Source organism: Emydura macquarii, unplaced genomic scaffold (assembly GCF_026122565.2).
Source record: "Emydura macquarii macquarii isolate MOO-44397 ecotype Brisbane River unplaced genomic scaffold, CSIRO-AGI_Emac_v2 contig_1253, whole genome shotgun sequence".
Taxonomy (NCBI): Eukaryota; Metazoa; Chordata; order Testudines; family Chelidae; genus Emydura; species Emydura macquarii.
In genome coordinates, this window is record NW_027131390.1 from 17,099,092 (window position 1) to 17,243,270 (window position 144,179).

General features: G+C 41.7%; 1 protein-coding gene across 1 annotated transcript; it reads right to left on the reverse strand.

The window, feature by feature from the left end:
* Nucleotides 1-13,860: 13,860 nt before the first annotated feature.
* TRPC5 (transient receptor potential cation channel subfamily C member 5) lies at nt 13,861-88,497 on the reverse strand. Its single transcript, XM_067549715.1, has 10 exons — nt 88,120-88,497; nt 75,197-75,718; nt 49,944-50,280; nt 46,754-46,893; nt 41,341-41,663; nt 35,111-35,306; nt 18,111-18,317; nt 17,881-17,922; nt 15,811-15,900; nt 13,861-14,933 (listed from the first exon to the last, which is right to left on the reverse strand). The coding sequence occupies exons 1-10, from the start codon at nt 88,495-88,497 to the stop codon at nt 14,199-14,201; spliced, it is 2,970 nt and encodes a 989-aa protein (XP_067405816.1). The 3' UTR covers nt 13,861-14,198.
* Between the last annotated feature and the right edge of the window lie 55,682 nt (nt 88,498-144,179).

Genomic DNA, 144,179 nt, shown 5'->3' on the forward strand with positions numbered 1-144,179 from the left:
CGACTCAGAGCTATTCAGTTCTTCCTCTTAATGGCCATAGTTGAGCAGAATATGGAACTCCTTAACTTTTTTCTTGTATCGTGATGTCCTCCATCACCTTGCACTGTCAGTGAGGACTGAACCTGATTCAGCACCAAAAGCACAAGCCTTTTTCACTTTAGCTGAAGGAGTAACTGTTACCTGATTGCTGTAGTAAGCTCTTACACTCTCTGTAGAGCAGTGACTAGAAGGGAACATGAAACACCCACCCAGCAAGTTATACTAAGTATGTACAACCTGCTACCTATGTAATTTTATCTGGCTTATGTAGTTATTGAGGGTTTCCTTGAACACATAGTCCAAGCTGTTCATGAGTATGACTTGGCTTGTAACTCTTCTGTAGAGTTATACAGCACCTTCACATTTTTCTGTTAATAGAATCCAAAAGATGACAAAATTGGTAGAGCTCCTGGGATTATTTTTCCTTTTAATGGAAACATAATCCCTGTGCAAGTTAGTATGCTTATTGATAGGACATATACTTTGAGCTCGAAACAAAACACATATTGCAAGGTATCCACAGCTTGGGAAATGGTCATTTGGATCAGTGTGTGAAATTTAAAGGGACTAACAATGAAATGCCACAAGTACTGGAACCTTTATTTTTACTTCTGTTTGCTATAGCTGTCTTATGTATTTCAGAGGTCCCATCTCTTTTGTTTAAATTGCAGATTTAGAAAATACAGCTCATTTTAGAGGGCATCTTAATGTACATTAGTACAGCCAGAAACCTGCCTTACAGCTGTGCCTGATCTCTAATATTCTTGTCCTAATCGTACTCAGTCTATGGTAACTGTGTTCTATTGGCCATCTCTTCCAAACCTCTTGCTACTTCAGAAGCCAAGAGGTCATTCTCAAGAAAAAAACATTTGCAAGACTTTTATTTCCTCCCTTTCAGTGTTGTTTAATACTGGGCTCTGTCAGGAAGTGTTTAGGATTGTTTTGTTTTCTTGAAGCCTGATGGCAGCCAAGTAACTGATAGAGCTCTATCTACCTTGTTTTGTTTATCACCTCTTTTGCAACGTCAGCACAACTCTTTGCTGGGGAACATAAAGTGCTGCATAACTCTGGCCAGAATGCTTTGGGTATGTGTTTGCAGACCTAACTATACCTTTGTTAGGAATGAGTGCAGAATAATTTAATAGTATTGATTTTTCAGCATGGGCAATTATTTTATTTCAGATTGGCGCTCTTACCTTTGTGCTTTCTGAAGTACACAACGTTGTATTTTAAAAATAATTACTCTTGAGCCTGGTAATAGTGTTTGGCGTTTTTATTCTTGCAGCATGTTTTGGCAGAGACTAGGACCAGAGGCCTTCAAATCTGTACCAGTTTATGCTTGCCTGGTAGTTTCACACTTTTATATTTAAGGCAGAGGGCCTACTGTAAATAAACTCAGCCACTTGACAAAAACTGTGTGTGAACAATCCTGAACTTAAAGAAAATTCAAATGCAGACGTGGATTTGGAGTGAGCAGGCTACAATTTTTCAGTTTACAATTAAGCTAAAAATACACGTAAAATAATTTCATTTGTTATGTACATCATTTCTCTTCATTTTTACATGTGTTTGGGAATGATACAGAGTTTGCTCTGTTATCTACACCTGGTCACCAGACACTAGAATGGATTTAATCAATTAGTAGGCTCTGTGAACCAGATTCTCATTTTAGTTGCTCTGCGTTTACACCAATGTACCTTGCCCCGTGTTTGTACCCTGTCCCGGTGAGACTTTTACCTGGGACCTTACTGGTGCTTAGGCGACACCTTTTAACAGATATTCTCCAATTACTGCTAATAGCTTAAGTCCTGTTTCAATCTTTACACATTAACATCCATAACATTCCAGTCAGCTAGAGGCACAAATCTTTTCAGAAGTCTTTCAATTTTAAAATCCATCCATTATTAATGATAATTATCATAAATAGCGCAGGAAGAAATCTGCTGTGTAATTGTGTGCCTGTGACATTATACTTCACTGTTACTAAAGATCAGGCTGCAGCACTTTTCCCCCTCACTGCACGGGAGCACTAACCAAAAATCCCACACGAAGCAGCATTTCCAGATCTGTTATCTGTTTTGCTCAGTGCCAAGCCTTCATTTTAATTTTTCTGTCCTCATCAGTATCTCCCTGAACTTGTTGCAGTCCTTTCTCATTTTATATTATAAAAATGTGCTCTAACCAAAACCTTTGATACAAACATTGAAGGGTGTTCAACACAGAAATCTAGATCTATATTTTCTAAGTGACTCCTTCCTTCATAATGGAAGGAGATGATAACCTTGGATCCAGATTTCAGGTGGTTTGACATTGGGAACTGGGTTTGGTGTGTTTTTGTTTTGTTTTGCAACTTGGGTTCCTGGGTAACTGTTGGTATCTCTTTGAGCCTGGCCATTGATGTGTTTAGATTCCAGGGGTGAAATCCTGGCCGTATTAAGTCAATGGGAGTTTTGTCACTGATTTTGTTGGTGCCAGGATTTCACCCCAACATACAAATATTTCCATCTCATTGCATGTGGTGTTACAAAATAGCTGTCATAGCTACCAGATGCTCATTGGGCTAGGTGCTCAGTTCATAAAGCTAAGCACATGCGCAAGTCTCCACAGTATCACAACCCTTGAGTTCTTCCAACAGCAATACACCAGAATTGTGTGTGTGTGTGTGTGTGTGTGTGTGTGTGTGTGTGTGGAGAGCCTGCTGAAAATTGGTAAAGATATACAGATCCATTGCTGTTCATAAATGTTTATTATCAATAGGCAGCTGGAAATGTTACATCTGAAAAGGTAGAAACACCTTGAATTTCAGTAGACATACATTTTTGGAAAAAAAAGTAAATGCTTTTTATTTTTTTTTTCAGTTTACAATTAAGCTAAAAATACACGTAAAATAATTTCATTTGTTATGTACATCATTTCTCTTCATTTTTACATGTTTGGGAATGATACAGAGTTTGCACTGTTGACAGAAAATAGGTAAGTAGATAAAATTAACAGTTTTTTTCCCCCAAGGAGGCCAAATCCTGAGCCTTCACTTGGTTTTTACGCAGGCAAAATTCCCACTTAAAGGTAACAAGATTTTGACCAAAAGTTTAAAAAAAAAAAAAAAAAAAAAAATTTCCCCCCACCTATTGTTCTTAATCCTGTAGAGTAAAATGCCATTAAAATAAATAGGTTCAAATTCCAAACTGTTTCTATGATTTAAACTCTCAGAAGATGCAATTGAACGATAGTCACTGCAAAAAGAAGTTATTTGGCAAAATAAGCCCATTCCCCTTGGGCCTGCCATGTAGGAAAATAAAATACTTTAAACTTCATTTACCATCCTTTCCCCTTCAACAGATCAGCAGTCTATAGTTCCCAGGCTGTATTATATAACCACATACAGTAGCTTTTAAATGAAATTGCACAATACCCCAAAATAGCTACGCTGAAAACTCCAAACCTCAAAAACAAAGACTTTTACTCTTAATAATCAAAAAGGCATCTCCTCTGAATTTTGTTGGCTAAAGATATCACAGTGTTTTGTTAGCTAATTGTGCTAGGAAGGAGGGTTCTCTGATCATGTGTGTGAGAGAGAGAGCACATCTTGTCACTCAGTTCATGCAACCAGTGTGAAAGTAAAAAAACAAACAGTGATGGAGGAAGAAATATTAGAAGTGGTCTCTGAAGACTGTTGGAGGTGCTGTTTTTCATACTGCTGAGCTGCTTGCTATATATTGATCTCTTGGAGTTTTTCTGGAGATCGCTTTCCAAATCTTTAAAAATCAAAGGAAGTTTGATAGCTTTTCTGGAGAATAAAAGGACTAAGGTTCTGAAAATAGGGATCAAGCACTTCCACAACATTTCAAACCTCTCTTTAGATAAAAGGTATTCTCTTTAAAAGCAATCTTTCTGCATCATGATTTGATTTAGAACATTAATCACTCCTATGGAAAAATGCATTATGAATAAAAAGACAAACTGATTTTAACCTTGTATGAATCTTGTTGTCTAAAACTGCGAAAAGTCTTAAGCTAATTTGTACAGGAAAAGGGATAATATAGCTAAACGATATAATATAAAAAAGGAATAAAATGATTTGGTTAGCACAGGCAAAAAAAAGAAGCTTTTAATTCTGGGAAACAATTTATAGTAATTGGGTTTCATTTAACATATTTAATAAGCTTACAGACTACTTTGATAACACTTTATTTTGGAAGATCCATCATTGAGTGAGTTTGTTATTCACTGTAGAGTCACTGACTCTAATTAATTACTCCACTATGCCTTAGAGAGTCACAGGTGCTTCCCAACGGGTGACTCTGCTTCAACATGCCAGCTACACTTGTGCTACCTACCTCTGTGACATGAGGCTGCAATATATTGGTGAGATTTAATGTCCATTGAAAGCCACTTGTGAGGGGGGAAGGAATAAAATATACCTTGTCTATTTCAAAATGAGCAGAATGCATTTTTTGTTGAACAATTGCTTTTATTAATCCCAGGGTTTTAAAAATGGTTCAGACTTATTTCGCCATGTGCCTAGCCAAACCTATCTAACTAGTTTTTAAATGTAATATACCAGTGGACTGATGGAAATTCTAATGTATATTGGGAAACGGCTAATGTATTTCTGTGGTAATTAACCATGGAGACTGCACAATGCCGTCTCAAAATTTACATTTGTGGCAATGCTAACATACTAGGGATTAGCCACCATTTTGTCACTGAACCAAATTCACCAACGTTCAGTCTTTTCAAGCTAATGATAAACTTATATATTTCATTTTTTTTCTTCTGCACTCGGGCGTTGGACCAGAAAAGTGGAAATGTTGAAAAAGCATGAAAAGCAATTCTCAAAGCATTACAATCCCATCCCAAAGTCGGAAGTACTAATAAGCTCGTGAAAATAGCTGGTTCTTGCACAATTTTCCAGATCAGTATGAAGACCCAGGAAGAATTCAGATGCTTATCCAAACTAAACCCAAACTCTAAATCTTTTGCCATTTGCCTATCAGTATAACACACTGTTCACTTCCCCATAAGAATTCTCAGCACAATCCCAGTGCAAAATGGTGTGAAGGACCAAATCTTACAGCGCCTCTGTTCATTTTGTGTCATGGAATGCTAAATTGTATTATGCTGTTCAGCCACTAGTTAGCACTGTGTGTAAATATCTTATTTAAAGCCAACCTTAGCCATACCTGGCAGAGCATTAAAGGATCTTATGATGAATACAATTAGTATATATAACCAAGCTCAGTAGCCAGTCCATATATGGTACAGGAACATGGCATGGTGGCTGAAGTAAACTAAGAATAGAATGAGAAGGAACAAAGTAACAAAGGTTGCAGGATCGCCTTAGCATTCCACTTTTCAATACCACCGAGAACTTCAGCTTTAACAAACCTTCACAATGGACAAACTGGAAACAATATTTTTGCAAGCGTTTGCATTGCTACCAAGCTCCACAAAGAAACTGAAGATGTACAGGTATCTTGTTTAATTTATGCTGTAGGAAAGCAGGCAGAGAATATTTTTAAATCCTTTGACTCTACTGAAGACAGTCGCGAAGACTATGAAAGGGTTCTGGCTATGTTTGCTGTGTACTTTATACCCCCAGAGAAATGTGGTTTATGAAAGAGTGTTTTTTTCACCAGAGAATTCAAGAACCAAGGGAAAACATTGAATGTTTCATACAAGCACTGCATACGTTGTCTGAAAACTCTGATTCTGGGAATGCAAAATTATGAAACTATCAGAGACAAGCTGGTTATTGGGTAAACAGATGATAAACCTGTCACAGCAGATACAAGAGAAGATAGATCGAACCCTCGTCAAGCTATGCAGATGGCAAAGTAGTCAGAATTAGTCAGACAATGGAACAAAAGGCAGGAGCAACTTGGAAAACCTGAAACAAACTTAGGGCTTGTTTACCCGTGAAACGCTCTATGCCGATGGGAGAGCGCTCTCCCGTCGGCATAATAAAACCACCTCTGCGAGAGGCAATAACTATGTCAGTAGGAGAAGCTCTCTCACCGACACAGTGCTGTGCACACAAGGGCTTATGTAGGTTTATTCACACCCCCGAGTGACCTAAATTATGCTGACATAAACTGTAGTGAGACCTAGCCTTAAAAACTGTAAACAGACACTGGAGTGTTTAAAAGTCATCATCATCAAAGCCCCTGAAGCAAGGAGAGAGAACACTCAAGCTGAGGGATAAAATCCAGCCTGCATGCACAAGATGTGGAACAAGTCATGGCTCAGGATATAATGCATGTCCAGCCAGAGGCACATGGTGTAATGAATGCATGAAATATGGACATTTTGCAGCTGTTTGCCTCACCAGAGCAGCCAGGGAGTTGACTCATATTACAGACAATCAAGACCCTTTGTTTCTGGGATCTATTATGTGTGATGATGTAAAGCCTGCCTGAAGAATGAAACTGAATATTCATGGCAAGACTATTGATTTTAAAATTGCCTCAGGAGCTGATGTCACACTCCTCTCAGAAAGCACTTACAATCACCTTCAACCCTTCCCAGAGTTGAAGACACCTGATGCAGCTCTGATGAGCCCTAGCGATATTCTGAACTGTATGAGTCAGTTCATCACAGAAATAGTTTACAAAGACAAAAACCTTGCATTCAAAGTGCATGTGCTCAAAGGATCTCAGACCAACAAGCTTTTCAGCCCCTTCTGGCTGCCACACTGCAGCGAAGTGAGAAAGGTGGAAGAATTTGATGGAGGATTTGACGATGATGAACTTTTTGAAAGGAGATCCAGTACAAATCAACTCAAGAGATAATGCTGAACCATACAGTATAGAAACATATCTACTAAAGAGACTTTGGAAGAGATTAGCTGCAGATTTATTTGAATTCAGAGGACATCATTACCTGGTTGTCGTTGACTATTTTTCCAGGTATTTAGAAATAATGTACTTGAAAGATATGTGACAGTGTTATCGAGAAATTGAAGTGCACTTTTGTTCACTTCAGTATTCCAGAACAACTAGTGACAGACAACAGATCACAATTAACTACAGCAGAATTTGTCATTCCAAATGAAATATGATTTTGATCATATTAATAGCAGCCCACATTACCCACAAATGAATGGAGGGGCTGAGAGAGCTGAACAGCCAGCCAAGAAAAGTTACAGATCAATACCAATAGCAGCTACTGGATGTAGTCCAACACAATTCCTGATGGGAAGACAACTCCGACTTTGGAGAAGAATCAGTCTCCAAAGTGGCCAGATATGAATAAAGTAGTCAAATCAGATAAAAAAGAGCTTCTGAACATTTTAAAAACAGATGTCTTTTGGTTAGAGAACTGCCAGATCTAGAACCTGGCGATTGTGTTCGTGTCAAATTATATGGAGAAAAGGGATGGACAGTTCCACCTGTCGTAAACAAAAAGAATTCAGCGCTCAGATCATACGTGACCAAAACCAACAGTGAAGAGTTCAACAGAAACCGTCAACGTCATAATTTGTTGCTCAGAGAAAACAATCAACAGAATAAACTGTACAGGTGGCAGGTGCAAAACATGAACATGATGACTCAAGAATTCTGGACTGCCCGCAGCCAGTTGTTGCCGCTAATGGACAGCCAGATGACCAAATTGTTTCATGTTGAGGTCATGTAATTAGAAAACCAGTACACTTTAGAGACACTTAACAGATTGATATACTGAACTTCAAAGATAGCATGATATTGTAAATGGTAGGAATGTAGAACTTAAAGGGCGGGAGGTAATGGAGTGCTAAACTGTATTATATTGTTTAGCTACTAGGTGGTACTGTGTGTAAACACCTAGTTTAGCTTTAAAAATAGCCATACCTGGCAGAGCATTAAAGAATCTTATGATGAGCATCTCTGGTGCTTATAACCAAGCTCTTTAGTTAGTCCATATCTGGTACAGGAACATGACAGTCTGCACTCAAATTAAAATCCTACTGAAGCAGATAGATTTTTTCCCTGAGTAAGGACTGCAGAATTTGGAACTAAGATGGAAGCAAATAAAAATACTCATTTCAGCTATGCCCATTCAAATCTATGGCCACATTTGGGAGTGGTGAAGGAAGAAAAAAGATGAGTTTAGTGTAATGTATGCTGAATGGCCGCAATAGGAAACATTTCTGGGAGTGTGGGACCTGATTCTCTTCCTATTGCAATAAATCAGTTTGCCATTGACTTCAAAAGGATCGGAATGAGGCTTCACTCACATACCTTCTTTGGAAGTTACATGCCTTTTTTTTTCTTGCACACTGTGGTATGTTATATCTCATAATACAATGTATTGTAGAGAGGCTACACAATTCCCATGCTACATGAGCATTCCCTTTTTCTGTGCTGCCCTCCGTCTCCCTGTTGGTTATGTTAATTCCATGTCAACTGCAGTGATTTTCAGACATCATTCCCATTGCCAGCAATGGGTGCTGCACTAAGACTACTAACACTATAGGCTTAATTATGAATGGTAAAAATTATCCTATTCCTACTTAAATTGCTTGCTATGTGTACATGCAGTAATGCTAGGCTGTACATAGAGCCCTCCTGACTTCTATGTGTCTGGTGCATTAACCAATTTTAATCTCTTTAAAATGTAAGGTCTTCTGTTTAAACACTAATTATATATCATTTATTTAAATATTACGACTCTTAATATTTACATTTCTTTCTATTTCTGCTAAAAATATATTACATATCATACCGTTAGAAAAAGGTGGAACACAAAAAAGTATAATAAAGTAACATTAAGGGTAAGACATAATTCCATGAAAACAAGGATGTTCAGAGTTTTGGCTGTGAGATCACCCTACTCTAGGTACCTGTCAACTGCAAAAATTCCCCTGAATCCTCCTGTCTGACAAGCACGCTATTTTCTGTTTGTGGAAAAGTGTCACAAGTGACATAGATAAACCCTTACCTGAATTAGTTGTAAGAAAATAAATGAAAATATTTTACTAATATTGTCCACCTATTATATATATATATAGCGCCTTTAATCTGAGGATCTCAAAGTGCTTACAAACATTACATAATTAACTAAGACTCTCAGCCCCTCTCCCTTGCGAGGTAGGTAAGTATATTATTATCCCTATTTTACAGATGGGGAAACTGAGGCATAAAGAGGCTAAGTGACTTGCCCAAGGTCACCTAGTGAATCAGTAGCAGAGCTGGGAATAGACCCCTGAATTCCTGGTCCTGTGCTCTAACCAGTACATATGCTTCCTCTGTAGCGATCACGTCTACAAATACTTGAAAATTTACATATCTACTCGTGTTGAATTAGCTTACAAATAGAACTATTTAAACAAGAGTCTGCAAATATGTGTCTTTACTTAATTTCCTGTTTCTGTAATGGGTTCTTTAATCTCTGACCTGAATATAAATACCTCAGTTTTACTTAGACTGTATCTTAAATGTAATTGTGTGGTGATCACTGGTTCTCTTTTGAGCATGTCACTTTGAAGAGATAGATGAAGATAATGGCACATCTTGGGAGATGTGTAACTAAGGAGCAATCACATGAAAAGAAATCTAAAGATCTGCAAAAGAAAGGGGCAAATAATCAAGAAACTAAACATTCTTAGCTCTGAGTTTCTTTGCACATGGCAAGGGTTACTGTTGAAAAACAAAGAAGAAAGGTCAACCGGAGTTGTGAGTGTGGAACCTAAGCTTGCAAAAAACCCTACCCTATACTATAGCTTTCCAAGGAAATTCTCAACATCCCATTAAAAATTTTGCCCTCAGTCACATACAGGTGCAATCCAGAGAGAGTAGAATATTTCAACTACAAAATGTCTTTTCACCTAAAACAAAAAAAATTAATGGAAATATCTGCATTTTGGTAAAAGTTTTTGGATTCTTTGACTGAAAAAAATTTACCAAAAATCTTTTTAATAAGAAAATAAACATTTTTTCCAGTTTCCACTTTTGCTTTTTAATTAAGAAAATAATTTCCTGAAACATCCTGTAAAAATAATTGGTATTTTTCAACTGACTCTAATAAAACTCTAACTTCAGAGGGGTCCTACTGCTATCAATGAACCGAAGTTGGCTCTTTTGCTTCGGCTGGCAGGTAGGAGCAGTGTGAAAGTTTTATAAATGCCCGGTAGGGTGCTTTACTCTTTTATCTAGAGTTCTTCTTTGTAAGGAAATAGTTGTGTTAAATTGAAAGGCTCGATGTAATTAGCTCTTATTTAAGGAGGTGAAAAATTTATGAGCCACAAAACAAATCCCCAAAAGAGTCAGCCAGGGGGCCATGGTCGCATGATGTACCTCTCACCCTCAGCGAAACTTTACTATAGATCTTTGTGCACAGCACTCTCTTGTTATGTTAAAATGTGTCCGTGCCTGTCTGTGCCCTTTGTGGGCGCAGCAAAGCGAAACGTCTAAAGCACGGATGGGGGGTGCAAATTGCCAGAAGTCACCGTTGCATTCTGTTGATGCGCTGCTACGAAGTGGCAACTGCTTTGCAGTGTTTGATGTTTGAAGTGACTGATACACGAATGCTGCAGGTGGACGACATGCTGTAATCATGGCCAATAACAGTGGGGTCAGTGTCCTGAGGGAAGTACAATCCCTTCCACGCTCAGAACCATGAACCTGATTGTAGCTCCATCTCTTTGAGCTCAACTGATAGAATCTGACTTTTAGTCTTACTTGCTAGCCAGGAAACAGCATTACGGCTGGCCAGCCCCATTCAGCGTGCAATTCATTAACTACAAAATGGCTAGGAGAAGCACAACGTGATTTTAGACGCTCTCCCTCTAGCTAACTGCTTTTTCGAACGCTCACGTTCCTAGACAAATGCTTAGTCAGGCTGGTCTATAAGTCTTGAGAAGGTGCTTGCGCTGGGGGTGGGGATGCTCTTTTCATTATTCCCTTCAGTCTGTTCTGAATCCCATCCTGGGGCATAGCTGGATTGGGGTATGAGCATGAAGGGAGGCTGGATTTGTTTATGAATGAGCAGCAACCTCCTTCCCACCCTGGGAATTTGCACATTTTTGGTGTGCAGTACCATGTCAGTGCGTTCATTCCTCCTCCTAAGGGGAGAAAATGTAGCATCAAAGACCATTCAACCACCTTGTAAGCATGAGAGCCGGAAAGCTGTTGAGAGGATGGAGAAAAGTGCTTCTCACCATGTGGGATGCAAGCTTAAATATTTAGGGCTCTATATTGCCCTCAAGTAGCGTTTGCAATCAAGGGCTTGATGCCAGTGGCTCATCTTGCTGAAAACCAGAGCTGGCTTAGAGCCACAAAGTCTAGACTGAGATCTGCATTGAAATTTTCCAGAAGGCTGGAGTGCTGAGATCCAAGGTTTTCTTTTGCCCCATTATAGTGATAGAGGCTAGCTGCGAATTTCAGATCTACATCTGGAACTTCCTGAAAGCTCTTGGGTCTAGCATCCAGGATTTTGGTTTGGGCTCATTCGTACTGAGAAGTAACCTCATTTATAACATGTGGGCGTCCAAAGGAAACGTCTGCCAAAACAACTTTCCTGCTAGCTTAACCGCAGAAGAGAAACGGGTATTTAATAGTCAGGCAAAATGTATTGTGCTTGGACAGTGGAGCACCTCTTCCAGTGCTAAAACAGGAAAGGAGCTACTGTAACTGGGAGTCGCTTACTCTGAATCTCAGTGCGATCAACAGAGGAGCTCCAGCTGCTTTTCAGAAAAACGGCTGGCCCCAAGAGTAGGCCCAGCTGTTCCAAATGTTGTTACAGTAAATCCTTTTCCAATCACAGGCATGTTTCTGGTTCTGGAAGACGCTGAGCAGTCTCCATTCCATTCCCTTCAGCAGGAACTGAGTTCACTTAACACCTCACAGGGTCTGCACCTTAATGATCTCTGCCCTGAGCTAACTAGTGTAGCTTTCTTTTAAGGGAGCCTATGTATCAAATCATGGGTGTCACATCTGTCTGTAATTCTCTAGGGCTGAGCCCATGCTGCCCCATGTCTACTGAGCACCCTTCCTGAGCTGGTCTACAAGGCCGCTACCCTCTGCATATTCAGGCCCTGATTAAGCAAGTCACTTAGTACCCTCCTGAAGGTCTACTTCCACCATGAGTCCTATAAGAAAGCAACTGACTAATAATGGCAAGGAAGAGGGGTGATTGGTGCTAATCTACACATCTCAGCAGCAACAATCAAGAAAGTTCCGTTAGCAAGCACTGCGTTATCAAAACCACCACTTTCACCAATTGTATGTTGTAGTACCATCCCTTCCTCTTCGTCTATGTGTCTCCTTAAGACTGTGAAGTTCTTTGGGCTGGGGACAATATCATCCTTTATGCTTACACAGTACCTAGCAAACTGTAGCACTACCGGAAACAAATAATTAATATTTAGTACCACCTTCCATTTTGCTGCAGCTAGAAAAGAAACTGCCTGGGAGTGCCCAAGCTGTCAAATAAAGTTCAAGCTGGTAGTGCTTAGGCTGGTTTTAAGGACGGGCATTAATGAAACCAAGGAAGATGTTCTTTCTTAGCTCTTGGTAGCACAGCAGGAGATCAGTTCTCTGCCTAAAACATTATACCATCCAGGATTGAAAAATCTGTAGACAACAAAAAGTTAAGGCAGCACTAGAGATGGACTTAAGCCCACAAAATTCAGATCTGAATTTCAAACACCAAGAGATTCAGGGAGACGCAGATGCGGGGTTTTGGGGCAACCTATTATATAGATATAGGAACCATTTGTATTTCAAGTGCAGGCGGGGCTGTTTGGATCCTGGATTGTCATTCAGTCCCATCTCTATGCAGAACCCTATACATATGCCAGTACCGCAATTTCTCTTTCAGTGTAAAACTAGTACGTAGCTCTACTTCTACTGAGGGGGCCAGTGGATTACTAAATATTTCTGATCAATAAAAAAAGCAGGAGATAAATATAAGCAAAGCGTATAACTTAACAGGTGACGGTAACGGGCTAATAAACTTATTTCAGTAATAGTTTACACTGAGACTAGAATGCACAACCTTAAAAACACACACAAGTGAAATAATCAGAGGCTGCATTGCTTAAAAAAAGAAAAAGGCCAGTTATAACTGGAAACCCCTTCTGACAATTCTTCCAGTTTGACTCAGCCCCCAGTTAAACTAGTTTTCATTAGCTGCTACTGTGGACCAGTGAAATGAGGAGAACATGCAGAGGTGGCTTCAGCCATGGGTTCAACTGTACCCACAGAAATCAGGCCCAGATTAACTGGTGTGCCCGGAGTGTGCTTTCTCAGGGCCTTCGTCTCAGGTTTGGCCCGCCCACCTCTCCATAATGAGGGGTGGCCAGGACAAATTTGAGTGGGGGTGGTGTGACCCGGCACCCAGGTTCACAGAACCCTCACATTTTGTGCCTGCCATTGGTAGTGCAGGGAGTGACTCACCCACCCTGGCCAGGCTCACCTCTCGCTTTGGCAACCTCTGGCAAGAGCCCAGAGGCAGAATGGGGGGGTCAGGGATACTGCACTCACCAGCAGCCCCTCCAGGGCTGGAGCACAGGGAGAGGGTGGACCAGCCCCCAGGCCACACACACGGCAGAGGTCACCCATCCCCATGGAGAGGCCAGCAGCCCTTCCAGGTCTGGGCCCTCTTTGATCCCCCATCTCCTCTCTACCTACCATCCCTGTAGAGCAAGCGGTGACCCCCAAAGGCCTGGGCCCACTTTGACTCCTCCATCCCCACCCTGGCCCCCACATCCCTGCACCCATTGAATCAGAAGGCAACATCTGACCCTGCCATCCAGTGAACAACCAGATTGCTTGGATTAGGAGAGCAACTGTCCAGGTCCTTTACTCTGCCACCAAAATGTCTGAGGTTTATGGGATTTGAAGACTCAATCTGCATCAATAAAGAACCTTGGGGTTCACAGTAAGCACAGACAGGCTATGCATAGCAGCTGGTAGGGAACATTTCTTAGCTCTTGCTCTGCTGCTTACTATTGAAGATCCTTAAAATAATTGGCCCATACTGGGGAATAGTTCAGCATCAGTGAGTGTAAAAAGGCAAATAAAAAATGTGGTAACGGTGGCTATAAAATAGGCTAAAATAACTGGAGTTCTACACTCGGTGCTAAGGACTGAATGGGAATCCTAACTCTGAATCATCGGTGATAGCAAACAGTTACAAATATTGAGCTATGTTCTATAGCAGGTGTTTAATAGCTTGACTTATAGCCGAGTGGTAACGTGATCTTCCTGCCCATCTTTCCACTGGTTTATAAGCAAGTCACAGGTCTCTCCCCAGGAGTCAAACACATCCTCTGTGGAGTCTATTAGTTTGGAATTAGAGGAGCAAATATTGGAAGCACAGTGAAGGGAGCTGGTACAAACCATAGGGCATTCCTTGCTCTGTCCCGTAAGTCTCATGTTCCCACTGTAGGCCACCTCATTGAGGTTAATTTCACTTTTGGAACAGTTCTCTTCGCTCTCTTTATCAATCTGAGAATATTTAATGTCTTGCCACATGTAATGTGGCTGAATAACTCCGTCCGAAATAGTGTACATAGGTTCTGAATTTGGCTCAGGCAGATGTCCATTCATCTTGGAGAACAGGAGACCTAGTCTCTTGAAAGACTCTTTCTTGGAGTTTGAAAGTCTCTGAACCCTATTCCCATTTCGGACGAAGGAGCGCTTATTTATTCCATTGCTTTTGGGTTTCTCTTCCACAAGTTCGATCCCAGACATAGTTTTAATCAGAGCTGACACATTGAAATCTTTTTTCTTGTTGGCTATATTGAAAGAAACACTCTTGGCTTTGGCTTTTTCTCCAGCACCATCCTCAGTGGTTTCATCCTTTTGGGAGACCTCTGTGCTGCTAGTTGAGTAACTTCTCCTCTGGGGTTTCCTGTTTCCCAAGAGGTCAAGAACTTCATAGCGAAAGCTAGATATGTCCTGCTTTAATTCCTAAGGCAAGAGGGAAAATGAGTTACACTCAGAAGCTTCTCTGTGACATGAAAGAATTATTGTATTCCCCTGACAGGAGTGTTCAAAGTTATGCAAATGTCTGACACCAAATCACTATGTATAAGAATACCAAATAAATCTTTCATTATTCAGTGGCTGAAGGAATGTTTTAATAATTTTGAGATTAGAGAGTGAGCCTCTCTAGATCTCTATGTCTCTAATGGCCATTAAGCCAGCCCTCTCGACACCAAGAAAGAAAAGGAATTGTTTTTTAAAAATCTAATGAGGATGCTCATACAAAGAGTGAGTGGGGGAGGCTCTGCTGAAATTTACAAGTATTGTCTTGGTTGATGGGCCCCACATTTAAGTTAGGTGACAGATGTTTCCCTCTTTGGAGCTGAGTCCCCTAGAAACTCAGGCTTACTAAGGAAATGACATAGCCCATCTGTCACACACACAGTGTGATGTTTAATCTGTTGATTGCCATCAGTCTGTCTCTTCGTGGCAGCCTTTGCCTGGTCTGCTACCTTGCATCATCATATTCCTTGCCCCTAGTGTTATTATTCGTGCACTCAGTCTTCAGTCATACCAGACTTGCATTTAAAGATGTGATGTTAAATCAGTTTAACACAATCTGATTAACAGCTTCTAAAATCCTAGTCAAGACAAAGCAGCCGCACTTTAGAACACGCTAAACTGCTAAAGCCTGGGGAGTAGGGGGTGCCCCTGCCTGCTCACACCAATGCACATACACATACATGTCACAGGTGTGCTTAGCACTGAGTAATACTTTCATCAGTAGAGCTCAAAGTGTTTGACAAAGAAGGTAACGTCACTGAGTGGAACAAAAGGAAATGGTATCAGAATAATGGATTACCTTAAAATTTTCTTCAGTTAATCCCTCGTTGGTTTTGGAATTTCGTATCATTGCTGCAACGTATCTTTTCACGAGATTTCTGATCACTTCCTGAACCAGAAAATAACATGAATGATTCAGCTATCTGCTTAATGAAGCCAAGCTATGCAGTCTCATTGTACTTTCACTGCCTGTGATCTCTCTGTCCGACTCTTTGCGGAGTCACAGGCCCGCCCTTGGTGTTGAAAAATTGGGCATGTTCTTTCTAACACAATGACGCATTATAAAGCGTTATAGACCTTGCGTCTTGAAAGCTCAGCAGTTAAGCATAATAAGTCAAAGCCCTGTACTAGCGTTGTCTCTGTGTAACAATGCTTGTGTGAGAAGAGATTTCATGTCTCAGACTTCTTAATTCTATACATGACTTCAAGCCACTTAACTTCTCTGCCTTGTTTTCCCCATTTGTAATATGAGGATAATTACCCCCCTTGCAGGGACAATATGAGTCTTAATTGGTTAAAGAATGTCAAGTGCTTTTAAAATTACAAGTCTCATATATCTGCCAGGTATTATGGAACTGTTAAATATGTCATTTGGAGATTTGTTTTTCACACACTCATGAGTCATGGACAGCTCCATAGCAAAATAAATACATATGCTGAAGAACAGCCAAAACTCCTTGGATTCATTTAGCGCCACATTAGTCCTCATAGATATAAAGTCGTCCCATGGAAGGAAATGGGAACCATTGGCATTTATCCAAGGGCACAGTCTATCCTGAGGGTGGTCATTCTAACATACTTTGCCCCAGGTCTCTGACTCTTTTTGTGGTCCTGGACTATTCAATTCAGTTCTGTATTTTTGGTGGGAAGAGATCAGTTTATGCAAGGAAAAGTATGTGCCCATTTGCATCTGACTTTGTGCATGTAATTGCTGTAATTACATAAGCAAATTGGTATTTAGCCTAATAGATGTGTTCGCAAATCTAGGTAGTACAATTGCACACACATTTTTCAGCATGTCAGTCGGTCTCTGCCCAGTACAAATGTTACCCTCAACCTCTCTGTGTCTGTTTTCCCATCGGTAAGTGGGGAGAGCAAATCTACAATGCATGTCCCTCAGACACATTGTCAAGGTTAATTATTTAGGGCAGGATGTTCAAAGGAAGCTTTAACTCCAGGACCATCTTTGAAAATCCTATTTGTCAACAATGTTGTGAAGTCAAAAAGCACCATTTTCAATAATGACTGTGGGTGCCTGGACTTTGTGGTGCCCAGCTTAAGACATATAAGACAGGCCCAAGTTTCAGAAAGTGCCAAGCACCTGTCCTCTGAAAATTAAGCCCATTGAATGTGTCTCAATTTTAGGCACCTAAAAATTGAAGCACCCAAAATCATAAGTCACTTGTGAAAATGTAAGCCTGACACATTATCTAACAACATTTGGGGGAGGTTTTATTATTTTTCCTCCCAAATTACCGGTATAATGCATTACATTGGGTTCAAGTTGTTGATATTGTAAAAGCAGATTCATCCTGTTAGAGGTTGAATCTGATGAATTCTTGAAGCGGGGCAGGCAAAGAACAAATAGAAGCTACATTTAAGATTCATTGCAGCAGGAGAAAATGTTCCTCTCATCTGAGCCTTCCTCAGTGGAAAAAAGACTCCCATTGCTCCTTATTTGTTATGGGTCCCAGGATTCCACCACAAAAATAACGCTACATTTTTTGACTTTTTAAAGGTGTCTCAGCAGCAATTGGGATGAGGATTTTGCTTCACTGCGTGACTAGACGTGAAATCCTGGCCCCACTGAAGTCAATGGGAATTTTGCCATAGACTTCAGTGGGGCCAGGATTTCACCCCAGTAGCTTTTGCACTATATTTGAAGAGGCGAAAAGCCATGAGTGAGTCGCTGAACTACACAGACTGTTTGGAAGAAGCCATGCATATTTTATTCCTCAATGAGCAGAAATCTCTTTGAGCTTGTATACTTGTCAAAATATATTACAGCACTTTGCAGCCAGCAAGGTGTCACGAATCAAGCACGAGCAAGAAACAGGCAATAAATGACTTAATGTACTGGAGGCTTTACCTGGTAATGTTGATTCTGAATCAGGTTGTCAGCATGCCGTTCCTGAAATTAAATAGGTACATCTATATTACATGGGCATCGGTCACGTCTCCATATCTCCCACTAGCTCTTTGGTGGCTCTGGCACAGCAGTAGCCCATCACTAAAAGCCAACGGATGCTGAAACTTGGGAGACTGAATAAATAAACAGTACTCTAGGCAAATACAATACTAAAATGTAAGGTTCCTTACTGTGAATGTTTTTAGGTTTTCGTGCCTCTTCTGTTCATCCTCAGAGTCCTTGTCTGGGCACAGTTGTTTGTGGATCCACTTGCAAAGGTACCAGACTGACTTGGGACTTGGGATAATATTAAAAGGAGGGGGCAGAGTGCCACCTTCATCAAAGTAACTCATCCACAGCTTTGTCCGTGCAAACTTCCACTCAATATCCGCATGGTCCTGGGAAAGACGAAAACAAAATGTTACTTTGCTTCAGGCAAGCTGCATTGGAAGGCACACTGACAACCACCGGATACATCTCAGCTTGGAGGTTGAGTCCTGTGAGAAGATAGCTGTATTAATTCACTTGTGCTGAAGGGGAAGCTTACATGATGAATGACAGACAAATTCAGTTCCTCTATAGCCCTTGTAAGTACAAAATTAGTTTGAAATGTAGCACAGTGTGAAAATATTGACCTCTGAGAAATGCAACAAAACTAACACTCAGGGAAAAGTGCCTCACAGGCCAAACCGTGGGTTCACCATTTAAGATTCCTGCCGCTATTGATGGTTTCATTGGCACCTAAATATGAGCAAGAAAAGCCATTCCTTATGCTGAGTTAGCACCCCTGACGTCATCAACTAACAGAGAAGAAAAAAGAAATTTTCAACTCTTATTTTCAAATATCATTGTTTTTCTTTTCCTAGTCTGCGCGTATATTCAGATACTTCTCCAAGAAGGGATCGTAAGCAGCTGTTGTTGTGTTTTGTTTTTAAAGCTACTCTTATTTCAGCTCTTATAAATTTAAGATAAAATAAAATGAATACATCTTATTGTGCACTAGAATTTACATCTGGAGTCTGCATCATACTTACGCATGGCTAAAAACACAATTATGTGCATTTTGCCTGTTTTTCCATTCTCATCATCATTCACCTTTATTATTCCCATTATGTGAAATAATTCATATTTATCTAGTGCATTCCATCCAAAGACCCATAGCCCCATTTCCCCGCTGTACAGAGAGGTGAAATGACTGGCCCTAGGTCACAATCAAGACTCAGGGCCCCACTGTGTTGGGTACTGTACAGACACAGAAAGATGATTCCTGGGCCAAAGAGCTTAAAATCTAAGTCCTTGAAATATCTATTCATAAAAAGTTTGGAAGCATTGTTTCCTATGCATGATAACAAATAGCACATTCCCATCATTATTTGCAGAGAGACACATCTGACTTGAGCCAGGATTTATTGACATCCTCCAGCTTTTCAAACTGGATCATGTGCTATATCTTTCTCTTTTTTTTAATTAAAAAAGTGTCAGTGTTTCACACACTATGTAGAAATCGTATTATTGGACATGAAAGGAAGAAGATTGCTTGAGTCCTTCCATCAGAACAGTGCTCAGCACAGCTTACGGCATTACTCTGAACTGCAATGGTGAGGCTGTATGTTGTGTATTGTTATCCACACAGGGTACAGCACTGGGCTGAGAGCTATGACATTTAAGCTGTTTGACTGGTTTAGCATTTATGTTAACACTACCTGACATCAGGTTAATCCAATAATGTGACGATACGCCCTGAGTAACACTATGCTGGAAGGGGCAGCCATGGACTTTCCTGCTTGTGCAGCCGTTTCCTTTAAGGCTGGAATCTGCAAATCCATCAGACGGGGATGCTGGGCCACAGAGCTGAACACTGGAGGAAAGGTTTGGGGTGAGCCATAGTGTTTGGTTGCATGTGGGTGTCTTTGTAATAAGAGTTAACTAGCTACGACACGGCACTGATGCTGGCTAAGGTCCCACCTACACTATGAAAACTGGCACGTGGAGTTCTTGGCTATGTGGCATTGCCCTGACCTGGTTAAAACACAGCCAGATCTTGCCAGCTGAGATGGAACTGAACCGTGTTTTGATCATGTATCCACGTTATGCTACAGCTCTGGATTTTAATAGGGCTATAGCATAAATCAGGAACATGTTCAGTTCAGCCCACAAATGGTGTTTGAAGCGTGTCAGGGCAGCACCGTGCTGTAGCCAGGTTTTCCACAGTGGTAGCTTTCTAAACATACATGAGATCCTAGAGGCAGTTTGCGTTGCCCTTTGGCCTATGTTACACTTTGGCCAGATCCTCGGGACAGGAGGTAAAAGTAAGTAGCACCGAAAGGCATTAAAAAAACCAGCATCTGAACTTAATGGAGAAGCATGGAGCTGAGATATATGCAGCCTCATGAAACCTTTGCAGGCAGCCCTCTCAGAGAATCTACTGGAGCTGTGCAGGAGGATTGCCAGAAGGCAACCAGAGCCACATAAACCTGGCTACTACAAAGGAGATTCCTCTTCCTCCCTCTCCAAGAGAAATGTACTATCTGGAGTACAAAGACGCTAAGAACAGCAGGCTGAGCAATGCTAATACTTTTAAATGGCAGCAGTTTACCGCGAAAATAAACTTTGCACTGTATGATGATGAATTTTAAATGCAAGACAAACTCTTTAAAAGGACAGGCAGGAGAGAATCCTTTGCCCGGCACGTGTGCATGCAGGCACGTGCACACACGGAGAGAGCATGGGTTGACATTCAGAATATTAGATACACTTCACCTGCAATGTTTGCAAAACTTTCGTGGTGATGCATAATCCCTGCTGCAAAACTCAGCCAAAGGCTGAATTACTAAACACTTATATTTCTAAAATAATCCAAGTGGTATTTTATCAGCCTTTTTATCCATGTCGCTGATCCCAGGTAATTTGGTAAATATAGCAATGTAGCAATGATCTAGAAAGATCTTTATTTATTCTTAGACAACTGCTTCGCATAGTGTTATATTTTAGACCAGGCACTGAAGTGTTAGTAATTTCAGAGCAGGCACATGGACTGAGTTGAAGTCCATGAAAGTTGCTGTTTTCCTCTTGAATAGAAAAGACCAAATTTGATATGTTTTTGCAACTACTATTCTAATCTGCCTCTATGTTTTTCTAGCTCAGAGACAGGAATGGGAAAAGAGAATAGCTTCAGAGATACTAAAGAGAAGGCTGTCAGGAAACTGCTGATCAGCTTGTGCTCTCTAACAGATTTCATAGCCCTTGTATATGTTGTCATTGCGATTTCTATTCTTATTCATGTGTTTAATTTTCTTTAATCTCACTAAGTTATTGTTTCAATAAAGTTCTGCAGTTGCAGGTTGCACAGGTTAGTCACATCTTGTATAGAGACGTATTTCCTGATCCACAAACCCAAGTCTCTTTTGCTACAGCTTCTGGCTCTTCCCCTGGGCTATTTTCTTGCTCTTAGTGGGTCACTAGTTCATCAGCATTCAAAATAAACACAAGAATGGCTAGAAGCTGGGATCATTCTGCACTTTTCTTGTCCATTTTTAATTGTCTTCTATACATTTTGAGTATGACCTTTGAATCTTTATGTAACTTAGTGTTTAAATCTCATCTAGGGATTGGCTCTCTCTCTCTCTCTCTCTCTCTCTCTCAGACATACACACACACACACACACAGAGGAAAGATCACAATTGCCTGCCGTGGGTTGCAAGGTCTGATTGATAGGGTAGCAGGGCTTGGCAGCTGTGGTGAATTGGTGGTACGTAATTTCCTCCAGCATGTTATAAAAGGGCTGTATACCGGCTGGAGTGGCTAGTTGGTAATAGGAGCTAGGTGATCTCTGTAGGTAGGAATTATTAGGAAGGAGGCAAACAGCTAGGTTTTTTGTTGCTATTTTATTGGGGGTGGAGATGTTTAACCAAACTGAAATTTTGTCTGAATTAAGTCAAAGTTAAAACCAGTTAAGTTAAAACTAGACTAGCGCCAGGTGCATGTGTGTTTGAATAGGCTCTGAGCCCAGGCTGCATGGGAAAATTTGAATTTAAATCTCTAGCTGTATGAAGTTTTGGGGTAATTTTCTCTGGCCCCTGTAAAGTTAAATGTACCCATTTCTTGGGCTGGCAGACTCCTGGTCTCAAATCCATGAGAGCTTCACCTGATTTGTCATACACATGCAACTGTAGTATGATTTCTTTAAAAGACAAACAGCTTGCTAGAATCTGCTCCCGTTTACCTAATCTGCTCCTCATTTGCTGTTGTGGAATTCTCCAGAGAGAACAAATCAAGCTTGTTTCAGTTATTTGAACAGATGTTTTGAGAACCTGAGTGATAAGGGCAAACATATTTTGGTGTAGTTTTATGTTGGAAATGTGCAATGGAAAGGTTTTACTGGGAACACTCATGTGTGCCAGGCAACTACTCTTCCCTCATTCAAATCCCTCCTTAGAACACACTTCAGAGACAAAGTCTTTCAATGATAACCCACCACAAAGCAAAGTACTTTAAAAAATGTGTCCTGCTTTGAGTTTTGTGCTTCACTGATTACTCAGTGCATTATAGTACAAACTCCTTCCTGCAGCTCCCTGGAATTAGTGCAGCTACCCCAGGGATGAATGTGATCCTATGTCTTTGTTCTAGGTCACTGACGTTTTGGTCAGTTCAGCTTTGAGTGTAAATTCCTCAGGGAAGGGACCATAGCTTTCTTTGTGTTTCACAGGGCTCAGACCACAATTGGCATTTAATAAATGATAAAAAAAAAAAAAACCCTCTAATGAGGCAAGTTGATAGGATTTCTTTGAGACTTGTGTTTAGGTGAGGGAGAAGAGCACAGCCATTTCACAGAGGAATACTGAAAAAGAGAGTACATTGAATAAAATGTCCCTCTGTAGCATCAGTCGTAGTCCAGGTCCCCCAACACGTCTTCCACAGCAATACACTGAATGCAATCTGTAGTGACAGTAGGCAACAGGAGTAGCCATTCTGTACTCAGTGATAAGAGCTCAGTCGTTGGCATTTTAACCACGTCTACTGAGGGAGGGGATGTTGACCGGCATATAAAGGTTATCCCCTCATCTTTCACCACAGCCGGGCGGAGTAGAGAACTGACCATCTTGGGCCATGTTCAGCAGGCACAACTCCATTGGAAAAAGGCAGCTCAGCAGTGCTGCACCTCCCCCAGTGCAATCGTTGCATTGTCGGCGTGGGCTCCGAGTTCAGGTCTTGCTGGAACCCAGGGCATTCTCACCCCCTTCCCCCCCCCGTGGACACCCGACTAACTGAGCTGTGCTGACTCTGATTCCCAGCTCCTTCATCATTTTCCAACGATTGCTTTTTCAATAGCACTGATCGGTTTTCCTATGAAAATCCATCCAACTAGTTCCACGTGCTCTGCGACATGCCCCTGTTGCCATAGCAATTCTGTATTCGTATCAAGATTTTATTTCACTGCCCTTTTCTGTATATTCCTGCAGGCCACATCTGTGCCACTTACCCGCATTCTCCCTCCAAATCATCACTTGCTGTTGTAGCCTTAACATATTTTAGCTCTTCTGGCCAAGTCAAACCCACCTAACTCAGTCAGTCCCAAAAAACTCAAGACACAGCACACAGGGTTTTTTTTTCTTCAAAAGAAATTGTATCTGTCTCCATTACAAATGAGACGACACAGTAGTGTCTGCACAATCCTTTGGCAAATCCCTGCCATTTAAAGGGATAATTAATCTTGCCTAGAGATCTCCATGTGGAATTGCTGCAGCCATCTTATTTTAGTGGCCAGGAGGATTTTCTAATTCAATAGGAGTGCTGCATTCACAGATGTGCCAGGTCTGAAATAATTACCTACGACACTAATTATCTAACATAATTCAAGCGCTAATCTCAAGCTTTATTGCTGGGTAGAAAACCTGTTGTTTAAATGTTTTTAAATGTTTTATAAAGATTCCCATTACCGTCGCCTCCCCTGGCCACATGGTTTGAATCATGCTTTGCCAAAAAAAGGACCTGCTGTATATTCGGCATAGATCCATCAATGGAAGTCTATCTTATCTAGCTATCTTAACTCACCTCCGTTAACATACTATCTGAGCACAATCTTTAAGGTATTTATCATCGTAGCTCTTCTGGCAGCTTTTATTTCTATTTTACAGACGAGGCCCAGATCCACACAGGTACCTAAACCCCAGACTTAGTTGCTGAAGTCCGAGGTTTGCTCTACTGCAATCCATAAAACTCCCACTAAACCCTATAGGCTCTTACTCACTTGGTGCCTCTGTTTTCAAGGTAGAAATTCCCTAGGTGCCTATGTTTCTGCCTCTGGGCATGCAGACTGTTGCCTCACTCTAGGCATCCGGACACCTATTTCTCACGTAAGCCCCAGGCAGTGGGTTCCCATTTGTGGATTAATAAGCAGAGAGAGGCACCTAAGTCTGAGCCATAAGGAGGCACCTTTCTCTGACAGAGAGGCGGGACTGAGCACACACCCTCTGTCATGGGCATCTCCCGTCCACTAGTTTAGGCATCTCCCCTCCTAGCATGCTGGCTTTTGTGGATCACATTCTAACACACCCATCATCCCCCTTCATTGTATAAGGAATCGAGGCGTGTAACTTGGCTTTGTCGATCTCAGGTGTTCCTGAAATTTCCTAGGTGCTGCAACGCTCAGCATTGCAACACCTAGGCTCCTTTGTGGATCCGAGAAACTAAATGACTTTTTGTGCAGGCTTGCACAAGAAGTCAGTGACAGGGCAGGGAACTGAAGGCCAGTTCCCCTGAATCACAAGCTAGTGGCGTACTCACTGCACCACCGTCCCTCTCAAGTCAATGGAGCAATTCCAAATGTGCACCCGCTTGTATCTGCTTGGAGGGCTAGGTGAAATCAGGCTATGTCAGCACATTGTGTCATTCCATTGGGCAAGATGAAACAAATTAGCCTGCTGCAGCGTGTCAATACAGCCCATCAGCTAACCTATTACTATGCAAAGATAATACTTGAACACTCAGTACACCGGCCATCAAGCACTTTGACACCTTCAAACGTTATTTTACAATAATGAATCAACCGATAACTTTATCCTCTCAGTGCTAGGCTCTGTGTCATTGCTCCCATTTTTCTGACAAGGAAATTGACAAGGGGAAGAAAATGTGTTCCAGGAATATTCACCTTTCTGCAGAAAACGAGAGCGAGATCATTATCAAACTAGCCTCTTCCGTGTCGGCACAAAATGTGCTGCTCCCATACGTTGTTACATAGCAGCTAGTGGGCTAAGTTGGAAACCAGGCTGCTGCCTGTCATGGATAGTTTTCCGCCTGTGACAATGCCCTTTGCTTGAGTGTGTCACAGGGAGGGTGCAAAGAGGCTTCCCCTTCCCACGGGGGCCATTAGCAATTACAATGCTTGCACCAAGAGCATAGGGACTGCTCTCTGGTAGTGCCCCAGGAAGCACCAGCCTCCCCACCAGGTCACTGAGATGCTGTGGCATCACACAACCTCCAACACAGGCCTGACTCTACTAGACCCAATCCAGCCCTCAGTTTGGGGGACAGAAATAGCACTCCTAGTGCATTAAACTGCCTGGGCATAAAATAAAATGAAAGCCATCTTCAGTATAATTCCTACATTAGAAGGTACCTAAAACTCTGCCAAGGCTTTAGCATGAGTCTAATTACAGCTTATTATTAACTACATGTCTTCCTCATTCAGACATCACTCCCTAGGAAGGCAATTGTTACTATGAACATTTTCATGTTCATCAATTCTAAATATTTATTGCAAGTTCCTTTGGGGATTAAAGTGCCAGGCACATACTCAGTGCCCAGTAAATAATAAGGAAAACTAATAATCTTTTTGTTTCATTGACCAATATTTCATAGAAATGGATTTGTCCATTTTGCAAGTCACTTGATTTTGCCAACTTAAGGGAAGCATTTGATGTACGCTTGGCAAATGCACACTGCAGCATCTCTGCTATTTATATCTTCCATTTATAGGATATATTTGGTGATTAAAATCTTTATCGTAGCTTACACTGCAGTACATTCTACAAAGTATTTGGGTTATACACACTAATTACCTTTCATCTCCCAATAGCATACCCAATGGAAACAATGATGGCTAATGAGGAGACCTGCGACTATAATGTTTGGGGAGAATATAGAACTGCATTTCGTGCTGTACTTTATGCAATTAGATTATTTTGGGCTGACAAGCGAGCTGCATGTGGCACAGTTCTTTTCTTTTCCTCACTAATGTTCCAACAGTTTCAGATTTGATTTGAATGCCCAAATAAATCAGAGCAGTATGAAGGTGATCAAGCCAAATATCACTCTGAAAAACACCAGCAGGAAGAAATGATGGGAAAGATATCAACAAAGGCTTTGTTAATCCTGCTGCCCATTGTTTCTCCTATAGCGCAGCTGAAAAGAGCCTTTTCTTCATACTGGATAGACTGATAGCACTACCAACACAAATACATGTTACTTCACTACTTGCTGCTATGTCAGATTGAGTCATTCACACCAATCAGCAGCAAACAACTGAAGAGCTGTGGAGATGTATCGAAACTACACTAGCGCTGCTGACTGTATTAGGTGCATGGTAAAAATGAATCTGCGACACTTCAGATCTTCACTCCCACCCTACATAAAACTTTCTCTTGGCTTTCTGTACATAGTATGTTGGATCTGGATCTTGGTGATCCAGTGGAGAAGAAAGCTGATGCATTTTCCTACTGAACAGGTGGGACACACAAGTGAGGAGAAGACAGAAGCCGCTTTTTTTTTTTTTTTTCCTCCATATGAAAATGAGCTCAATCTGCAAAATTCCACTCTGGATCCTAATATGGATTTCAAACACACCAAAATATGTGGTGTTTGCACCCTAGGATCCAATTATAACCTATTATTAAGGCAGAAGACATTTTCAAAATTGGGATCCTGGTTTCCAACACTCCCAAGATTGGAAGGGTATTTTGGGTCTCAGGCTTTCGTTTAACTTGTTATGAAGATAGTAGCTGTTTGTAATGTTTTGATCTGGATACTGATTATGAAGAACCCCAAAGTACAGTTGATGTTCTTTGCCTTTGGCTTCTGCAGTTGGTAAATGTTTACTAACAGATCTTACACTTAATTGACCAGAAAGGTAATGATAAAGTAATCTCATTGTAAACCTAATGCAGGAGCTGTTTTTCGAGTTACTGGGATTTTTTTGAATCAAAGCAGAGAGAGTCAGTATGAGGCACTTAGATTTTTCTCATCCATATATCTCTTCCCACTCCTCTCCCAATCATCCATTACACTCCATATTCCCTTTTCTTTCTCTTTTTTATGACTTCATCCCCTCTCATCATCTCACCCCTCCCATATATTCCTTCTCCATCCTGGCATTCCCATCCCAGATAATAAATAAACAAACAAAATACGTAATCATCAAGAAGCCTGGGTCATTAACCAAAATAAACACATAATCTTATTGCCCATGTGCTACGATTCCCCACCCCTCCCACTGTCTGTGTTCACTTGCTATAATTTGCCTATATTTAGCTGGTAAAGTCACTGGGGCAGGACTATATCTCTGGTGTGTTCTGAAAAGTGCCTGCAACCAATGGGAGCTAAGTGCCTGCTTAGCGAGATGCTTCAGTATAGATTTAGGTGCCTAACTGTAAACACCCACGGTTGAAAAATGTTCACCTAAACACCAGCATCATTTAAAAATAGTTCCTTAAGGCAAAGGAAAGGAGACTGTTATAAATTAATAACTGAGCAAATATGTTCTTTTTCTGACCTTTGAGCTGTGGATGTGACATCAAGCAGTCGGAATGGGAAAGCTTTGATTTTTCTACCAACTCTGATAATAAGGGGCTGACATGCCCTTAACTGTAGTGTAGCAACAACATCATGCTGTAATCACATTAATCCAGCCTGATATTTACACCCCAGAATTCTGATTCCTTAGACATTCATCAGTTTGTTTTATTTGGAGGGAGCTGTCCTGTCTTACCTTATCAACAGTGATTTATTTGGTAGACTGCAGCATGTTGAAAAATGAGTCCATAAAGATTCGGAACCCTTTAAAAAAGCCATGTTTCAGAGGTCTCTTAATGCATCCGTTCATATTGTGTCCTCTTCAGCTGGGAATTTCCCCCTCAATAAATCTCATTTATTATTTGATTTCTTTTCCCCAGATAAAGCTCTTTAAATACACATTTTAGGATTATGTTGGAAGGAAAAGAAAGAAAAAAGTAAGAGAGGGAGGAGAATATTTTTCCTCTACCTTTTAATTTTGTTGTTACTCTTTTAACTAAAGGCTCTTTAACGCAGCAGCCTGAGATAATGTTAATTCAGCTTGTCAGGTCTAATAAAGGATAGGAGACTGAGGCAGGTTGCAGCCTCTGTGGTTCCATCTGGATATTTTGACTTCCAACACGTAGCTAAAGGAAACCTTGCTGTGAGCTGCTTTGCCTGTAGTGGGAACAGAGCCACAGACTTGTCATCTGGGGCTCTGGCTGGCTAAACGTAACGGGGAAAAGAGAACCCATCAATATTATGCTAGTGAATTTCTCTTTATCCACAAACCAAACCGGGAGTCATCAGTGGATTTCAAGCTCATCCTGATCTTTAACTTGACATTTAACGCTTTCATGCCTCTCCACAAGATGTGAGGTGGGTGGCTGGAATGCTAAGAGGGGTTTGGCTTTTAGATAAAAAGCAACTGAAAGTATTTCATGGCCTGCTGCTGCTGGGCTCTCTCAAGGGTATAAGGGTTTACGCGATTGGGCCATCGGATGGAAGTGTTCTATTTGCTTATTCTTGCAACAAAAGAAGAATGCAGCATTTGAAGTCAGAGCACACACACTAGAACTAGATCCATCTGGAGGCCCTGCAACAGCAGATGAATATTAACAGAGTGATTCAAGTCCACAGGTGATATGTAATTAGGCCAAAGCCAGAAAACACAAACAGGGTCTACATCTTCAAATGAATATTTTAGCTTGCAGAACAACTAAACTCCCCCCCTCTGCACAGATAGGCTTAGAGTCTGATCTTACACACATCCCCCTGTCACTACATCATGGAAGCATCACACACTATTGTTGCCCATAACTCCCTTCAGTTCCACATGAAGGCCCACAATGTGTCCCCCACCAAGTCTCAGATATTAATACAGATATAGTATTGGGCCCTGTGAATCATGCAGCTTCTCACAAGATGGGTAATGATTACTGCTAAGGAAAACAGAGTTTCATTTCCCAACTTTACTACATCTCTTGAACAGGGATGGGGATACAATACAAACTTGATTATCCCAATATCAGAGGAGACGTTTAATACCTTTGGATAACTGAGGGAATTTTCAGTGTAGTTAACAGGCAACAGAGGAGGTGACCCACTTTTGGATAACAGAGTAGCAGCTAACTGAGGTTTGGATTATTCCAATTATGTTGTAGCTAAAAAGATTTCTGGGCTACATTTTACAAAAATGCACTTGTGCACAGAACACAGCAAGTTTGCTTGCTAATTGGAATTGCATGTACAATGGTATGTGCATGCACAGATCCCCAGGATGGATGTGCATACTGGATGTTTTGGGTGCCCAGCTTGTGTGTGCACTTTAAACAGATAGGCCTCAGTATCTATAGGGTCTTACCGTCATATTCATCTTATTTGAACCAACACAGTGCAGGACTGCAGGACTGAGGCCTAAGTCCACAAACTGTGTCAATTTCACTTGCTACATTATTGTGCATTATTATTAGCAGAGCATCATAAAGAAGTACACACTCAGTAAGGACAAAGTCACAAGGTTATTGCCCAGGGGATCTTACAATCTAAGTTAGATTAATACAAAATAAAATTGGGGGACATATAATGATAAAAAAAGGGACTGACAATTCATTTGCAGAGGTAAGCAAGAAGAGGGGCATATACGCCCCCCTTTAAAACTCAGTTGTTTTGCTATTAGGTACATATGCAGCTTCAAGAAATACCTGGCCAAATCAGCACGTACAATAAGAGCATAACTTCATTTCCTTCTCTATTTCAAGGTGCATAAACAAATACAAGCCTCGATTTGTCCTAGATAACAAAGAATAAATGGACCTGACCTGAAACAAAACCCCATATCCACACACTTCCCCACTCTTTGGGGAAGCTTGGATACTGCTCCACACTTTGCAACTGATCTTACTTCATTACTGGACCGATTCACAATCCCTAAATACATCCAAGTTGGGGGGCAGTTCGGATCCAGATCTAGATCCAAGTTTTGTGGCTTGGACCAGCTCTTGACAAACCCATAAGAAGAATCAACAAAATTGACAAGTTTCTGGTCCCCTGGAATGCCAGAAAGGATATGTTGTCTTGAAGTAAAAACTGGAAAGTTCTTGTTACCTATTGAATGGTGACGAATACTAGTATTCAGTTATGGAAACTAGGGCACGGAGAATGAAATCTCATGTTTGATGCTATTAACCAAATATTTCCAGGTCAGAAAGGAATCCTTTCCTCCTCCCCAAATACAGTGCTTCACAATTCACTAGGTGCATTATGGAGGTTTTACACCTTCCTTAGAAGCATCAAGTATTTGTCACTATTGGACTTGCTGCATGGATGGTCTAATCCTTTGGTTCTCTGATATATAATGCATGTTGCATAAATGACAATCAGGGACTGGGAGGCTGGTTTTATTTTTGAACTTCTGTATGCATGTTATTGACAGACTCAGACATTGAGAAGCGTGTACCTGTCTAGGATGGAGAAGATGGAAATTGTGGCACCTTGAGAAGTACCTCATAAAACTTGTTCCCGTACATACACCTGCATTTTCAGAACCTATTACCCCCCCAATCTCTTGGCATTACTCATGCAAAGCATCACTGTGGCATCACTAGGCCTTCTTGGGAGAAGCTGCAGTAGGAGGCAGGCACACACAGAGAACCAATTTTGAACTAACTTTAATACTAACAAACAGGAAGATCAACATGCAAGAAAAATCTCTAACTTCATCCATCATTCCAACACATTAAGAAAATGTAAATGGACTCAATGCACTAATATCCACAATGCCTCAGTCAGAAGAATGATGCAACTAAGCAATAATTGTGCAGCTGATGTGAGCAGAGAAAGTCGAAGTTTTCGTCAAGCTTGCAGATAGCAAACCTTTGTGACAAGGGCGGAAGTGAAATTCTGCTTCTGACATATATTACAGTAGGCAGCAATTACAATTGTGGCACTGAAGGAAACCAAAGGAACAGAAAGCCAGAGAGGTCAGAGGCAGCAGAACTTCCTGTGGGAAGTCCACTGCTGTTCTGTAAGCAACGCAATAGATAGCTGAAAAATCTCTTACATTTATCCATCTCTTAATTATTCTGCAAGAAAATTTCATCTAAAATGTTCCTAGATTTGCAATCAGAATTTCCTGGTAGTGGTAATTTATTTTTAACCACACATACCAGCTGTCCTTGTTTACTATACACAGTCTCTATATTTTTAAGAAGAATATTTATAATTTTTTTTACCCTGTCTCTCCAATAACAATGTCCTCATCCAATGTATTCCAATCCAGAGTTAAAATGTATGTTCCTATTTTTCTGTCCAATGTCTTTATTTGCATTGCTCAAGCATTGGTAGGTATGTTATTACTAGGTCAACCAATCTGCTGTCAGTGATACACGTGCATTTTGCTGCGATTTTCTGTAACAAACACTTGGGATGAGAGGGCCAGTCATTGAAATACTCATTTTTGTGCATGATAATTGTGAGAAATGTTTCTCAAATCTTCTATGGCCTGGTTATCTCTATGAGGGAATAATCATCTTCCATTTTAGCCTGGGAGATTCCAGAACACTTGTCCCAAATGTATACTGTGTATAGATATTGGCCAGCTATCAAAAGAGTGGAACACGACAGCTGCCTCGCAGAGCACAGCAGCGCTACACAAAAGTAGGTGAGGGAAAATATCACATCCAGCAAACAGCGGTAGGAGTAATTCACATAGACTGGATGCAACAGGCCAGTTGAATTTGGCCTGGGTGCTGGAAAGAGCACTCCAATTCTTGCTAAAATTGCAATGGTTTACTAAATTACTATAAGTGCTCAATACCCTATCTTATAAATCAGGCAGCAAAACCATGCTGGAGCATTGGCTCAGTGCCGCTTTCTGAATCAACAAAAGTATTTCTTGGAGGCTTCCCATGCAAGTACTAACCAGCCCAGAACCAGCTTAGTTTACCAGATCACAGACCCAGGATTTTCTGAGTGCAGACAAGGGATGGCTTCAGCTGTTAAATTTATCTTTGGCTCACGTTGCTTTTGCTGTCTGCGCAAGTTTAAGATAACTATTGATATAGGTCTTGTGACAAACTCCACAGGGTATCACAAAATACCCTAGAATCTGGGTCCATCTGGACCATGATTTCACAAAGCATGCTGAATGTTTACCCTTGAAAAATGCATGTGCATCCTTTGCCCCATAAAACCTGCATTCCTGTGTATAAATTGGGCCTAGCATTTATATTACACCTTTCACAACGATCCAGGTGCTTTGCAGAATTAAGATCTATACCCGCAGAAGAATTCCTTCACTTCAGATGCAAATAAGCAGTGACAATATGAGAAATAACTTATCACATAAACTGACCTCATTACCCACCCTGTTATTTTATGCCATTAATGAATGATGGAGCTAACTGGCCACTCTGTCTCATGAAGATAAATTTCAATGTCCCACTTGTCATCATGACATACTCTGTCTGTATTCATAACTTGATGCTATTTCTGTCACATCTGGAAAGGAATTTAGATGAGGGAACCAACAGTGCATGACTTACAGCAGTGTTCTGTGCCGCTATAGAGAACATTCTGATCTTCAGAAGTTGATGAGGCCCAGAAATATATTGAAATTTAATGATGTGTTTGGATTTTGTCTGCCCTTTTTGTGTGTGAAATGTAGTGACTCCCATGATCAGATATTGACAACGGTTTGGCAAAATGGAAAAGCACACAGGCTGTGCAGTGAAAAATCAATATCTAAATAGCCTCAGGGTGCCCCTAAGGGAACAGACAGTTATTGAAGTCTGAAATAGCTTGGTCCAAAAATCACAGAACTCTTGCAGCTCAGTAGATTGTGAGTCTCCTTAAGCTGGGCAGAGGTTATGCCATTTGCTTGCCTTACTGTCTCTTCTGCAGTTATTCTATGGTTTCGTGCTGTGCTTTGTCCAACAACCAAGAACTAAACCCTGTATTTGGGAGAAATGACTGAAAGCAAGGGAGACCTACTTTAGATTCTCCCTTCCCCAACCGCACAGCAAAGGCAGATGCAGATGTGAAACAGGCAGGGAAAGATTTATCACAGTGATATTGTTTGGTCTTTTGCTCCTCAGGCTGTGACACTCACACGTGGGAGTGGCGTGGGGGGAGGGAGGGGAAGAGCTGACTGCATTGCTGATTGGCTCATAACAAGTGGTGTTGATGAGATCTGAATGGAAAACTGCCCACTCCATCTGAGGGAGACTGACGTGCTAAGACTTACTCCCTCACCTGATCGCTTTGCCGGTTTTCACTCGTCTGTGGGGACTGGAAAGCCGTAGACGGCTTTTCACAGGCGTATGCATAGGATGGATACCACCACTCTCCGGGTTTCCTGATCGTCTTGCAGTGGGGTGCTGTTGTCTAATACGCTTTATATCCCCAACAAAGATAGCAGTAAGATAAGAAAGGCCGCCCTATCCAGCAACCAGCCCAAAAAAGGGCAGCTTTGTTTACTTGTGGTGATGGTGAGTTAAGAAAATGAGCCATGATCATAAAACTCAACAAATGGTAATTAATAGCAGCTAGGGAACATATCTCTGAATACATAACCCTTACAAGAAGCAGGGGGAAATTTTCTAGCCATGAGGAATACTGAAAGCCACAAATGCAGACATGTCAGCTTTAAAAACCAAGCTCTTTGCAAGTTCAGTTGTGCTGTATCAGGGCAGCCAGTAGCTAATTATCTCTTGCCTTCCTGGCAAATGTCACTGCACTGTGTGGGAATGTCTATATTACATATTAGATGACAAGGAAATAATCTGTGGCATTCCCACTATCCCCATCCGGTCACGGTCACAAGCTATGGTGGGAAGTGACCATTTGTTCACTACAGCTTAACAAATTCTTCAGTGCGAATAGCTGATCTGACCACTTTAGCCCTCTGTCTGCTGATCCTTCACAAACACACATAGGTTTTGATTAAAGTATTCGCTGTTTGTGTTTGTGCCAAAAACCGTTTATACCAACAATGTAAACACTGGGTACACACGGTTTAGGCTCCCTTCAGGTTTATTTATTTAAGGGCCTTCATACAATATAGAGTGATGCCTTCCCAGGATCACAGACAGAGGGGTTCTTTCTCCTTTCAACTTGCAGTTCCTAACTCCTGCTCAAGTTCCCAGTGTCATTCAGAGTCCAGTTTTCACAACAGTGACAATTCTGCCTTTGGGTATTTGGCCCTTAGGTGCTTAAAATGCGGGTCTGCTTTTAAAGACTAATTTGAACACTCAGATACTGAGTTGGTCAAGTTTGAAACTGGACCCACAGTGCCAGACATAACTGAGCTCAGATCCTGCCTTCTGCACATGAGCTGCCCTAGACCCAATGACTTCAGGGTTGCAGTATCCGGCAGTTACAAGATTGCTGTTCACTTCAGTTGGGAATTAACTGATTTCAGCTGGACCATTATGGAATCAAAAGTTGCCGGGGTGGCTCATTGCACATATGAGGAAAGAGCCTTTCAATAATCACTGATAGGATTGAGGAGAAAAGACACCAGAAACGCTTTAAAAATCAAACAACAACTGGAAAAAAAACCCCGCTTTCAAATAAAACCACCCAGCTGCATTGGGTTTCCTGTGTGCTATAAGGTAAGTAAGAGAGCTGTTAATGACAAGGTGATTAATACCATTGAGGGCAGAGTTTAAGAAAAGACAAGACAGTTAACAGGTGATAACCCTCTGCAGTCAAGACACATTAGAGTCTAGCACAACATAATCCATGAGCACAGAAACAAAACTGTTTCGGTCTAGAGAAGGGCAATGCCAACACACCAGCTGCCAAGGCAGTGGAGGCAATTGCCCCAAGCATCCTGGAAGAAACCCGGAGACACACATGCTGCGTGTAAAGCAGACACCGCTTGCAGAGAAAATCAGAACGTGAGAGGGCGGGACAACTTACAGCGATGAGCTGGTAGGAGTTGTTCATCATGGCTATGAGCATGTTCAGCAGCACGACCAAGGAGATGACATTGTACGTTCCAAACATGGTGGCCCCAACAAACTCTGTGAACTCATGCCTGGCCTTCACGTTGGTGACGTAGAGATTCAACAGACCAAACACGGACCAGAAGAGCGACTGGAGGGTCTCAAAAAGTCTGCAAAAGACAAACTGCACTTCACTATCTGGGCTGGGGGAGTCGGGGGACATGAGAAAAATAGTTAGGTCTCCCTGAGCCGTGGCTGTGATGAGGGCAGGTATGGTGATCTGCTGCAGCATAGGGCTTTATGCACCATAGCTGTGGTGAGGGGGGTTATTGTGATGCATTGTACTATAGGGCTGTGTGCATCATGGCCATGGGGAGGATGTCAAGGTGCACAGCACCACTGGAGCAGTTCGCCCTGCAGTGCTCACGGACAGGCTGCATCCCTGCATTCTCAGTGAGATGAGTGTGCTGAAGATCAGAGCCTATGCCTTCCTTTCTGGAGGGTCAGTAAGTACTTCCCCCTTATAGGCTATAGTCTGTCAGCCAGCGCAGGAGGGAGCTGCACCCTGGCCAGAGTTAGCTGCCCTTTTTGGAGTTTCAGAGGCACTGTGACACCCCTACCCTTGTGTTCAGGGGGTGCAATGACTAAGGTCATAACTGCTGCTGACAGGTGCACAAGGAGATTCCCCTGCACACACACACAGGGACAGATGTGACCTGGCTCTTTTTGTTAAAAATGTGCATGCCACAATATAAATAATCTCCCCCATTTCCACAGTGCCTTCATCATGAAGAGCTCTGCAAATTACATGCACAGGCAACACTACAGTCACCCTGAAGTGCAGCATGGAAACGTTTTAAGAGCACACACAGCAACACTGCATCACAGCAGAGCAGGTGAAGAATATCGTATTCAGTTGAATCTCCAGGGTTGATATTGGCAGAGATCATGAAATGATCTCAATTGGAATTTAACCAGGACAATGGGGCTAAGACCTCTATGTATCCTAGCATCACATGTGGTCAGGGACTTGTATTATGTCCCATCTGAATGGGAGACCCTACCACAGTACAGTGCTCTCAGTATTATGCAGGATCAATTGATCAGTACTGACTCAGAAGAAAGAGTGTCACCTAATTAATGCAGCGTGATAGGGTTCTCCTTTGAAGTCTCCTGACCCCACTTAACTTTAAAGCTGTTGAGATCATCCTGCGTTGCTATGGCTTCAGCCATAGACAAGTGACCGTTTGCTGTCATGCCAAATACATTAGTAGTATTCTGAATAATCACTCCTGTGGGTATTATTGTTTCAAGTTTTTGGGAGCTGACGTTTCTATCTACATCTAAGATTTTTCGGTTTTGGTCTAGGGTCGGTAGATGGTTTTTAAAAAGAATCTTACTGTAAAAACCAATAAAATATTACTTAAAAGAGTCTGATCTATTTTGGATGTGTTTGAAATATTAGGAATCTGTTATGTTGGTTGTTCATGCACCTGTTAATTTCTTTAGCATTCACACCACTGTTATCTACAGAAGAGCTAATGTTCTTTACGATTTTAACTCTTGTTTTATAATCTGAGTTCCACATATCTTGGGCCAAAATATGACGTTCTTATTAAAACAAATGTCCCCTTGATTTAAACAACCTGACTTCTATGAGCGACTTATTAATTGAATTAGGACTGGGTAAAAATTGAATAAGGACCTAGGGATTTGGCCTCATTACTTAAATCATGAAACGGTACATGAATGATGTAAAGAAAAAAGCACATATGGCATCCTAAGTCACATGACCCAATCAGTACACTCACTTTTAAAGGGACCACCCCTCTCTCCCAGCTAACCAGCTGCACTCATTTGATTATTATTAACAATAATAATAATAATTAATTAATAATATAATACCTAGCCCTTCTGTATTGCTTTTCATCAGCATTTCTCAAAGAACTTTACAAAGTAGGTCAGTATCATTATTCCCATTTTACAGATGAGGAAACTAAACTGATTAGTGACTATCTCCACTGAAATTTTAGCAAATAGTTTGTAAAAAAATAGAAACATATTTATTATTTATTTTAGACCTAAAAAAGCGAATGAGGTATCTAAGCGTCATAATGAACTAGAATACAAAATGAATGAAAAGCCAAACAGCCTAGCTGCTCAGACCAAGTAACATTAAACAGAGATAGCCAAAGGAAAAACACAATAGCAATCAGGCAAACCACCACCAGCAAAGAGGACTAACTCTTTAGCTGCATACAGAATGGGAAAAGGGGACAAGCAGAAGGAAAACGTAAGAGAGGGGAGGAAGGCAGCAGTCAAGAATGAGCTATCCAAAATAAAGATGTTTCTAAAGGGATTAACCAAGGCCTCTGGGAAACATTGTGGCAGGGAGGATTTCCATCATTGAGGGAAGAAAAGTTCCTTGGCTTGCTGCTTGACTATACCTTGCAGAATTACATCCTCCCCATGCAGCCATAAATCTCAGGGAGGAACATAAGATGAAAGATGATTGATCAAGGATTTAGGACTGGGGGTGTGTGTGTGTGAAATTCTGTCCTCAGCCACACTAATATGAACTACTAATATTAATCTGGAATTACTCCTCTTGTGTGAAGAGCATGTTACTTTGGACTTACACCTTTGTAACTAAGAGCAGAATTTGACCCTAAGTTAAGAAGGAACGTTTTATTTACACTCACACTTGACCCTGAATAGTATCCTTAAGGCATTAGCAGTCAGTGCAACTTACCAGGAGCAGATGTAACCCACACTTTTTTCTTTTCTGAGGGTCAAATTGTGTGACCTTTACACTCATAGAATAGCATCTTACTCCATAAAGAGTGCCATTGATTTCAATGGGTTTCCTAGTAGATTAAGAAACTATTCTGTATGAGCAAGGGGTTCATACTGTAACCCTGAAGCAGCAAGACACATGTTGGGTTGTGCAATTTTGTATACAAATAATATTTTCTTATTCTTTCCTCTGTCTTTATGTAATACAACCACATATTGCCCACCATGTCTAACAGTAGGTGGACCAGAACCAAAAATCCATGGCCATTGTTAGGCATTTTTGATGAGGTTCACAATAATTTAGAGAAGTATTCTTTTAAAAAAGAAATCATTTCTGAAATTTGAACTCAGAGCATCTAACAGAAGAAACGGCAAACCTCAACTGCCTTATAAAAGCATCTGAGGCCAAGAGAGTGCCTGTTTCACCCTCCAGAGTACTGTTAACCTGCAGCAACGCTGCTGTTTCTAGTGTGTCTCGGTGAAAATGGTAACCCACTTATCAGCATTCCTCTCAAAACAAATGACACTGTAGAAAACATGGAGCCGCTGACGTCCCCTCTCTCTCTTTCTTGGTTGACTGACCTCAGTAATAAATTATATATTTCAGACTGCCTGTCTAAGCAATAGACACACTCCACTTTCTCAAGCACAGTGAGGCCAAAGGATAAAAATGTGAATTATTAATGCCTTCACCTCATCACTGTCACAAAGGAATATTACTTTCCCTTGAGCTGTGTTTGTAGGGCAGAAAATTTCTTCACAAGACTTATTAGACCCATCCTTGGGGAGTAATAAGAAATAATATGACGGTAAATAGGTGTCATATTTTAAACAAGTTGTACAAACAAGAAGAGTGCTCCTGTTTCTCCTTCTCTTAGATTATAAAATTAGGTCTTATTATGTGACTGCCTCGTACCACTTTTAGAAATTGAGGGGACTCATTGGAAGCATTTGTATTAGTCCTACCAGTAGGGATGAATTAATTAAAGCCAACTTGAGGTCACATTAGGCTTGATTTGAATTCACGTCAATGCTGCTCATTCTAAGAGGCCCAGAGATATAATTTCCTCTTTTGCAGGTTGCCCATTCTTAGCAAGTCGCACATGCTGTGTGTCTGTTTGAGGAGTGAAATGTCAGCTTGCCCCGGGGGTGTTAATAATGACTATTTAAACTTTTAAGAACACGGTGAATAAACTTCTTAAGAGAGGCTCAAACAAAAAGGTAATGGCAATGTATTCTGCTCCCTGCCAAGGGAGCTGGGTCCTAATGGTTCCCACCCACTGCTACTTTGTTTTAAACAAACCTCTGTCCCCAGATGCCGAGCCCCCTCAAATTTCTCTTTGCGATGCAGTCTCATTGGCATGAGTTTTAAATGCACAGCAGTATGGGAGACTGAGTGGTCTGCATTTAAAGGATGCTGTCAAGTTGATTTGTGCACTTTCTGTCAAGTGGTTGTATATCATTTTTTAATTCCCCATTGTGCATTATACCCTCTTAGAAACTTGAAAATCACTTTTTTTCCCTGTGACCAAATGTTCTTTTTCTTTATTCATACATCTGTTATTTCCTTCATTGATCGGATGGCACTGAACTCAGCAAAGTAACTAGCTTGCAATAAAGATGGGCCCAAACAAAAATCCCAGATTGAAATATCCCCACATACCCTTCAACTCCAGGGTTGTGTGGATCAGTTCTGTACTCAGTGCTTCAGGCCTTTCACTCGTTAGAAACTTCAATATATAGAGCACCATGTCCTGCCAAAACAATTCTCTCTGTGGATCAGCTTTAGCTCAGCTCCAGGGATAATATTTGTTAGTTAATTTGCGCTGCAAGGGGAGCACAAAACATTTTTGTAGGGACATTAAAAATATTTACCATAGGATTAAATTAAGGGCCTGAATTCTTTTTTCACTAACACCATGTGACTCTATTCACTTCAGAGGTGTTACTCCAGATTTATGTTGGTCTAAATGAGTTAACCTCCATCTTCCTGATTTGCAATGGTTGAAGAGCTCTTCTAAGTAAAGAAGAATGACAATAAGTCTGGGCTTCTTTTAGATCTGCCACCTTTGGTACCTTTGACTGCAAGGAGTTGTTGACATGGCTGTAGCCTCTGGCAGGAGTGGATGTAATTTCACATAAGTGGTTCTGCTCTTTTTAAGAGGAAAGTATTAGCAGGATAGTCTAAGCAGTTGCTCTTTTGCCCCAGGCCTTGCAGATCTGGGGTCTGTCAGAGCCTGGATTTGATAACCTTGAGGACATGTTGCAAAGACCATTTTTTAATCCTAAGCATTTGGGCAAAAGATGAATGGAGACTTTGGGAGCGTAATTGAGAGTTTTATTTGAATCAGTATCAAGTGGTGAATAAATAATCTCTTCTGCTTGTTTGTGTTTTATTTGTTTATTTTCCATTGTATGTTTCAAGCACTGTAAAAGCACCAAGAGCAAATGGATTTGTGCTGATCAATATCAATATTATGACTATTATTCTTTAAAATAAATGCACAAGAAAGACAATTCAAGTTATTCTTCAGTTTGCACTTATTTTTTCAGCTCTGATCTGTGCCAGCTACCATCACAGCAATTTATATAGCAGTTCCTCAATAAAGAGCCAGCATTTCCTCCATGATTTCTCAATCATTCTGACCTCACCTATACCAGTGTAAATAAAATCACTGATGTCAATAGCGTTGCACTGGTGTACAACCAGCACAGATGAGATGAGAATTTTGCCCTACCTATATCACAAGTTCTATAACCTACCACAGCTACGTTCCCAGGCTTCAAGGCAATTTCATTCTTTGGACTGGACTGCCTAGAACACTTATTATGGACATAATGTATGTTATTTTATATTGCTATTATTTATCATCATTTTATTTTACTTTATGCATAGGTTTGTTCCTTCACTTTTATTTTATATATTCTTTATTTTTTCTCAGAATCATAAACAAACTATTCCTGCTGCAGAGCACCCATGATTTTCTAAAGGATATTGAAATTATACACGGGGCATTATGTGTATTTATATGTATCCTGCCCTGAATGGGAGATGGACTAGAGGATCTGGTGGAAGTAGCTCTTTTCAATTTTTAATTTCTATGATACTTATCACCACCTCCCGTGGGTCACAAACATCCCATCATCTGGAGAGACCTTGTGGTCTGGAACTAGGACCTTGGTCTCCCGTTTTCAGACTGAGTATAGTCCATGACAGCGAAAAGGCTTGAGTTTACTAGCAGACTTCAACAGAGTGTCTGCCCAAGTTAACTCAAACTTTCCTGACTTAACCAACCAAATGGCCTGACATTTGCATATGAACAAATAAAGGCAGTGGCCGCACAGAGACTGTTAAGGTAGGAAGCAACAAAAGTCAGCATTAAAAACAGAAAGGGGATGGAGTCTTACGTGGAGAAGGCATTGTTCTGTTTCTCACATCGGATCCCCTTGCAGTTGTTGGGTTCCTCCGAGGCACTGGTCTCATAATAAAAATAAAGCTGGTTCAGTCCATTGGCAAAAGCCAGAAGCACCAGACAGTAGATAAAAAGGAATTTGAGGATGTCTAGCAGCATGCGTCCCAGAGAGATCTGCAAGGGGCCCAGGTGGGAGTTTGCTGTAAACAGGGATATGAGACGCAAGGAACTTAAAATGTTGGATATTGCAAAGAGAGCTTCTGCAATGAGTGTCGGGTGCCACATTTCCCATTCCTCCCTTGGACGAGAACCATTGTACTGAAAGAAATAACAAGGGTACAAAAATTAATGGTGCAGTAAACACGTCAATATAGACCGAAAGCCACAATCGCTAACAACACTTCATTAAACAGTGCACTAACCAGCCTTTGAACAGATGGTGTTCAAGTCTGGATCTTAGTTAGGGTTAGCCTAATGCTCAGGATTCAGGTCTGAAGCTGAATTAGTGAAGGCTCAGGTTTGAATTCAATGGAGTCAACATTTCATAAGTTGCTTCTGTGCGATTTTGTCCTCAGAGGTGACAGTTTTGTGAGATCAGCTCTTCACTAAAGATTACTGGCATACTGGCTGCATCAAAGCTGGATTAAAAAATTAAGCCCCTTGGTTTTTGAATGAAAATGTTATGGACAGGTTCAGGTCCATGGACTCAAACAGAGCCTCCATCATGCCTAACATTCAAAGAAGTTCAAATTCCTCATGATCAGATTCAAGATTCTGATTTTGGCCCATTACCAATTATTTCATTGATTTTTTTTTCACTTCCTGATTGTTAATACACATTTGAAATGGTTGCTTGATACTATGTGATGGGCACAATGGAAACGAAAGAAAGAAAACATGGATGAACAATGGAATTTGATAACTGTATGCCTTCTTCCTTCTATTTATTTCAAATAGCCTCCCAGAACTGAAATGCTTTCTTCATGTTCATTTTCTTATGAGTTAATTTGTCATGGTAATTTTAGGAGAATCATTAAAACAGTGGTCATAATTACAGCTGGAGCACTGGATACACCTGAATGTATCAATTATAAAATTAACTGGGTTTATAGCGCAATTATAAAAGCATTTGAAGTCTTTGGACCAAGTGTAGCCATGGCGTAAATGAGTGCAACCATATCAACATCAAAAGAAACAAGGATGCTGATTACATCAGTGTAATTCCATTGGGCTGATCTACAATGACCAGAGATCGGAGTCAGACTTTTTAACACCAGGGCTGAATTTGGCCTCTTAGTTCTGTTTTGTTCATTTACCATGTACCATATTGAAAGGCAAAAAATGTTCCTAGAATGGCAAATACAGTAACAAGTGTTTTATAGCAACGAATAGATTTTGTAACCTTTAAAATAAAGTAGCATTAACACCACGCTTTACTCTGATGGAGGTGTCTTTGTAAGGCCCTTCAGTTTAAACCTTAAGGTCCAATGCATAAAGAATCACAACTTTTCAAGGAGATAAGTAGAAGCAACCATGGGCTTCACAAGGGAAGACTTGGGCATTGCAATATTAAACATTACATTGCCTAACTTTTCGGCATCCTGCTTCCTTGTGTAATTTGCAACCCCAAGTTAGGCACCCATGGTCCCTATGCAGTGTGTAGGAACAGTTAGGATGGGGGATTCACAGAAGCCAGCCTGCTGAGTGGGGAGCTAGCCTGTTGGAAATGCTGAGGAGTGGGATGGGACCTAAGCCCTGCCTCTGAAAGAGAATCAGGCACCTATATCTGGACCAGAGAGAGGAGCCTATCTCTGTTCAGGATTCATAGCCACGAACCTTCTCCTGGAGTTAGGCACCAAAGCCTGTTCAAGAATAAAGGGAGACAAAAGGGAGAGGGTGTTCAAGACAAAAGGGAGAGGGTGGTTCCCCTCGTCACCCCTGCAGCCCAGTGGCTAGCATGTTCCCCCACAATGTGGGAGACTGGATTCAAATCCCCACTTGGTTGGATTCAGAGCAGGGAGTTGAACACAGGTCTCCTGTGGGTGTCCTAGCCTCAGGGGTTTAGAGCCATTCTCTTGCTAGCTGATGGCCTAATGAATGTTTAAGTATTTCCTACACAGTGGGAGAGATTGAGAGAGAGCCTCCTCCCATAGCCCAGTGCTCAGGGCAATCACCTGGGAGACCTGGGTTCCTGTCCCTGCTCTGAATCAGGCAGAGTGAGGATTTGAACCCAGGTCTCCCATGTCTGGGTAAGTGCTTTACCATTGAACTAATGAAGATAAAGGGGGAGGCACCCCCTCTTCTTGGCTGATCAGCGCCCACAGGCCGGGTAGGCAGGGAAATGCCTCATTTGTGAATCCTGCCGAGGCCTAGGCATGAGTTAACTTGGTGATGTCAGGACTTCGGAAGCTTTGCACGTGCCCACAGGCAGCAATTTAGGCACAGAGAGAACTTTTAGATTCCTACAGGGTTAGGACGGACAGCTGAGCAATGGTTTTGTCGATGCCAGTGACAGGTAGGTGCCTAAGTCCTGCTGGAGACTCTACCTGAGATCCTGTACAACTGCATTTCTGTATGACATCTTGATTGTGTCTGACATTCCCAAACTGCTCTTTACTTCAGTGACCGTCAGGGGCTCACTGGGTTAGCTGGATTTGAAGCTGGCCCTTAAATGTTCACAAACAGTGCCGATGTTTTCATTTCTTTGCTAGTACCTCAGCCGCATATATATATACACTTTAGAGAGAATCAATTTACTTGGGAAGCAGATTCACATGGAAGGTTAAAAATTCTGCTTTGCATGCTGGCTAGAAACTTCCCAACAGCATATGGCTCTCTGCCACGTTTTAGAGTCAGCTGTTACTAAAAGAATGTGACAAGGCCTTTTTCATCTCACAGATCTTTAATTTAAAAATGGCAGCTTTTCAGGGCCGTATGGTAATGGCGCTATATAAATCAATGGAACACCCTCACTTCGAATTCTGTGTTTAGTTCTGGTCAGCCCAGCCCATCAAAGTGTACAGCAGAAATAGAAGGGGTTCGGAGAGGTACAATGTAAACGATTAGATGCACGAAAAGACTGAAATGACTAGGGCTGTTTAGCTTAGACACCAGGTGACTAAAAATCATTTTGAGAAAGGTAGACTGGGCTCTCCTATTTTACCCTTTCTCATAATACAAGAACAAGGGGACATCAATATGACATTGAAAGGCAGTAAATTTAAAACTGATAAAAGGAATGACTTTTTACCCTACACTTCATTAAGCTGTGGAGCTCATTGGCATTAGATAACATTGGGGCCAGAGTTTAGCAGAATTCAAAACAAATTAGGCATTAGTATAAGTACTTGGAACATTTATAGTCACACTACAATGGATTTTTAAAACATTAGAAGGGCTATAAAACCTTATGTTTTAAGGCAGTGCCTCTCAACTTTCCAGACTACTGTACCCCTTTCAGGAGTCTGATTTGTCTTGAGTACCCCAAGTTTCACCTCACTGAAAAACGACTTGCTTACAAAATCAGACATAAAAATACAAAAGTGTCACAGCACACTATTAGTGAAAAATTGCTTACTTTCTCATTTTTACCATGTAATTATAAAATAAAACATTTGGAATATGAATAGTGCACTTGCATTTCAGTGTATAGTATATAAAGCAGTATAAGCAAATCATTGTATGAAATTTTAGTTTGTACTCACTTCACTAGTGCTTTTTATGTAGCCTGTTGTAAAACTAGGCAAATATCTAGATGAGTTGTTGTACCCCCTGGAAGACCTGTGCGTAACCCCAGGAGTATGCATACCCCTGGTTGAGAACAAGTGCTTTAAGATATAAGCCAACTTCTGTGTGACGAAGAGGCAACCTTTGGGCAGGTTATTCCATAACTGACCAATCCAAAGTTTCTTGCACCTTTCTCTGAGATGTCTGATAATGGACACTGATTATTTATTCACCACTGTGTGTCTGAGAGAAAGAGAGAATGGCCATGTTGCTGATTTGTTCATGTGACCTACGATTTCCAGCAATTTTATTTTTATTGCTCACAGTTCAAAGACCAAACATTCACGTGTTTAATTTTCTCTCCTGCTGTAAATGTCTGGAGAAAAAAATGTAATCTGTCATTGCTTTGATACTGCTGTAGAACAGCCTGTTCAGGGAGTAGCAGCTATCTTGGCATTCTCTTTGAAAAGTGCTAATTTGGCCTTCTGCACGTTAAAATGGCTGCTCTGTTTATCTGAAGAGCAGATACTACAGCCTTCCTGTTTCACCTAGCTTGTGAAATATTTAGTTTCCTCATCTCTCTCCCATCTTCTTACATTATGAGTAGCTACAAATGAACAGAGAACCTTGGAACAGTGAACTTCCGCATCAAGAATCTGAGTTCAAGCTGCTGTGCTAAAAGAGAGTAAAACCTTTCCTTTATGTACATGGAGCAGCAAAAATGGAAAGCCCTAATTGCTGTGGGACCAGGCACATCCAACAATACAGGGGAGGAGTTGAGGTTATGGAGAACCCTCCCCTGCGCCAGGGAACATTGCATCCCTTGTGCATCCCTTGTGTACTCTGTGGAGATTTTCTTCTAAACCTAGAGGGTGGGGGGAGATCTGAGAAGGGGAATAGAGAGTGTGCAACCATGTAGATCTACTGCCTAAACCCCCTGCTTAAAGAAATGTCACTAAGATTCAGATCAGACCCATCTCTAAAGCAGCAGGAAGCTAGGACTGGGATTGTAATTTCAGATGTGTATGTCCTTCAGAAGCAGGAACCTGGGGAGTTGATGGAGGGGGACTCTCCCAATCTGAGTACAGGGTTACTTTGATTTATACCACTGTAACACCACTGACTTCAGTGGAGTTATTCCTGAATCATACCAACGTGAGAGGGGAATCAGTTCCCACAGACTCTGTGGTCAACAAAGAGAGTAGAGAAAACTCTGAGAGCCGGACTCTGCAAGCACACAACTCCCAATAAAGTCAATGGGAGTCACCATGTTGCAGCGTAGTTGAAAACGGTATTTTATCGTTTTCTCCATTTCCAATATAAAACTCTGTTTTCTGATCTTCCTATTCTGGATTCGTTGTTACATTTTGAGTGGATTTAGCACTGCTGAAAGGTACCCAGTGACAATCCAGAAACTGAGGTTCACTCTTTACCCACAGTTACAAGGTGGGCAGTGCCAACACCCAGCCAGTGCGCCTCACCCTTAGTCAGGCAGGACAACCTGTAGGGGTGAGAAGCATGCTCATTCTCCAAGTCAATTCAGTCACTGGCTTTTCTTACAAGGATGCCAACTAGTACCACTTGTGATGTGGGCACCAATTCTCTTTGCACTGGAATTTTAGTGCCGACAGATAATTCCCTGTGCATTATAGTTTTCACACACACGTTCCAACTTACCGTACCTTGACATAAGCAACAATTTTCAGGGAGATAGTTGCAAGGTAGAGTGAGTTCATTGCAAAGTCCATCAGATTCCACCAGTCATGTACGTACTCATTGAATCCACCATCCCACATTTCCTTGATTTCTCCCCAAATAAAACCTGTGAAAAGAAAGCGAGTTTAGCTGCATGAGAGAACATTACCAGCCATTAAAGCAGAGCCAATCCAATGTAATAAAAGGCAATTATAAACTAACTGCTTGGAAAAAATGCCTCACCTTTTTCCTTTCCTACAAAATGTAATAAAGCTGCTTACAGAGCATTTTACTGCAGAATGGGAAATGCAATCAGAAAAGAAATGGTGCAGGCATAAGCTGTCCTGTCCAGTGCTTCAGATGCAAAGCACAAGGAGATGCTGCATGAGACACACATTAATTGTAATTATTTTAGGCCAAAGTTCCCCTTTTGAAAGGGTGGATGACCTGGCCCCGAGGAAATGTCCATTGATTTAAATAAATAAATGATTTGAGTGAATTTATTTGTCTTAGTTATTAATAGAGCACCCATTGCTGTAGTATCTAAGGGTAATTCAGTATTCATTAGTGATGCCAGTTTGACAGCCCTGAAGGCTGATTTCCCTACCCTTATCTGTAATACAGGTGATAATAATACAAGCTTCCCTCCATCAATATGCCTTTGCCCTGAGATGGAAATAGCACATCCCTTCTCCAGGCACATTCAATAAATACCACTTTATTTCATGAATAGCGTCATTGGCTTCCATAGTACCACTTATGAAGCAAGCTACTACTCAGCATGAGTAAGGGTATTAGAATCTGGCCCTCAGATTACAGCCTCTTTGCTGAGGCTGTCAACCAATTTAGCGTCACTTGTGTTGGGGATGGTTTCTGTGGCGTGGACGTTTGGCTCACTAGGAACTGGACTGAGACCATCAACTCCTTTTACAAATGTTAGCACACAGCCGTCAGCTAGTGATTAGTCTGACTCGTGGCTAAATTTGCCTACATTAGTGACGAAAGGCTCTGTATCCCATCACCACTCCCCTAAACTAGGAAGAATGATGTTTTCGAAAGAGCCTACGTTATTTAGGAGCCTCGGACCCATTTTCAAATGCCACATAGGTGTTTAGGTGTCTAATAGTATGTCAACACTGCAGCTGAGTGGTATGATTGTGGCATAGGTAGTCACACCCGATCCAGCTTTAATCTACCTAGCTCGGGTAACAATAGTAGTGAAGTTGCAGCAGAACAGGTTTCAGCGCAGACTTTACAAGCCTGTCCTGGACCCCTGCTAGACACGTGCGTAGCTAGCCTGCATTGAAGGCCATGCTGCTGCAGCTCCATTGCTCCTGATACTCATGCTTGCTAGATTAAAGCTAGCTTGGGTGCGCTTGCAGAGTGCTGCAATCACACACGCCGACTGCAGTGTTTCAGACCCTAAATCCCATTGAATGTCAATGAGACTTAGGCTCCCAAGTGGCTACGTGACTTTTGAAAACGGGACGTCTGCTCCTATGTCTCGTAAGCACTTTTGAAAATTTGACCCCATCCCAATATATTTTGTATTGTTGAGTTTACCACACTGGACGTGATTGAAGAACCAAGACTTAAGTCAGAAAAGAAAAAAATGCATCAAGAGACAGTGGCTAACAAACATCTGACAAGAGAATTGTGATGTGATCCTTCAAATTGGGATATCAGTTGACTCTGTTTTCTAGGGCATTAAAGGTTCAATATGAAGAACAGAGAACACGGAAATTAACAGACATAAAGATATCAATCACATTTCCTCAGCTGATGCCTGATAGGTCACTGGTCAAGTCATCACCATGTTACGACCAACAAGCTAATTTTATTACAGCTGCCTCAAAATCTTTGCCTGCACAAAGTAAAATAAAATAAAATAAAAAATCAATGGAGTAGCTTCTGTGGAAGAACAACTATGTTGTATTTATTGTGAGTAATCATAGTTAGCGTTGTTACTATAGTTATGGTAATGCTGTCTGCACTGTATGTGCCTGTTCTCTCTCTCTCTCTTTCTCAGGCTCTCCATTTTACAGCGGGAGATATTTCATAAATAAAAAGGGACACCAAAGTAGTCAATTCTTCCCTACAGACAAATCAGCATCTTATTTGAAGCTCTGTTATTCTACATAGAATTTCATGTAATTTAAATGTGAAGTTGGGGGTGGGGGAAGTGGTAGGGAAAAGGGGTGGATTAGCTTCTTTATGCCAAGGTTTGTGCTTACACATACATCTCAATTGCACAAATCCACTTGCTAATTCCTATTGTTTGTAGACTACAGAGAATCAGGCTTGATCTGAGGTTCAGAAGCCATGTGAGAGTTGTGGGGATAGCCTCTATGAAGTAGAACAGGTTCTCCTGTGTTACTGATAGAGTTGGTCACAATGGGAAAAAAAGTTTGTGAACATTTTTGCAGCCCAGTCCTTTACCCATCCTTTCACCCACAGTTTAATTTGGTAAAAATTGTACTAATTTGCAGTAAGCCTGGTAAAACATAGAAACAACATTTTTGGTTTTATTTGGGGAAAAAATGTGGCAATATTTTTGTCCACATTTAAAAATGTTTGGAATTATCCAGCCAATTCTAGTCTTAGAACAAAATATCTGTTTGAGAGTGTAAAACTAAAGATGGTCTTTTGAAGAGATACTTGTTATTAATTTGTTACTCACGCTCCCCTTCCAGTGCTGCAACCTGGCTAGGTCATTTTTCTGGCCAGCTGCAGATTTAGGGATTTGGGAGGATTTCTTGCTCAAGACTGGATGGTGCAGAGGGATATTTTTATATATTATGTTCATCCCTCCAAAGAAGGATGGCACTGTAAACACTGTGTTCAGCACAGAACATGAGATGGGGCGAGATCACCTTAATTCACCTCTTGGCCCCAGTTCATCCAGGAACATTCTCCAGGGATTCCCACTGTGCCTGGGTTGGTGCAGTTTACTCACGGTTATGCCAAAAGACATGGTAAGTGGCAATAAAACCAAAAAAACAGCCCTAGTCAGGTAGTTCCAGAAGAAGGGCAGCTGTTCATGACATTTCCAAATTTGAATGCCAAACCTATTTCCATGCAGATAACACCGAGATTAGCAATTAATCCACATGCACTTGTTGTGAGCATAAATCTACCAATTGAGGCCCAAGCATATTTGTGTTTCCTCTGATTTACCTAGAACCCAAGGTAGGATCATCCATTCAACGACGGTGGGAGGTGGTCCCTGCACATGGAGATCTGTCCTGACAATGTGCTGCGATGCCAGAAGTAGCATGAAGAGGAAGGTTAGGTACGAACCAGTGTGGCAGATAAACTTTATAAATGGCTTTTTAATGAACAGTCCCAGACTGCTCTTAGGTGCAATTAAATATGCCACAGAAAGCACAGGAAATAGCAGTCCAATCGTAATGCAGGTCAAGAGTTTTACTGCCCAATGTTTCCGCCTCCATCCTGGAAAGCCGTCATACCAAAGTGTAGCTAACAGCTGCTGGCAGTTTGGCTGAGCAACAAACTGGAGAGGGAAAAAAAAAGGAAAAGGTTAGAAGGACAAAGATCCAAAGACTTCTCCTGAACAGTGACCATCATGCATTTGGGATACTCTCCTTCTTTGGCAGCTGCTGGTCATTCAAGTGTGCTGCAACTGCATGGCCGATATGCCAACACCTTTTCCATGGGACTCCTGATGAGCGAGCTGCAACACATCTTGGCAATCTAGTGAAAAGCTTTTTACTGAGGACGGACCCGTTTTGGTTTTGGTTTTTTTACTCAAGATGAAAACCTGTTGGGAAAGAATAAGAACCACTGGGCACCTTTACCCAAAACACCAACCCAGGCCTGTAGCAGAGCCAGGGATGGCAACCCCTTGGTAAAACAGCCACTGGTCACACGAGAGCCCTACTGTTAGCATTACACAATTAAGAGTTACTCCAAGCAACTTCTATTCCCAAGCTGTTGTTTCTCCAAATGCTTTTTTCAGCTCTTGGCAGACACAAAAGAGCAACTGACAGCGTTTAAAAAAAAATGACTTGGAGACCAGGCAGGCAGGAAGACACAGAAGCGGAGTAAAACTCTGTGTGTGTGTGTGAGCATGCAAGAGTGTGTGTGTGTGCTTGCATGTGTGTGTCTGAAAGTGAACATATGCATTTGTACAAGCAGGCAGGCGCATGCAAGAGTGCGTGTGTGGGAAGGGCTGGGCATGTGAATACATGTGGCTGTGTGAAGTTCCAGCAGGGAAGAACTGTTGGGAAGCTGGCGGGCGCTTCTGTCGGTGTGATTCGTTACCACGGAAAGGTGGGCAGGTGTAAAATATCTGACACTTTTGATCCCAGAACAAAAATGACACTTTAAAGTTCAGTTCTATTCTGAAGCTGACTTTGAAGAACTGGACCATGGAATTCTCCAGTTATGGTGTCTGAGTGACTCCACTGCAAAAGTGCTTCATTTACAAGTAAAAAGATGGGTTTTTTCCTAACCACCAGTCCTACAAACAGCTTTGGGATTTGACACTCAAGCCAAGCTCTTTCTGGCTCGAGCCTCAGTATCAATAAATAAGCATTCTGCAGCCAAATGCTGCCCTCAATTACATCTGGGCAACTCTGTTGCTTTCAGAATATTTCTATTCAGAAACTTTGCAGAACAGAATGTATATTAAGGGCCCTTCCCCCAAACCCAGCCAGAGCTCATTGCAGGATCGAGGCATAAGTGCGTGCTTTTTGCCTTGTAATTATTTTTTATCCACCTTAATGAAGTTATCCTTAAATTCATAGTTGATAAAATATTCCTGTGGGACTTTTCACTCACACTCTACCAGTTCTACATTCAAGAGAGCACGGAAAACCTTTGACCTTAGTCATTCTACTAAGGCCTTGTCTACACCAGGAGGGTTTTATTGTTATAGTTATACTGGTATTGTGAAAACAGCAAAACCCTCCTTGTGTCAACACAGTCTGATCAGTATAAAAGTGCTATACCATTATTACTGCATCTATCCTAGGACTTTTACTGGCACAGCTTTGTTGGTTAAAAATCGCACTGTTACACCAACACAACTATAGCCTGTAAAACATTTAAGTGTAGGCCAGGCCTATGAGACTTATTAGAAAGCAGACTCATTGTGGTGAGTAATCTGAAGATGATAGTATTATTTATTATGCTTAGAGTCTCTCTTGAGAAGTGAGATTTGATGTTTTATAGTGATATTAATCCTCGCATTCCAGGTACATTTATGACACAGTTATGTGCTCTTTTAGGCATTTCCAAAAAAATGTATTTTATACCCAGAACTTTTCATGGGTCCTACTGTTGCCCATCAGATGAGTTCAGATTTGACATGGCAAAGCCACTTTCATAATAAAGGTTATATAGCACAGACCCTAATCTTTTAAATATCCATTCACCATTAAAACTGCATAATAATACTTAGCACTTACAGTGTGCTTTTCATCCATGGATCTCAAAGCAATTTCTAAAGGTCAAAGATTATCATTCCCATTTTAGAGAGGAATAAATTGAGACCAGGAAAAAAGAAAAATGACTTGCCCAACACCACACACACCAAATCAGTGGCGGAGTCAGCACTAAAACTTAGGTTCCCCGTCCACAAAGAGTTTGCAAAAAGTTTATGTTCTCTCCTGACTATTTGAACTATAACCCTGAAGGATTGCTGGCATCCAAAAGCCAATATTCTAATTAGTGCATTGGTGAAGGGGGCTGGGAAGAGTAAAATGATCTGGGAAGAGTAAAATGGTGATTTACAGTTCAAAGGAAAAAATCATATAAGAAATAGACCAATTTATAAATGCAAGATAATCTCTTCTTCTTCTATAGCTTTTTAACTGTAGTTCATGTTGAAAACCCACATTAAGGAAAGTAATCAGCCAATGATTAATTACAAAAGGCAAACTAACAGGTGACAAAAAGCAGACAGAATTCTTTAGGAGGGATTTAATGCCATTATTTTTTGTACATATTTATTTGGATTTTGTTCATTTATCTTGGGCTCTGTAACAGATTCCCCATATGAGAGATGGCTAATTTGCAGGACCGGGTAGTTCAAACGGAGGGATTGACCTGCCTGAGTGCTAAGAATAAAAGCCCCAGAAGGAGCAGCAGGTGTCTGTGACGTGGGACATTTATTTGAGAGAGACAGGTTGACACAGGAGGATACCGGAAAAGAAAACCGGAGGGAGCATGTTTGCTTTAATTTGACTTCTAACACACACCCCAGTCACTGGACAACAGTTGGTATGATGATGATCTAAGGAAAACTGCAGGGTGCTGTTTCCCAGAACCACTAGAAAATGTTATTGTAAAATACCAGCTTTGAGATTATAGAGAAGAAAAGAAAAATTCTACAGAAAAACAACAGAAATCATGAATTTCCTTTTTCTTTTTTAATCTCTGATTTCAGAGTCTAAATTACAGTAGTGCTTAAAAGCGTATGGAGCAAAAGAAATGGAAGGTTACCTTGTCCTGGGTTTTTTGTTTTTTTGTTTTTACTTTTAAGGGCTTAGACAAGAGGTTTGGCCGGATGTTTTCTATAGTAACTTCCATAGTAATGAGTAGTATGTTTCCCAGAAGATATCAGCAGTGACTTTTTTTGTGTGTGGGAGAAGTATTCTATAAAAAAAATTCTTCTCTTTATTCCATGTAGTAAAAAGCAGAAAGGGGAGAATGAGTTTGTCCCTTCACCCCTCGCCCCAATTCAAACCCAGAGCCACTAGAGAAATCAAAAGATTTGGTGTTTCTTTTGTTGCTTGTGCAAATTCCAGGCATCTTAAATGCTTCCAACCGTCCCTTGTCTTAAAGGCTGATTTTTCAAAATCTGCTCTGCTTTCCTTGTATCTGATGTCAGTACTTCAAAGAGAAGAGAATTCATGTATGATGCAAGGGAGCCTTTCAAGATCAGTTTAACGAAAAGGAGGGGCAACAAAACTACCATTACATCTTCCAATCAAGCCCACCCCTGCCTTACTAAAAATGCTCGAAAGGAAATTTAACAGGCACAAAAATGTCTCCAAAATGGCAGAAATAATTGAAAACAGATTCCCACACCAGGGCTGAACACCTGTTGAGTTAGCTTTTAACTGGCCCCAAATTCAAAAATATAATGCAATATTTATCGCTAATTTAAAAATATTTTATTTCTATGGCTTTACATCTCAGGCAAGGTAAGGACCACAGGGGAAGAGGCAGAAGCTTCAGCAGATCAGTAGTTGGGGGAACAACAGAGACTGAACCTATGATGGAATAAAATTGTGGTTTAGCTGAATGTCCATTGTTATCAGGGTTGGCTGGGGACATCATAGGCCATTCATTCCTGTAAATATTATTATGGTGCCAGACACTAAAATAAATAATAAATAATAAAAAGCACAGCTTTAGTGTTTTTATATAAAGAATAGTCCAAAGTTGGATACTTAGCACTCACAGAGTTCATTTCATCCATAGATCTCAAATAACTTTATAGAGACAGGGAAATTTTATCATTTCCATTTTACAAATGGACAAAACTGATAAACAGAGAGATAAGGTGACTTGTCCAAAATCACATATACTAAGCCAGTGTCAGAACCAGACACTGAAACCTAGCTTCCCTGAGTCTAACTTCATTTCTGCATCCACTGTATACAAAATATATGACTTCCCTATCACCATCTTGCTTTCAGATAAAGCTAAGTACCAGTGCTTTCTGGCAATCTTTCTTCAGTTCCCTTAAATCCTCAGTCACAAACACGACTTTCATTCTACTCTATAATCCTTCTTCATTTGCCATAGATAGAACTAGTGCATGTGACTATCACAGTTATTATTTCTCATGAACATACCAGATGCGATAGCTTTTGTTATCAACTAAAGCTTTTGCACTGTGAAAAATCAGAGATCTGGAGTATAAAAAAATTGTGTATGCTCCCAGTTTTATAATATTGTTTCTGACACAATAACTTCCAGAATCAATGGCTGGTTTATTATTCCAGGCACTTTTTTAAAAAATGATGAGAATATGATGCACAAACAATATATCTTTCCAATCAATAACAGTCAGGATATCTAGTATTTTTGTCTAGAGATACAGTGCTCAAGGAGTCTCCAATCTCCTCTTCATTTTCTGGGAGAATTGTCAAGACAAGACAGCTCTGTTACCACCCGAAAGACATGACGGATAATCCTGTGACAGTTGCGTCAATGAAAAGGAATATTCTTCAAAGGCACTTTTAAGAGTGTACTCTGCTGATGCATGAATCTAAGCATACAGTGGTATTGAGTAGAGCTGGCTGAAACTCAGGATTTCTGGTTCATGGGAAATTTCAGTATTTTGACATATAGTTTCGTTCCAAGCTCTTAGAGCTATCCACTTGGGAGCTGGGCAGCATGGGGACCCAGCTGTCCTAGAAGTCTGGAAGCCCTGCTTCCACCCTAAGTGGAAGTGGTCCTGGCTTGGGGCAGTCCATCTACAGGGGTGTCCCAGGGACACAAACCCTGGGAGTCTGGGGTCCCCAGCAGCCCCCCGGAAACAAGGGCAGGCTTCCGTCAGAGCTCTGCCTGGGATTCAACAAAAGTGCATCAAACCGGAGCTGTTCCTGCAAAACAGTTGGAGTGTGACAAATTGGCATTTCTTGAATTCTGTTTCATCGGAAAATTCCCACCCAGCTCTGCTATTGAGGTTGTGCTAGTTGTTGGCTTGAATTGTCCCCTCTGTAGCACAGTCAGTGGATCTGGAGTCAGAGGGCTCATGTTCCCTGGAGGAGCTATTGTTGTGGAGATACCCAAAAAACAGGGAATGCGGGAGCCGGACTGGAAGCAACTCAGCCACGTGAACAGAACAGTGCACAGGGTTTAATAAAGTTCCACTTGTTCAACTCTGCCGCGCTCAGCTTCACTCGTTGATAACGAAACACGGAGCTGTGAGTTCTCTGAAGTGCAGCAGCTGGCAGCATGAGCCGCAGCACTCTGCCTGACGCCCCCCCCTCGGAGCCCCGGATTGCAGACACCAAACCTAGCCAAGAGTGGACCCGGGAGAAGGAGAAGGTCAAGGTGTATCCAGACCTGGCCACACAGCAGGACGACAACAGCAGGAAACTCAAACCATTAGTTTACCCTAATGGGGAGCCAGGCAGAGAGGTCAGCACCGCTCTGTAGCTCACCACTGCCTCAAGCCTCCCAGCAGTCCTAGTCCTATCTCTGAGGCTGGAGCAGGCTCATCAATCTCCGGCTGGCCTAGCCACCACTAGAGCAGGACAGAGTGCTGCACCAACCAGGCCTGGCTTACAAGAGCATAATGCAGGCCATGGCAAAACGAGAACTGAGAGCAAGCAACCCAAAAAACCCAGATATACCAACGGAAGTTTGTGATGGTGGATGCCAAGCCCCACAGACCCCTCTTGGGGAATACAGCCATACAAGCTAGGGGTCTGAGCGGAGTGCAGCATCAGATGTTTATGGCTGCAGTACAAGACACAAAAGGGGCATTCCATGGACAAAGGAGATCATTTTAAAAGCATGGGGGGGGATGTTTCAAAGTTGACAGGTGCCTTGAAGAAAAGCTGCGACTGGAAGCAAACCCCCCAGTGGAACCTGTGTGCTTATCACAAAGGAAAATTCCAGTGACAATATCTAATTCAGTACGCAAAGAGCTTGAAAGTCTGCAGATTATAGGGGTATCGTAGCACCTGCAGAGGCCAGTACAGCCTCGGCAGGCAGCATGGTGTAGTCAAGAAGCCACCTGGAAAATTACGCAGCTGCACAGACCCAAAGTCACTGAAAAGATGCCACTGTCCACAATGCATAACTGATGCCATCTTGTCAGAACGCTCCAGAGCCAGAATCCTTATGGGCTGTGATATGAGGAACTGGTTTTGGCACATAAACCAGAATAAAGAGCCCAGCATGCTTAATAATCTTTGCAACCCTATTTGGTATCTACAGATGGCAGTGCATGCTGATAGGCATAAGCCCAGCACCAGAGGGGTTCCAGCAAAGACTCACCCAATTACTGAAAGGACTGACTGGTATGAAAATAATGACAGATGATCTCTTCACTGTGGGTGAAAAAAGTAATGATACCGAAGCCAAAGGATACCATGACAGAAAACTATAAGCTTTTCTTCAGCAATGCAGCGGCAAGAACATAAAACTCAAACCAGAAAAAAATGTGACTCATTGTGAGGTGACATATATTGGACATCTGCTCACAACAGAGGGACTGAAAGCAGATTCCAAGAAGATCAAGGCAGTCAGAGACATGCCAGCTCCAATAGATGAGAAAGTGGTACAGTGCTTCATAGAAGTGATACATTTTCGGTCCAAATTCTGACCACACCTGGCTGCAGCAGCAGAACCCATACATCAGCTCACAAAGCAGGATGTTGAGTGGGACTGGGAAGGTCCATAACAGTAAGCATTTGACATGCTGATACGAATGATAACAGATGCCCCTGTGCCGTAATACTATCAGCCAGGAGAGCCATTCACACTCCAGTGTGATGCATCAGAGAAAGATTGGGTGTAGCTCTTCTGCATGAACAGCCGATTGCTTATTCCAGCAGATTTCTATCAGAGACTGAACAGGGGTATGACCAAATAGAAAAATAACTTCTGGCTGTGGTATACGGAGTGGAGCAATTCCATTAGTACACCTATGGCCACCCAGTAATAACACAATCAAACCACAAACCTCTACAGACAATCATGGCAAAGCCCCTTCTCAGTGTTCCAAAGAGATTGCAGCATATGTTGATGTATCTCCAGCACTACCAGATCAGATATTCTCCAGGACAACTACTGGTGTTAGCTGACATCCTGAGCAGGGTGACCAGAAGACAAAAGCCAAGTGCCAGTAGGAGCAGAACCTTATTTTCAAATTAAAGGCGAGCTGAGTCTGCAGGATGGAATCATATTTCAAGGACAGAGAGTTGTTGTCGCTGCCTCATTATGTGGGGATGTCATGCAAAAAATACCTGCCAAACATCTGGGACTTTACAACTGGCTTAGATGGGCTCAAAAGTGTGTTTACTGGCTGGCAATGAATACACAACTCTGCTCCTTGACAGAGGGGTGTGACACCTGTCGGTCATGTGATAACCACCAGCAGAAAGAGACTGTTACCACATGAGCTGCCCACCTGACCAGGGGAAAAGATGCGAATGGACTTCTTTACCTTCAAGGAGAAGTGCGCTAGATTCCAGTGGCCTATTATTCAAATTTTTGGGAGCTCAATGCAAGACAAGAAGCAAGTCAGTGACTGGCAAACTGAAGGCCCGCTTTGCAAGATATGGCATTCCAGACACTGTCTCCACTAACAATAGACTCCAGTTTGCCACAGAAGAATCCAAGGAATGTGCATGCAAATGGGAGTTTGACCACCACACCTCCTCCCCAGCATACCCCCAGAGTAATGGTGAGATGGAATCAGCTGTGAAAGTAGCTAACAGGCTGTTACACAAGGTTGTTTCTTCTGGTTAGACCCTTTGTTAGAATTTTGGCAGCCAGCAATACCCCATCACTGGGGTGCCAAACAGTCCAGCACAGACACTGATTGAATAAAAGACTAAAACCCTGCTACCAGTGAGGAGAGACCTGTTGCAGTCAGGAGGATGGAGACACCATTGAGATGAGATGGCTAATAATCAGAAAAAGCAGGCACTAGAGTATGACAGGTCAGCCAAGGATTGCCAGCCCTGGAGACACGCACTCCTGTAAGGATACAGCCATTACAGAGGCATAGTGTGGACTAAAGGAGTGGTGAGGGATGCAGTGGCACCCAGGTCACATGAGGTGACTATACGAGAGAGACGAGTGATCTGAAGGAACAGGAGACATGAGCCAGCAGACACAAACCCAGAGAGAGCCTACGGAGTCACAGAGAACATCCCAGAATGGAGAGACAGAACCATTCAGAGTCCAACCCCACAAATAGGGAGGGCTCCAGAGAGAGAGAGTTGACTAAACTCAGCGACAGAGAGCGTTTCCCCAACAGGCAACCACAATGGGAGTGACCTATCTCAAGCCAGTTTAACCAGCTGAGTCTGTGTTAAAGACAAGACTCCAACTTGGCTGTGGTACCAGCAACCTCCGGCCAAAGTGACGTGGGTTGGGGATCTGGGCCTCAATTATTTGTTTTTAATGCTTATAGTGAAATGTTTGTAAAATTGGGAAAATGTATCATGATCAGTGGAAATGGAGTCAAAGGGCCAATGTTCCCTGGAGGGACTTCTACTGAGGACACCAGCAAAACAGAACATGGGGAGTTAGGATGGAGGCTGTTCGATGACACGGACAGAGCAGGGCACAGGGTTCAATGAAGTTCCACTTGCTCCACTTAGTCTGCATTCAGCTTCACTCTCTGCTCATTAAACACCCTCCTGTGGAAAATCCTGTGGGAGGGGATTCTGGGTAAGAAAATCTCAACCAGGAGATCCTCCCCATCATTCCATTAGACAGAATCTGTCCTCTTCTGCTACAGAAGAAGATGGAGCTCAATTGGTGGTAGCAGTGGTGAGAAATTTCCTAGTGTAGACAAAACCAGTGTGTAACTGCACCTCTCTGGGCCTCAGTTTTCCCACCTGTAAAAGAGAGATGAAAATATTCATCTACTCCATGGGAGGGGTTGAAGGTTTAGATTAATATCTGGAAACCATTTTGATGGTAGAAGCTACAAAAGTGCAAAATATTTTGGTTTGTTTCTTCTTGCTCTGACTCCTGCTAGGCTCCTTTTTATACCATTTGTCTCACAGCTGCAGGAAGCTATTACAGAATTTCATTTTCTGTATTAATAAGATTTATTGTCACCTGTTCCTCTACTATTTTCTATGCCTAATCTTTACATTTGAGGTCATCAATACCGTGCTCAAATATTTGCATTATTCTGTGTCACTAATATAGACATCAGATACACAAATTCTATTCCTTTCGCCCCATATTCAGGAGGGTAATCCCTTATCTCTCACAATCACATGTAATTTAGGAAATGACCACCGATGGGTTAAAGCACCTAAAGGAACAACTGAAATAGCTCTGAAGACTTCATTGTGTCTGAGCATGATACTGGTCGGAGTTTTTTTAGATTACCATCATGGCTGCAAACAGTCTGTTCCGTTTTAAGTTTATAAGAGGTACTTTCTTGTTCTTGCTGTGTATGTAGATACTGAATGCTCTTCATAGATGAATACACAAGAATCTATAATAGCCAAGTTCAATATTAATAAACAGGCCCAAGCTTTGTTGTCAGTTATACTAGAGTTGCACCCGTAGAACTGAGAACAAAATTTGACATAGAGTTCAGAAAATTAACCTCTGTTCCTTGTCTGCCACTCCTAATTTTGTTAGATTAGCCCTTATTTACAGTCTTGTATGCTACAGTAATAGTCCAAAACATCACAGCATTGATATGGCAGTGTTTCAGGCCACTTCTCTAAAATACAATGCAATACTATAACCTTTATATGAAGTTACTCTTGCTTTTTAAAGATTGATTCTGATAAATACAATGGGCCAAATTTTGCCAAATTTTACCATCAGTTATGCTCATGCAAATTCATTGTCTTCAACGTAGTTGCAGAAATGTCAGTTTAATTCAGTGCTTGCTAGGCTGAAATTTCCCAGGAAATTCTAGCCCATGAAACTCAAGTCTAGCCTACCAGTAACTGTAGACAAATGCAACAGCCGTTGTGCTCTCAGCAGGAGTTCACATGGTGTTTAGCGTGTATTTCACACGTATGGACGGGTCATTGTTTGCCCAGTGCAGCCACACAGAGGCGCTCCCTTGCTTCCCTACACCGTCTACACACCCCATAGGTCACAGCACTGGGGAGAGAAATCTCTTCAAGGCCATTTCTCCCCTTTCCTGTGCAGAGTGTGGGCAGGCAAAGGTGAGAACGGGCAGAGACTTGGATCCCCTCCCCCATCTCCCAATTGCTAGCAGCAAGAATGAGTCTGTGCAGGCAGAGAAGTACATCTCCTGTTACTGTCAATGGCAATTCTGTGGGTGGAACGAAGGGAAAACGTGGCCCTTAGTCTTTAAAACCTCACAGATAGAATAGGTTTACTTTATATATAAAAGTCCTGTGTTATGATATCAAATACCAATCCTGTTGCAGGCCTGAGGCTGCCAGTTGGTCCAAACCCTAAAACTAGTTCAAGTCCACCAAATGGCAGCAACTTTAAACCAAGCCCAGGGCCACATATCAACCCCAACCATAACTCTGGCTCGGATCCACCAACTGGCCACAACACTATCCCTAGCCCAGTGCTGCCTATTAGCCCCAAACCCAATCCTAGTTAGGGAAAACTACACAGCCCAACTCTAACCCTACTGGCTCTAACCTCAACCCTACTTCAGGTCCATCCTGAAGTAGCCCCAATCCTGTGCCTATCCTGAGGCCACCCAGTAACCCCAACCCTAATGCTAGCTCAGGTTCACTTACCAGCTCTAACATTAACCCTATCCTGAGGCCACATAATAACCCCAACCCTAATGTTAGCCCCACTCCTAGCCCTCCTCTGGGGCAACTGATCAACCACAACTGTAATCCTATCCCAGATCAACCAACTGGCACCAACCCTAAGCATTTGTATCATTTTCCATAGTAACTAAAATTGTTTCAGTGGAGACTTGGTATCTTCTTAACAATAAAGTGTTCGTTTTTCATCTTTTAGCAAATAATCATTCATTAACTCTAGTGGTACAGGTGTAAGGTGAGTTTGTGGTTCTAGTTCTAGTCTTCAGAGGTAGGATTGTGTGGAAGAAACTACTACACACAAGACCGAGCTGGGATCTATGGAAGTGGTGCAGAGACATCCAATAGCAGCATTTGGCACAGATTGCACCATCAGTTAGCACAAGCAACTTTTGGGTGAGAAGATCACAGGGCTCCCACAGTGACACGCATCCATTTTTCAGTTGGGTCTTAACCTTCTAATGAGGAATTCAGTGAAATGAAAGGTAAATAAATGATTCTTTTAGTGGTCCCATTCTGCCCTCTAAGATTCTCCTAACGAGCCTGATCTGCTCAAAGCAAGGCAAAACACATTTAGGCCAATAGACAAAGCACTCTTATCCCAACAATTATTTTGAAATTGAAGGGAAGGATTTTTCAAGAAGAAAGGAAATTTTACTGGTGCAGTAAAACCAGGATAAAGGAGATGGATTATAATGAAGAGATAGAGAGGAAGAGGATAGAGAATACTGAATTCCATCAGGCTTGTAAGGGATGCAGTCCTAACGCAGAGTGGCTTAATGTGTATAAACTTTAATTTGCTTGATCTGAAATCAGGTTTAGGTTAACAAGACCTTAAAAACACCTCTATCCTTAGGCAACCTTTAAGTCACTGTCAGTCCCTACTTTTTTGCTGTGATCCAGAGGCCATAAGATTGTATTAAGAAGCTCTGAGAGAGTGAGATGCATGTGCGGGCTACAAACAATGAGAGTTTTCCCTAATCAATAAATCACATACATGGACACAGTGAGGTCTTAATGGATTAGGAGACAGATGCATCCCTTAGTCGTTAATGTAGAGGAGAAGGTTGAAGCAGCTTCCGTGAAGTCACCACATGTTGATCCCATGCTCTTATATTTTTGAAAATAAAGCACATGCTTGTGGTTTAGAATGGATGTTATCAAAGATCTACCACTTGGAGGGGAGCTTCCAGAAGGGACCAAAGTTTAAGCTTGACTATACACAGTCAGGTTCGGAACATGCTTTTGGGGCATGAGAGCTGTGATTCCCCAAATTGCTCAGAAAATCACTGGTGCTATGAGGCGTAACAAGCTCAAATCACAATTTTAAAGCTCAAGGTAAAAGTGGAAGAGGTGCTCCTCTCAGGTCACCACAATGGCTGATACCGCTACTTCCCCTGGGCTAGTCCTAAAGAAAGAGGACACCCAGACTTCCACGGACCACCCAAGCCCGCTGCCCAGAGGAAACCCACTGGCCAACATATGGTATTAACCACAGCCAACACCACCTGCACTGTAGTCCCTGATTTAGAACCTGTAAAGACCAAGCAAGCCAAAGAGCAGAACCTTTTTCTTTGATAAGTAATGTTATTCCTTTTTGTTCCTTATTTTAACACAGTCACAAGGATGCCTGCAGTTAATTTACTCTCTTCTGCATTAGGTAGGCACAGTATCTCCCACTGGAACTAAACGCAAACCTAGTCTGAACAGCAGCAACAATAAAAAAGCCACTAATGATGCAATATTGGCAAAAGGCAAGACTCTGAAATAATAGCTAAGGACTCGATCCAGTTCCCATTAAAGTCAATGGCTTTCCCTGGTTTAAATGGGAGTTGGATTGGCTCCTAAATTTCCAAATAAGAGAAGTGTTTGATATACTGCATATTTCAAAACAAAGCTAGAAGCTTGCAGATTCTCTGCATGTAGACAGGAAGAAAGAAAATAGGCCTTAATTTAACAAAGCAGTTAATCAGGTGCTTAAATATATCCTTATTCAGCAAAGTACTTAGGAATGTGCTTAATTTTAAGCATATGGTTAAGTCCTATTGATGCCAGTGGGTTTTAAACATATGCTTAAGTGGTTTGCAAAATAGGGATAGACTGATGAACTGGCATCACAGAGACTAACCTCTATTAGCAAATAACCCACAGGATCTTGATTTTTCTGGGTCAAAGTCTGTGCAAGAGCTCAGAATCAGGTGATGGAGAGACACAGTCTTGTCAAACACTGGTTTTCAGCATTTGTTTTAATAGACATTAGAATACAGTAGATAAATAGTTATTCTGGGAAAGATATCAGCAAACATTCAGGAGCATCAATCCATTTCAGAAGTTAAGAAAGCCTAACATGTTGAGATTAATGCTCACAATTTGCAAATGCAGCTCGCTGCAATCCGAACAGGCCCTGAACATGACACACATAGCTAAGAGAGAGGGTCAATTAATTCATATCAAACTGAGTGATCTCCAAAAACCGAGAGAGACATCAGGTGCATTTTACTGATGCATCAGAGATACTTAAATCACATGAAGTCAAATCTTAAAGTCTTTTCTCAGTCTGTATGCCAGCAGAGCTTCCATTGTTACAGGTCTCAGAAATAGGTGTTGGGAATTTTCTCAGAACTTAGTTGAGGAGGTGGACATATTGATTTTTACATGAAGATCTTTACTCCCAGGAATATTTCCGACATTTAAATTAAAATGTATTAACAAAACCCCAGTGTTTTAAAGGTAACTATCAAAGATTTCATTATAGATTAGGCCCATGTCCTTGTTTGCTTTTTCGTTACTAATAAAAAAGCTGAAAATGTTTTTCTTCTGCTGCTTTGTTTGTTTGTTTGTCTGTCTGTTTTTTGGGTTCTTTTTTAAACCTTGGAAATATCAAATCTGGTTGTCCTTGGATTTGCTGGAGAACTTGTGGGAGGTCCCAAGGATGTCTATTGTGAGCTCCAATACCTTAACAGAATGGGTGAAGATGTTGAATCTTTGAAAAAGAGTATCTTGGAATTAATTTATTGGAATTAAATAGGTGTTAAAAAAAACCCAGCAAAACCCAAAGAGTTTTAAGCAGTTTGTATAGAAAATCCATTCCCTTCTCACTTGTTCAACTTTTATTCTTTTGGCTTTTTTGATGTCATCATTTCATTTGTTCTCCGATCAGTATGGTCTTCCAGCCTATACAAGATCTGCATTTCAAAACGAAAAAAGGAGCAGAAAAAAAAAACCCTTAAAAAAACCCTACCAATTGCAGAGTAAATCACTGTTATACAATGAGAGACACACATGCTCTGCAGAAGGAGGTTTGCTAACCATCAGGGTTGGTGGCAAAACAATGAGAACACAGCAACTGTAGTTACATTATAAATGCCATTCTGAACAAGATCCCAAATTGGGAGGATTATAATGATTCAGTTTATCCATCACACTCACTCTCGCTTTTCCCAGAATGAAGAACCATGATATTATCATGTTTTCAATCATGACATATAAAAAATGGCCCATTTTGATTATGCATCTATTGCAGACATAATAGACATTGGGAGTGAAATCTTCAGTCTGTTGTCTGTGGGCTTCACAAAACATTCCACTGATGAGCTCAAAAAAAGTCTAAACCTACCCAGATCGGATCACTAATAGCACCATTTCCACCACCAAGAGGGAGCTCTGCATAAAGACTTTTTCCATGGATATCAACATCTCACAAACTGGAGTATGAATCAGTATGATATACTCTTCAATGCCAACATCAGGGTAACTGGAAAGACTGTTTGTGAATGGATGGTGTATCTTCAAACAAGATAAGACTGATAGATTTGGTTTTAAGATACACAATGTATCACTTCTTTTCCCCATTCCATAATTCTCTGTTGTCTTTGGAAAGCAAAATCAGTCATGTCCAGTTCCATAGCTTGTGCTGTCCAAGTCCCTTCTATCATCAGCTGAAAGACTGATGCAATCTATGGTGATAAGGGAAATGGCGTTGTCTCTTCATCATTCAAGTATGCTTTTGAGTTGGAGACAATTTCTTTTTACTTTCAACATTCCTTTCCTTCTCTCAGTCCAAGATATCATTCAGACCAGGGGCAAGAAAATATTCATTTAAAAATTATTCTTACTTTTGTTGCCTGATATGTTACCACTAGTCAAAAAGAAGCCTAACAATGTTATTCATCCATTAGTAGATGGTAGAATTACCAAAATTATGCAGAAAAGACAGAAATGTTCAATACATATTTCTGTTCAGGTTTTGGGGAAAAATAGACCATGCATTCATATCATATCAGGATGATGAATGCTTTCACTCCAACACTAACTATGGATGATGATCCTCGGAGCCAGCCAGTCCCTTGAAAAGCCAGTTTTAAATGTTTTACCTTTAAAAAGCACAATAGAAATAGTCAGCCTTGTATTATTATACCTCTAGGCAATGTTGCATTAAAATAAACAAAACCAGTGGAAAATAACTTTGCACCTGGTATTAGCAAAAAAATGTCCTTGACTCTTCATCAAGAAAACTGAATGGGTTTAGAAATAGATATAAACAGTGGACAAATAGATTGGATTTTATTTTCACATACGCCACACCCCATCCTTCATGAGCCTGTGATATTTTTATAAGTAAACTGAAGTGCCCTTACAAATTCTTCAGGTTTACTCATAATCTCTTGGGGATGCTGAACGTCTAACTTGACAGACTCAAGATACAGCAGAGCGATACGCAGCATGGTTGGAATGATTGTCCATACACTCAAGTCATATATCTCTAAATGTTCTTGTCTCTAAAAATATTTTGGGGAAACAATAACCAAACTCCTTATCTTAGGAAACAACTTTTGAGGCTATGTCTTAAAGTGAAAGTGGTAAAAATAAAATAAAAATCCTGAACAAAATCCATCTGATTCCTTCAGATCTCCTGTCAATGACTTAAAGAGTAAAGTGAGTAAGAGAGATTGAGGTTAAGCCTGCCAGGAGGGAATTCCATACAGTCCTTTGATCTCTCTCAGTGAAAGCGTTATGCCATCCAACCATAGATAAAATGCCATTTTCTCTGAGTACAATAAAAATGATTTGTGGGGTGTTTAAATGGGCCTGATTCTCCCCAGCTTTGCATCTTGTGGAATCATTTACATGCACATGAAGTGGGCTTGTTTCTTTTCTGTCTTGTCCTCGCATAGCCAACTTCACTTGTCAGTACAAAATGGACACAAAGCGCTATCAGGTCAGAATGCTGATGTTTTAACCACATTGATTTTGAGCAGGCACAAATGATTCCACTGGGTGGAAGGCAATTCATAATCAGGCAAAATGGCACATAACGGCACCATTCTGACTTAGCAGCATTTTATGCTCATCTTGCATAGGTGTAAATGACTCCTCAAGGTGTAAGGCAGTGGAGAATCTAATTCTTGTGGCCTGATTCCCAGCTATACTAAGGGCACTTTACACTACTCTGTCAGTGTAAAGAAGCCTTAAAGTGGGCATAAATTATATTCACAATCTACCTAAGGTCTCTTTTCACTGCTAGAGTAGTGGGAATTAGACCATTTGTCTATATTTGATTGTGTTTTTAAGTAACTGTCAAGGAATCCTTTCCCAGACTTGACAAAGAGCTTTGTATAAGTTCAAAAACTTTCAAGTTGTCCAATACAAGTTATACCTGACCCAACTTGTCTCTGTAAGGAAGCCTACAGTTTAAGAGAAGACATTTTCACCCCTTCTATTCTTAGTGTAAATTCCATTGATTTTCTAGAGCTTAATTTTTTTAAATGGATCTGAGGAACATTGATGTAAAAACGCCAGATCTAATCAACACATTTCATACTGTGCCAATGCTGCCTTAATTTTTCTGTACACCATGCCTGAATGTATCACAACAATTATATCCCTTCTGTCTTCTAAATAATGATCAGGTTCCCTTGGTATTTTGAAACTCATAGTATGCCACGGTTCTGCACATAAGACTGTTTCCATTGCCAGGGTGATTGAGAGCAATACTGCGTTACATAGTGGATTTGAGCATTTATATACAAGAAATATGCTACAAAAACCACCTTAGGGCACATTTTAATATCTCTTGTATAATTGATTCTTCTCCTTCTATGGGAAAAATGAATTACCTTCCAGGATGCATGAAAGCTTATAAAAATAAACATAAACAACTATACATTTTCTTTTTCCCATTCTTTGCCCCCAAAAGGAAAGTGTTCTTACTCAGAAGCTACATATTTGTTCATTAGTTTATAAAATATTTGCAAATGTAACTTTTTGGCCAAATCAAAATGTAGGGCTTTATGTGCTGTAGGACTAAAATGGCCTGTTTTTCTGCCATTGGGAAGATAAAACAAATATCTGTGTTAGAGACAAAACAGAGTAATAAGGAACAAGAATGCTAGCAGATAGCAATGTTTCTAGTTCCCTTCTTGGCTGCAGTGATTTCATGTTATATACAAACTCCAGCCACAGCATGGGGGACTCAGATAGAGACATAGGGATGCAATTTTCAGGTAGAAGGACTGGTGACAAGGCTAATGAGAGGCATATTAGGGTATCTCCCACATAAGAATGCACTGCACTGGTTCAGCTAGGTGCTAGCTACACCATTGGGAAGTTTTTCTCCAGCTCACTAGGTACAGTTGCAACCCATGGTGCATTGCAAGGCTCTCGAGTCAAGTCTTGAAGTAGGTGGTGTGATTATCACGTGCCCTTTGAGTTCAGCCCAAAGGTGGGGGGGGGGGGTCTTTGTTAATTTTTTGCTAGAACTTGACACAGATAGTCAGGGTTTCAAATGTATTTAAGTGCCTTAACATGCAGATAGGTACCTTAGTGCGATTTTCAAAAGCAACTAAGCAATTAAGGGCCTCCCTCCCATTGATTTCAATGGGATATTGGCAACTAGGCCCAGAATTATAAAGAATTTAGACATGGCTGTGCTCAACATTGCAATACTTAACTGATTTAGGTGCTTGAATCTCATTTTCATAAGTGATGTAGGCACATGGGAGTCTATTGACCATCAATGGGATTTAGGCTCCCAAGTGCTTACATCCCTTTTGAAAATGAGATTTAGGCACCTAAATTGGTTCAGTGTTGCAGTGCTTGCCACAGCATCACTTAAATACTTTTTAAAATGTGGGTCCTAAGATGATTAGGCACTTTTGAAAATTTCTCTAGGCATCTAGCTGCATCTTTAAGTGCCATAATACCTTTGAAAATCTCACTGACTGGCTCAGCTTAGAAATGGTCGAGACTTCAGGAAGCAAGAACTGCCTGTGGTAGTGGCCAGCTTTCTCATAATGATTTTTTTAACTGCACATTTGGAATTATGGATCCATTAAACTGTACTGAGAGCTTAAACTTCTGTTCCTTTCACACAGTCAGAATAAAAGCAGCACACCAGGAGCAAATCTTCAGTTCCAGCACAGGGGAGTGATGAAGGAAAAATAAAGTCAGTCTGGGGAAGTCTGCAGTGCTAGGTAGAGATTAATGCATTGAATAATATATCTGGTGAATAACTGGCCTGATTCTGATCTCACACCAGTATAAATCACAGTAACTCAAAGATCAATCCTCCACTTAAAAATATGATGGGTATAGGCAACCCCAGCACCTTGTCTGAAGAGAAAGACTCCTCTACAGACTCATTTAGAGATTGAATTTAGAGATTGAATTTATCTACATAATTAAGATGGACTCAAACCACATTTTTTGGAAACCTTTCATAATCATCACACTCAATTAAAAAAAAAAGCTGTGTGACATTTTCAGTAGTAATTAATCTAAAATTGACTTGGGGTTATTTACTGCTGAAGATGGAGACAAATGCTATTGATCAAGGTAACAACTCAGGCCCAGATCCTCAAAGGTATTCAGGCACCTAACTCAGTGGGATATGGGGAATTGCTGGTTCCCAAGTTTGGGAGGAAGGAGATATAAAGTTTATTCCTGGGTCTACCACAGAGTACCTGTGATCTTGGACAAGTCAGTTAAACTGTAATATTAGGGAAAATAATACTTTCCCTATCTTATCAGGATGTTGTGAGGCTTATTCATTATTGTTTGCAAATTGCATGGGGATCCTTAACATGACTTTCAGCTCTTTTGGAAAGGACTGTCATTATCCAGCACCTAGCACAAGGGGCCCTGACCTTGTTGGTCTCTAGACACTGTTGCAATATAAACATTACATGATAATGAAGGTGCTAGAGGAATGCAATGTATTAGTATAGTAGTTATCTCTGATTGCACATTTAGACATTCAAAACTTTGTAGCACTATTAAAGGAGGCCACTGAAAATCTGGCAAGTAAAGGGCCTGATCACAATTATGAACTCCACTGACCAGGGGTCACAGAGATCAGACGCCACCCCCACCTTTAAAACCCCTGTGTATTTTTTAAATGCCTTTTCCTGATATCCAACTTGGTGAGCAAGCTTAGAATCACGGTTGGTGTATGTTTGGCAGAAATGGACTGAAGAGGACATGAACATTTTCTACCATTCTAATTTTAAAGTTCTGTTTCCTTAATATATTTTATAAGTTTGCATTGTGTTCGTTTGGAATTGCACATTAATGGTTTGCACTGTTTTTGGTCTTCAGTAAATTTTTATTTTTTGGAAATAAATTCATTTTCATTACTTCATAATATATACTGCAGAATGCCTAGCACCATTCAAACTACATGTTATTTGTAATAGAACAGGGCCGCAGAACTCATAGGTTCAGTGAAAACCACAATGTGATAATGATAAATGTACAGCAAGCACCACATAATTCATAGGTACATTGAAAGACAGTATGATATTCAGAAATGTACACCAACAGCTTCTAAGAACCCCCAAAACTTCAGGGGCAGGTAAAGCACAGTCCACCACACCGCATCACTGGGGCATACTGCCAAAGTGCTCTTTCAAGGTCTCCCTAAGCCATATAGCTCTGCATTGAGCTCTTCTAATGGCCTTTGTGTCTGGCTGTTTAAAGTCAGCAGACAGCCACTCCACCTCCACCCTCGCAGCAACTTTCCCCTTTGCCTTACAGATATTATGAAGGACAGACACATCAGGAAGCTATAACCAATGAGTTATTGTTCTCACTAAAATCTAATCTAGTGAGTATGCATGGACAGCATCCCTTCAGTCTCCCGAAAGCTCACTCAACTATCGGTCTCCTGAAAGCTCACTCAACTATCATTCTGCACCTGCTGAGCCAGCAGTTGAATCTTTCCTTGGTGCTGTCAAGTGGCCAGCATATGGCTTCATGAGCCAGGGGAGAAAAACGGTAGGCTGGGTCCCCCAAAATCACTGTTGGCCGGCTGATGGGGGGCAATTGCCCAAGCACCTGGCGATTTTAAAAGGGATCTGAGCCAGGGGCAGTGGGGTGAAAGCTTGCCCTGAAGGAGGCTAGCTCCCCATCCCTCCTCTTCTGCCCAGGTCCCGCCCCACTCGCCGCTGCATCCCTCCCACCAGCCCACCTCCCCACTTGGCACCCCTCTTCTCTTCCACACCCCTCTTTCCCAGCTTGGCCTCCCTGCAGCCATGTCTCCCTTCCCCACTCCCCCCCCCCCCCCCCGCTGTCACTCACCACATGCATCCCTCCCCTGCTGACCCCCCTGCTGCTGCTCGCCACGTCCCTCCTCCCCCCCTTCCCTTCTCAGCCCCTCCAGCCGTCGCTCGCCGCCTGGGGGAAGAGGGAGTGTGGAAGAGAGGAGGGGGACTGAGCAATGGGGGGAGGTACACAGCAGCAAGTGGACCAAGCAAGGGAGGGGGTGGGGTCTTGAGTGGGGCAGGGGCGAGAACTGAGACGGACTGTGCATGGGGCTGCAGCAGAAGGGGTGGGGCGGGGCGGGACTGTTCTGCCCTGGGGCCTGGAATTCCTGTCAGCAGGCCTGAGTCGGGTTCCTGGGTAAGGCTCAGAATGGAAGCATTCTCATCCGCAATGAACCTTCACTAGGGCTTTGCTATCAATCGTGAATAATTAAACAGATGACCTGCTCCTGGTTCTAGGGCCTGCCCTGTTTTTGCTGGTCCAGGCAATGAGAGATTGAGAGCGATTTAAACATAGAAGCCAGTTATGGACAGGGGCCATGCTTGCATACCAGACATTGCTGACGTTAGCAAGGTGGCTCCATTTTACAATGCCGGTGCTCCTTCTCAGTAGGAAAAGCCTCCTTCTAAAAACAAACGTGCTCTCATTTTTTCCTCTCTGTCCCTCTGGAAAGCGCTTTTAGTCCGATATTTTTCAATCAAGATAAAAGGCGTTTCTCCATGTCTGTCACCAAATGTCCCTATTTACAGTTTTTACATGCTTGCAAGGATGTTTATATCTTGCTGGATGACTTGTTTTATTGTAATTATTATGCTAAGAAAATTGCTGCAACAATTAGAAACATGCTGTGGGTGGGCTGTTTGTATTCATCCCTTATTTGCAAACAGCAGGGAGATGTGGGGGTAGTGCAGGGTTGTTGTTTTCTCCCTTCGGAGGCCCGTTCATTCTGGCCCTATCCAGCCAGACATTCCAAACGGAAACCGCATTGATTTAAAATGACAATTCAGCGCTCGTGTCCATTTGGCATCATTTACACCCTGGAACTGACATACACACGCCCGTGAAACATACGGAGTTACACAGCCAGTCAAACCCGACTAAAAAAAGAGACAGAAAATGTCAAAAAACGATTAAACAAATTACAACTTTAGAAAGTGTCAAGAGAGCGCAGCACCCCCTTGCAAATAATGGATTGTATTTAATCCAGATCCGTGCGGTTTCGCTACTAACAAAGCACAAGGATATTACAGTCCCTTTGCACTTTAGGAGTCACTTTACAGACTCCTGCTTGCGTTCTTCTGAAGAGCAGCAGCCGGATAAATGCATGTTCTGAGACACCTGGAATCTGTAGTGATCTAAGGTATAGTTCATAGCTCAGAAAAGTGTGTGTGTGTGTGTGTGTGTGTGTGCGCACCTATGGGTGTGGGTGTGCGCTACCAAGCACCATTCCAGTTAAAATACTATACAAGCCCAAAACTATACGGTGCCAGGCAACCTACACTCCCATTGAAATCCATTGGAGGAAGTGGGAAGTGGAGGGTGCACCATGCTTTGAAAGTTCACTCCCCAAAATCCTGGTGGGAATGCTGAAAATAAGGAACAACTGGCATGGTCTAGTCAGGTGTTTATTTATACTCTATTTACATAAAAACCTCCCATTGACCCCCTATACCATTTATGATCCCCACTGTAATTAACTTTAAGTGTGCCACCAGCTGGCGTTTTTGAGGAACTGCCCTAATTTTCACAAGGCCGTCAGAATTTCGCCACTGTTCCACTCACAAAAATGAGAAAATAAATTCAAAGCAAAATAAATTTTTCTCCTCCCAGCTCCAGTCACAGCTTCCAACAGAAAAGCTATTCCAGATGAAGTATCTAAGTGGAGCTGGGCAGGAGTGGCCAGCTGCTTCAGCATCTCTGAATGTATCTGTGCAAATGTCAGTAGGGGACTCCAAAGCAGCAGCAGCAGCTGGAATTCATTTAACAGTTTGGTATCTACAACCTATGATAAGTGCCCTTCATAACTAACACCTAAATGTAACACAAGTCACTCCTAAAAGTTGCCACGGTGCATCTGGAATGCTAGACTTCAAAGCTTCTCAATAACCAGCAGTAATATGATGATGCTGATGTCTGTGATGTAGTGGTGACACCTGGTGATGAAATGATGCCACATTAAATGTTAATGACAACCCATCGCCATATAGCATCACACTGAAAAGCATCACGATGTGACCTGACCTAATGTCCCTAGTGGGACAAACTTTTAAGGATTGTCACCTTATTTAACTTCCTTGGTGAAAGCCTGGCCCAACTGAAGTTACAGGAAATTTTGCCACTGACTTGAACGTAGCTAGGATTTCATCCATTGTGTCTCCCAGGTGCTCTTAAATGACTCCCAAACTCCATCAGCGAGAGCAAAATCACAAATTCATATGAAGAATAACAAGCATGGCACTATTTCACTCTTAGTCCAACCCTATGGTAATATAGCAAGGTGTATCACGCACTAGATATGGCCAGGTTTGAGGCTCTAGCTTAGCTCTTTACTTCTGGGGCTATGCGCTCTGCAGATATAGCAGGCCATGGGTGGGGAAGGGAAAGATGCGTCTTCCACCACTCTGCAGTTTTTTCTCTGGTAATGTGGAGCAGCCGTCATGGGCCATGGAATGTGACATGTCAAGCTCTCCTCATTCAGGACAAATGTGTAATGCAGGGCCTTGAGTGTAGGGAGGACAGTAAAAAAACCAGGGTGACCTGATAGGCTTTGAAGCTTCAAAGAGGCTTTAGAAAACCCTCCACCCTTCCTCCGCACCCTCCCAAGCAGAAAACAAATGTGATGGACAACTAAAATAAATTAAACTCCTCAACAAGGCTAACCAGATCTTTCCCTTTGAAACCCAGAGATGTCAAAGACAAATGGCAATTGATATATAATCTACTGAGTTGTCCTTGATTTGGAAACAGAAAGAAAATCTAGAGCCAATTAATGAAACCATATGTTAGCATTTTACTAAAGTTAGATTCATGGCCCTTGTCTATTGAATGAACCAGAGAGTCTCTGGATTTGCAGGGCTTTTGGATGGCTCTCTCTCATCTTTTAGCAGAAGCATTTCTTCCTTTTTCTGGTGCTAAAGGCAGGTATTTACATTTCTGGGAAAATTTTCTGAGTCCCTAGAGCCTGGATGAAGCAGAGACAAAGAATCAAACTGGGTTTTTTCAGGTGTGAAGCAGTATTTGCATGATTCTGTAGATAAAGATTCCATATCCAAATGTGAGAAATATGTGTTTAAACTAGTATTTGTTTAGCAGCAATTGTGATAATTAAGATTGCAAATTGTCTGCTATTACCCTCGTTTACAACATGCTCATAACTTTAATTGTGCAGTCGCATGTGTTTATGCATTTGTTATGTATGTAACTGGAATTTTGATATTATAAACCACTCTTGAATTGATGGAGTGGTAGGGGACAATAATATGCCTTTAAAAAAAAATTTATGCTTCAAGGGCTTTTTCCATCCATTTCCAGATTTTTCCCTTTCTTCCTACCAGCAGTAGTGAAATGAGGAAGCCCACCTATAGCTCCCAACTTTGAACACTGTTTGCAAATGCATTCTTAACAAGAGTGTCCACCAAGGGCACAGAGTCACAGTTTGTGCTTCACTTGAATGCATTCAAAATACAGCTGCAAACAAAACAGGGTGAGCATTAGGGATCTGAAATACACCAGACTCATAGTCGATAAGGCTCCTTCTTTGTGACGCCTACTCAAGGCTTATTAAAATCCTCTCTGATTTTCTTCACATTTCATCACTGCAGAACTACTTATGGATATTGAGCCTATTGCAGTCACAGCCTCTCAAATTCAAATCCAAGGGCCTCTGAGAAGTGGTGGGATGATAAGAGCTGTTGAAACGAGCAGGAGTTCCTTTGGACAGACATTACTGCCACTGGAAAGGCCCGGGGCTTGGAATTTAGTGATAATATGAAGATTACTGAGGGTGCCTGGAACGGGATTTGGTGCTAGCACCTTTAGAAAGCATTGCAAGTTATTAAATAGCTATGGGCACAGTTTTAATTGAAGTCTGATTCTAATCTGTCCTAGACAGAAAATGCGGCATTCAGTCAATGCTAAAGCAGGACAGCAAGTGCCGAATTTTGATCTTCTGAGGCGCTGCACACCTCCTGGGGCATGGTGAGTGCCCTGAGCGCTCATTGACTTCAGTTGTCATTGAGGGTGGGTGGGTGTAGACCCAGGTCTTGTAGCCCTACTTGCACATGGTCTTCCTTTCAATCCAAACACATTACTGAAGGGTCTCAGCTAGGTCACAGCCCTGGTGTTCTCTCAATGAACACAAGGTAGGCCAGGAAATAAGTCATTTTACCCAACACATGTGGCTTTGGCAAACCCCCACATTAAGATGATTCTTACCTCTTTCTGATGATACTTTATTGCTACCTTTAGCTTTGCCAAATCGTGACATTTTTGGGGATCCAGCTCCTCGCTCTGATCATCCCTGTGGTTGAGAATGATCTCCAGTTCCCTGGAGCTCCGTGCCTGGTCCAAAAGGTCCTTAGCAAAGCGTTTGCACTGCTGGGAAAGCTCTTCATATTCAGCCTTGAACTCATTCTCCACTTTGCTGAGCTCCTTCAGCTCCCAGCCCAGGCGGAAGGCTGTCAGAATGGGGTCCTCACTCGATAAGGCAATCAACGAAGGACTGGCTAAGGCTTTGTAGATGTTCAGCCTCGACCTGGAATGCCTCAGGCTGTCCACCTCAGAACTGGAGACACATTCTACACAGTTGCATCTGATCTGGTGTGGGCGCGGTATTGTTACCCGTCTTTGGACTAGCAGTTTGATGATTTCGTAGTTGTTGGTGTGGGCCGCCAACATTATTGGGGTGATATCAGGGGTGAATTCTGAAAACTGGGTGTCCATCATCAAGGTAGGGACCTACACATAACAAATAAATAAATAATAATAATCTCTTTCATGGGAGTAGGAAAAAAATATTCATCGTTTATACAGTTATACTAAAGATGGTGCACGCTAACTAAGCAGGGTCATTCAGAATGTTCCACATTCAGGAAACCTTATTTACTCCCTATTCAGGGAAAACTGTCTTCTCCAAAAAGTGCCCAGTGGCCCTCACAGTTGCAGTCTGTGGCCCTTTAGCTCACATTCTGGTGTAAAGGTTGTTCAGTAGGCCATGTTCATTTGTATAAAGGAAGTTGATGGAAAGTAGATCCTAGTTCATAAATTGCTTCTGAAAGGACAGCTGGGTTTGTGAGAGAAAGGACAGGGGAGGGTAAAGGTCCAAGGAGAAGGAGAGACTCCACACTAAACAATCAACATATTACAAATATTATTATTATTGTTTATAATATAGTCATGCCTAGGACCAGGCCCCCATTATGCTAGGTGCTGTACAAACACAGAATAAAATGACGGCCCCTAGTTGAGCAAAGGGGTTGCTAACTTTTCCCCTACTTTTTTAGTAGGAACAACTCTCCAAAGGAGGATACGTTACATAAATGCCCTCAAAATAGATTTTTTTTAAAGGTTTGAAAAATACGAAATGTAAAATGAATGAGCCACAATCTACTACCAATCAGCCACTACGGGGTGTACATTGTTCAGCTACTGGTGCAATTTTCAAGTAGTTCAAGGCCCAGAGCTGAAGCTGAGGTTAATGCCCACTCTGTTGTGGCTCATTACTATATTCAGAGTGCAGAAGTATGCTGAACTGCTCACACACAGCAGCCCCTCAGTGTGCTTCCATTTGTAGCATAGGTAGCTCTTTTGTTGTGTGTTAATAATCACTCAAGTGTACTGTACTTCATGTACCCTTCGCACTCACTCCCCTGGCTGGCATTCTGCTGCTGAAAGTGTGATTGCAGGTTATGGAGAATAGCAGGCACATTTTCCCCTTGTGATTGTCAACGGCATTTCACAGAAGGATTTTAATGACAAGAAACATTACTCAGTCCATTTAAAAAAACCCACCCCACTGTAGCTAGTTAATAATCCTTCTATCTGACACCTGGAACATGATGTAATGGTGCTGTGAACAGCAGGGATTGAATGTGGGCATCTAAAACTATGAGGCTCTAAGCTCAATGGCTGTAATAGACTCATAAACCTCTCTGCAGGTCAGCCACTAAAGCAGGACAGAAAGCCAGAGAGGTAAACTTGGGTTACCATCTCTCATAATTTCCTAAAAATATGCAAAAGGCAAGGTGTGTCTAGGGTGTTGGTGGTGAGAAAGACGAAGCCCATGACTGAGCTGGCTGGAGGTGTCTGTGCTTCTAAATGTAACAAGGTCTTTGCCTGGATATAGCAAAATAGGAGTTAATTCTCCAGCAGGCCACACACACACAGGTGGAAAGAGTTGTGTTAACAAGGCAGAGCTCCTGACTGACAGCAATCAGGAGCTAAGGGCTTACCAGGAAGTTCTATAAAAATGGCTCACTGGGTGCTCAGCTGGCTGAATGGGGGGGGGGGGAGGAGATGGTTAACGTGGCTGGCTAGGGAGTGGGGCTCTTTGTTATTTTAGGAGGCTATTTCTGTTCTCTTCTTGTTTAAACAAGGAGATTATTTTCTTTTAAGAAGCCCATTAAACTCTTGGCAATAAACAGCATGGAGGAAAGCTCTGTTTGCAAGGCTTTTGCTGTTTGTTCATTCTGCCAGTTTAGTTATCTTTCTAAATGGCAAATGAAAAGTACAGCGTTCAGTTGGTCACATTTACCATAAATTCAATCCTAAAATGAAATGCACATTTAAGTGCATAATGAGGTAGCTATTTTTCTCTCTTGGATAGTCAGTAGTGATTGGCTATTATAGTGCATTAGAAAAGAAACCATGTTCCCCTCTGTAAACTCCATTACGGTCAGGTGACAGGTTTAATTTTTGTTCTTTCCTGATTGAATGTACTGTACCTGGAATTGTAAAGGGAAAATATCTAGCCTTCCATGAATGATTGATTCATGTTTCTTTGAATATAAGACATTTGTGGACAAATAGTGACTGTAAATTACATTACAAGGGCTGAACCAAGGTACCCTGTAACTTTGCAGGCTTTCAAAATCTGAACCTGGATCCAGATCTGAATTTTCTGAGTGGCCATTATCTTGATCTGGTGACATCCTAGCCCTGATCCTTTATTATTATTATCTGTATGACAAAAGAGCCTAAACATCCAAATGCAGGTTGGAACTCTGTTGTGCTAGACATAATACAAACACATAGTGAGACACAATCCCTGACCTGAAGAGTTTACAATCTAAATAGATAGAGTGGGAAGGGAAACATGCACAGTCAGCTGATGGGTATTGCCCAACTTCACACAGCAGTTCAGTGTCTATGTAAGGAATAGAACCCAGGTTTCCTGATTTCCTCTGTAGCACTTACAACTTGGGTCCATTTCTAATTACAGCTGTATTAAAACCAAATCAGCAATAAAGAGACACCTGGAGAAAATGAGGGCTGCAATGATCTTTTTTTCATTCCCCATTGAGCTTCGTTAAAGGCAGCACACTGTTGAGTTAATCAGATGAAATCCATTTCTGAGGCAGCTTTCACTGTCCAAGGCTTGTTGCTATCTATAGCTGTGAATTCTTACTACAGCAATAAACACAATGAAAAGTTGGGATGCTGGCAGAGCTACTAGGTATTCTTTCTCATGGTGTTTTCAAATATTCCCTATGGCAAACTTTCTTCTAATACCACAGTTCCAGCTGAGCCTTCTCTGGGATAACTTTGACTCTCAACCCTTCCAACCATTGTTAAATCTTTCCTGTTCCACTGAAACGCTTGTCTCAGATGATCTGATACAGAGATGAAGGCCACGGCAGTTCCTAGATGTGTAGATACATTTAGACTTTGGGCTCCCTTCGCCTGTGATTGCTTTCTTATGTCCTGCACTTCACATACTTGTCTCTGGCAGGCTGGCTAAGGTATCTTCTCAGAGATGTCCTAGAACTAACATTGAAGTTGTGCTTCTACCATAATCACTATGTGAATCAGTATGTGCACCACACATCCATTTGCCTTGCCTCTCCTTGAGCACCATTCCCACGTCCATTTCTTTCTTGGTTTATAGTCTCAGAGTTACAGCTATGGAGTTTGGTCCCAGTGAGCTGCACAGTATACAGACCCCTGCTTTTCTTTAATACTTTAGTAAGGTCAGAGGTGATGGATGTTCTTTTTTCTACAGGAAAGAAAGATAAGAGATGATCTGTTTTATGGCTACTGAAAAGAGTGGGCGCTTCAGACCTTCAATCCTCTCACTGTATAGAGGTTCTACCTAATCCCATTGGTTTCCAAGATTTTTCATTCTTTCTTTCTTATCTAGTTTTTATACCATGGTCATCTCTGTGTATCTGAGCTGTTTCCTGTATTTTCATAAGCATTAGTTAGTTACTCTGTTACTCAGCTATGTTTAAATCAAGGCATGTGAAAAGGTTAGAGAAATCCTTCTCTTGACTTTTTTAGTAGAGAAGAAGATCCCTACGTGATTATGACTACTCAACTGAAAACACCTTGAATCAGAGAAGTAACCTGGCTTTGTTAAGAATGAAAAGGTTTAATGTAGCATATCATTTATGGTTCATGAAAGATTGTCTTGGGGCCACAGATCTGTGGTATTTACTCTCACAGAGATTAAGACAGACTTCTACTCATCAACTCATTTGAAACAGGATTTTTGAGGTCAAGATTAAGTTAGCAAATGTTATCAAGTTTAATAGACTTCCTCTAGCAGGTGCCTGAGGATTATCAACACAGATCCTAAATCTTGCCCTTTTTTCCCTACAGTGTTTTCTGCAAAAAACAGTTTTCCCCTGGGCTTATTTCTATAGTATTTTTTCTTTGGAAGACATGGGAATTGGTGTCTGTTGAGATCTCATTGACTTCTGAGGACTTTTGAGCTGTGAAACAAATTCAGTCATAATTATAAATACTGAAAACACTTTTTTGTGTAATTTTTTTATCAAGACATTGCATTTCCAGTGCCATCTATGAACCAGATGAATTTGGAGTCAGCTGCCTTGGGCAAAAGACTAATTATGGCAGATACAAGAGGGATGTTAATATCATCTTTCTGTAAACATTTGATGTCAGCCCTCATTGACATGAGCAAAACAGCTACCCGGGAAAGTGTTCATGATTAGACTGTGGACAAAAGTTATTCCAGATAATTGATAGAAGTTCATTTCTTAAAGGACAGAAATAGGGTTCAGAATTCAGCATAGACTGTACATTTTATGTTAGAAATGAACATATTACGATGAGTTACAATTTATGTCAGACACGTGCCAATGGAGTGTATTAGCGCTAAAGTTATACAAAGCTCTCAGCAAATCACCTGCATTGTTCTATAAAAATCATATAGGATCCCATTTTAAAAATCCAAAATCCATTAAAGTCAATGGAAAGACTCCTCTTGTCTTCAATAGGTTTCACTGAAAGATCAGGCCCCCAGTGAAGGAGTTCTCGGAAATACTATTGCTTCTAAAAATAAGATTAAGATTATTATGGAGAAAACTTTATAAGCATAATGTAAATTATCAAAGTTGTGGCTTTTCTTTTGTAGGTGCAATTAATATCCACATAGGGTGCACCTAGGGGCTTGTCTACATGGAGTCATGCAGGAAAATTAATCTGAATTAACTAAAGGTGTGAATTTGAAGTGACTTCATTAAACTGCATTAAATCTCCCACGTGGACACTGTCATTCAGAATTAAAGTGGCTTGAATTCATTTTATCTTAATTCCCTTTGGAAATGGATTAAGCTAAATTGAATTAAGGACACTTTCATTCTGGATAACAGTGTCCACATAGGGTTTTAACGCAGTTTAATGAATCCACTTCTAATTCATATCTTTAGTTAATTCAGATTTATTTTCCTGGATGTTCCTGTGTAAGCAAACTACATTTTTGCTCTCACTATTCAACTGCTTGCACAATTCTGTGTAGCTGCACCTCTAATCACCTGCTCTGTACCGGCATTTAGATGGATGTCTGCTATTTGTGTTTCAGGTGGAAAACTTCATACACAAATTTAGTGGGCAAAATTGAAGTGAGGTCTCAGCCTGGCTGAAAATATACTCTGTATTTCCAAAGAAATTAGCTGCTAATGGAGAGATGTTCATAGCACAAGAGCCATCATACTTGGCCTTTTTGGTACCACTTTCAGCAGAAAGGCCAAAGATTTAATAGACATGGAGCCATGAGGTTGATGAGTGTAAATCAGAGCAGCATCTGGCCCATAGACTATGCCTATTCTCTTAGTTCAAATGGTAATGCTGAATATGGACCTAATCCAAAATTCACAGAAATTAATGGAAAGAATTCCATTGATTTAAATAGCCCATAGGATCACATCCTATATATGTAGCTGAGGTGCACTGGTAAAGTGACATGATGAAGCTTTCACTGCCACTGCTAGTGCTGTACTTGTTCTCTAGATAAATAAAGAACTTCGTTTTCCAGTGTTCTTAATCCAAAAGCTTTCACCAGCGCTAATGCCATTTAAAATAAGATTGACATCCCATTTTAATGGACAATCCACAAAGCAGCTCTCTCTTCTCCTTCCCCCTTTCCACGGCATGGGACATTATCACAAATCCAGCATGGGGCAAGAACACTTCTCTGAACTTATTGAAGGGTGTTTAGGGCCAGATGTTCAGCTGATGTAAATCAGGATGACCCCGTTGAAGTTAATGGTGCTACCCCAATTTTCACCATTATTATTATCATTGCTGTAGCACCTAGGAGCAATAGTCATGGATCAGGAGCACATTATGCTAGGTGCTGTACAAACACAAAACAAAAAGCGGCTAACCTCCTGACCTTCCTTGAAAACCACAGAGACTGGTAAATATTTTTGCAAATAAGCACAGTGAGTTTGGTTTCTTGTGCATATTATTTGTTGTTTGCAAATATTTGGATGGCCACTGGATATTGAAGAATATGTTAATGACTCTTGAAGGTTTCATGAATTTTAGCCTGAGTGTTTGTTATTTATCTCTTATTATTCATTATTCTCCCATTTTAAAAGTTTCAGTCATCCAATCAGGGAGCATACATGATACCATGTGACTTAAGTGACCAATCATAAATCACGACTCCCAAGTGGCAAGAAGTCAAAGCAAAAAATAGGTAAAGAACTCATAGGCTGAAATTTGTTTGAATAAGCTATTTGGTGAACATTTGGGAATATCAAATGCATTTGTAGAAATCAAGATCCATTCGCACAAGTAAAAAAGTATTTGTAACAAACATCCTGTGCAATGAACAATTCACACAGGTTTATTCCTCTGCCAAACCAACACTTCATCTCCTAGCTGCTGTGCCAGGATCCAATCCACCTCCTGAAGAAGTCAACAGAAGTCTTACCAGTGACCTCAATGAGAACTGGATCAGGCCCCTTGTGAGCATGGATGTTATCCTCTGCTCGGAATGAAACATATCAACTTCTCCCAACAGACTCCAGTGATCAAAAGAAAGGTCAGAGTCCCATGACACGGCATCTCCAACCCAAAATCTCCAAAAGGGGTCATTATGAGCCACACCTGCTGTGACGTTAAATTAGCAATGGAATTATTCTGTGTGTAACTGGTGTGGTCTCATTAATGGTTTCATCTAGAGACCTGTAGCACAGTGCACAGAAAACTGCGGCTGTACATTGAAATGATCAGACAGAACAGACTTTGTGAGAAATGCCAAGTTGCCATGGAGGTGAACCTAAAAGGAAATAGATCCACTTTAACACATCGTTGTTCCTAACGCCCATTTATAATAGGCTACGCAGGTTCCCTCAAAGAGGCTTTTGCTTGCTCCTGTCTCTCTCAAACTTCAGATGTAAACAAAATCTCATTTCTTTCTCTCCAGACACATCTGATACAAGCCAAGCTGCAGCACTGGAGAAGTGTGTTGTTATAGTAACTGGCATACGACAGATCACTGCAATTGTCATAGCACTTTCAGAAAACAGCAGTTTAACATCAAAACTGCAGTTTAACGAAGGCTTGAGGAGTACAGGTTGCCTGGTGGGTTTCGTAATGGCATATAAAGTCCTTTGCTGCCGCGTCAGCTCACCAATTTGAATCAGGCTCTGAGAGGCTGGGATGGGACCCTGGCACTCTCACAGGAGAAAAAACAAACCATCAAACAAACCAAAAGCCCTTGCCCTACTTTTGACAATACTGCAGAGACCCTATTACCTGGAGATATCTCTGTAGAGGCACAGGCCTGAGCTGGAGGCAACACAGAGCCCATCTCCTCAGGGAACTCCCTTGTATGTTTGAGGGGGTGCCCAGCCTAGACTGTCCATAATTGCTCATTCAAGCCATTCTGCAGCTGCTTTGTCCAACCCACTCTGTGGATCAGTTGTGGGAGGAATGGGTTTGTGGTGTCTTCTCCTCCTCAGCCTTCCTCTCTTCCCCTTTCGCTCCCTCTGGTGCAGTCTCTGCACTCCCCGCAGCACAGTGACTACCGCTGTGGCAGTCACTTCAGCCGGCTGTGCAAGGGAGGAGAGGTAGACGCTTTGCATGAGTACGCGTGCAAGGGCCAGACACAATCCAGCCCTCGGTATGTTCAAACAGGAAGAACAGACCATATTAGGCTGTCTGTGGATGAGCAAAGATGACGTGCTTGTACGATTAGGTATGCCAGAAGATACCAGTGGCCTGCCATCGTTGGACTTGGGGTGCAAAGATAGTCACAGACCTTATTCGGGTGAACAGATGTGATAAAGCACTTTCCTTTGTGCCCAACATCTGGAGTGCCTGAGACGCTCCTCTAGGGCAAAACACCTGATGCTTACAGTGAAGTGGCAAGAGAGTGTGGAGCTAACAGCATTTCCAAATCTCATAACTCAGGGGCTGGGAGGCTGGAACAAGGCTGTGAGTTAAGCAGCTGGGAGTGAGCCCTCAGAGTTTCTCTCCCTGGCACCCTGGAGGGAAGCCCAGCAAGCAGAAAGCCTCTCTAGGGAACAGAACTGCCTGTGTCTGACTTCAGTTTTCTGCAAAAAAGAGCTGCTCATGTGCAGTTTTGTGCCCACCACTGTCCAGGGAAACAAACCCCTGTGTATAAATAAACAGACTGCACGCAGAAAATTACCTGACTCCATGGCATTGATTTCTCAGCCAAACGGAAACCACTCTGCCAGGCCTAGATTTCAGCAACTGCTCCACCAAAAGGGGGCAACATTTTGATTTTTTCTCGGTATGAATGGGTGGGTGCTGCCAGGAGGGCAATGTCAGCTGAGGAGGACCTTGATACATGCACACACAGGCATACAATTCAACTCCAGCTGCTGTTCTGTGCTAAGAGGATCTATGGGGTACTTTTGTGAAAGAGCCACCCTAGGACTTCCCCGGGAAAGGATCCAGTAAGGGTCATTAGACATAGCTCTAAGGAGTTTGAGTTCTGCCATAGGCTGCTCCCATGTTAGCTTTGTGGGTTGATGTGTTAAGCTGTGTGTCCTAACTGTGCTCAGCTAGGCACTTCTTTTCATTTAGTGTGATAACACTATACGTGACACGCATACCAATTTACCAGGGGTAATCAATCAGGCTGAAGTACTAAGAAGCCAGTCCTGCAGCCTTCTGCAGGCAAACTCCCAATGAGATCTATAGAAGGGCCTGAACTAAAACCACAGATCAGAACAACCTGCAATTCTGTGATGGCACAGGTAATAATCCTGGTTGGTACACACGTTATTACGTTGACCCTGGGCCACTCAAAATGTGACAGAATCTGGGCTTGTGACAGATCTGTCTTTTGTCTTAATGATTAAGGCCAGAAGAGATCATTGTGTCAGCTAGTCTGACCTCCTGTATTTACACTGGCCATTGAACTTCCTCACTATAATTCCTAGAGCATGTCTTTTCGAAAAACATCCAATCTTCATTTAAAAATTGACAGTGATGGAGACTCCACTTCAACCCTCGATAAATTGTTCCAATAGTTAACGACTCTGACCATTAAAAACGTAGACCTTATTTCTAGCTTCCACGTCCAGTTCTACCTTGCTCTGATAGACTGAAGAGCCCATTATTAAATATTTGTTGCCCGAGTAGATACTTACAGCCGCACACCAAGTCATCCTTTAGCCTTACATTTGTTAGACTCAAGGATCTCAGTCTATCCCTATAAGGCAGGTTTTTCTAATTCTTTAATCATTCTTGTAGCTATTCTCTGAACCTTCTCCATTATAACAACCTCCTTCTTGATGGAGGTGGGCACCAGAACTGGACACAATATTCCAGCAGCAGTCACACCAATGGTAAATATAGAGGTAAAATAACCTCTCTACTACTACTCGAGATTCCCCTGTTTATGCATCCTAGGATCGCACTAGCTCTTTTGGCTGCACTGAGAGCTCATGTTCAGCTGATTATGCACCATGGACCTCCAAGTGTCTTTCAGAGTCACTGCTTCCCAGGATAGAGTCCCCTATTCCTTGTTCCAATACGTACTGAGTTAGATCAAAGCATTTCAGTCCTCAGGGGACTAAACTGTGGCATGCCACAGGCAGAGAACAGGAGTGACTGAGGTACTGCCAATGTCTGAAACACCTGCAATGGCAGGGAACTGATTAGGTGAGTGTCTAAGGGTGACCAGATGTCCCAATTGTATAGGGACAGCTCTGATATTTGGAACTTTTTTTTAATATAGGCACCTATTACCCTCCACCTCCTGTTCTGATTTTTCACACTTGCAATCTTGTCACCCTAGGTGAGACCCACCCTGATGATCCTAACAGGCAATTTATGCTCTATGCTGCATAGCTAGGCCAGCCCTTTACCCCACCCCAAAGTCCCTACCAATCTGGCCTGGGAAAAATTCCTTCCTGAACTCAGATCTGGGGATCAGTTTGACCCTGAGCATATGAGCAAGACACACCAGCCAGGCATCTAAGAGGATTCACTGTACCACCTCAGAACACCGGTCTGTCCTGACTCCAGCTATGGCCAATCTCTGATACTTCAGAGGAAAGAAAAACAAAAACAAAAAAACAACCCAGAATACATCTGGCCAACTGTGCACTGGGGATAAAATTCCGTCCTGACCCCAGCAGGTGACCGGAGGAAGCCCTTAAATCTGAGTTTTGATTATACTCATCGTCTTAATGCAGAGTGACAAGTGATATAAGGATGTTGAGGGCAATCCTGTTCTCCCCCTGGCCCTTGAAGAAAGGGGATAAATCTGGCAATGAATCTGGTTGTGTTGCAAACCTTGGGATGGATCTGATTCACTGGAACCAGGTGTATTTTGTGTGTTTGGGGATTTTATTTGGAACATTTTGTACAACTCTGTAAAATTTGCCTGTTTTATATCAGGGTGAAAATGTGTTTTCCTTAATAGACATAGTTCCCATTGACATTAATGGAAGATACCCACACCTGCATACACAGACACACACATACATAAAGATATAGGTACTGCTATAGACAGAAACGTATATGTGGAAAGAGAAGATAGATATGTATATAGTTTAGTGCTATGAAATGTAGCACTAAACTAAAGATGTTGGATCCAATCCTCAGTTGATGGAAATCAGCTTTGTTCCATTGACATTAAAGGAGCTATGTCATCTTAAAACAGCAGAGGCTGTGACTCACTATGAATAAAGTGTTCTGGATTACAGGAGAATTTACTGAAATCCAAATAGAATCACAGCACTTTCCTTTCATGATGATTCAAAAGTACTTGTATTTAACCTCAGCATTTTCCCATGATACTGAAGTCCCTTTCAATAAAGCTTGAGTTTATCTTTAGTTCTGTGCTACTTTCTGCCATTCTGGGGTATCTCTGAACAGGATAACCAGTCTTTTTAGAGCAGTGAGAAAAAACTACAGTGCATTTTCCCATGTATAGTCTATATTTTGCCACTGAGATCAGGATAAAACAGAAAAGTAGTATTTCAATTTAACTCTGACAGAAAATATTATCTATCTATCTATCTATCTGTCTAGTAAAGTAATCCAATCTATCTAATCTGCCAGCAACATATTTTAGTTTATGTTCAAGAGATTTGTGGAATGCTATTGTTTCTGAATTGTAACTGGAACATCTTTCAAAATTATCTGTGATGATCTGGAGTATTACTTCATTATTTGCTTTGGTTTATTTACAGCTATTATCAGAAAGATGCACACTAGGGCTGGCCTTGTTAATGAAAAAGATCCCTTTTATGGTTAAATCACATTAATCCCTCAATTCTTTTACCTGGAACAGGGAACGTGATCCAGTGAATTTCAGAACAGAAATTAGGCAATGGAATGGATAGATAGGTAGCTAGATAGATGGTCTAATCAAAGGACAGGCAAAAAACTATAGTGGGTCTATGTACAAATCAGCACATTTATCAGCTACAGTATGTGTAAATGAAGACAAAAGAAAAATTGTGCAGTGCAATAAGTTAACATTCATGCAGCAAAGACATGGGCACCAATCTTGCAAACATTTTAATTTTAAGCACATGACCAAGCCCATTGACTTCAGTAGGACTGCCCATGTGATTAAGCACATGTGTAACCCACTGGTGTCTTACAGATCCCCCTCTGTGCCAAACCACAGAGGAAATGAGTTATCGTATCCCACAACTACAGTATTTTATTTCAAGCTGTAGCAACTCATGCTTTTAGTTCTGGAGGTCTCCAGTTCAATCGCCAGTCTGCTGGCGTGGCTATGCCAATGCATGGCAGCTGTCACACATGTGAAAATGTTGAATCAATGGGACGACATCAGTGTTTGTAGTGATGGACTCTTACTTTGAAAAGTGATTTCATTTATTCATAGCAATATAACAATATGTTAGGTTTATATATAGGAATTTAATTTAAAAAGACACTTAATTGCTATACAGAGTATATATCTATAAATCACTTTGCCCAATAGTTAGTATGGGAAGTGAAAATGAATACGATCTGAAACTGAAACTGCAGGGGGAATTTAAGTAAGGCAGAATGTGATCACTTGGATTAGAAATTGACCAGGAGACCAGCTACTCTTACAAAAAGGGCAATAGAATCTTTCATTAGGATCTTCATTTTGTGTTTCCTGTGTAGAACAGCTCCTTCAACAGCATAGTACTCCCTCCCACGCTGCCTCCCCAAACTGTTCTGGGACATTGGCTCAGAACTGATTCAGAGGGAAATGTGCTGTCTATGGAATCAACAGCATCCTGGGATATTTCCAGAGTGAGGTCATATTCCAGTAATAACCAGGCCTTATCCAGTTGAATCCATGACCAGTTCAGACCCACTGGAGCTTCTGATCAACTGGTTTCTCTTACCAAGCCATTAGCTAATATAAACTTTCTTCGCCTGAATATTTCACTAACCTGCTTTTCACCACTTGGCTTCCTGTAATTCAGAAGCAGCTCCACGGCCCCCACCACCTCCTTCCGTATTGCGTACAATAGAGCATCTCCCACGTAAATACTGTGGCTCAGCAGTAACTCCATGATCTCCAGGTTTTCATTCTCTATGGCTATTAAAAGGGCACTGCGTCCGAGAGGATCCATACAGTTAATGTTGATGTTGTAGTAGATTTCAGCCTCTTGTAAGGCATGTTTCACGCTGGCATAGTCCCCCTTCTCCACAGCAATGAGATAGGCTTTCTCTTCCTGTGAGAGCTCTGCCTCTGCTCGCACAATCTGCAACGGGATCCGGTCTCTGTATGGCGAATAGTTTACCTTTTTGTAGTATAGCTGGGCCATTGTTCATAGTGACTGTGCAACCTGTTTGGAAGGAAGAAGAAGGACACTTAGAGGGTGAAATTGCAGCAATTACCAGCTTCCATTCAAGTGGGACGAATTGCTGAAGGTCAATTATAGTGAAAGTTTTTGAACCCTGCTTCAGGGGCTTTTTTTCAGTACAATGAATTTAATACTCCCCAACAGTCCTCCAATTAGGGGTGACACGGAAAAGGAGAGGTTGTCGTGTCATATTCATCAGGGCAATGCACAAAAGGACACTGGTTGTGCTGTAAATGCCATGCCAATGATATTCTTTATCTGCTCATCAGTGCCAGCTGTTGTTAATGGATTATCCATCAAATGTGCATATAAGTGGATTTCTCACCTCTGCTATGTTTCCACTCAGTGTTTTTCCTCTCCCTTTATAATCATTGGGCCATGTCTTCAGCTGGTATAAATCCCCATGGCTCCATTGAAGTCAGTGGACCTGTGTTGATTTACACCATTCAAAACTGGCCTGTTCTACTTAATGAATTTTCCTTTAATTATGCACTCTCTCACTTGCTCTCTCTCTCTTTTTTTTTTTTCTCCCCCTTTGAAAAAGGGCTTAATTTCCCACCTGTGTTAATACTCTGACCTGATCATGGTTTTATTTTAAAACCATAGCACATTTTTTAAATTTAACTTGCTCACTCTTCCCATTTATAAATAGGTCCTGAAGATGGGCTCATGTTCACAACATCACTCCAACTCCATAGAGTCAGCAGTGCTGCCTGCAGCCTAGAAAAAAAATCTTTCCTTTGAACAAGTGTAGCAAATTGAACTGCAGCTCCATCGCACCACCACTTAGTAGCCCACCAGCGTACCAAGGACCTAACAAATAGGCAAGGGAGCACGTGGGAAGGAAAAGCACCACACTACGGATACAAGGCCCTCTAGAAATTGTTTCATGTTATTGTCTGCAGTTGGGGCCAATGAGGCCCACAAAGTCTGTATCATAGCAGCCCATAAGTTAAAAACACCTGTTAGATCTATTTGCCCAATGTAGGATTATTCCATGCAGCAAATTTGCTAGGGTTTTGTCTCATTTAGTTTTTTGCCAGGTAGCAAAGTGAGTTAGTATGGGGAGAAAACAGGTGGAGCAGGAGGGTTTTGCGATTCACTCACAGGACTGGGAATCGGGAGTTATGGGGTCTATTTTTAGCTCTGCCACAGATTCCCCATACAAGAGCCAACATCTTTTTATACTTGTGCTTTCAATGATGTGCTCCACCCCTGTCTTCTAAGCCAAAGGGTGGGTATGTCTGACAGGAAGATTCCTGTCCTAAAGGAAGTCAACAGATCTTGATTTCAGAATACTATATGTTAAATGTTTCAAATAATTTAATTAAATTTTAAAAAGGATGCCATCAAAGTTTACTAGACAATAGTAATAGACTAGCCAGCCTTCCATCTATCAGGTCTGACTTCCTGTAACCCAACGAAGTATTCACTTGCTCTATCCAAAATAGTGAGTGTATTATTTACTTACTGCTAGACTACCAATAAACCAACCAGTGTAACCTGTTGTCCTGCATCTGCCCCAAAACATTTTAGTGTTATTGTGATGCCTTGTTTATTATATGTGAAGTACAACTGTTAGAGAAGGTGGGGAAAATACTTTCATTCCATTCACATGTTGTGCAAATACTCATTGTAATCTGCATAAATATCTAAAACTGAAGTGTGTATTCATGGCATCTAACTACTTACTGTGAAATTTAAAATTCACTAAATCAGCTGAGGGACTCACCAATCATATCTGATGTGGCAGTTTCCTATTGTACAGAATATTTCGGTATAGATATATCACAATACTCAACTGTCTGGCCTCAGAAGTGCTTGTCATAGGCAACTGTATTTGGTTGACTAGCAACTGACTGAGATTCTCTTTTAGCTTGAGTGTTTAGGAGCTTGTGTTTTTTGAAATAGGAAGATCCAAATTCTATCCCAGCTGTCACCATGAAATTGTGTGTGATTGTGGCATGCAGCAAGGTGACATCTGTGAATGTCCTAGGAGGCTACATATTTGATAGAATGGGTTAGGCGTGTCTGAAAGTGCTCTGTGAGTACCTCTGCTACTGATGAATATGGGAGTATTTGTCAATTTACAAGAATTACAACTCCGCGCACATCTGCTTGAATCGTAAGAAGCACACATACTTTAGACACAATCTGAGATATGATTAAAGCTTTGCACACAACCTGTCTTAAGTACTTTGGCTTAGTTTCTTGATTCTAACCATAGTGGCTTCTGTTACTTTGTTGTACATATTGTCTGTGGCATTTGTGTGCTTAAGTGATGTAATTTAAACAGAAAAATCAATGTGCGAGGGTGGTAGCCAGTGAGTAAGGCAGCCAAGCCATTCCCAGATTGATCATTTTCTGAGTCCCCCCTTCTGGCGTAGCCTAAAAATCACATCCCTTACTGACATAGTTATGCCAGTTGCATTTGTTAAGTGTAGTCAAGACATAACTGACTTAGGAGCCCAGCACCCATTGACATAAGCTCTGAAGTGCTCAAATATCTTTTTAAAATGGAGCTGTAAGGCTCCTACATCACTTAGGTCTGGTCTACATTAAAAGTCTAAAAGGCATCATCCTGACCAGAAAGATGGTGGCTATAACACAAGGACTTCAGGAGGTTTCAGGGCGTTAAGGGAGACTTCCATGGGCTTCAATAGGAGATGGAAAGAGCCTGAAAGCAAGGAAGGATTGAAGTGAAGTCCAGAAAAGTGAGAATGATGCAGAGGACCACATGAGAAGAGAAACATCATTCTCTTGTGACAATTGGTGCTTCAACATGCCTGAGATATTTTGGTGAGAGATTCAGCTGCCAAGTCTAGCTGAACATCTTTTACTCCTATTTCCATTCGATTTCATCGAATTTTTTGCAAATAGTGGGCCAGATTCTGCGATGATCAGTCCAGAAATTAGTTCATTGTCTTTCCAATAGCCCTTTGTAAGGGGAAAAAAACCCACAATTCATCTTGACTTCTAAAACAGATAGGTCCTGGCCTCCAGTGTTGCCTAAGGCCCCAATCCATCAAAGCATTTGTGTAGTTTCAAGAACATAAGAAGCCCCATGAAATCGGAGTAGGGAAGATTCGTCAGCTGAATTATCTGCTCTGAATTATTCACTCAACTCTGTTAAATACATTATCACTTTTACAGCTGCTTCCCCCTCAAACAAACCATTGCCGGAGGTGGAAACGCTAGCACGCAATGTCCAAGCTAATATATTTCCCATTAGGTTATACTGAAGATTGAGCAAGCTGTTTGTTAATTCTTGGTTGTCTGGTCAGATTTAGATCCAGAATGGATGAGGAGGGGTTGTAGATGGAAGTTCTACTCTCATTATATATTTCCTGTAAAATCTGGAAATAAAGCCAGCCTTTAGCAAAATGATCACATACACTCAGACATCTAACAAATTACCGCAAGCGCTACTGTATGGTGTGTCATTCACTTTCATACTTCACTAGCCTGCTGCAAGCAACATCAAGTGGATAAAGAAATAATTAAAGCTGATCAACAGATTTGCATTGACCATGCCTAGAGAAATTTTTCCTCTTATAAGCATTTAGGGAAATGAAAAAAAAATGGTGAAATCAAACTCAGAAAAGTTCTGTGTAAATCCAAGGGACATCAAAGTGAAGCAGCAGAAAAGTATTTGAAATGTAGCAAAACAGATGTAAAACCATTTAAAACCTCTATAAATGACCTGAAATAGCTTTTCTATACCCACAGCATTAAGATCTGAACTCTTGGCATCTTCCAGGGTATTTCCCTTTGGATAGATTGGCATTGCCACTTTGCAAAGGGATAAAGTTCCCTTTTTAGTTCTGCAGAGTCCAGAGATATCAGAGCACAAATATGTCAGTTCTCCAGGATTGATTACTGCCCATCTTTGACTTTTGTGTAATTTCGGAAGGGAAAGTCCACAAACAAGGAAGGAGAAGGAAGCCTTTCTCTGACAGGAAGCAGAAATAAAAATGGCTGTCGTTGGAAGCTATTGAGTGGTTTCACACAGAGAAGAACTCTGTTCCCATCCAATTCTAAACCATACAGTCATAACAATACTAACATAGGATGCACCAGATGAGCAGGATATGGCTTTATCTCCAAGGGGTGCAAAAATAATAAACTAATTAAACTCCTTTCAATGTAACAATATTTTTTTCATAACACTTCTTTCTCTGGAGGGAGCACTTTGATAAGCCTCACGGAAGAAGTGGATTTAAGGAGGCACAAGGGGTGGCATGGAAGATGGCACAAAGATAAGAGTGAGAGAAGGAAACAAAAGAAATGGTCAGGTGGGAAATTTCAGTGACATGAAGGAAGCATTGGGGATGTAGGAAGAAATGAAATCAGGGAAGTGTTATTATTAATAATGATATCTCTCTCTAGATACATACTTTTAATGATAATGATAAGGACACACAGCTGCCAATTATGAATGCTGCTTTCTGCCACTGTGAAAATGTCATGAGATTTCACTAGATTTTCACAAGATAATTTCTCAAGAATTTTTCGCATTTGTTTGATTCTGCCCCTCACATTTCACAGGATATAATCCGGCATGTGACACTCTAAAATTCTTATCCCTTCAGAATTCTGGTGAAGAACTTAAAATTCAATGGATCAGTGTTGGTTTGTTTCCTTCTGATTGCACAGTCCTCTATAAAATAAGACAATCTAGATAACTGGCTTATTTTTTATCTCTTGTTTTGCCTGATGATTGATAGATGGACAGGTGGCATAAATCACCAGTCAGGACTTAATTATGTAATGAAAGCAGAATATATATGTACATATATATATAGTTTAGATTCAGGAACTCGTTGCTGACAATTGTTGTGAACATCTGCCTAAGTGATGAAAACAAGACTCAAATACTCAATAGCCACCTTTCCTACCTGATGAGGCTCCATGTGAGCAGCCGAACTAAATCACAGATTGGAGCAATCAATAAAATACTGTATCTGTCAATGTGCAAATAGCACACCAGTTGTTTCCTCTTAGTGTAAGTGCACTCTGGAAGATGTTGACAAAATTGTGTGTATGTAACTTTAAATGTTGTCGACACATTTTATGTCACTTTGTCCCATCCTTGTAGGGCAATTTTTTCCTCCTTGGTATGTAAATGAGGACATCATCCGCATTTTTCATTCTGTGCCTGGGACTTTTGAATAACTGATAGGTTGAATTAGCTCTTTAGACAGCCTTAGAGTCTGTGCACTTAATAATATTGATGACTTTTAAAAGGTTATAAACCTGTGTCCTGACATAGTCCAGAAGGACTACTTAAGTAAATATTATTACATTTACTTAATGGACTGACTGAGTCTGTGATTGGATCCTTCTTTTAAGTGCCTCAGTTCTTATTCACTAACTGTGCCTGAAAAAAGCATTTGGCCTCTGGACTTTTGGAAAATAATACTTATTTTTTATCTCCTACAAAATATTTTTTTCCTTTTGCACGGAGGCAATAGTTCAGTGGGAATTGGATCAGGCCCTAAATCCCCTGCAAACTGATGAAGTCCCTTATCACAGCCACCACCTTTCTGGTCAGAAGCAGAAAATTCCCTGACAGTGTTTTAGAAACAGAAAGAGCCCAAATAAGCATATTCCCTCAGGAGTTTTGGAAAATAATACTTATTTTATAATCAATATTATCCTTTCCTATCGCAAAGAGACACTACGCTCTCAGGAAGTTTAAACCCAACACTTATAAAAATATATTCCCCTGTAGTGATTGCATCCCAAAGATTGTAACATTTTATTAGTACTAGGTCATTAGAACTAGAAAATGAAACTGACTACTAAGCAAATTAAAACTGACTAATCTAGGTTGATTGCCAAAGCTGAGTGAAATGCTGAACACAAACAGAATACATGGTGAAAAGAAAGTCCTCAATTCCACCAGCTCCATCCAAGTTGATCCAGCTACAGGATCAGGGCTAAATTAACTTTATCACCTCAGGTAGTGTTCAGAATACGTAAGGTCATTATCGTGTTGTATATGATTTTCTAACCTTACGGATGCCATTTAAAAACATGTGATACAGGCAAGGAAATTAATAATCACCCAACCCAGCTATTGTTAGATAATTCCAAAGTCATGATTCAAATTGACAAAAGCCAGAAAACTTTTTCATTGAAGGTGACTCAAAATATCACAAGTTAAGATTGAAGTTTCAGCTTTAACTCTGAATTTCCTGCAAGATCAGGGCTTAAGAGTTGCAGATCTTAGATGCCAGCTGAGATTTATATTCAGAGTAGAAGAGGTCCTTTTTTTAAAGAGATGGTATTTTAATTTTGTAAAAGGCATTGAATACAGAACTCACCATTGAGGCAAAGTGAATTTTATATGGGTGTGTGACAATCAGGACCCAGACACCCCAAGGGGTGAACAGGAAGTCTGAACCCCAAAGAATAAGCAATTGAATCAACTGATTTCATACAATATTATTATACTATAAAAGTGTACAGTGTAAAGTGTCATATAAAAACTGGTGACATGCTGGTAATGAATATCATTGCGTGATGTATGAATGGATGGTGTGTACAGATTTATATGTGTGTGCTGGAAATATATTCCTAAAATGTGTATTGGGGACAGACTTGATAAACAAGTTTGTCAATGTTGTTTTGCCTTTTTGCCTGTGTCTCCAATGTCAATTGAGACGGTGATGCCAGAGACAATGGAAGTTACATTTAAAGATGAGTCAATAGGGGGATGGGAAGTCAACAGGAAGAGACAAACAGCAGGAGAGAAGAACTTTATCTCTGGGTAACAGTTGACTTCAGAAGAATACATTTCCGAGGTTCACTATACTGTACAAAGGAGGGGAGAGAGAACCCCTTCATTATCCATTGCTTAAGGGACAAAAGAGCTCTTGAAATCTGAAATATGAATCCTTCAACCTTGTGGGTTGAAGACTCTGTGAACTGACTATAGGTGAGGAATTGCCTGAACCCAGATTTATAATCTGTTAAATTTAGACACTAGAAAGCATATTTTTACTTTTGTTTTGTTTGTAACCCTATCTGTCTCTTTTTTCTCTTGCTCAGTATCACTTACATCTATGTTCTTTATTAATAAACTTATCCTTAGGTTTACTATGAACCATGCTGTGTATTAAGTTAGAGTGTTTCCTCCGTGAGCCAGCAGGCTGGTGTGTACACTGTCTCTTTGGAGACAACAGACTTAATCATTTCTGTGAGTGTCCATGACAGGGACTGGACACTGCAGAAAGATGCGTCTGGGGAGCTGGGGTTCACTGGATGTTCCCTACAAGGCCAGATTAAGATAGGCAGAGTCTCAGGTCGTTTGCTGGTGAGGCAGACAGTCTGATGTGGCAGGAAGCTGACACACAGTTTAAGCTCCAACGGAGCTCACTCGTGCTGAGGCAGAGAGGTATCACAGTACCTTAGGGTTCTGGGCGCCCCTAGAGAGTGCCAGGTCTCTCTGACACACGCACGCACACACACACATTCCCTTTCCCTAGGGCCCACTGCCCCAGAGTATTCTATTCTGTTTAGGCTTTTATACCATACCCATCACTCTGGTATCCAAGCACTTTTACAAACCAGACATTTGCAATCAGAAGGAGAAAGTTATTCCACAGCAGGACAAAAATTTCTTATAAAGCTTTTCTCTGAGGACCCTACAGCAGGCTCATTGACATGCACAGTGTTTGTACCTCAAAGTCTGTTGCCAGCCAAGACAATTTATCTGCAACAAAAAAGTCTGATATTCTCCCTTTCATCCCTGATGTCTCCCTTTGGTGCTTTTTTCTCTCTTAGGCTCCCTCTGCTCCAAACCCTTGGGCCTGTCAACCTTGATATTGTCTTTTTAACAGAATTTTGCCTTTAAAATGCTGGATCTACAGAGTTTGGTTCTATACCTGAGTGGCTTAAATCAAATATTTTCTCTTTGCACTTGGTGGGATATTTGGAAGTTGTGTTAAAAATACTGATTATTTACATTTCAGCTTCATCTTGTAGGCAAACCTCTTAAGTAATTCACTAATTATTCAGGGACAGTGTGGTTGGAGGGCACCTGAAGTAGGACTAATACAAAAGCCAGTATTCTGCAAGGGAGTCTCCAGAAACACAAGAAGAACCATGCTGGGTAGAGAGTATCCCACATTTGTTTTCTGGCTGTATATCCACCAACTGAGACTAGAGCAGTTCTCATCTAACACCCTGCACTGTCCAAACCATAATATATGTACAGATGCTATGATACAGCATCTCCTCTAGCAACTAGAGGTGCAAGGAGTTAGGCATCTAAATACCTTTGAAGATCTGGATCATAGTACCTGAAAACCATAGCTTCTTGTACCTAAGGGGGTAGTATTGTTTGCTGGTAGAATAGGGGATTGGGAGTGAGACGTTCCTGAGTCTGAGTCCAACTTTTTCTACTAAGTGACCTTGAACAAGTTGCTTAACTTCTGTATGGCTCCATTTTTTATAAACCCTTTACATGGGGTTGCTCTGAGGCTTAATGAATTAATATCTGTTAGATATTTTGAGATCATCAAATGAAAGGCGCTAAACATGCTAAAAATATTATTATTAATTTATCTACAGATTTTAATCTCTTAAAATGTTTGTCAGGAGTAAGGATAGTCAAATTCTGGAATAGGCTTCCAAGGGAGATTGTGGAATCCCCATTGTCATCGGAGGTTTTAAAGAGCAGGTTAGACAAACAGCTGTCAGGGATGGTCTAAGTTTATTTGGTCCTGCCTGAGCGTGAGAGGCTGGATTAAATGACCTCTTGAGGTCCCTTCTAGCCCTACAATTCTGTGATTCTATAAATTGCATCAGTCCACGCTCTTTTTTACTGCCCTGCAGCACGTCTACATTAGGAGGCTGCAGTGCAGATTTCCCTAACGTAATTAAGTCCAGCCCTACTGGAAATCTCGAGCTCAAATGCCAGACCATGTCCTGAAATCCTTTGCTGATGCATACAGAAAGGATACCAGACCAGCTCCTCTGATGATCTGACAATGTGGGAAAGGGCCTTAAAAATAGACATAGGGTGAGCTGGAAGCAAGGGAGAAAAGACTGGCTTACTGTGGGTGCCCAGAACATTAAAATGGACCATCAATTTAACATAAGCCTCTTATACCAAGACTGCTATCAGCAGGACAAAGAGCAAGTGGCTGGCCTGTGAAGAATGACAATGTCAAATCGACGCCTTACCTTTTGTGCATTTCCTTTTCAAACATTCTGATTAGAATAATTGTACTGAGATAGGATATTGGAGGGATTTTTTTTCTTCTTAATCCTGCTCTTTTTGATTCATTCATTCTTTTTCTTTTCAATTAGAAATTTGTTTTTAAAAAAGCCCCAATCATTGCAAAAATATAAACAAATCTATACGTTCCATCCAAGAGCTGAAACCAAGACAGGCAAGCGTCTGAATGATTATGCTGATGCTCTCCTTAGTGGGAGCTGCATTTCCTAGGGATCAGACAAGCCATAGCAACTCCACTGACTTTCATGGACTGCTGCTCACTTGTGCAACTGGATTTGGCCCACAAAAGTCTAAATGGCATCCACTGGACACTGACGGAATTTAATTTTTTCCAACATTTATCAAGCCATTTGGGAGGTCACATTTCGCTAATGAGTGGGAGCAGAGTGCTATCTATACTGTGGCCATACCCACATTGTGTTATTCAAACAGGTCCCCAGAATTATTCACCTTGATTAACAGAGGAAATTATCACTAGTTAGGTGCCCAAATGGGCATGGGATACCTTCTCATTGTTAACGAGAACAGTAATGCTTACTAGGGCACCGATCCTGCACTGAGTGGACGACTTCCTCGGGGGTTCCACATCAGCCCCAGAATCTGGTATTATAGAGAAGAGCGGCTTCTCCCAATATGGCCCCATCTGGAACACGGTACAGTTTTCTTTCCCCGCTCTTCTAATCTGCATACGCTACACCAAGGCCTAGTTTATACTGCAGAAGTTGCACTAATGTAACTACAGTGATGTAAGTTACTGGGGTAAGTTGTGCTAGTAAAAAACCCATTTTGTGCTGGCGCAGTGTTCCTACATTTGTGGCTTACTTTGGAGTAATTAATTACATTGATCTATATACAGCACTTCAGATTTCTCTAGTCTAGACAAACTCTTATATATTCTGGAAGAGTGGGTTTAAACTAGTGTCTGTTATAGTCTGTGGGCATGACAGGGGGTGAGATTTTCCAGCTGTAGATTTTGTAGGTGAACTCAAAAAACAAGCAATGTCTCTTCTCCTACCAAGGAAAATGAAAGTAAGAATCAATATTAGTCTTGCCTGCATTTTATTAAATAACAATACATTTCTCCATGTACTTATAATTAGCTGGGGTGCGTGGATTGCTGGAAAGTCACCAATGTGGCCTTTGCAGATTCTGGGTGTCCCTGTTTGGCTGGGTCTGTCTGAAAGTGATGTATTGTTTTTAAAATGAAATATATTCCCCAAATGAAACTGCTACTGGAAACAAATGGCCTCCATTGAGTTGAAACCCAAATGCCATGTTCCACTGACCTGAAACCCACCTCCTTTCCTGGCATATTTCAAAACAGCTTGATCAGAAGGCGTGAGAGTGAAAACACCAGAAATGGAAAGCGGGGGCATGCAGGGACCAGTGTGCCATAGTCTGCGAAGAAAAAAGGGCAACAGTTTGCTTGAAGTATATTTAAGCCATAGCTAGGATTCCAATATGGGATCGTTAAAAGCTGAAATATATCCATGTTTTTGGAAAATATATGTGGATTCTGGTAGATTATTAATTCCAGCTGAAAGAGAAAGGAGAGTCGCTGCTGCATGGAACCTTCACGTACTAGGGAGGAGAACAACAGAGCAGAGGCAAAAGGAAACTTTCTATTGCTTCAACTTGTGTACTAAGGAATAAAACAATTACAAAGAGAAGGGATGTGCCATTGCAATCACATTACCCTGTGCAGCTGGAATATCCTACAGGTCATCTAGTAATACAAGGAGAAGGACATTGTCCCAGGGTTGAGGCCCAGAAACCCTGGATGTAGGAGCAATTTGCACCCATGATGAGGTACAAACCTGACTCCTTGCACCTCTAATAAACTGGCCCACAGTGAGGTAGTTAGAGGCACACCTGCGATTCAAGGGGAGTGGAAATAGCACAAGCTGAGGAACCTGTGACCTGAAGAAATTCTGCAGCATGCAAAATGTGAATTCTGTCCATCATCCAGCCAGAATACAGCACTGAGAGAGCCCCAGAACTCTGACAGAACAGGATCAAAGGAGTTTGGGGCACTGTTTGGGGAAGGGAATCAGGGATGAACTGTGGGTTGGCACATACTACAGGGGTGTGAGGTGGGGAAAGGGAGGACAACCTGTAACGGGAGGCAGAAAGATGGCTGAGACGTGAGTGTGCAGAGAGGACAGGAGATCTCAGAAAGTGCAGATAAGCTTTGTAAACTCCTCCGAACTTCCCAGGGCGTAACGGATGCAAAGGTCTGCTAAAATGCCATACTGTCATCCGCATTACCCCAATGGGCGCTAATAGGCATCATTTTGCTCAGTCTCAGAGGAGAGACCACAGTATGCATGAGCCCTAGAGAGTGAATTGCCATCTCACTTCTACAAGGGATTCCTTCATGTTGGGGTAGCATATTGCTTGGGAGTGGGATGTGCAAGGCAATTGCTCTGCTACTGCCTGGGCTCTGCCTCTTATGTGGGGATGAACTGGCCCTTTTTTCCCATAAATCCCTCATGAACAGGCCTCGTGCAGGGAGCTCTGCAGGGGATACAGCTACCCTCCAACCCAACATGCAGACAGAGCACACGGCAGCTCATCAACCCTACCATTGCCACCGGTCCAGCCCTTGGGATAGGACAATGGGTACAACCCCCTACAAGGAAGCTTGCGTATGTTTCTTCCACGTGCAGATGCAGTGGCCCTGGCCCCACTCTAAGCCCCCATTCAGAGTCTATCTTGTGGTGGTGGAGTGAAGCTCAGCTCCCTAGAGCACAGCAGGTGAGGACCCACGCATGGGTATTTTGTGCGTGCTGCCTCCTGCGATGGGATGTACAAACCGCACACTGGGCCTGAAGGGGTTAAAGGACAGTCCTGGGCAGAGGTAGAACTGCCCCCCAGGCCACAGAGTGTGTGGCTAACTGGAGAGAAAGCTTAAAAGGAGCCTCTCCCCTCCGAAAGGGGAAGGTTGGGGAGGAAGATGGATCTAGTCTGAAGCACCTGAACAAGAAGCCTTGATGTGAGGAAGAAGACTGCCTGCTGAGCCCAACTGGTGCTGAAGGTTTTGTTGTTTTTTTCTTTTCTTTTGTTCTCTTATATTGGGCTTGGACACTTTGCAGAGATAGATGGCAGGAAGTGACCCTACCATCTCCTGAGACCCTAACATTATAGTCTCTGATAGCACCCTGCGTCGGAGCCTGGTGGACTGGGAGGGCCTGGGCCCCCCTCCGAAGTGCCCTTGTTGCAGGAAGGGTGTAAATCTCATTTCCACCCCACTTCATCCCTCTGTAGTAAGAAAAGGGTAAGGACACTGAAAACCCTGAGGCAAAGATAACCCACATAAAAGGGTTACGATCTGGACCAAAGGCCCTTCCTCCTGGAAGGAAAGCAACTGGAAGCTGGATGCGCTTACCACTAGGCCTCCTGGCTCTCTGAAGTCTCTATTACACGTCCACAAAGTGTCCCAGAACAAATTTCATAGAGGTCAAATAGGAGACTTCAGTCTCCAAGAGGTCTGCCTGTCTTGTCTCTTGCATTGTAATGTTCCCATCACCATAGTATTTCGGTGCCTTCCATGAGAGAGGCTCTTTCTGTAAAAAAAATTACTGAAACCAAAAATCCAACCAGGCTTACTTAAAACTAAATGACCCGCAGGTGATTTTAAGTGGCTCCATTATATTTATAATCCCTACCACAGCGAAGCATTTACAGTTTATTCATTTCCTACTTCTCTTCACACGGCCGTCAAACAAGTGTGAATATAAAAACGCACCATTGTGCAATCACAAAACAATCACAACCTTCTATGTTCTCAGACACAGAAAGAATATAAAGCTTATTATGTCTGTCCCGTGTCATCACTGCATTCCTCCTCTTTTGAGTTGTGATATCTATTCACTTTCAGAAAGTAATAACAGAAAAAAAATGTCAGCTGAATTGAGAAAGTGTCAAGCAAGCAACCCCAGAGTCGTATCTGCTAATACAGCACTAATGTTGCATGGCATCATTATAATCTCTTATATTCTGCATCCACATTCTCTGAACTCATTGACTGTAATCTATAGCTGCTGCAGCTACCTCTAAGGATTCTTTTTCTGTTCCCACTATTGCTTGAAGGGAATTGTTATCACTTCTTCAATCAACAAGAGAATCATCGAACAGAGTCTGGAGCAGAGCTGATGCCTCTCTACACACCATCACAGCTGTTTCTTCATTGCTATTCGTATAAGGAAGGCGCTCACTCACTTAAAGAAAATAAAGGCTTACAACATAGATAGCAACATGTCAAATAATGACCTGGATAGGGAAAGGGCAGTTTAGGAAAGTGTCAAATAACTAGCACTGTTATAATCATTTATATCTTGCTTCTAGTCTGAATTATGGGCCAGATCCTTCGCTGGTATAAATCTGTACAGGTCCATTGGCTTAGGTGGAGCCATCACAGTTTGCAGCAGCTGAAGAGCTGGCTCCAGCTAAAAATGTAGCCATTATGTAACATAGCTAGCTAATTCTTCAGATTTTTATATAGCACACGTCATCTGAGCACCTACAAGACCCACAAACCAGCATAAAGTCTTCCATGTATACTATACAGCAGGAATATAGCACTTTCTCTGATTTTTCATCTTAATTTTGTCCTTAAAGCAGATCAGAGGTATTAGAAAGAGAAACAAACAAAATCCCAAGCCCAGGTATCACACTACAGTCATATGTTCTGCTTTCAAAAATAAAGTATTTTAGAAAGAGAGAGAGACACACACACAATCTCAACTACTTTTTAATGTCACCATGAATGAAACCCAAGACTCCCGGAGGTAATTTTTACACTGCAACAAACATAGGATGAAAATCCAAACTGCACCAATTATGATCACTAGGGCATGATATTCCAAGCCCTTGCCCCTTGAGTTGGTCATGCACACCTCTGCAAAGCAACTACATAATATGGTGCAAAATGCTACTGTTCTGCTTTGGTAGCATTTTGCACCCACCTGTATAAATGTAATGGTGACACCAGGGGCAAGGCAGTGTCAGGATTTTGTTTCTTTTTGCCATTTTACTACCCACCCTCTCTTTCTGATCATCGTAGTCAGAGGGGACTATTCCTTGCTGTTTTTGTAGAAAATGAAAAGAACCTTCAGGTTTTTGCTCATTTTGAAATGCTAACAGGAGAAAAAGGATCCTTTAACAGGGATCCAGCCACAAAATCCAAATCAGGATATGAATTTTGAACACCCTGAATTCCTGGATTATTCAGATCAGAGGGGTTGGTTCAAGTTAATTTCTGAAACAAACCCTCCAATCTGAGCTACTTGGTTTAATTGCAATGTTGAGAAGGAGAAACACTGTTTTAAAAGCAATGGGATTTGCTGAACACACTGTTTCATACTGATGGAGATTAGAAATTATAGATTTCAATGACAACACAACCAGCATTTACCCTACTCTGTTATCTTTATTTGTTTGTTTAAGTTAGCCGTGGTCTCGACAATCTTCACTGCAGTTTACGTTAAGAAAGACTCTTGACAAAATGACTGCCTCGATTACTCAAGCTGGGGGGGGCCATTTTTAAGGAAATAAGAAAAATCACACACACAAAAAATCAAGTACCAGCAAAAAAAAAAAATCTTTAAGGAAAGAATATGGGTTTTTTTTCTTGACAAGGCTAAATAAACAGGGCAATCTGCAGATAAAAATAAAAAATGTGCATGAAGCTCTCATAGGAAAGCAGCTTGCCAATCTCAGATTGGAGAGCGTGATAAAGCTGTAATCAGAAAGTGCTGTAAATTGTTGCATATTTGAAGATTCACAGAAAGGCTGGAGGAGATAACAACACATTCATTTATAATAGGAAAATTGCAGTCTCAAGAGAATTAAGCATGTGAATTTAAAAGACACAAATAAATGCTACACAGACATAAACCAGCATGGAAAAGGAGTTATGCTGCAATACTGCTTGTAAATAAGGGAATGAATGAGATTCGGGGGTTTGCTTTTATTAATGCCCTAATAAGGTTATTGAATAATTTCTCCAGCACAAAACTTGCTCTATTCAGTTGTTAGATCGTTCTTAGAATGTGAAGTGGGAGATTTGGGTCAGAACTTTTACAGGAGCAAGCACATTATTTCATAACCTTTACATCTACATTGCACTCTTTGGCTCTTAGCTCTTATAGCTTTTCAGCCCTAGATCTCAAAGCACTTTGCAAAGGAAGGAAAGCATTGGTCTCCCGTTTTGTAGACGGGTAAATTGCAGCACAGAGAAGAAACGCCTTTCCCAAGTCACACACTAGTCAGTGGAACACAAGGAACAGAATGCAAGTCTCCTGACTCTGAGTCCATTGCTCCATCCATGGGACTAAGCTGTTTCCGGGACTGAGAAACACATTGCTATACACTCAGGACCTGGAGTGAGGATTCCTTCCCCTTTGGCTGATGAGGTCAGAGAGACTTCAGATGATGACGTCCTCATTCACTGTTTTTGGATGAATGTCTGGGGGAGGCTAGTTAATGCTGCATTTGCAGTTACACTCTGGACACCTGCTAACAGGAGCATAGCTGAGAAAAGAGAGGAGGAAATAATTTCTGTTCAGAATCAGTGGTAGGACTCCTCTGCATTGTGATGGAAGCAGTGGCGGGAAAAGCGAAGATTTAAACAAATGGAGTATCTGGGTGAAATCCAGGCCCTGTTGAAATCAATGGCAAAACTCCCACTGCCCTTAACGGGGCTGGGATTTCAGCCAACATATGCAAAATATTGTTATACTATGAGGGCCTGATGTAAAGCCCACTGAAAGTCAACAGCAAGACTCACTCCTATGGTTCCCAGTAAAGTTCAGATCAGCCTCTTGGTTTATCATTAACCTAGACAGTGAGCGCTGGCTAGATACCTGGGCCTGCTCACCTATTGAAAGAACATACTGTTTTTAAAAAGAGCAAAAATCTGCTGGTGCCTCTAATGTAAGTCAAAGGCAGATGACCTCATCCCAAAGATAGAGATGGGTCCATTGTGTTGGGTAAGAAAGGGGTTTGGAATCAGCATATCTCAAAGGGAATAGAGTCAGTGACTTCCTTTAGAGTGATACGGCTTATATTCTCTGAGCCCCTATACTGGCTCACTTCTGTGTGGAAGGGGTCCTGCTCCAGGGACATTGCACAACCTCTCCACTGCAGGAATCTTCCTTGTCCCTTATGAGCAAGGACTGGGATTGTAGATGGCTCCTTCCCAGGGAACCTATGGGCAAAAGACATCTTGAGCCCTCTCCCTACCTTTGTGCACCCATGCAGGGCCATCCACAATCTAGGTAGTGGATGACAGGTGGTAGTGTCTTCCCGGGCACATAATCTGTGCCTTGAAGGGTGGGCTGTTTCACCCTGGTAAAATGTGCTACAAAAGGTCTGAGATGAGAAGTGAAATAAATACAGTTTGCACAACCGCATTTTAAACTTCTCTTACAGCTCTTTGCTCACACACCTGAGCATGGAGCAGGGCTGTTATGTCACATGTTGCAATGCCTGCAAGATGCCTCATATTGGACGTTGTCCGCTAGTCTCTTTAAGGGACCCTCTCACACTACTATGTTTTATTGTTTTGGTTTTCTTTGCCTTTTCCCAACAGTCTCTCACCTGGTGTATGATTTCAGTTGCTGTTCCTCTTTCCTGTCTGTGTTTCTGGAGATGATTGGAGGCTGTATTTTAGTTTCCCTTTATTTTGCTTTTGGATTAGTTTGGAGTTTGCTTTCTTTTTTTGAGTTTGTTGCTTTTAATGGACAAGATGTTGCTGCTTTCAAGAGACATCTTAAATTAGGCTCTTCATAGTTTTTCAAGAGGGCCTTATTTTTTCTGTCCTCTGTTTTTAGAGTCAGGTACAGTATAAAACTGCCTAGGCTTTATTTTTAAATTGAGGTATATTCTTCAGGCTACACATGTGCGTCTGTACAAAGCAAATGCACAACTACACAAATAAGGCTCTGCATAATTTTGCTGCTGTGTTAAATGCAGACACTGGAAAGCTCTGTATTTCCCCAAGCCACTTGCTTCCAAACCTCTACACCTGCTAATTTCTTAATTCTGTTTTCAGTTAGTTGAGGCTTGTGTATTCTTAATTATGCTAATGAAGACTATGCTCTTTAAAATATTAACATTTTGTAAACTTAAAAAAACCCCAGTTAATTTAACTAGGCCTTGTCCATAGGTCTGCTTTCACTTTAGAATTCAGAGCCCACTTCAGAGCTGTAGTTCTCCTGTACCTAGACCCCCTCGAATGCTCTTCCTGCTATTCTCTAGTCTACTCCAAGACCTCCCAGCTCAGCTCTTACACTTCCTTGCTTGGCCTTCTTTATCTAAAAAGAGGAGGATCTTGCAAGTCAATGAGCCCCTCCTCTAAGGTGGTAAGCACCCTCAACTCTCGTCAAGTTACGTGGGAATTGATAGCACTCAGCACCTCCCAGGAGGCTCAGAAAATCTCATGTGACTGGGACCCTCATGAATGCTTATCAACTCTCTGGTCAGCTGGCTGGATTTTTTCAGTGCTGCCCTCTACCTTTAACCCTCTCTCATTCCCTCTCCGCTGCTCCTCTGTGCCCCTCTCTCAGCATCCATCTCTTCGCACCCTCAGGGACCAGAGGATCATCAGAAGACCTCCCAAATCTACAGGGCCCTGATTCTCCACAGCCTTGCACGTGTCATAGTCATTTATACCTGTGCCAGGTGAGTGTAAACCACCACCAAATCTGAATCCTCCACTCACCCACACCATTGATAACATTCTTCACGTGCTCTGCACATGTGCAAATGATTATGTAAAGTGCAGCACAGTGCAGAATCAAACCCTTGTGCCCCGACCTTGAGTCCAGCTGAGCTGTGGACAGAGGAAGTGATGGGAGAGGGATTTATGTGACCATACACTACCTTTGCACTCTCCCAATTCCCAGAGCTGCCAGGAGCCAATTCAGCTGCTGGTTTAAATTGCTCGGTGCTGCTCTAACTGATGCTCACAGATGATATCCCAAAGGGGCTGTTGCTCCAGCTAGGAATCACTGGAGTGTGCAGTATCCATCCTGCTCCTTCATCTCTTGGAATGCACCCCTGCCACACAGGTCAGTTACACCTCTGACAAAGAGGATGGGGTTTTTAGACCAGGATCTGGTCTGTGCTTTTTTGGTAGCTATAGTTTGTCTACCTCCATACGCCCAGAACTTTAGTGCATCGCTCTTCTGTTTCCCTGAACACTTCTTTGCTGCGCTGCTTTATGTTTCCTCGGCTTTTACAGAAAATGTAGGTCAGAGTCATGTCAAACGTTCATCAAACCATGTGATTTACTGCACATGAAAGGAATAGTGAGCGCTGAACCTGAGAAGCAGAAATATGACTAATTGCCTAATTTACCCAAACAAGCATCTACCTGATGAAAACCTTTGTTCTTCGCTTGTTTAGCTCTATCCATCTGTGTGCATTCCTAACATGCTTTTTGCTGTGGTATCTAGATGCTTGTCTTTCTTGAACATCTACACAGAACTATTAAAGCCAGAGACAGAAAAAGCCTAGGTGATCATTCAGTCCATCTCCCTGCCAAGACAGGGTTGTTCTTTACAGGATAGGTGGCTTGTGTCAGTAGAGCAGAATGTGTATCTGGGCTCAGTGACCCTAAAACGAAACACATAGGCATTAAGCTAGGGAGAGAATGAAGCTATATAGCTAGAGCTAGATTAGCCCTGCAGGGGGGAAGGGGGACAATGTGAGCCATTTCATCGTTGGGGGAGCACAAGGAGCCATTTTGCCTCAGCAGGCACAGTCGCCTCTAGAACTGTCCAGTGCATGTGGGGGGTACATACCCTGCACAGGCCAATGGGAGGTCAGGAATCTCCAAATTAGTATCTTTTGGCAAAAAAATCATGAGATGTTTTAATCTCGGTTCGGTTTGGCAATATTAAGACTGCTTCCTCTGGGTACGCCAGACCCAATTTGCAGAACAGGCTAGCACCCCTTTTGCATGAGACTTTCTCCCCCGGCAGGAAGAAAACTCAGCAGACCCTGGTAACAGGTTATGACTTTGTACTCTGCCCCTGTACAAGTTATGCAAGAAGGTATGTGGCTTCTTCAGGATTGCCCTGCACTTAGGGCCGATCAGTCTTACCACTAAAAAATAACACTGTTACCACTGGATAATATTGGGCCAATTTAATGCACCCAGGTCATTGACTATTTTGCACAAAGGAAGAATTTAATATATTAAAGTGCCAACATCATATTTTATATCCTTGCTCATATGTAGCATGAGAGAATCCCTTTGACTTATTAAGATAAATATATCACCAATTTTACACTGCCTTTGGCAGTGGAGAAATGCATTTATGTACATGCCTGACAAAGCCCAGGGGACTGATTCAGCTCCTTCCTCTTTGTACACACTGCAGAAAGCTCCTGCAATGGCCAAGCAGAGCCCAAAATCAACTGGAAAAAATATGGGCAAGGCAAACAACAAAAGAATATTGTTCTTCATTATCTAAACCTGGCTGCAGATGTCTGGTTAGAAACACAGAAGTGCAAACTGCTTGTGTTCTACTGAATGGGCATTATTTCCATATTTCTTTCCTAATTAGAACAAAACATGATATACTGGATTGTTCTGAGTTTTAAAGGCTTCTTCTTGCAAACGCTTACTACCAGGTGTGATTCTGGTCTATAAATGATATTTTTATGACCTCCAACACTATAGTATCTGCGTACCTCAGTCTTTAATATGTTCATTCTCACTACACCCCTGTGAAGTAATGAAGTGCTGTAACCCCATTTTACAGCTGGGGTACTCAGGCACAGAGAGACTACAGGACTTACCCCAGGTCTCCCAGGAAGTCTGGGGTAGAACAGGGAATTGAATCCGCATCTTCCAAATTCTAGGCTAGCACCCTAGCAAATGGATCATCCTTCTCTCTTTTTGTGTAAGGACTGCAGGTGAGTCCAGGTTTAATAGAACGGAGACTAGCTGCTAGTAGACTGGCACAGAAGTCTTCACTAGTTAAGTTTTCATTTGCTCAGGGTTCACAAACAGTTGAAACACCTAGTGGCGACTCTCGGAAGATATGATCTTGTTCTCTGGAATCTCAGCTTTCATATGAAAAGGAAGTAAGTCTTTAGTCATTATGATTTCAAAGAAAACTGCAGAAATATGACCCAAGTATAAGTGATGCAGAAATGTCTATAAAAGTGTCCAGAGAGCCTGGAACTATAGCTCCAAGGGGTGTGAACTGCCTCTTTCATCTCAGTGAGGAGTTATCTCAGATGTCCACTGACGATGATTTAGAGGCCAGCATTGTTAACTTCCATATCTCATATAAAAAGTAGATGGAGGCTATGTCCACATGTAAAATGCTACAGTGGCACAGCTGCAGCACTTCTTCAGTGTAGACACTTACAGCAGTGACAGGACGGGTTCTCCCATTGTTGTAGTAAATCTACTTCCCCGAGAGATGGTAGCTAGGTCGACGGAAGATTTCTTCCATCAACCTAGCGCTGTCTACATGTAGACTGAGGTTGGCTTTACTACATTGCTCAAGGATGTGGATTTTTCACACCCCTGAGCAACATAGCTGGGTAGATCTAATTTTCTAATATAGACCAGCCCAAAGAGTCACAGATTAGCACTACTTTCTGCGAGTGGTGTCTCATTTTGGTGCCACAGGTTAATGGGGTTTGGAAGATACCATCACTCACCTTTTTCCCAAGTCAAGAAGGAGCGAAGTTCAACCAGCCTAGCAGAGTTTATGAACATATTCAAACCACACCAAGAGGGGACTAAGCTCAGGAATGCAACAGAGCCTAGAGGGCACACACCCTTACTTTAATACCTGCACAATCTACTGCGGGTAGCATCTTAGTTTGATGACTCATGTGCAGAACTTATTTTGTGGGTGGAGCTTGGACAAGTACGACCTCTTTAGGAGGTCATGTATACCTTTGGGTACTGACACCGCATACAGTAATAATGAACATGTCAGCTGAACCTCTGATGATTCATGTCACTTGCCTTGTTTTTTCTCAGAGCTGACGCTTAAGAAATGACAGCAGTGCCCAGTACTGGGCCTGATTCTGCTCACATGCTGCCTTTTTGTTAATATAACTCCATGCAACTGAAGTGGACTTACTCCTGATTTACCCCAGCATGAGAAGAGAATCAGGCCCATCTATTTATCACAGATGACACTGTCAAACGCTAAGGGTGGTATCTTGGCCCCACTGAAGGCAATGGGAATCCAGTCAATGGAGTCAGGATTTCATTCCAACTATTTTGTAAGTGTTGCCTAATGCAAAGACAACTGGACTAGAACAAAGGAGACCTAGGTTCCATTCCTAGCTCTGCCACTATCCCTGTTGTGCCATCCTGAGCAACTCACTTCACTGCTCTGTGACTCAGTTTCCCCTCCATCCCTTTGTCTATTTAGATTGTACACTTTTTTAGGGCAAGGAGCTTCACTTACTATATATTTCTACAGCACCTAGCACAATGGGGCCCCAATATTCTTTGGGGCCTCGAGGTGCTATAATGATGATGATGAGTCTTATTTCGAAAATGCATTTTTACCCTTCCTCCCTCCCTCCTTCAGTGACTTTTTTCACTGCGCATCTCACATTTTCGAGATATCTTCAGCACTTTTCTTTTCCAGACACTTGAAGCAAATAAAGCTACCAAATAAACCATAGATGAACTCAACTAAACCCAGCTCATACATATGAAACTACCGGAAAGGGCACAAAATGAAAACCTTTCTTTTGTGTATAAGCTCATTCTTAACAATGTACGTGCTTTTTATGACAAATGCCCATTAAAAATGGAATTTGAGCAGCAATTCTAGTCTAAACATTGTCTCATGCATCTAATTAGCCATTAGCATTCTTGAATAATGTCCATTAAATTTTACCACCTGCAGGCAAGTTCTCACAACAGTTTTGCAAACATGACTGCTAAAAGGATGATCCATGGAAAAGCATGAGAAGCTGTGTGCAGCATTCCATAGAAGAATTGGGACTCTCCTTAGATTCTGCCTTATTTATTGACAGATTGGCCTTGAGATCATAAGGCAAATTTTTGCCCTTGGGTACACCAGTGTAAATCTGGAGTTAATCCCCTTGACTTTTTTTGAATTACCCTGGATTCACACGGGTGTCAGTGAGGTAGAGTTTAAAAAAATCTTCAGGAAAGGCAGATTACCTAAAACTTTCAGGACCAGCTTGTGGCATACTTCTTCAAGATCATGATTACCATTTTCCACAAGGGGTCCCAGTGAAATCAATTAAAATCACTGGGACCACGTGTGAAGAAAGGTCATGACTACACTACAAATCTCTGCTGACACAGCTATGTCAGTCGGGGGTGTGCAGAGTTATGATCCCTGACCAACATGGCTGCGCCAGCAAAAGCCCCTCGCACAGAGGTAGTTATAACAGAAATACTGGTGCAGGAGACTGGAACAAGCTGTACTCGCAAACGCACAGTTTTGCTGGTATAAGCTGAGTCTGCACTAGGAGCATATTGCCAGCATAGTATATTGGTATACCTGTACTGGCAATGTGCTTCTAGCGTAGATGTGCTCTGAGGGGTTACCCAGTATTAGAGCACCAGAATCTGGCTGCTAACTTATGCCTGCAATGTTCCCCTCTCTTTTATAGTTCAATTCTGTCAACTGTTTTGGCTTCGCTTGTGAGCAAGCAGTGGGAGGGATGCTCCTTTTATGATACTGCAGCAGCGTAACAGGGCGGTTAGAACCCCAGATCCAGCCACGCGAGAATTCCCCAGGGTTCAAGCTATCCACAAGGTGACTTATGCTGTCACTGCAAACTCTACTACAAGGGGTGTGTCTGGGTGCTGTGCTACACACTGCAGGGATTCCTCTCACCAAGAGGTAGCTGGAGAGACACTGTTGTAAGGAGCTCAGTTACTCCAGAGGCTGCACTAGCTTCTCTCAGCAGCTCTGAACTGGGAGAAGATAAAGTTGTTTTAAATCCACTTTAGTCCATTTCTATCTGGCTTATGAGGTAGTCTTCTGATGTGCCTTTAAGAGTTTTAGCCCAAAATCTCGGTTGATATATACAAGTTAACGTTGCATTGGTGTAAATTGGAGTAGCTCCACTGGAGCAACAGAGTTACATCAACTGAGGCTCTAGATCAAGAGAATCTAGTCACACAATTCCTCCACCTTCAACGAGAGCTGGATAACTGCATCCACTGGCACATCGTGAGAAGAATGGTCTAAGTTTTTCCATCAGGATTACTGGCTGGCAGCTGGCTACATCAGCTCCATTGTGACATTGACCCATTCAGGTAACTGGGTTGGCATTTCAAGAGAAAAGTCAAATGTCATCCATAAATGTTTTCCCCTTTGCATTTTTTGCTTTCTTTTCTTTAGAGGAAAAGGTGGGCGAATGTTGACTCTTGAGGAAAGTTAATGGGCTGCTGGCTCTGAAAACCGTATTTCTGCCCAGATGCCTAAAAGTCTTAGCTGCCTCAAAGCAAACTTAAGCACACTTCGCTGGCAATGCTATAAATTCTGAGCTGTGTGGAACTGCGCTGTCGAAGGTTGACAGGCAATATTTAGGATAGCTCACATATGCTGTCCTTAATGCCTGATCAAGATAGGTGCAGTCATTTAAAAACACATCTCTCCCTAGGAAAAGAGTTACAGCTGCCCATTTCGGTTCACATAATATTTGACTACAGTTGTGCTCCCAGACCCCACTCTCTCACTCACGAAGCCATTCAGCCCCCTGAATGCATTATTGAGAATGAAGTTGTTTGTTTGTCATCTCCAGACTGAACAGGAATGACATTTCTGTTGCAGTGCAGTAAAAGGTTAGTGCTTGCATAAGCTGCTAAATATGAAGTCAAGGTGACTCTACTTTATGTATTACATTAACATAGAACTGCAAATCCTTAGGGCACACATAGAAATCTCAGTAAGCAACATAAGCAACCGCTGCACAGCAACAGAAAAAGTCCACAGGAAAATGCATACATTTTGGAGAAATTATATGTAAAATGATGAGAAGCATGCAATCTTGCAGTGTGGTAGGCTGTATCTATGCAGATCACCGAACAAAACAACCTTGAGGTATGTAGGATGAATATTACCTACTAACTCAAAAATGCTGTTTTCTATTTGTCTATTTTTTTGGTAATTACATATGCACAAGAAGACCAAAGTCTTGGAATAGCATCAAGATCATAACTCTTATGTAATCAGAAAAATAGCTTTTTTTCAGCATTTGACCAAAATAAGATATTGCAAGAAAGTGAGAGTTGGTTTTATCTGATTGCTGGCTTTGAAATTTCAAATAAGCCCCTTACAACAATTCCCTGCTAATTAAGAGTCCACACACATTTAAATGTGAACTCAGTTCAATAAAACATTTGGAGTTCTTCTGACTTTTAATTTTTCTTTTCAATGTGAGCTATTAAAAAAATTATACAAGAAGATGAATTCTGTTTCTTTTCATTACTCCAGTGACAAAGGAGCTAAATTGTTTTAAATACCTTTTAGAGAATCCGGGACTGATTCTGCTCTCATGTACACTGCTGTAACCCTATTGACTTCAGTGGAGTTACTCCTGATTTACACTGATGTTAGTGAAAGCAAATCAGCTATTCTGGCCCAAATTCTGCTCTGTTACTGTGGGGTAACCCAACCAACTTCAGTGGAGTTACTCTGTATTTACGTCAGTGTAATGAATGCAGAATATGGCTCTCCCTCATTCAGTGGGGAATGCATTGATAAACCTTGATAGCACATAAAAAGAAGGGATATCTCACTTTCCCCTTCACTTCTTGTTTCATTTGGCACTCCTGGAGCTTGTCCTATATAGCTGCTGCTTCTAGAGTTGCCAATTTTGGTTGGATGTATTACTGGAGGTATCATCACATGATATAAACTTTAATTAAAGATTAATCTTTAATTCCTGGAGACTCCAGGATGATCCTGGAGGGTTGGTAACCCTTCCTTCTGCTTTCAGACCTAGGCCTTACAACATTCAGGCCTACTCTAGCCTCACTTCTACTTCTAGGGCCCTCTTTCCCCTACAGAGCAAACAAGGAAAAGATGCACACTCAAAAGCACCAATTTCGGGGAGCCCAGATTATACCTCAGAGTCCCCCAAACGATTCCATGTACAAAGACATCTTTGGGTATGTGCTTCAGCAGAACACCAAGACCAAATAACTAAATTCCCAGAAAGTTTATTTTGTGGCAGTACGAATGACAAGAGACAAAGGTGAGGGAACTTCCTAAATCATTCAAGTAAGGCACCTGTTGATTGTGTTACAGGCTGATGAAAGGAGCTGCCCAGAGGAAGCCATTTCCCGTGCACAAGAAGTCTTACCCGCCCTATAAAACCCAGGAACTATGCTACGTGTTCTTGAGCGCCATCTACTGGCACCTTAATCTATTAACTCTTTACACACATACAGACACACAGCACTCTCAGAGTGTCTTTCTTCCTCATTAAGGAAGCTGAGTCATTTCAATTAACTGTGTAGTCTTTCAAATGAAGAAGCAAATTTATTGCTTTTCCATGTCTTACAGCTTTATTTTGAGTCCCTTCCTTCTCTTGCCATTTGCCCTCAGAAAATTTCCGAGCTGTTAGATTTTCTGGCATCACTTTCAGCAACTCCTGAGGGTTACCAGTAGGTGAACTCCCTTCAGACATCAGTCACCCCAGAATCCACATTCCTGTGAGGGACTCATTTGGGTCATCCCTGGAAGACAATTGTCCCTTAGCTGTTCTTAGGAAATAATCGTTGTGGCAGTAGAATTGTTCTTGTCCTTCTACCACGTATGACCTGGGTGCTGCTCTTTGCATACGTGTCCCTGAGCTCCATCTCTTGTTTTGAAATTAGAGGCTGGCTGTGCTCTTCCTAGCTTCCTTTCTGGACTTCAGGAGCACTTTGGTACCTCTGTCATAATAGCATTTCGTTTGCTAGCACCACTGTTTAATTTATTCTGTCACCTTTTCTACCCCTGTCTTCAAAAATTGTTACTTTTGTTTTTCTGTATTCAGTGTATTGTTTGTTGTTTATTATTTGTACTGAGGTTTTACCTAGAGCCCCAGTCATGGACCACAACCTCATTGTGCTAGGTGCTGTACAAACACAGAACAAAAAGATGACCCCCACCCCCAAAGAGCTTATAATCCAAGTAAGTGTAGACATTTTGATTGCCACACTTCCATGGTTCACCCATACATGGTTTGTCTAGGAGGCCCTGAAGAAGCTTCAGGTTTCACATATGTCCCCGGGGCATTTGTATTACAGGAGGCAGTGCAATGTTTCTTAGTCACTGCCAGAGTGACTCAGTGCCTCTGATGAGCCACAACAAAGAATTAACTGATTAAAAAACTCACTTATTTCTGACAGCTGACTTCTGACAGATTTCTTAAAAGCTGACGTAAACAGCTACACAAAGGAAGCCATTTCCAGAGCGTGACAACAAGAAATTGTATTGGTTCCATAAAACCCAGGAGCTATGCTACATATTCTTATATGCCATTTACTGCCCCTTAGCTGTTAAATATTTCCATAGCTACAGAGCACTCCTGCAACAAGTTGCATAAGAAGGGAAACTATGAGCACAGCATTGACACTAGCCCAGGTGAATAAGGCATGATACTTCTGTACAGCAGGGTACTGCAGTTTATCCTAGGTGACTGCATTCATTCAACCAATCTCAGATGGGCAGCAGTAAGAACAATTACCATTAGCTATATTGTAGTGATCCTTGCTGTAGGGAAGATACAGTACTCAGTTATAATGAATATAAAAGGGATTATTTACTGAAACCGCTGAACGCAGCCAGGATGTGATAGCTTGGTGACTGAACACAGTTTGTGATGTATACAAGGTTCCCTAAATCCTGGTCTGGACTAACCAGTCATAGAAAGGACTGATAATTAGAGCTGTGTGAATAACTGAATTTGTGGTGCACTGAAAATTCCAAAACATCAGAGAGAAAAAAATGTTTTGGGTCAACCCTAAAATGAAAATTGTTAATCAATCAAAGATTTTTTAAAAAAAATCATTTTGGGCAAACAAAATATTTTCTGAGACCTGAAACACAGTTTTCGTTTCAATTTTGAGCTTCTTTCATTTTTTTTAAATTGAAGGAAATTTCAAAATTAAAAGTCACTTTTGTTTTAAAAATGTCAATAAACCATTATGATTTTTTCAGATTTTCTGTTTATCAAAATAATCTAGCAAATACACACACATTCATGAAAGGTTTCATTTCAGTTGGCCTGAATCTGTATTTTTCGCTGACAAAAGGTTTGGCTGAAAAATTTCACTCAGTTGTACTGTTAACTGGACTACAAATACGTGATAGGTTGGCTTAATGTGAGCGGCTGTCAGTTTTTCCTCTAGGTAATCAGTGCTCGGGACAGATCCGATCAAATAGTGCACATAATGATGGCAGGCATTCATGCAAAGATCAGCCATTCCCCAAACACTCATGTGAATAGACGTGGTGAGACTGCACAGAGCCATTTGCAATTTGAACAAATGTTTACAGACATCTTTTTTCTGCACTATCCCCCCAGCAGCTGTAGCTGCACCCCCCAACTAGTTTAACATTTTTCAGCCTGAAGAGGCAATTTTCTATATTAATTGTTCACATATTGTAGGTTCTATTTAAGACCAAGGCTGTGACAATCTTGACAATGACAACCGATCCATACCAACTTCAGCAGGAAAGCAACTGCAGCACAACCACAGCCCAAGGTAAAAAAAATCACTGAAAATAAGACAGCAGTAGGTCCACTTACGCATTGGTTAATTTAGAGGCAAATTGGTGCTTACTCATGGCATCAGCTCGTCACAATATTTTAAAATCGCCTTTTTTATTGCAGACATTAATTTTATTCTGGGCTGTAGAGCTACCTATGTTATTTATCTTTTACACTTTAATAAAAGGAAACACTAAAGCTTGATTCTGATCTCACTTACTTACACCAGCTTCCTACTGATGTCACTCCACTGGACTTACTCTAGATTTACATCGGTGTATCTGAGAAAAAAGTCTGGCCCCCTGGCCTGCAAAAATGCCTTTCCACATCAACTGACAAAAATAAGAGGAGAATTAGCATTCATATTACCGGGGCTTCTATTAGCTGTCTATTAGCTGTCCTCCACTTTAGAGTGCTTTCTAACTATTTAATTAGTAGTTGGGATGAAGTCACTTTACTTTGCTCTGCCTCATACTCCCAACTGTCAACTGCATTCTAGCATTGGGTTTATGTTAAATGTTCAAGTGCCTGACTACATTTGGCAACTGGGTTGGTCTTTAGTGACCTTTTTGTTTTTGTTAATCACCTGTATGCCATCAATAGGTTGGGTGTCCCGTCCCCCCTGCTGCCTTCTGGCATTTGAATTCTCCACTAACGTGGATCCTGATTCCTTGTTTATTACTCACAAATGCACACTGTATATTTTATGGCTATGAGAGATGACTACAATGGGAAACCATCCATCACAAATTCCATGTAAGCTTCCTTCATGCTTTGCTTTGAATTTGTAAATGGAACTAAGAAATAGTCTTGAGTGGCTGAGGACTGGGAAACAAGAGTCTATGGCCCAGCTCTGCCATAGACTTCCTGTATGAATATAGGCAAGTCTCGAGCTTTCTATGGCTCAGTTTCTGATCTGTAAAATGGAGTTGATAATGCACTTCTATCTTACAGGTATGGTAAGAGGTTTAATTAACTTATACAAGTTTGTGATCCACAAACAGAAGATAGTTAACTTACAAAAATTATATCTTCTAGAAATGAACATAGACTGAGGGCCTGATTCTGAATGAATCTAGCTCTATATTATCTGTGTCACTGGTCCTTTAAACTTTAGAATGAGAGCATTTGATGAACTGCATTCTAATCTTCAAGCCCCACTGCCTACTTGTGTCTAGTCAAGGTTAACTTAATCAGACCACTGTACAACTAATGTCATGTATGTTCATGTGCAAACATCTACAGTGCCATAATGTTAAAAGTGAGGCAGATCTAAGGAGCAGAATGAAGGCTTTATAGACTCCCACCAGGGCTGCATGCAGCTTAATTTCAAACTGCTGGTGACTTCAAGCTCTATGAATTTTTAAAAATACAATAATAATACCTTACACTTACAGAGCATTTTTCATCCTGAAGGATCCCAAAGTGCCTTAGGTCTATGGGAAAGCATTTTATTTACTAATAAAAGGAATCTGACTCTGAGATAGATAGAAAGTATTAGTAGTTTTAAAATATGTAGCAACACTCCACAAGAGTTTAGGACAGGAAGTGAAGAATCGTGCATAAAAAATAATCCTCAGAGGGACTGTTGATATGAAGAATATAGGAGGTTGTCCAACCGAGCGCCCGCTTATTTTTGCATAAACCACAATCAAATGTTTGACGCTAGTGGTCAAGTTTTCTTTTGCATCTGGAAATCAGTGCCCGCGGTAACCCACTGTCCACTAGCACCATCCTGGGGCATTGGTTCAGTACTGACTCAGAGGGACGCATGCCACCTACTAAGGCAACAACACCACTTTCTGCAGCAACCTGGATTTTCCTTCACAGGCTACACAAAAATAAATACCAAATAGCCACCCCCAACAGTTTGTTAGCAATGTCCAAGTGAAATTTGTTTGAAAAAACACTTATAAATAAGGAAGACAGTTGTAGAAATCAGGTTAGCTTGTGAATGATTCACAAACAGGAAAAAGGTGGTTGTTATTATTATTCAGCAAATAATGTGTTTGCAGTGATTAATTTAACCTGCTCTTTTCACGCCCATTGGCCGGGTGCTTGGATGTGACCTGAGTTGGTGGTCTCTTTCCATTTCGTACTGGACTGGTGTCCATAATACAAACACCATCTGGCTTATTCCAGGAGGTCAAAGATTGAATGGGGCGTGGAGACTGAATTACCTTCCCAAGTTTATGGGTGGAGTCCTTCAGAGTTGAAGGGCAACGGCACTGTGGAGGGAAAGGGGAATCTTGCCTTGGCTCTACCTATTCTGTGGATAAATAGAGAAATTCAGTCTCTAGGGCTGCCAAACCAACACCTTTCACCAGCACTGAATGAAATAACCATTTTTAAATGACTATAAAAGAGCATTGGCATGAAAAGGTCTGTGCAGCAGGACTGTTGGACCGACAGGTGCTGTGGGTCTGTGACAGTGCCTGAACTGACTGCTTTATTCTTTTTCCACTTAGTCAGTCAAAGTGCAAATCCACACACAGCCTCCACTTGCTTTTATCTTGCAGCCTATAAATATGCACTAACTGTGCTGGGGTGAACTTGAACACACACTTAGGATGTCATCCTGGAAGAGAAAGAAGGCTGTTTTCAGAGAAACTGTTGCTTGCACATCATCTTCTCCTGCTCTGCACGTGCTCTCACAGTCTTGGGGTCACCGAGAGATGCTTATCTCCTGCTCTGAAGACAGAAAGATGGAAAAAATACATTTCTGGCCACACAGCTGCTGGTGCAGAAAATTACCGAGCACTGCCCTGCTCCGTCCTGCATGGGTCTGTATCATGACTGGGGATCCTGTTAGAAAGACATGGGGGTCGAAGAGGAGCTTGGAGAGAGAGTGCTGAAATCGGAGCAATTGCAGCACCACAAAGACACTCTGACTACTTAGCACCACTATTTTTGTGGCACCGTTAGCTACTCAAGCCTGGACAAAGTGAAAATGAGTCACTGAGATGTTGGTAAGAAGGACGTTTATGACGAATTTATGATGAGTTCTGTATCTGGGGCCAGATCCTCACCCCTTGTTCAAGATGTCATCCAATACTCCCTGAAGTGAATGGGAGCTTTTCCATTGTCTTCAATGGGCTTTGGAGTGGGCCAACTGACATGGGCTCGTGACGTTTGTGCTGCAGGGCTAAAAAATAACAGTGTAGACGTTCAAGCCCGGACTCCAAGACCCTTCCCCCTCACCAGGTGTCAAAGCCCAGGCTCCAGCCTGAGCCTGAACATCTACATGGCTATTTTTAGCACCGCAGAATGAGCCTGACCCAGGCTCTGAGACTCACTGCTGCAAGTCCTTGGTTGCTGGGTGGACATACCCATCAAAGCTAAAGATTAAACAATGGGCTACTTTCCGCAAGCTACCCGTGTATATCACAAACCACTCGCATTGATGATTCCCAGGTGCATACTAAAGACTTTTGCCGCTTTCCTTGCCTCTGAGGCTTTGTGCCATTAACTGCACTATTTTTCTACACTGATGGGTGTGCACTACAACTTTGTCAAGTTCCCATCAGCCGTTGAAAAAGTGAATGGCTTTCATTAATTATTCATTTATTGTTTTATTTATTTCCTAAGACAACAGTTTTGCCATATTGTGGCAACACGTGTCTGCCTTGGCAGACCAATTATGTAGCTCTTAAACGAATACATATTGATATTGCTGAAAGATCACGCTAATTGCTGCTGCCTTGCGTTCTCTTGGCTAGCATTACACATCATGTTTGAACTTTCTGCATCGAAGTTCCAGGACATATTTTTCGGGGACATGATAAAATGTCAATTTTTGCTGCTGTGTCACTAAATCTCTCTGTTGAGGAGCACATAGTCCCAGAGCGAAGAGAAAACAGCATACCGACTTATCCACACTACAACCTCTTTGACATCAATAAGGTTGGCTGAGTGTAAATCAACCCTGCGTTTGGTCCAGAATGCACAGAATTTGGCCCAAGCTACAAACAACTCTACAAAAATAATAACACTTATACAGTAATCTAAGCATTTTAAAACATTTTGTAAATATGAATGAATTTGGACTCTCAACCCCAGCGTGTGGCTGTTGGGTGACTGGCATAAAATAAGTTGGTGGTCTCAGTCCAGTTCCTAGCGGACCAGAGTCCATAGCACAAAAAGAATTAATTGTCCAGAATTAACACTAATGAGCTATGATAACAGCTAACATCTCAACTGTCGAAGGGATCCCTCCAGCTCAGGGATATTGATGAAGCAGTATATAAAACCAGGAATATGGTACCTGAAATACATTAACTCTTTGGATACATACAGTACTTCAGATCCCTGGGTTCTCAGGCTGGCACTGTCATGAGTATTAAATTCCTTTGCAAAACAACTAAGAAAATCTCCCAGAATGTGGTAATATGCTACAGTTCTATTCATCAGTGAAATTACATGAATCCCTCATAAGGACGGGTCTATGGAAGTGCACAAATGACCTCCAAATAATTTTTTCATGTCCTACTGACCTATACAGCAGACATATGGCCACCACAGGGAAACTATTTTTGCCTGGAAGTTAGACAGGGGGGCTTACATAGAGAGCCAAAAGACTATAAATAATGCCTCCCCTCTCTCATCTCATCTCAGCTAAATTACTCACAGCCAAACCACTCTTGCATGGCAGCATGGAAGCTATTTTCCAAAATCATTTCAGTCAACCATGGGTTCATAGTGGCTTCACAGACAGTGATTTGTTTATTTCTGGCAGGGGGTGACCTCACTAATCAGACTTTGTGCGTATAGATAACGTGGTGGCTTGCCAACTGCTTATATTTATACCAATGTCTTTGACAGGCAGTGCACCTACTCCCCAGCAGATCAGACATCTGATTAGGTTACAAAGAGAGCCAGCAGAAAACTACAGGAGATAAATGTGAAAGTGAAGCTTTTCTTTTCTTTCTTTCTTTTTTTTTTTTTTTTGAGAATTGTAACATAACATACCTCCCATTCCTTGTCATAGATTCTGAATCAAACCATCACTCTGTCCATGTCTATACACACACACATGCAGATCCCTGCATATTATGCATACAGATAGGAACAAATATAGACAAAGAGATGTTGTTTGTAACTCGATGTGATCTCAGGACCACTAGAAGCCCCCAGACAAATGTAAGAACACACACCCTACCACCCTGCGAAATACAGATTTCGACAGATTTTAAAATATCCTTTAAAGCTTTTAAATAGCGATGCACATTGTAAGGTGTACAGTCATTTTACACCCCAACTTTGAGCAACCTTAAATCCTTTCAAATCTAAGGAGTATCCTACTGACAATAACTCAGATTGCTCCCCATATATCCAAACACAGAGGGGAGTCTCTGTGTGTCGATCTCCCCATGCATGGCACACATGTGGGATCCAATGCTGATGCAGGGGGAGTAGTGGACACTGGGAGAACCAGCAGAAAGAGTGAGTGGACCATATTGGTGCTGGGGGGAATGTACATCATCTCCCCCCTCCCCACACTCCAACCACACCGAGATTCCCCAGAAAAGCCAATGAAGTCTGGGGCTGTACTCTGTTTTCCGTTGAGACTCCTCCATGGATCCTTACAGCCAGGGGTGTTCCTGATTGTGACCTACAATGTCAGGGAGCAGGGTGCCTGGAGCCAGAGCAGGTGTGGAAACATAGAGCCTCTAAGTGGATGGCCCTGGCCTCCCACAGATAACCTCGGATCTGCCTGCATCCACAAGGCTGCACAAGGTTTGAGTTGGGATGCTGGTTTTTTTCCTCTAGGGAGGGTAATCCTTATGCTTCCAGAGGTCATGTGGCAGTTCTGTCTCAGAGGATTCTCTTAGCCTGCTCTTTCCAACCCACACTCTCCCAAGCTTTGCCTGCAGGTTTTACACGGAAGGAAGTGATCTGAGCCTAGAATTGTGCCCTTGACTTTAAAACACTCCATGGACTTGCCATAGCCAACCCTCTGCATCTTTTCCCTCTCTGCTACCCTCTGCTAACCTCCCTCTCTCCTTTCCCTCAGTGTAATCTCTCCACTTCTCATGTGAGATCCTTCTCTTCCGCTGCTCCTCCTGTTCAGAACAGCCTCCCTGTTACATCTGTTACATCCCTGTTACATCTAACTATGTAAATCTCATCTTCTGCCCAGGCCCGATGCTGCAACCTCTTATTCATGTGAGCAATCCTTCCGGGGAAGTCCCATAGATTTCAGCAGAGCTGTTCTGCTGAGTAAAGACTACACACATGAATAAGATTTGCAGGATTGGGTCCACAGCAGGTGAACCGGGTATCTGCATGGTACTCGTTACCAAACAGAGCAAAGAACTCTTGTTGCAGATAGGATAGTTCGTTAAAGTGACAGTTTTCCTGCATCTAGCTTGATCTTTCAAGGCAATGAGCTGGATGAAGACAAACTGTCATCCTAACAATCCATCTATCTAAGGTACCTATCAGTGGGTTATCTAGACACTATCCTTTGTTTACATCAAGAAATGTGTTACATTGCTGAGAATTTCATTGACTGAAAACCTTCTAATATTCTCTCATACATTCTAACCACCAGAATTAATTGCAGCTAGAGGCCAAGTGACGGAATGGCGCCTCCACTTCATAATGCAGAGCAAAGGCAAACGGAAAGCTCAGAAAAACCGAAGGAGAAATTAAAATTATTTCACCCCCAGCACCAAAAAATATACCACCAACAGTTTAGCATGATAGGGTTTGATCCCTAACTGGGGCCTCAGGCACTACTGCAATACAAATTATTCTTCTTATTCATTATCATAATGATTAATAACAAAATGAACAAAGTTACCAGGCCTAAATGAGGTTGGAAATGATGAGAAAGCTCTTTGAAATACTGAACTCTGCCCATAATAATTAGCACTTATATCTTATGCCCCACATAAGGGCTTTTCACCCTGAAGGATCTCAAAGAGCTTTGCAGAAGAGGAATGTAGACACAGGAAATGAATACCTGGATGACATCTCTGAAATGTAGCCACATTCATAATTCTATCTCAGGTTTCTAGTGAGATCACAAATGGTTTCATACTTGATGTTTACAGAGTTTTACTAAGAACACTTAATGAAATTGCCTCATTACATCATATCATGGTTAACCTATTATTTACTGCTAGAGCTGGTTAAATACTCCCCTCATTTAATGAATAATTCAACAAATAAAATATTCAACAAATATTATTTCACCAACTTTAGATTCTTTCCTTTATTTTACTTCAGAGAAAGAGAATTGCTTTGTGTTAGTGTGTGTTTCTGTGTGTGTGTGTGTGAGAGAGAGAGAGAGAGAGAGAGAGAGATGGGAAACCCAGTGACAATCATATCTGATGGTTTGAGGAACTGTTTTCAAAAACTTAGACCGAAAATTTGCACTGAGAACAAATAATGCTAAATCTCTAACCGCCTTACTGTCCTAGTGAATCAGCTGCAGAGACACCCATAATTGCTAGTAATGAAGTTTTGCCTCCAGAATCTTTTCTGTCCAAACTTATTGTGTGAGTGTGCCTCTCTCCACATGGCTGATGTCAATACAAAATAAAAGTTGATTTGCACTGAGGAAAGTCATGCAAGGAAGAATGTGAGCTGCAGCCTACAGTTACTAAAGCACACAGAGAACTACACTAGTGTCTTTCTCAACTCCAGCTCATCTCATTCTCACACAACCTCTCATCCAAAATGCCAACAGAAATATTATACCCCTGACTAGTGACAGCTTCTATCTCAAGACTCTTCATTGCTTTCCCTGGAGTATTCTGCATCTGTAAGTCACCCCATTTTAATATGGAACAACACTCGAACACATCACAACACCATTTCTTCAGCACATTGATACTTGTGGTCTAAGTAGACTGAAACAGGAGCAGAAATTCTCAATGTACCAAGGAGAAAGTGAAGCTCCAAGTGCTGCTCATGCAAGCCAAAGCAGAGGGGACCTGGGCAGTCCCTGCCCACACCCACAATTTAGCCCCTGATTGCCACTACATTACTCCCTGAACCAACAGCGTTAACTCATCCTGGCTCCTGAAGCATGGGACTGAAGGCTCAGAGAGCTGACTTTATCACTGCTGAAAGGGATAATACATCTATGTTAGCCTGGCAATGAACTCAGTTAGGGGCCTTGACTGTCCAATGTCTTAACCTTTGACTCTAATCACTCAAGTGCATTCAGATGTGTCCGCTTGAAAGGGAACATGGTCAGGGTACCCCTATATCCCAGTAATCTGTGGGTGCTGGAGGACCCCATGAGAGCCCTTGGTAGCCTGGATGAATTAAGATAGCTTTCTGGTAGCTCTAATTTGTGCCAGGGACCATCTTAGCATCAAGCTAAGAAAGCATACAGGTGGCTTAAAGTCACCTTCTTGTCCCCTTGTCCCTCAGACTGTGATGGGCTTTGGATCTTTATGCATTTATTTACATTTATTTACATTTATTATACATTATGCATTTATTTACATCCAGACAATATGAGAGTACTTGCCCACCAGCGTGAATGAGTGGACAATTCTGATTTAGTAGCATTTTACACATATTTTGCATTCACTTTGCATAGCTGCTCATCACTGAAGAAGGTGAAAGGTAATGAAAATCTGGCCCTGCATCTTTGGATGGCTTGATTCTGCTAAATTTGATGAGTCTTACTGACAAATGTCTTGTCCTTGAATTTAGCTTTGTCCGCTCTTTTATGTTCTCCCTTTCTCTCTCTAGCCAAAATTGCTTTACATGTTTGTTTACTCTGAGTTACATTCATGAGTCATTCAACAGCCTTCCCCCACTAGCACATTACAGTGAATTCTGAAGCAAGGCATCAGTAAGAGAATATTATGTTGCTATGAATATGCCGACAATGGGCTAAATTCTGAATGCCTGATTGATATTAATAGGGAATGTAATTTAAAAATCAACAGCATAATATGGCCCTTTGTTTTGGTTACCCTGGAGTAACCCTATAAATCAAAGAAATTACTCTGGATTTACACCAATGTAAATGTGAGCAGAGTTTGGCTCACTTTGGGCAAATGCTGCTACTGTACTTAAAAGAATAATCCTAACAGTATCAGCCTAATTTTAGCTACACTTGGCTAGTGATTATCAGACTATTCAGTCTATTGTGAGGAATAATTATTTGCACATTGTTTTTAATAAACTTTCTCTTCCAAGATAAATTATCAAGATCTGTAACCTTGTGAATCCAGGGCAAACATATTGTTGATGAGACCCATAATTCAGTGAGATGACAGTACCATAATTTTGTCTATGGAAAAAAAAAATCCATATAATCAGGAGGACTCAGTACTGATCATCTGAGGATTTTTTTTATGATTGCCTGAAAAACAAATCTTTGCAAGAAGTGAAATAATCAAAGAGTTTTGTGTTATCCATTATCTCTCAGATGCAATCCTGATCAGAATCTAGTTTGAAAATCTAATTTAAAACAAAAGAATGTTATTAAACTAATGATACATTTTAAATATTCAATAAATAATTAAACACGTGAATGATTTTAAATTGTAAATTAAACCATTTTAAAGAGAAAGGGAGACAGATAGACATTAAAAAAACAAATATTATCCTGAGAAAGTAACAACATTTTAAGAAATTTTATGAATGTTCTGGTGTTTACAAGTCAAATCAAAGTCAGTTGTAGGGTACTTTACATTCGAGCCATTTCCCATCTAGCTCCTTTTCACAGCTTGAAGAAAGCTAACACCTGGGCCCTTTTCTTAGTTTTTGTCACTAAAAATGTGCCTGCCAACAATATCTCAAATTACACAGATATTGCCTATGAAGGCTTACATTTAGCTGATAGCTTATTGATCTCTGCTACATTTCAAAATTAAAAAAATATCAAAAATGAAATGACAAGCCCTAGCATGATAGAGAGGGGCGTCTACGAGGCTCACAATAAGTCAAGTTAACATCAAGAGACTTGTGCCTGCTCCCGTATATGGATACATTGAAAATTTATAAGCTAGATGGTTTGAAATAGAAATGACTTGAACTTTCTTCAACTGATATTTATCTAGCAGTTCTACTTAGGGAAGTTGGGTATAAACATCCACAAAGTGAACAAATAACTACATGTATGTTGGTCCTTGGTTGTGTCGTTTTTTTCGTGAGAAATGATGTCCAATAGTTCCTACTAGGGTTTATTATTCAGTAAAGTAGGCCTTTCAGCTGTATGAAAAGACATTTAGCTACACTTTCTTAATAAACTAACAATGTGGGTTCCCCTTTGACTCCTAAAAAGCATTTTTGGAATAATCATCATTTGCATTGAGATAGCACCTTCCTTCCCAGGACTGAAAAGTGTTTTGCAAACATAAATGTAGCTTCACAACAGCCCTGTGAAAAGTAGCTAAGCATGATTATCCCTATTTTACAGAGCTGGAAAGCAAGGCACAGAGAGCATGAATGACTTGCTGAAGGTCACACAGGAAGGCTGTGGCATATCTGGAAATAGAAACCAGCTCTCCTGACTCCTTCTGCCTCTTTCCCTACCTTAGCCACATGACCAATCTTCTTCCAAAAATCTTCCACTCTCTTCAGTTTTACACACTGTACACAGTGCGTTATGTAAAAGTGTTTGTTACAAAGTGTTCCACCTAATGCAAAACCAAGTTTCTTTTTACGATTTGTCCCACAGGAAGATTCTCAGACAAAATATTTGAACAACACAATGAAAAAGTTGAGAGAAAGTGATCAAGTGGATTAGAAGTTCAAACACATATTGTCCCTTTGGTGCAGCTGTGAGAATGTAGGACTTCCTACACAATCATTGGATTGGATAACTCAAAAGTGTGTGGAAATATATGGAACAATTATTCAGTATCCTATGCATGGCCATAAGCTACAATTATATTATCAATATCCCTAATAATAACAGACAGTCACAATGTCCATATACGGTAGAGACCTTGGAAGACACAGTTAAATAGCAAATAAAATTAAATCAAACAAATTAACTGCTGTGAGTTCTTGAGAAAGGGGGGGGGGGGCTTGTTTTTTGTTTTTGTTATGCTGGGCATCTGATAGCTTGTTAGGAATTTACCACTTTGTAATTTATGTAGTTTGGGGTTCATAGGTGGAATTTTATTTTTGACAGTATCATGGGAGAACATCCTCTGTGACATCACGATTAGCCTGTTCTGGTTTCAGAGGTTGTGGATCAGTGATATGGCCCATCGAATAAGGTGAAATACATTTATATTTGTACATAATATGTAAAGAAAAATCACATGAACACACGTGGCTGTTACGAAATTCACCATCTCTCTATTATAATTTAGCATGTGGACATAGCTATGTTATAATCCAGAGCACGGCCAGCTAAAATTAAACACTGTCAATTAGATTTAAGAGTCTCTGCCTTACCATAAACTCTGAAAATAAAGTCCAGAGTAGCTGGCTTCATTGCTCATGTTGATGTCCTCCTGATCTGTACTGTAATCTGGCCAGCGGGCAACTTGGCCACTTCGGTGATAATGAACTTCACTGTGCACAACCCAATAAATAAATGTACCCCGTGGTCCAGTATGGTTTCTATCTGCATGGCGGGAGGGGGAGAAATCCCTGAAGCAATTGATCTAAACGAATAGTCTCCTTCCAGCTTCCTTCTAATGTGACATGTGCTTAATTGGCGGTATCCTAGGAAATCTGGGAAGGAGATGCTATAGACACGGAAAAGCCCGGGGTGCAGTTTCAGGGAACGAAGCAAGGCGATCAGAGAGGTCGTAAAACCTGGCGTGGGATCGCACCGCCCGAGGAGGCGCACGGCGAAGGACGCGCAGGAGCGACCCCGGCCGTTCTACCCTAACTGGCTCTGCCAGACCGTCTCGGGCCAAGCGGCTTTGCCTCCCTTCCCCGCCGGCCGCGCAGAGCGCAGGGAGCCCCCGGCGGGAAGGGGACGGAGGGACTGCGCGCGTCCGACCCGAGCGCGGGGGAGCCGGCTGGGGGTGGCGGTGGATTTGGAGAGCTCCCAGGGGCTGGAGCCGGCTGCGAATCAGCCTTTTGCACCTGGGGATCTTCCTGCCCGGCTTCCTCTGTCTCTCGCCGCCGGCACGAAGAGCAGCCGCCGCCCCGCCGCACCAAGCACACCGAGTCGCCGGTCCAGCCGGGCGGCTGCTCGCTCGCCTTCTGGCAGCCGGTTTGCAAAAGCGGGGGTCCTCCCCTCCCCCGCAACCATCCCCGCAGCCGAATCGAGACTCACCTAAGAGACGCTGCTGCTCCCAGCGCTACATGTTCAGGTCCCCGCGGCCCGTGCGGTGCGGTCCATGCTTCTCATTTGTAATCCGCTCCGGGAGCCGCCTCGCCAGGGCAAGCCGGGGCCGCTCCAGGGCCACCCATGGCCCCGCTACTTGCTCCCCAACCGGCCCATCCCGGCCCGCCGCTCTCCCCGCCTGCCCTGCGTGTGTGTGGACGTGGCTTAAGCCCGCTCCGGCAGCCCGGCTCCAGGGCGCCGGCGGCGGCAGGGGAGAGAGGAAAGCCGCCCGGGCATCGCTGGACTTCGCTCGCCTCGCCCGCTCCGAGCCCCCCCCCCACCGCTGCTCGGCCGGAATCCAGGGGCGAGCTTGGCAGGATCGCGACCCCCCCTTCCCCCCGCCCTCCCTCCCCTCTGCCCCCCTCTCCGGGGAAAAAAATCAACCTGGGCTCCGGAGAGGCAGCCCGGAGAGCGCGCGGCAGGGAGTGAAACTGACACAGGCGGCACGCGCCCCCCCCGCGCGCACACACACACACACACGCACGCAACCACAGGCAAGGATGGGGGGGGGGGGAGTGTGTGTGTGCCGTGAGCGATCGTCTCAACTACCGCCCAGTCTCCTCGGCTGCGGGTCTGGGCTCCAGCCCCCTGCTGCTGCTGCAGGTTCTGGAAAATGCCATCGAGAAAGGGAGGGATGAGAAGGGATGGCTTTAAAACATGCACACACACACCACACCACACACACACAAATCCTCTCCTTCTTCCTTCTCGCTCTGGCCCTCCTCCTGGCCGCTGGCAGGTGCGCTGCTGTCGGATTGCCCCTTGGGGCGGGGGGGCCGGGAGCCGCAGGAAGCAGTCCCCTGGGCGAGAGGGGGAGAGGCAGCCGCAGCCTGTCACTAGTCAGTCCACGCGGAAGCCAAGTTATCGCCCCTTTCCTCCAGCAGCTGGAGCTGCCTCTGTCTCACGCCTTGGAGACGACAAGAAAAGGGGGGGGGGGAGGAAGGTAAAAGCTGGATCTGGCCGATTTTTTTGGGCCCCCCCCCCGCACCGAACCGTCAAACTAGAGAAGGAGTGTGGCGGATGTTATGGCACCAAAACCAAACCAAAACAAAATTCCCAGACCCGCGTGGATCCCGGAGCACGAGCTCTGCCAAAAGCTGGATCTGGCAGCTGCTGCTGGAGCCACTCAAGAGATAACTGCTCCTGCAGCGCCAAACATTCCGGGACCCTGGCGCGTTGTAACGGATAAGCGCCACCAAAAAAGACAGCCCTGGAGCCTGAATTATCCTGGAGCCGTTCGAGGTTTAGCCCTCACCCCTCGAACTGCAGGGCAGGTTCGGAGAACAAACGGAGCTGCTCCTACTGCATCAAAATGTTCTGAACCCTACTACACCCTGGCACGTGAGTTCCACAAAGACACGGATCTGGGACGGGATCTTCGCAGGTTTTGACTCCGAGCCATAAATTGCCTATCTATCCTCCCCTGGCAAGATCTGGACCCTGGAGTAGCCTGGCCAAATAGCACTAGAAAAACATGTATCCGGTACTTGGAGCCTTCTAATTTTTAACCCCAACCCCAAATTCTAATCTGTAAATAGAGGGGGGAAATATAGCAGCTCCTACTAGACAAAAAATCTCCAGACCCTGTTTCACAGTGGCTCAGGGGCAGCACACAAATATATACCTGACACCTGACTGCATCCAATCAGGCTATTTTTCCATTCCCTCCCACCACCCCCAATTCTACCAACAACGCAGAGATGTGCAGCTGCTCCATCTCACTGTAAAAACCTAGTGCCCAATGCTCAATAACACAACAAAGAAACCTGGAGCCTGCTGATTCCTACCTTTCACTGCCCGCAAGCCACCAAACTGTACGACAAAACAGTTAGTTAACACATGCTGTTGCTCCTATGTGCCCGGAAAAATCCAGGCTCTTACACATTTCAGTGCAAAAGCAACACAAAAAAGAAGACAACAAGTTCAATAACCAACAATAAGTCAGTTTTGGACCTAAACCTCAAAATTCTGCTGCAGAAGCAGACACCAAGTGTAGCTACTCCTAGCCCACTATGCAAATCTGTCTCCTGATGCATCCTGGTACAGGAGCACTTGAAAACTTCAGATATGAATCTATCAGGGTCTTGCCTATTTTTTTCAGCTAGATTCCCAACGTTTTACAGTCTAGGACAGAAAGCAAGTGTAACCATTCTTTTACATCAGATTAATCTGCTTTTAATATATTTTGTTTTGGAGAAACCACAACACACCATATCTAGCTTCTTGATCTCGCTAGATTCAGCCAAATTTCATACCAAAACATTGAGGTTTGACAGTGGAACTGCTCCGGCAGATGTGAATGATGACATTGAAATGTGGTTTTAGGTGATCAACTCTTGGTTGAGATATTCCAGGCAGCCTAAGGAATGTGGACACATATTCTCCATTAACTTTACACACATTTTGATCGGTCTGTGTCTAAACCCCCTAGACTGCTTGCAAAATCTTATTACACTGAATACAGACTGAAGACAGGGAGATCCAGCCTTTTTCCTGGCCAAGAGAGCTCAACGAGGCAATATTTCCATTGCTCTCCCCTGCACATATCCACATTTCTTTCCCTTCTTCCCTTTTCCCACTGGTTTTCTCCCAACCACCTACTAGTTCATTTTTCCTCAATTTTCTTTTTAAATTCAGAATTGCATTTTATTCACCCCCCCCCCCAAACTTCTGGGCTCCCTTTGGAGAATGCTTCTAGGATGTGTTTGTGGTTTGATGGTGAGTATCAGGTGGATGCCTCCAGAGCTCTTGGTGACATAAAGTATGTTTGGAGGTCGGGGAGTGGGAGAAAGAGCAAGCACTTGACAGACGAGCTGGTGGCAAATGTACCCATCACACTGGAAGGTTGTAGCAAATCAAACCTGTCTGGGGATGTGTGTGTGTGTGGGGTTGGGGGGCGGGGGGAACTGAGCTTCTGTTGTTACTGTGTGTGTTAGTTGATTGTACAAGGGGCTAGAGGGAGGACTTAAGATCAGGTGCCGTAGCCCTAAACAAAGGTGTGTGTGTGTGTGGGGGGGGGGGGGGGTTATACTGTCAATAGTCACATTAGTAAATTGTATCTCTGCGCTTGCACCACAAGAATCAATTCTGTGTTCTGTCTTTGACCTCAGTGTAATTAAAATTGTAGGGATTGTCTCAGCTCTTAAAAGCCACAAGCCACCTTTGAAGGAAACAGTAGATAGATACCTATCAAAACCCTGAATTGACATTTTGATTCTGGTCCTCTGTTCCCCCTGACCCATTCCCCTGGAGTTCTGAGCTGGACATAGAACCAGACCCTGTTATAACTGTATCTAAAGCATTCATGTGTGTCGCTATTGAAAGTACCATCATCTTTATGATCATAGTGTTTATTGCCTGTTTATGCTTGGGACCAAAATTTGGTTTTAAGAAGTATTTGTAACTGGCCTTATAAACTTGTCAAAATGTATCCTGTCATATTTAATGAGTGTTACCATGTTTCCCCAAATGTTATTGAAATGTGTGCTAAAAGATGAATAATAGATACTAATACTCTGCCTTTATATAGCACTTTTCATAGGAAAGCACTTTACCAACAAACAGAGTTACAAACGGTGCACAGGGACCACTTTATCCATCACTCAAAGGCATCCACCTATGAGATGAATTGAGACAGATGCTTTAATAGTGTACAACAACGTTACCCATTTTAAGGCAGAGAATGATGAACTCCTTATCCAACTGGAACTGTATAGGCCTGTAGATAGACATACTAGAGCTATTCAAATTAGAATCTGGCCAGGACACTAGGATTAACAAACACTTCTCTTTTTGCAAATAATAATAATCAATTCAGTCTTTCATCACTGCAAATGGTTAGGAGCCTTTCCTTCAGTACGCTTAATGCTGGCTAAAGCTGAGTAAATCATTCACAGCAAATACTTTATTGAGAACTTGTATCCTCTTTTTCTGCCATGGACTATCCAGAGGCAGATCATGATTTCCTTGAATTTATTTGTTATTCAAATTTACTCATCCAGTTTCTGAGATTTATGTTTTAATGCTGGTGGGTTAATCGTAACCTGTTTGCTGCAGATATCGGACACTCCATATTTAAGGTTTCAGCTGTTTGCCCTAGTTGCAATTGGCCACATAAATGACATGATATTGTCCCTGTTTCCTGTTATGATGAACATAATCTATAATGAGGGGAACGGCTTGAAGAAGCCACGAGGATACTTTCAGCAAAACCCTCTGGTACATCTGGTTAGGCTGGTATGATAGGCAGAGGCCAACAGCTTTAACTTGGGAGAGAAAAAAGTACTTTTTTACCATTCCGCTGAAAATATTTTAGAATCCTATAATAAATCTTAGGGCCACTCTAGTGATGCTTTCAGGTGTATTTGTTTAGGTGACTTTGTTTTGTACTGATCTTTTAATTATTTTTTTCTCTATTTTGCTCCTGCTTCCAATAAAAAATCTTTGCATTTAACCCTACCTGGATGGAGGGTCTCAGAACTATTAATGGAACAGTTATTGATGGTTGGCATGGAAAGAGAAACCAAATTCTAACCTTGTGGAAAGAAGGGTACAGGTAATAGGTGGGGTATGAGGTCTTGTGCATATAGAAGGCTGCGATCTCCATCCCATAGGATTCTAGAAATTGGCTGATGAGGGTCACTGTGGGCAAGGAGAGAAGCAAACAACCAAAACAGGTGCTACATGTTATCACACAGGTATTTCCTTATGTGGGTAAATTTTGGTTAATTCAGCCTATATGTTCTACAGTGTTATGGCATGGAGAACATCACTCAAGGAACCCAAACTGCAATGGCAGTGGAAAACACAAAGAGAAATTCTAACACTCTCACATTTTCATTTTTTATTTACTTTCAAAGACCTTTTTTCTTACACTATAAGTGATGGTGATCTATTTATCTGAAATTTTGATGGCTAAATCTCAGTTTAAACATCTTTGGGTGGTAAAAAAAACAATCGGTTTAGGAACAGCAATTTTAAACCAAATTCCCAATAAAAATAACATATTTTGTTTGTGAACAGTCCTCCATAGCAGTAGACATGATCTGAACTGAGACATAAAGGACAAGATTTACAGCACTTTGGCAGTGTAAGCAACATGCTAGCATAAATGAAAATCAGGCCCCAACCTTTTTTGTTTTTTTACATGCCTAATTTTGTTTCACAAAAGCTGTAATCTCAGGAATGCCTGAGATGTATAAAATGGTCTGGATTTTTCTTTTTCTTTTCTTTCTAACATTCAGTAAAGCAGGACAGTATTCAAGCCATAAAAACAGAGGGGAAAGTAATTACGCCTATAAATAATGAAGACTTTAGACAACATCTTTTATCTCACTGAAAAAATGCATATTCCTCTATTATGCAGAAGAGGAGATTTTGCATATTTTAATTAGATCAGTTGAATGGTTGCAGGGAAAATATCTGCTTGGCTATCAAGCTTTTTATTGAAGAAAAGTTCTCAAAGTTCAGGAACCTGGAGGGTGCTTTAAATCTCTAAGGCTAAAAATAATTCACCAATTAGGGGAAAATGCCATTGTGTTTTTAACCACTGTTTTAGATGACTTCAGATAATCAAAATATGGAAGTAAAACTAGGAAATTAGAAAACAAGATTTTTTTAAAAACCCTTAACATTTCTTTTGCTATTAATTGAACACTTCATAATCCCCTGGGACGGCCATGTTAATGATAGTTTCAGCAAGGAGTGATGCAATCTTATTAAATGTATCTTGACAGGAAGAGCAGGGCTGCAGCAGGTGATACAGAGAACAGCAGGAGAATTCTACACCCCTTTTACGTAGTTTTTGTGTTATTTTATCTGGATTTTTTTATTATTGGTTTCTTCAGTTGTCTTTAGCTTCAGTGTAAATATCCCAAGCAAAAATTCTGACCCAGATCATCAGCTGGTATAAATTGCTGTTCCCCTATTGAAGTCAGTGTTTGCAATGAAGCCACAAAGATTTACAGCAGCTGAAGATCTGTCCCACCATATTGACTTTAAGACCAGTGTGCAAATCATCTGTTGTACCTCTAGACCAAATTCAGAGTTGAAGTTAAGTCTAGTTGGTACACTCTACCTCCCCTCCCCTCCACAATGTGTACATTATGCTAGTTATACTCCTGCTTAGTTCCCTTTTTTTCACTTAGGTTACCTCTACACTTAAAACGCTACAACAGCACAGCAGCAGCACCACAGTGGCACCACTGTAGCACTGCAGTGTAGACCCTCACAATAGCGACGGGAGGGGTTTTCCTATTTCTGTAGTTAATCCACCTCCCCAAGGAGCAGCAGCTAGGCCGGCGGAAGAATTCTTCCATCGACTTAGTGCTGTCTATACAGGGGATTAGGTCGGTTTAACTATGTCTCTCAGGGGATATGGATTTTTCACACCCCTAAGTGACATGGTGGGTTGACCTAACTTTTCAGTGTAGACCAGTCCCCAGATTGACCTAGATTCACATCCTCTTACCAGCATGTAACTTTCACCCCTTTATTCCCACTCACAGACAAACACAGACACATTACCTCTGTGTTTGGACACTGAGCTGGTGTAACTCTCATGCCAAGGGGACCAGTGCAAAGGTGTGTAGAAGGAGACTATAAGATGTGTGAGTTAAAGTAGGCCATCCCCTACTTTAGTTTACTCCTTCATACCCATTCCTCCGGCTCCTCTGGGGGGAAGTTACACCAACACAGCCTCTTCTACGTTAACACATGCGTCACTAAATGAGTGCAGGTAGGTGTAATGGATTCTAACTGGATCTAAGGGAATCTAAGGCTCTGGCTTCCAATTTATAGTGCCCAGGTGAACAGCTGCATCTGAGCAGAGCCCTCCGTGAAGTCAGTGCGGTGCTATGCAGCCACAGCAGTCAGTCCAGGAGCTATCGTTTGCAGGAGTCTAGGTGAGTATAAAGGCGCCTAACTTACACCATCCCACAAATCACATCTGCATTTAGGCCAGCATCTCCGGGGGAGGACCCCTGAATCTCTGTTTGTAGTTCTTCTCTTCCTGTATAGACACATGACATCAATCTAACAACAAGACTGCTTCCTCTCTCAGTATCTCAGTCTTGATTTTTTTAAGGACAGCGTGTAAAATAAATAACCATTCTCGAGCCTGTCACGGTTTACATCTCATTAAGTAATTGAAACTATTTAAATCCCAACACAATCTTCCTTTCAGTTTTCTACTTTCTGTCCTGGGCTGACAAATCTTCCTTTCCTCCGTTCACCTCAAGTGACTCTGCACTTCAAGAAAATCACTGGATCGCTAGCTAGAAATAGAGAATTATTGGCAGCTTCATTAGCTTTTCATCCTAAGCCAGATGGGCAAAATAGCGCTGTCATATGCTTGAGAGAGACAGAGTGTAGACAGGCTTGCTGTCACTGATGCCTGTAATGGGTGCCTTGTGCTTCCCCTTGTACTTGGGCCCTGTGTTTCTCCTGCACACTCCCATCAGGAGGAGGCAGTACATTTTGTGTAAATGAAGATAAACCCTGGAGATTACAGATGAGCTCCAGGACCAAGATTTGGATCCCAAGTCCAAAAACTCCAAAGTTGAGAGGTGATCGTGTCTGTAGTTTATTGTTTATGTTCAGATCTTTATAAAGAAAGATGCTATTTGCAAAATTCAGATCTGGGTCAAATTCTGAACACCCCCAAGCACAGGAGTTTTCAAGGGCATTGATGCAGGCCCACCTCTCTAAGAGGGAGACACCAGTTTAAGCAGACTGCTATGTGTGCTGCGTCGGTGCAAAGCCCAAACTTCTCCTAATAGCTTCAGAAAATGTTGTTGGACCTAGTGGCCGTGTATTGTGTCCGAACATAAAGTGACCATTATAAAGCTGTGTCCAAGGAGCCTATTAGATAGCAAATGTACCCGCCATCTACTTGTCTGTGTTTGTCTAAGGAATAGCCATACTAGATCTGACCAGTGGAAAATCTAGTCCTGGATCCTATCTTTGACAGTGGCCAGTACCAGATGCTTTAGAAGGATGAACAACCTCCCCCTACCATGGACAGCAATGGAATAAACTGCCCAGCAGGGAAGCTTCATCCCAACCCCTAACAGTTAGAGGTTGCTTTCTGTCCTGAAGCATGAGGATTTTTACCCCTTCGCAAAATACAAAACTCTATCTGATGTAACAGTGGATATGCTCATTATCCAGGTAAATGTCTCAATCTTTTTGGAATCCAGCCTTAATGATATCCAGTGCTAATGAGCCCCACAGACTAATTATGTGTTGTGGATTTCTTTTTATCCTATCATCAGTTTTAAATGTGTTGACTTGCAATGTCATTGGATATCTCTCTGTTCTGGTACTGGGAGAAAGGGTAAGAAAGGGCACACAATTTACCTTATCTATACTATTAATTATTCTGCATATCTCTACCATGCTCTGTGTCCTATGTCTCCTCTGTGAACTAAACAATCCCCATCTTTTCAGCTTTAATTAATTAATTTAAGCTCCTCACACGGAGGCCTTTCCATGGCTATAATCATTTTCATTTTATTCAGGACACTCTTTTATCGCCTCTACACAATGACTGGATCTAACCTCACCTGCCCTTATTCCAAAGCCACGTAAGACACTGCTGCTATGCTATTGAACTTGGATGCTGAGGGCCAAATTCTGATTTAATTTACATGTGGGTTAATCCAGAGTAACTCCTTTAATTTCAGTGGTTTTACATCAGCTTTACATCCATGTAAATAACAGAATTTGCCCTGCTGTATATATTCAAAATTTCCTTCTCTAAATGCAGAAGGTTGGAAGCTATTTGCTGGAGATATGAATCCTCACGTGGGACTAATTTTGTTTCCTTTATAAAACTGGGTGTGCGCAGGAGAATACAAGTGAAACAGAAGCAGTTGTATACAATGGGCCTGCATTTCCTGAATAAGAAACACGGGGATTTTCTTTTCTATTGAAAAAGCGATGTAAAACTTTTATGGAAAGGGCCTTCGGAGTTCAGCTCACTGCACCTTACCAGATAGCAATGAGATCAGTGAAGGAGCTGCAGTGGAAGTGTAATAAAGTGATTATCACTTATGGGAGCTTTATCACAAACTTGCCATCACCATGGGATTTGGTTCATTATTTTAGGGTGAAAGAAGAAAGTAGTTTTATGTATCAGCTTCTGTCTGCAGTTCCAAAGAAGATCATAAAAATAGACTCTTTAGAATGTAGCCAAGGATAAAAGGCATCAGGTATATTTAGGATACAGAGGATACAGGATACAATTAATATTGTAACACAGGGCCTCAGAACTGTAAAATATTTATGTTAACCAAATTAGGATTTAGGATAGTTAACATAATAAGTAAGTTAATAATAAATCTGCTGAGCTTGTGTCTATGTTTGTGATATGCTGATATTTTGAAAATAACTGCTGAGTTTAGCTAATAATGTCTATGCATAGACAGTAGGCATTACAAGGTTATTCTTGGAAGCCAGGGTGAAATGTTAGATTTCCTTAAGGTAACCACCTGTTACTATGGTGATAAGGTGATGTAAAATGGTAATGAGTGTAAGGGGAGCTCACGAGTTAGCCTATGAAAAAACAGGGGAGCTCCAAGAGTGGTGGGGTGTGCAAGTTCAAATAAAGAGAAAGGAGTTAAAACCTCCATAAATATGTATGAACCCCAGTGGGCACCAGCGTAACACATTATAAAAGCTGTATCCTGGCTGCGTGCCATGATGGGCTGCCACCAGGATGATGACCACCGGTGGTGATGACGATGATGGCGGTGAGGATGAGAATGAGGACTAATATTTTGGGTTTTTCCACAGGGCATGGTACGAGTAACGCAAATATTATGCATTCTGTATTGGTATCTCTCTCCTTTACCAGATTGCAATGGGTGTATTGTTTGGTCGATTAATGAAAGTAATTATTATAGAAAGAGCACTATGTAGGGCACTATGTGGGGTGTCCCCCTTCTATTGATAACCTCTCCACGGTAGTCAGCCTTGTGGTCTGAACTCTCAGATTAAAGTAGGTATAAACCCTCATTTTATGGTGGGTAATTGGTTAAAGTAACCCATAACTATAGATAAGGCTACAAGTAAAGCCTTTCAATCTCAGCTTCTTGTTCCTGAGGTATATTTCCCCTCTTCCCCATACCCCAATAAGATTTCCAATAAATATTTTCAATTGCTTCCTTTTTATCACCCCATCATTATTTATAGCACAGCCCTTAATTTAATAGTACCAATACAATTACGTTAGCTGTAATGGCTTAATTACTGTATATTCATGATTAGGATGTTTAGGAGTAGCAGTTATGAACATGACAGGTTCATCTGCATTATCGTCATTAGCATGCTGGAAAAATCAGTGTTTTGCCTGTTAAATAACTGCTTAATAGGATTTTGTTACTTTCCTTAGACTGCAACCTGGAAGAGAAGAGCTAGTTTACCAGTTTGAATCGTCTGCAAATTGCACTACATTCAGGCTGACAGATGGCATGCAATGCCTTTTTCCAACTCAGCAGAAATTGGAAAAATATAATAAAGAGACTACAGAGATTGGAATCTTTATCAATGACTTGAAATCTAATGCACCATATGCTGAGTACAGAAATACTCAGCTGAAAAAATTAAAGCACAGCATAGATTAGATTTATCAGTTACATGTGTTCTTTTCCATAGGCTTTGCTGGTAAGTTTTATTAATTTATTCTAGGCATAGTGTGTAATTGCCTGCAATGACAAGTTTGTGCTATGACATCTTTTTCCCCACTCCCTAGCAGGACTCCTTTATATCCATGCTCAGTGGAGTATTTACTGTACAGTCAAGTGGAATTTCAAAATAGAAAACCTGTAGGCACTGGCTGTTATTCCAGTTCCACATCCAGACTCAATTTGCTCATTCTGGTTCTGAATCAATTCCTGTTAAGGTCAATGGGAGGCTTTTCTATTGACTTCAAAGGGCGTTAGATCAGTCCTTGTCATGTGGGCCAGAGGCCCCTCAACCAAGAGACATCTCCTCTGCAACTTCACAATCAACCCTGACGTTTTTGTCAGGACTATTACTGTTGCTTTGTGGTGATGGTTAATGTGTTAACTCGTACATCCAAATACAACTTGAAATGTTATTTTTTATTGGTATCTAGGGATGGGTGGGCTTTGGGGAGTTTGTGGTTTGGGAAATCCCTCAAACTGTTTGGGTAGGGAGGGTTGCAAAACTAGCTTGAGTTCACAAATATTTTTCTTTTCCTGTAAATTATACCCATGTTGTCTCCTCCCCACAAAGGGTGGCTGAATTTAACAGCAAAATTCTCTAGCTACAGAGCAATTGTGCTGTGTATTACGATCAAAAAGGCATAGGTCAAAGTCAACCCTGATGTCACTCCACTGAAGGCAGTGGAAATACATCATAGATTAATTTGTCTCATTGTGTTAACTAGAGGATCATAAAGTATCAAAAATGCAAATACAATTGGATGTTTTTTCTAAAAAATTGGCGCTAGGAATTATTTCCAGGAAGTTCTATGGCCTGCATTATACAGGAGCTCAGACTAGATGATCACAGTGGTCCCTTCTGGGCTTGGAGTCTATGAGCTATGAATCTGTGAAAATCTGTGTTCTTGGCAAATTAACAAATAAACCCCACAAAAGCTAGCCTAATAAAAATGGATCCCTTATACATGCTATATACACAGCATTCACATTCACACTGTATGCATTTTTTCATTGGATTATTACTCTCCTTCTATCTGCTTGTTTCTGCACAATCTCTCTTTGTTTTCTTTTTAATCTCCCTGTTCTTTACTCCACTGGATTCCTTCCTTCTCTCCCCCTATTTTCACCATCTCACCACCTAAGCATAATGTGCTACTTCCATTACAGCTACAATGCAGTCAGGGGTGGGGGGTGATGGCAGCCCATATAGGCACATGCATACTAGCTTTTAATTTAGCTAGCTTGCTAAAAATAGCAGTGAAAACACAGTGGCATGGGCATCACAGCAAACTATACTAAGTACCCTGAGTACATACTGGTGTTTTTAGTATCTGCTGCAGGCCACGTTTAAAGCTAGCATGGGTATGTCTATATGAGCTGCAAATCACATCTTCGATTTTAGTGCAGACATACCATTAGAATCCAAATTTCAAAAATTGGAGATTTAAACATTGATCTTTCATGAAAAGTAATGGGAGATAGGTATCTAAATCTAAATCTCCTAGACAGCTGTGAAAATCTCAACCGGTGTTTGCCTAGCTTTGAAAATAGACAAAACGAACGCAACCCACCGCTTTGTCACTGCCTGACATTGTGGTATTTTAGGGTTCTATCAGCGTACTGTGTTTCCTCAAGGGCTGTCTCTTTGAACTCAGACCAATGGCCAGTAGGGGCTGCCTATCAACCACCAGCATCATTACAGCAGATGGCCATTTGATTTTCCTGCCATTTTCTCACAGAGATTTCAATCCCATTCTGACGTTGGATATTGTGCTACAGAGTTTCAGTTTCTGATTCTAATCTGCACATATAACTAAACAGAGATGAATGATGTATGTTACTGAATAGGATATGAGTGTACATTGTGTAGCATGCACAGGGTTTTACCGTTGTTCGTTGCAGGCATTTCACCTCTATTGCACACCTACAGTTCAAAGAGAGAAACACAAAGGTCCTGATTCTGCAAGGGACTTGAATACACACCTAACTTTAAACACATGACTAGTCCCACTAAAGTTAACTGATGGCTAAAAGTTAGGAATGTGCTTAACTACCCTGCCACGCCAAGGCCAGAATAATAATGAGGCCAAACTGTGGCCATTATTGTTCCCAGGAGGAAATCACTCTGACATAAGGGCATGAAATGTATCATTTTGGCTGTGACATAAGGACAATCGGAGTGAGGACTAACAACAGAGGAAAAGACATACATAAGGGCCTCATCCTGCATCTCATTTCAATGGGATTAGCATTGGGCCCTCTGTGTAAATATTGCAATAGCCAAAACTATTAATCAGCGGTAATTCTGAAATGACAACACTTGATCATTTTGTCGCCCTCCCTTGTCCTCCCCCAGTTGCCCCATATATTCTGCAGGGGTAAACTACTGGGCTGAATTTGAGTGTATTTCACTTACATAAGGACACGGAAATGTTTTCTAAGTAAAGAAGCCATTCAATCCATCCATTTTCATTCTTTTCTAGCACTCCAGACAAGATAAGAAAAAACTTGAAAAGTACTCCGTTCCCATATTCCTCCAGATAAAATTGTTGAGGCAGCATGTTCAATTAAAAAAAATCACACCCATTACAGTGTCAGCAAAGATGTACCAGTAATGTCAGACTCTTGAATGTTAGAATAGCTAAGGTGACGTACAAGATTTAAGTATTAACTTTATCTTCGTTTAAATGTGATTGTAAGCAACACAAAGACACTAAGAACTAAACTGCACTTGAAATCATTAACAGCAAACAATTACCTCAGAAAATGTGATCAAGTGGTTGAATATTTAGAGAAAAAAATCCATGTTCTTACCTTTTTTAATTTATGTGATGTGATAAACTAATTTCATTCAGGTTCTTTGTCTCTCTCTGAGCTTATTATTGTATTATTTCTTCTTTACCTTGTTGTTTATTTCTTTAGCACCATAAATTTAGCATTTTAAAGATGAAGAATCAAAGGAGCCAACATTTTAAAAATCTATCATCTTCCTCAGTGTTCAGGTCCTGTCGGATCTCTTCAATTAAGCTGAGTAGGCTCAGGACTTGGATGGAAGACCTCCAAGGATGCGCAGAAAGTGATGCTGGCGATTCAGTAGGCGACACTCTTCTTCTCTATCATAATATTATGGCCCCAATTCAAGAAAACATTTAAGTCCATCACTATTCAGGAAAGCTCTTACGCATATGCTTAACTTTGACATCAGTGGGACTTTAGCACATGCCTAAAATTAAGCACATGTTTAATCACCTATCTGAATATAGATACTTTCCTAAATCAGGGCCTGTATTAGGGCTACTGTGCTGCTGAAGGTGCCATCACTTGGATGAGATGTGAAACTTATATACTGACCATTTTTTATCATTACACTTCTTGAAACAACTAAGAAATGTTAACTGGTTACATTCCAGCTGGGTTACTTTCATTCTTCCTACTTACATTCCCTGTACTGTTTCAAATGGAAAGGCATATTTCTAACTTCTCATCCTAAATGTTCTGTCCTACATGGTATAGAATTGGTCTACCCTGTTGAAGAGTAACTGTATTTCAGTCCAGAGATGATAACATTTCAGTGGTAGATTAACTGACCCTTCTGGGTAATTTAAGATCATGAAACTATGTAAGGTACTATGTAAGGAAGGTTCTATACAAATGAAGAGTCATTCTTTGGATCACTGCTTCTACCCTCTTTACACCCATGTAACTCTATTAAAGTCAATAGAGTTGAATGTGCTTTTAGCTGGAACAGAATTTGGCCCTTTGCATCTGTTTCTATCAAATAATTATAATGATGTTAATCTTCAAGAAAAAGTGGACAAGGTGGAAAATATATTTTATTAGGACCCAAATACTTTCAAATACACAACATTTCAAGTACTTTTGATAAATCATGAAACTTAGCTAGATCTTAATGTATGTATTCACTCAATAAAAGGCATATAATTATCTACCTTGCCCACCTAAGTTATTATTATTTATTATTTGTATTACTATAGTGCCCAGAAGCCCCAGTTATTCACCAGGATCCCATTGTGCTAGATGCTGTACAAACACAGAACAAAATGATGGTCCCTATCCCAAAGAGTTTACAATTTAAGTATAGGACAAGAAACTATCTTAATTGGGTCTAGTCCTGCCCCTGCCAAAAGCAGTTGCTGAGCTCCTATCGACTTCAGGAGGAGCAAGATCTGGCTCATTCTCCTTGTCATTATCATTCTGAACCCCCTTCTGCTTTAGTCAAACCCTTTCTGAACATCAGATGGACTACTGCACTCTCTACAGGTAGAGACTTCTAACAAACCGGGGGAGTGAAGCATGTCATTTCCTTCTGATGTCACTTCCTCTTTGTCTGTAACTGTGCTGCAAAAATGAAATGAAGAAATATCGGGAGAAGAGGAAAAGGAAAACATTAAAATCAAATTTTAGTGGAACTCAGGCAGGGTTCATATTTGAGAGTGGGGAAAAATACTCAAAATCCATTGAGTCGCCAATAGTGCTCAAATGAAGAAATGTTCTGGTGAGAGATGGATTGGTCCACTAAGGCCCCAGTCAGGCTCAGAAAACTACACAGGTGCAGGGGTCCTCCCATGCAGTTCACTTGCAGGATCCAAGCCAAAGTTTGGATCCTCAAAGTTTGTGGGTTTTGCTTAAGTCCATTCTATATAGACTGGCTGGCTACAAAGTTTGGATCTGATTT

Excerpts from the sequence above, each read along its gene's own strand:
- TRPC5 (XM_067549715.1), bottom strand. The coding sequence starts at position 88,497 with ATGGCCCAGCTATACTACAAAAAGGTAAACTATTCGCCATACAGAGAC. Across the intron at positions 41,664-46,753 it reads AAATTGTTGCTTATGTCAAG|TACAATGGTTCTCGTCCAAG; the intron begins GTACGGTAAGTT and ends TATTTCTTTCAG. Across the intron at positions 18,318-35,110 it reads ACTCCTACCAGCTCATCGCT|GACCATGCGGATATTGAGTG; the intron begins GTAAGTTGTCCC and ends CGTCTTTCCCAG.